At 46.8% G+C, this 113,187-nt stretch overlaps 1 protein-coding gene across 1 annotated transcript; it reads left to right on the top strand.

Annotated features, from left to right (window-relative positions):
* The first annotated feature begins 38,478 nt into the window (after positions 1-38,478).
* SIN3A (SIN3 transcription regulator family member A) lies at positions 38,479-108,308 on the top strand. The gene is made up of 21 exons (XM_065412777.1): positions 38,479-38,507; positions 67,529-67,753; positions 70,558-70,734; positions 72,866-72,972; positions 73,562-73,844; positions 76,825-77,076; positions 77,727-77,879; positions 78,205-78,363; positions 80,149-80,238; positions 81,901-82,019; positions 85,754-85,964; positions 87,708-87,824; positions 89,151-89,389; positions 92,316-92,499; positions 93,055-93,628; positions 95,346-95,515; positions 101,349-101,522; positions 102,752-102,844; positions 103,439-103,533; positions 104,132-104,339; positions 107,113-108,308. The coding sequence occupies exons 2-21, from the start codon at positions 67,565-67,567 to the stop codon at positions 107,341-107,343; spliced, it is 3,825 nt and encodes a 1,274-aa protein (XP_065268849.1). The 5' UTR covers positions 38,479-38,507; positions 67,529-67,564; the 3' UTR covers positions 107,344-108,308.
* Positions 108,309-113,187: the final 4,879 nt, after the last annotated feature.

Raw genomic sequence — 113,187 nt, 5'->3', positions numbered from 1 at the left:
TATAATGTTTTCTACAATACTGTTCATGTTAACATCTTGTTAATACCAAGCTCTTCTCTAGTGCTTTTCGTCTGTTGGTCTCAAAGCGCCTCACAAAGGAGGTTTAGCATCATTAACCTCATGTTACGGATGGGCAAACGGAGGCACAGAGCCAGGAAAGTGATTTGCCCAAGGTCACCCAACAGGCTAGCAGCAGAGCTGGGAATAGAATCCAGGTCTCCTGAGTTCCAGTCCAGTGCACTATCCACTAGGCCTCATGGCCCACTGTACAAAAAATATACAGTAAAAAGTGCATACACACACTGTAATCTGTACACAGTAATTGTGACAATTAGCTAGCACATATAGGCCACCAAATGAACTTTCCTAGTTAATTGTTTCATCCCCTGAATTGCACCCAAGGAAGTCGGTACTATTGGTTGAAAACAACATTGTGTAGCTGTTGATTAAATTCTTCCTATGTACGTTAGAAAGGTGAGAACTTGCATAGAATTGTATTGTATGAAAAGTCTGACAATAAAGCGATACTGAATTATTATGACGATAAAATTAGTGTTAGGATTAAACATTGGAGGAAAAAAGTACAAGCTAGGTTACACCTATGTAAGGATGTGAGGTAAAATGTATGATTACACTGCATTATTTGAAAAATTGGAGAATCATAGATATTTTTAAAGCAAAAAGGGACCATTCCATCATCTAATCTGTCCTCCTGTACAACACAGGCTATGTAAGGCATAGACATAGAAGGAATGGTTTTATGGATTGGACACTGAGCTGGTATTTGGGAGACCTGGACTCCTTCCCTAGATCAGACAGACATCTTGTGTGACCTCAGGCAGGTCCCTTAATCTCGCTATGCCTCGGTTTCCCATCTGTAAAATGGGGTTAATAGTAATTCAGTAGCATTGTAAGAATAAAATCCATTGATTAATGATGATTCTTAGTTATTCAGATAGTTTGGTGAAGAGGGGCTATACAAGGACCGAGTTAGATGAAAAATCAGGAAGTGCAACTCTAACTCTGCCCTTGTTGGAGTGGTTATCTGTGCAGACTTAGCATTCATTGAATGTTTGTTTCTTTTGTGGGGGGAATACTGGGAGAATGTGACAGCATTTTAATAGGAAGAACCCTATTCCCACGCCCTCCCGCATCATGTTTTAGAGGACCAGGGAAATGGGATGCTTTTAAATCTCTTTGATCTCAAGAGAGTTAGTAACCATGGGATTTTGACAGCTGGCGAGGACTGATCAAACCTGCGTCATTAAGTCCTTTGCCTGCAGCACTCTATGGGCTAAAATACTGTAAAACCTGTCCTGGGTCTCTCTTGCACTTTAAAGAAGTCATTTGACAGCTGTGACCCCTGGTCCTTGGGGGTTTTGTCACCACTTTGAAATGTGGCCTGTTTCTATCCTGCCTGGCAGGGGCTAGGGTGTAAATCAATGGAGATCTAAATCTTTAGAAAGCTCTGTTCAGGAAGGGCTGCTTGTCTCACCTAAAGCGACAGAAAAGCCAGGCGTGCTGATGAGCCAACCTGTTGCTAGAATCTCCAAGCTTGCAGTGGGGGGGGGGCGGCTAAGGACAGAGTTCAGCCTGAGTGCTGACATTCCCCCCCCTTTATTTTTTTAAATGAAACATTACAGTGTTTCTTTAAATGCAGTGAGCATTAGTCCTTGCGAGAAGGATGTAAAACCTGCGTGAAACTGACCACAGCACATACTGCAAATAGAGGCATGGTGGCCGCACATGCACTCCAGCTAGTTCTTCTGACCAAAAGAAAGTGAAAATGTAGTTAAAAGCCAGAGGAGGCCAGGTCACTTTGAGCCAATGGTGGGGAACGGATGTATTTTTAAAGACTCCCAACTTTAGCTGGAAAGAAAACAAAAGGATTCTAATGAGTCAACTGAGGGGAAAAAAGTGTGTCCCTGTCTAACGATGCTGGGCCCGATCTTACAGATTTTGCAGGACTTTTAGTCCTTGTATCTGTTAAATTGTGCTTGAAAATGCTTTCCTGAGCGGAGGTCTAAAATGCCCAGGTTAGTTCTGAAGAGATTTTGAATGGCTGAATCACAAACCCTTCTACAGCTGCATGTGTGCTGTGCTTTTTCCCAGCCTCCCAACACAGGAACAAGGGAACAGTCAATGGAATTAAGTGGTGACAAATTCCAAAACAATTGAAGGAAGTACTTTTACACACAACATCTGGTTAGATGGTGGAACTCATTGCCACAGGCTGTCACTGAGGCCAAGAACATGACATGTTAGTACTAATACCTAGCTCTTCTCTAGCGCTTTTTATCAGCATCTGAAAACACTTTACAAAGAAGGGCAGTAGACTTTTCCCCAAGTGCTTGGATATTTTATATGGATCAGGAACTCCGGAAGCTCCTTAGAAGTGGGGGGGGGGGCACGGGTGCCCGAACCATGGCCCTGCCCCGCTTCTTCCCCCGTGGCCCCACCCCCACCCCTTCCACTGAGGCCTCGCCCCTGCTTGCTCCTCTCTGCCCCTCCCCCTGTTGCTTGCCCTTTAGGCTAGTAAAAAGTGATGGGGCCATGGCCCTCTGGACCTCCCCCCCCCCCCCCATTCTGGCGCTCCTGATATGGATATCAAGAATATCCAGAGTTGTCATTCTTAATTATAAACAAAAAATTTTAAGGGAAACTAAGCCTCCTGCTTCATGGTTTAAGCCGATCTCTCTGCTAGAGATCAGGATGAGATAGCTGGGGGGCAGATTATCCCACAAATGCTACTGCTCGGTTCCTGCTTCTTCCTCCTAATCATCTGGTGCTGGCCACCATCAGACCCAGGGCATTGGACGAGATGGCCCTCGGGTCTGAGCCAGTCTGGCAATTCCTGTGTTTTCTTACCATCAGGGCTGGCTCTTCGGCGGCAAGTCCCTCGGTCCGTCTCGGAGGGCAGGACATGCTGCTGATCGCGATCGCGGCTCCCCCCCCCCCCCCCGCCGCCGCTTGAGGCGTCAAAAACCCTGGAGCCGGCCCTGCTTACCACCTCCTTTTGCTCTAGCTCTGGTGCAGCTCCACGCCTCATAGCAACAGCGGGAGCTGTAGCACAAAGCAGCCCCTGGTGTTTCGCCACCACGTTGACTAGGCTCCTCGGAGAAAGGCTGGGGTGCTGGCAGCTGGCAGAGCTGGCCCCGGTGGGAGATCTGAAGAAAATTCAGCATAGACACAGCCTAAAAAGGAAATAAAGGCTCATCTTCACTGCAGTGTTAGCCTGACATAACTCGAGTGTTGCCCCTAACCCAATCCCCATTCACTCACAAAAATCTCTAGCTCCAGTTAAGTGGCACTTTACAGGTGCTGACACTCAAGCTAGTAATGCAGTGGGGATGCAACTGCAGGTTACAAGTGCGAGTTAACAAAACTCGTCCGCTGCTAATGCAATCAATTGTGTGCTGCTAATTCATCATGCTGGGTCACTCCAGTTCATTTTGCAGTGTGGCTGCTCTCACTTGAGCTAGGCTAGCTTGGGTGGAGTAACTGGAGCTAACTCTTGCAGCGAATCCTCTGTGATCCTTAAAGAACCAAAGTCTCCTAGCACATTATGAACAACGAGCTGGTTAGTAACTAATGCTCCCCACCTGAATATTGCCAAAGAGGGGTTTCCTCCCTTGAAGATTTTCTTTTATTACCTAGCTCAAAAAAGCAACAGAGGGTCCTGTGGCACCTTTAAGACTAACAGAAGTATTGGGAGCATAAGCTTTCGTGGGTAAGAACCTCACTTCTTCAGATGCAATACTTCTGTTAGTCTTAAAGGTGCCACAGGACCCTCTGTTGCTTTTTACAGATTCAGACTAACACAGCTACCCCTCTGATACTTAGCTCAAAAAGTATTTTATTCATAGACTCCACAGCCAGAAGGGACCACTGTGTCTGACCTCTTATATTTACACAAGCCATAGGACTTCCCCAAAACAATTCCTAGAGCATCTCTTTTAGAAAAACATCTGCTTTTGATGGCTATTATTTATGTAGTGTCCAGAATGAAATATGCGAGGCATCTCACAAACATAGTAAGAAAACAGGGCTCTGCCCCAAGCTGTTTACAAATCCCCAAGTAGAGTTACACACACACACACTGTGAATGACCCTCTCTGTAACTAGTACATGTAACATCACAAATAGAGCATTCTGACTTCAGCTGGGGGATAAGCAGCAGGTGTAGTAGCGAGCTGAGGGGTGAAAACATTATTTACTAGATCAGGGGTCGGCAACGTTTGGCACGCCGGGCCAATGGGGGTGGTGGGAAGCGACGCGGGCGAGGGATGTGCTGCCGCGGCTTCCCACCACCCCCATTGGCCCGGGACGGCGAACCACGGCCAGTGGGGGCCACGATTGGCCGAACCTGCCGCGTCAGCAGGTAAATAAACTGGCCTGGCCCACTAGGGTGCTTACCCTGGCGAGCCGCGTGCCAAACGTTGCCGACCCCTGTACTAGATGAATGTGTTTCCAATCTGGATGTGCCTCACGTATTTCTGGATGCTACATAAATAATAACCATCACAAAGCAGACGAAAGCAAACAAAATACTTTTTTTTTAAGCTAGGTAATGAAAGAAAAACTCGGAGCCAGTGTAATTGGTTATGTCTGTAGCATAAAAACCATCAGCAGCAAAATGCAGTGGGTTAAAATCATACTTCTCTCTATAAAAGCTTTAACCCACTGTTGCTGTAAGTAACACCTGAGATTACTGTAACAGAAAGAGATTAGAGGAACAAGGGTCTGTATTTTTTTCCATGTGGCAGTGCTTTGCATATAGTCAGTTTCCCTTGTTGTTTGTTAGGGTCTCTCCTGCAGCATCAGAGGAGGTAAAAATGCTATTGTAAACCCACAAAATTTGGGAAGAGGACTCAAGGCAGGTATAGAGGCCTGCTTTTAACTCGCTGTGTGAAACTGACCAGATTTCAGGTAGGTGTTGCTTTACAAGAGAGAGATCTATTCTGAACAGTTAGTGCACAGATTTAAAAATAAACAGAACAAAACCGATCAAACGAGATGGCCTGTACCCTTGATATGACTCCCTGCGTTATTCAGGTCTCTTAACTTGTGTTTTATTGCAAAGCGTTTAAAAAAGGAAAATATAAATTTCAATTTTATACTAACTTGAGGAATTTTATTTAAAGGAAGAAAAAACTTCTGTCTCCGTAGATGTAAATATGGCAAAACTTTACCCCTCACCATTCTTCAGACTGTCCCTTAAAGGCAGTGGCCATCAAATAAAAATAATACATAGCTCTTACATAGATAGCACTTTTCATCCATAAATCTCCAAGCACTTTACAAAGGAGGTTAGTATGATATCCCAATTTTACATTTGAGGAAACTGAGGCACAGAGATGTGACATGACTGGACGTTTTGTGTCTGTAAGTGTAATCAACAACTCACTCTTCTTTTAAGATGCTCTTTGGATTTATAGCCACTCCTTCCTGTAGTTGCCGCGGCTGCTTTTGTAGTCTCTGTCAGTGGTGCACATCTCCAAACTGACCTTTAGAGGTGATTTAAAGGGGAGCAGAGAGGTTGGGGACATAGGAGGTGGAAGCAGAACGGTGACTGATTAAGATAGCTGACACACACATGGGGAAAAAGCATGTCATATGAAGGTAGCCTGTGGCAGGTGCACAGTAGTTATTTGGATTAAAGCTATTCTCCCCCCCCCAGGGATAGGAACTTGGCTGGAGGCCCAGATTTTCAGAAGTGTACAGCCATTTTGCTTGGGTTCGACTTGTCCCTGTGCAACGCACATGGTGTGAGCACCCACATGGGTATGTGCAAAACCCTTGTGTGTGTGCACTAGGGATTGCACATGGACAGAAGCATGCAAGCTTTGAACATTTGGGCCATTTTCTTCCCTCCTGTATACAAGCACCATTCCCCGTAAAGCCAGTGGGAGCTACACATGCAATGGTAGCTAAAGGCAGAATAAGGCCACTAGAGAGGAAACTAGATGGGTAACTGCGAGCTAGGTGGCTAGCGAGAGAGATCTGTGCTGATCACATTGTGATCAGCACAAGAGTGAAGCATGAGTGATTGGAGGGGTGTGTAAGATACAGAGTCATGTTGGGCCTTAACGCTTTCCATGCAGTGTTCAGACCACAGGACATTAGCCAGAAATCCAGAGGTGTCATGGCAGTGACTGACTGCCAATATCTTAACCCAGGGTCCCAACAACGGGCTTTCCTAGCCAGTAATAAGCCCTGCGTCCCAGGTGCACATGCTGCAGAGAAGATGGACAGGGACAGAGCGAAATGTCAGAGGCAGGGAAGTCACCCTAACCTTCCTTTCAATTAATTTCAAGAATTTTACCAAGTGCCTCCTGAGAGCCTCCTGCCGCACATCATGGTTTGATGGGCATCCCATCAAAGCCGATCTATTTCCCCTTGTTCTCTTTGCTCCCACTTGGCTGACCATGGCTCCCTCTAGCCCCTGCTTCTGAAGGGTTGTCGGTGAGCTAGATGGTTCTTTCTCTCCATACAATGCATGGGAGCAAGGAAACGTCTTCACAAGAGCGCCTGTGCTGATTGATCCCTCCTGCCTGCTGATTTTCATAAGTGTCTGTGCAGAATGGGAGAGAAACATTGGGGTTTTCTCCTTGCCAGCTGTCCTTGTTGGTGAGGGCAGGAGGTCACAAGGCAAGGCTGGTTATGCAGTGGTTACAGGACCCGTCGTGCCAGGGCAGGTCACACACTCCTGCACTTTGTCTTCTTTTTAAAAAGAGCAGTGTACACTTCTGGCTAGCATGTGACACCAGCTTGTGTGCTTACCAGATGGGCTCTTGGCCACGCCCCCTTTCCAGCAGTTCTTGTCAGTAACTTGCCTATCAGCTTGTAGGAATTCTGCTTTGCTGGTGATGGGGAGAAAATGCTCCTGTTGTGCTTTGCCCCCAGTAACTGGCCCTGGCAGTCAAAGGCAGGATCTAGCCCTCTGATTGCGAGACAGCGCTGAACAGCTGATTGTTGTGACGCCAGAGGTAACGCAGCAGTTGCCATGCAGCTGTTTGCACATTGCAGACCTGCTGACTACAACTGCTGTAGGATTGGGCTCTCCTTGCGCTAAGAAAGACCTCTCATGGCTATAATCCTTCCCACCGTGAAATGCAGCCTTTTGCCTCCCTCGTGGCAGACACACATTTCTCTCCCTATCAGCAGCGGGACTGGCACTGTTGAATGTATAGACACAAGCGATGGCGTGGCAGCACAGTGCCCTTTCTCCCGGAGTCAGACGGTGACCCCACTCTAAGGCTGCTGGAAATACGCATCACACGGCTCCGCTGATTCCGCTCTGCTCCACCTGGAAAAGAATGAACCCTTGTGAGTCGGGGCGGCTTGAAGCAGGAAGGGGGTAGTCAATTCTGAAGTCGAACTGAGGAAAAGGCAACAGGGTCGATCCCCATCAAGTGGGATGGAGCCCAAGTGGGGGCATTGCTGGACTGGGATGCAGCCTCTTGGAGGCTTGTGTATGGGAGTGTTGGGACAGCTGGAAGGGCTGGTGCAGCTTCCTCCCTGGTTTGCAGCAGCTGTGCCAACCCGAGGGCCAATCATTGCATGATTTACTTACTCAAATAAAATCTCCACCTGCTTTGGAGGATAAACTCCCTGTAGAAGCTTGAATCTGTGGATTCCCAGCAGCCTTCCCCAATCCCCAGAACTCATGAGCAGCAGAATTCCACCATGCATTTCATATAGTCTGGTGAAATAATACAATTCACTGATCTCCACCTGTATGGGTGGGAAACTCCTTTATCTGTAGGTACGATGCATTTGCTGAGCTACTGAACACTTCTTTTGAGAGCTGGAGCTTCCTAGGATGCCAGGACATGCATTATCCAGCCTTCAAAATGGAGCTGCCCAAATAGATATAGCCAGCCGTGCCCTAAAGAATGTGTAAGCCAGGAGTTGATGGACCAATGAAGCAGCAATCGCTGAGAGGGGCACATGGTGAAAGCTGCACGCTCAGAGCAGCCGTGATGTTGCAAAGGGACCTGACTAACTCTTTACAAATGTGCTCTTTCCTCTTGGTCCATATAATATCTTGTATCCATTATATGCCCACACGGCCGTACAGTCATATGAAGTAACAGTCTGTGGTCCTAAAAATATATGCGCGCCTTATGAGAGGAGTACAGCGGCGCACTCTGGAGTAAGTTGTTATTCCACTTATAAAATTGTACTTTTTATTTTTAATAAAACACATTAAATGGTTAATCCCCTCCACCCAGGGCTACGAGTTGTATTTTAAGTGTGTGCGTGGAGGAGAGGGGATCGCGTTCACGGCCATGTCCAGGTTTTATTGTCAGATGTTTGGTGGGGTGGACGCAAGTTGTGGTATTGGCAGGAGAATGAATGAGACATTCTTGTGGCTGCCACCGAATGTCCCAGTTCTGGAGGGTTCCAAAATCCACCATTATCAGGGTGATGGACCAGTCGGGGCACATCCTCATGGCAACGTTCAGTTGAACTCCGATCACAGTCTGTTGCACTTGGGTGCAGCAATTTACTGGGAGCAGGAACAGAGTAGAAGAGAATCTCCTTCAGAGCTTGGAGGGATTCCATCCAGGCTTATCCCTGGAGGCTGTGATAGGTGCATCTCACGCATTGATAAGATTCATGTATCTAATCAGTTAAACCTTCCCCTGTGATAGGCAGCATTCCCAGAACATAAGAATGGCCACACAGGGTCAGATCAAAGGTCCATCTAGCCCAGTATCCTGTCTTCCGACAGGTGCCCCGGAGGGAATGAACAGAACAGGTAATCATCAAGTGATCCATCCCCTGTCACCCATTCCCAGCTTCTGGCAGAGGCTAGGGACACCATCCCTGTCCATCCTGGCTATAGCCATTGATGGACCTATCCTCCATGAACTTATCTAGTTCTTCTTCGAGTGCTTGCTCATATCCATTCCAGTCAGGTGTGCGCGCGCCGCGTGCACGATCGTCGGAAAACTTTTACCCTAGCAACACCCGGTGGGTCGGCTGTGGAGCCCCCTGGAGTGGCGCCCTCATGGCGCCGGATATATACCGCAGCCGACCCAGCGCCCCCTCAGTTCCTTCTTACCGCCCCTGACGGTCGTTGGAACTACGGAGCACAGCTTAGCTGGTCTCCACACTCCCTAGCGTCTAGCTTATTTCTGTAGATAGTTTAGATAGTTGTATAGTAGTTAGAGTCTTTAGATAGTTGTTATTTAGCTGGTAGCTGTTATAAATTGTGAGCGGGGGTTAAGGGGGTTGTTCTCCCCCCTTTTTTTCCCCCCGGAGCATACCGGGCTCATGCCCAAGGCTCCTGGCTTTAAGCCGTGCGCGTCCTGCGCGAAGCCGATGCCAACAAGTGACCCGCACGCCTCCTGCTTGAAGTGCCTCGGGGAAGCCCATCACGCAGATAAGTGCCCAATCTGCAAGGCCTTCAAGCCTCGAACGAGGAAGGAGCGGGACTTTCGGCTTCGGCAGCTCCTCATGGAGGCGGCGCTCAGCCCGGATCCTCCCTCGGCGCGCCCGACCCCGGCACCGAGCGCGTCGGTGCGCAGCGCCCCAGCGGCTCCGACCGGCGCCGCGGACAAGTCCTCCCGGCACCGGCAGACTTCGGCACCGCGCCCACCTCAGGGGACTCGGCGCCGATCCCTCTCTCCAGGCCATAAGAAGGCCCGCAAGGCTCAGGACACTGCTGCCCTGAAGACGCCGGCTCCCCCTGTGCCGGGGGTAGAGCCGCGTCCGCCTTTGGACCGCCAAAAGCAGGCGGCCACACCGTCGACTCCGGCACCGAGGCCGTTGAGTCCGGTACGGACTGCTTCCCCACCTAGGCTGGTGGTGGAACCTTGTCTCCCCTCGACTCCGGAGACGTTTAATACCGCGAGGGACCTGATCGCACTCACGGAGCCGGCACCGTCGCAGCTCCCGGCACCGGTGGCTCCGCGCATTGTGCAGTCGAGAGGCAAGCCTGCACTGGTGCGCCCACCGTCTCCAACCGTGGACTCTCGGCACCGCTCCAGGTCTCGGAGCAGGTCCCGACGCCGCTCGGAGTCCCGGCGCCGACTATCACCTCGGCGCCGGTCGTACTCGCGGTCGAGGTCCTCTTCGCGGCGCCGCTCCACATCTCGGCACCGTCGCGACCGCCGGCACCGATCGGACTCGAGGCGCACCTCCCGGTACCGGTATGAGCGCCGATCGAGGGACCGCTCCCGGCACCGGGTGTCGTCGCGATCGTCGTCCCGCTCCAGATCCGGATCGCGGCACCGGCGGGGCTACCGGCACCGATCCCGATCCAGGCACCATTCTCCGGCACGCTGGGACAGATCGTCCTACGACCGGCACCGACCGGCACCGCACCAGCCGGGGACGGATGCTTCGCGTTCGGCACCGCCATGGCCGTCAAGATCCGCGTCCCACTCCTCTGAAGGGGCCTCTAGATCGGCCTACCCTCCACAGGGACAGGCGGCTTCGGCGGACTTCGGGCACTCGCAGGACATGGCAGAGGACCCTACGCAGGGACCTGCTCACTGGTCCTTTTGGACCCCATGGGCCTATCACCAAGCCCAAGGGGCCCCACCGTCTGCCTCCCGCTCGGCACGCTCTGAGCCCAGAGCCCCGGAGGCCACCATCTCCCGCCCCCCGCCAGGGGGCATGGAGGCTCCAGTGCCCACGCCGGCGCAGGCCATAGACACTGGGACGAGCGAGGCCCAGCTCCAGGAGCACCTGGAGCAAGACTTGCCTTTGGACCCCTTGCCACCGGGCGTATCCTCCTCCTCCTCGCCTGATGAGGCGGTAGCGGGGACATCCGCCATGGGTCCGCCCCCCATAGACCTCCGGGCCCACCAGGACCTGTTGCGCCGGGTGGCGCGCAATATGGACCTTCAGATGGAGGAGATCGTGGAGGTTCACGACCCGATCGTGAACATCCTTTCAGCGGACACCCCATCCAGGGTCGCGTTACCGCTGATTCGCTCCATTCAGACCAATGCCACCTCCATCTGGCAAACCCCGGCCTCTATTCCCCCCACGGCCAAGGGCGTGGAGAGGAAGTACTTTGTACCCTCCAAGGACCATGAGTACTTGTACACTCACCCTCAACCGTGCTCGCTGGTGGTCTCATCAGTAAATGCACGGGAGCGCCATGGTCAGCAGGCGGCAGCGCCGAAATCGAAGGACGCTAAGCGCTTCGATTTGTTCGGGCGCAAGGTCTATTCCGCGGGGGGGCTTCAGCTTAGGGCGGCCAACCAGCAGGCGCTCCTAAGCCGATATAGTTTTAACACCTGGTCCTCCATGGAGAAGTTCAAGGAACTGGTTCCCCAGGAATCTAGGGAAGAGTTCGGAACTTTGGTAGAGGAGGGTAAGCGGGTGGCACGCACCTCCCTACAGACCTCACTGGATATAGCCGACTCGGCCGCTAGGACCCTAGCATCGGGTATAGCTATGAGGCGAACCTCCTGGCTCCAGGTGTCGGGCCTGCCACCTGAACTGCAGCAGACCCTCCAGGACTTGCCCTTTGAGGGTCAGGGCCTGTTTTCGGAAAAGACAGACTCGAGGCTCCAAAACCTTAAGGACTCTCGAACAATGATGCGCTCTCTGGGGATGCACGTCCCGGGTCCACAACGCAGACCCTTCAGGCCCCAGCCTCAGAGGTTCTACCCTCCCCCGCCTCGCCCGAGACAGGACTTTGCCAGGAGGCGGGGTCGAGGCGGTAGGCGACGGTCGACCGGCCCTCAACCCGGTCAGAACCAGGGCCAGCCGAGACCACCTTCAGGGCCTAGACAAGCCTTTTGAAGGTGCGGTCGAGGACGGCACCAGAACCAGCACCCAGGATTCATCTCCCCCCTTCCGGGATCGCCTTTCCCGTTTCCACCGTGCTTGGTCCCTTATAACATCAGACCGTTGGGTCCTTCGCACGGTGGAGAAGGGATACGCCCTCCAATTTTCCTCGCCCCCCCCCTCCCACTCCCCCTCCCCGTCCCTCTTCAGGGACCCTTCTCACGAGCAACTCCTTTCACAGGAGGTTTTTGGGCTCCTCTCTATGGGAGCCATAGAGGAGGTTCCGCAGGAGTTAAGGGGCAGGGGGTTTTATTCCCGCTACTTCCTGATCCCCAAATCGAAAGGGGGTCTACGTCCCATCTTAGACCTGCGCGGACTCAACAAATTCATAGTAAAGTTGAAGTTCCGCATGGTATCATTGGGGACCATTATTCCCTCGCTGGATCCTGGAGACTGGTTCGCCGCCCTCGACATGAAGGACGCTTACTTCCATATAGCTATTTATCCGCCTCACAGGCGCTTCCTGCGATTTGTAGTGAACAAGGTGCACTACCAATTCGCAGTCCTTCCCTTCGGCTTGTCCTCGGCTCCCAGAGTGTTCACGAAATGTCTGGCAGTCGTCGCGGCATACCTTCGCCGACGAGGGGTACAGCTGTTCCCGTATTTGGACGACTGGCTGGTGCGCGGCCGCACCAGGGACCAAGTTCAAGCTCACGTCCACATGGTGACACAGACTTTCCACGAACTGGGCATTCTACTCAACAGGGAGAAGTCCACTCTGGTGCCAACACAGAGAATAGAGTTCATTGGAGCGATCCTGGACTCCAGAAGCGCACGAGCCATTCTGCCAGAAGGTCGCTTTCAGTCCATCGCACGCGTCATTCATGGACTGCGGGCATCTCCGTTCACCATCATAAGAACATGCCTTACCCTGTTGGGTCACATGGCCTCGTGCACCTACGTAACCAGCCACGCCAGACTGCGGCTTCGCCCACTGCAGGCTTGGGTGTCATCGGTGTACCGTCCTCACCGGGACGACCTGAACATGCTGGTCACGGTCCCGCCCTCGGTCTTGACCTCCCTCACCTGGTGGTTGGATCGCGCAGTGGTCTGTGCAGGAGTGCCTTTTCACGCCCCACAACCTTCCCTCCACCTAGTCACGGACGCTTCATCTCTAGGATGGGGCGCTCACCTCGGGGAGCGTCATACCCAGGGTCTGTGGTCCGCTTCCGAATTAGCCCTACACATCAACGTCCGGGAACTGATGGCGGTGCGCCTAGCCTGCCAGGCATTCCTCAACTTCCTACAGGGCCGTTGCGTGCTGGTCCTCACCGACAACACCATGGCCATGTTTTACATCAACAAGCAAGGCGGAGCCCACTCATCGCTCCTATGCCAAGAGGCCATTCGCTTGTGGGACTTCTGCATCGCCCACTCGATCTATCTCACCGCATCGTTCCTGCCTGGAGTCCAGAATACGCTGGCGGACCGTCTCAGCAGGTCCTTCCAGACGCACGAGTGGTCGATTCGCCCGGATGTCATCTATTCCGTCTTCCGGAGGTGGGGATTTCCCCAGATCGACCTATTCGCATCCCGGGCCAACAGGAAGTGCCACGCATTCTGCTCCCTTTACGGACGAGCTCCAGGCTCTCTGTCGGACGCATTCCTTCTAACGTGGAAGGGTCACCTGTTCTACGCCTTTCCCCCATTTCCGCTTGTCCACAGGGTGCTGCTCAAGATCCGCACCGACCAGGCACGAGTAATTCTAGTGGCTCCCGCTTGGCCGAGGCAGCACTGGTACACCACACTGCTAGAGCTGTCGGTTCAAGCGCCGATCATGCTCCCCTTGAGTCCGGATCTCATCTCTCAGGACCACGGCCGTCTGTGTCACCCCGACCTACAATCGCTCCACCTCACAGCGTGGATGCTCCATGGCTGAGTCAGACGGAGCAACAATGTTCGCAGTCCGTCCAGCAGATCCTGCTGGGAAGTAGGAAGCCCTCTACACGGTCCACTTACTTAGCCAAGTGGAAGCGGTTCTCCTGTTGGTGTCAGCAACGGGCTACGTCCCCCTTGCAGGCACCTATCCCTCTCATACTGGACTATCTCCTGTCACTAAGACAGCAAGGCTTGGCGGTATCTTCAATCAGGGTTCACCTCGCCGCCATTTCGGCATTCCACCCAGGAGAACTCTCGTCATCGGTCTTCTCTAACCCGATGGTCGTTAGATTCCTCAAGGGCTTGGACCGGCTGTACCCACAAATACGCCAGCCGGTTCCAACGTGGGACCTCAACCTTGTTCTCTCCAGGCTCACAGGGCCCCCGTTTGAACCATTAGCGACCTGTTCGCTCCTGTACTTATCCTGGAAGACGGCCTTCCTCGTAGCCATTACCTCAGCACGGCGTGTTTCTGAACTCAGAGCGCTGACGTCCGAGCCCCCATACACGGTGTTCCACAAGGACAAGGTGCAGCTTCGCCCCCACCCTGCCTTTCTTCCGAAGGTGGTTTCACCTTTCCACGTAAACCAGGACATCTTTCTCCCGGTCTTCCATCCAAAGCCACACGCTACTCGTCAAGACCAGCGTCTGCATTCTTTGGACGTACGCAGGGCCCTGGCTTTCTACATTGACCGTACAAAGCCGTTTAGAAAGACGACGCAACTCTTCGTTGCGGTGGCCGACCGGATGAAGGGCTCACCGGTCTCCTCACAGTGCCTGTCCTCTTGGATCACGTCCTGCATTCGTGCTTGTTACGACCTGGCCGGTGTCCCGACGCCACGCCTCACCGCTCACTCCACGAGGGCCCAGGCCTCCTCGACTGCCTTCCTGGCTCAAGTCCCGATCCAGGACATTTGTAGAGCTGCAGTGTGGTCTTCGGTGCACACGTTCGCAGCGCACTATGCGCTGGTGCAACAATCCAGAGACGATGCTGCTTTCGGGTCAGCGGTTCTGCACACAGCAATGTCTCACTCCGACCCCGCCACCTAGGTGGGGCTTGGGAGTCACCTGACTGGAATGGATATGAGCAAGCACTCGAAGAAGAAAAGACGGTTACTCACCGTTGTAACTGTTGTTCTTCGAGATGTGTTGCTCATATCCATTCCAAACCCACCCCCCTTCCCCACTGTCGGAGTAGCCGGCAAGAAGGAACTGAGGGGGCGCTGGGTCGGCTGCGGTATATATCCGGCGCCATGAGGGCGCCACTCCAGGGGGCTCCACAGCCGACCCACCGGGTGTTGCTAGGGTAAAAGTTTTCCGACGATCGTGCACGCGGCGCGCGCACACCTGACTGGAATGGATATGAGCAACACATCTCGAAGAACAACAGTTACAACGGTGAGTAACCGTCTTTTCTTTTTGGAACCCTGTTATAGTCTTGGCTTTCACAACATCCTCTGCCAAGGAGTTCCACAGGTTGACTGTGCATTGTGTGAAGAAATACTTCCTTTGTTTTCAACCTGCTGCCTATTAATTTCATTGGCTTACTCCTGGTTCTTATGTTCTGAGAAGGAGTAAATAACACTTCATTATTTACTTTCTCTACACCAGCCATGATTTTATAGACCTCTATCATATCCCCCCTTAGTTGTCTCTTTTCCAAGCTGCTAAGTCCCAGTCTTATTAATCTCTCCTCATATGGAAGCCATTCCATACCCCTAATAATTTTTGTTGCCCTTTTCTGAACCTTTTCCAATTCCAATGCATCTTTTTTGAGATGGGTCGACCAGATCTGCACGCAGTATTCAAGATGTGGGCATACATGGATTTATATAGAGGCAATAGGATATTTTCTGTCTTCTTATCTATCCCTTTCCTAATGATTCCCAACATTCTGTTCACTTTTTTGACTCCCGCTGCACATGAAGGTGCATCCTCATTCTCTACTCTGATTGGCAAAGTTTGCAGACTGGTTGCATCATATAATTTGCCTTGGGGGTTGTAAATTGGGAGCAGCACCCTGTTATGCAAGGACAGGCTGCACATAAAGAATTCCTGCCCCAAAGAGCTTACTGTAGGGAGGACATGGCAGGAGGGTATAGTAGGTGGATACAAGTGCCTGGGGAAAGCCCGAGTGGACGGTGAGCCAATTGCAATCAGCGTGATTAGCAGTGGTCATTGCACACCGGCTGCCTAGAGTGTTTTGTAAGCATCCTAGCAGAAAGGAGTCTTAATGAGGACAGTGCGGTGGCTGTGGACTTTTGAGGAGCTCCTTCCATGCCAAATGGGCAGCACAGGAGAAAGGGCAAAAACACTTGTGGGCAGACTGATGCGTGAGAGCGGCTATCATCATTGGCAGGGTGGAGGCAGGAAGTGACTTCGTGATGGCATGTACGAGACGATAGGCAGGTGCGAGCTAAGCTCTGAAGGGCCTTAGCAGTGAAATCACAAGAATAGCTGGCTCTTACCTAGCACTTCTCAGCAGCAGATCTCAAAGTGCTCCTCAAAGACGGGTAGGGTCACTGCTGCCCTTTTACCACTGGGGAAACTGAAGTGTGGCGATGGGAAGTGACCGGCCCAAGGTCACCCAGGAGTACAGCTGGGAATAGAATCCAGCTCTCCCAAGGCCGTCCACTGCTCCGCGCCCTAGGGCATGCTGTTGCTCCCTCCAGGGAGGTTGTGTTGGATGCAGTGGAGAAGGGGGAGCCGGTGGAGGGATACCAAGAAGCGGGTGACATGGTTAGAGCCCCATACCAGGAAGCAATCTGACTGGGTAAGAGGGGCCGGAGGGCATTAGTCTGTGACAGAGAGAAGATGCAGCCATCAATCTGTGTGCTGATACGGGCCTACACAAATTGCATTTCTTTCCGTCTCCCCGCAGGGGCTGAATGCAATGGATTTTCCCCACGAGGGGGGGGTGGGAGGGAGGTGTGGAGGCAAGGGAGTCTCCTTCCATCCCAGCGAGTGGTGGATTTGCAAACGGGGCTGCAGACTGGCAGAGGTCTATCGAGCACATCTAGCTGGTCTGCAGAGCTGTTCCTATCATGGCGATTACACCTCTGTGGTTCTCCTTGCTAGCTGAGCTTCATTCCAGAACTGGTAGGGTGGCCAGAGGCTTATTATCGCCCGTCCAGGTTCAGTAAAACCAAGCGCCCCTCTAGCCCCAGGCTTCATGTGTTGCTTGGGGATTAATTCCAGCCTGATCCAATTTGCAGGGGTCACCAAAACTGAAGGAGCAGCCGCAAACAGCCAGGACAGAGCCAAACCGCAACGCTGGCCAGAGAGTGGGGGAGGCTGCGTGTAATGGAGGGCGCCTTGGTCCCAGCGTGTACCAAGTGCTACAGCCGGTAAGAGGAAATAAAAAGCCCAGCTGCAGCTGAGGGGTCTAGCACAGCAGCCATGCCCACCACATCGGAACAGGTGGACTGTCAGCGGCGTTCTCGAATGCCATTCTAATTCACTTCCAGGGGCCGGGCATGGGGAGCCCTGGTGTTGAGCACTGTCGTAACAGAGCACGAGACCCACTTGTCTCCTTTCTCCTGCCTGGTTGAGAAGTGGGAGCGGACCTGCCGTCCAAAGCATAGTCCTCAGGTGAGCAGGCAGTGTGTCTATCTAGTCCTGGCTGGCTGCTGGCAGAGCTGGTGGGCACAGCATTCAGGCAGCTCAACACCCCTCTTTACTATCTGAGCACGTGGCTGCATGGGCCAGTGGACGGGGCACTGAACTGGGCTTTGGGAGACCTAGGTTCTAGTCCTGCCATTGCTCTGCTGCATGACCATGAGCAAATCACTTCCTGGGCTTTGTGCCTCAGTCTCCCCTCCCACCCTCTGTCTTGTTTGTACCGCGCCTAGCACAGTGGGGCCCTCCTCTCTGTTGGAGGCTGTTGAAATGCAAATAATAATCAGCAGCATCATTATGAAGTAACTGATTCTGGGGAGAAGGAGGATCTCATCTAACCAGAGGCTCACGTGTGAATGCTGTCCCTTTGAAACAAACAACGGGGCAGTGCCAGCCACTGAAGTGTTTACTCAGCTGCAGCCTAGACGGTGCTAAAGCCGGCGAGAATTGCGGTGTTTTAGGCACACACTGAGAAGCATCATCTGTGCTTGAGAGGGGGGGAGATTTGGCTCCATGAGACAGTCCTGCAAAAGGATTGGAGCCAATGGAGCTGAAAGCACCCAGGAGGAGTGAATCCCAGAGTGGGAGGGGTGAAAGGTGTCAGGGCAGTTCTAAAATGCCACTGGCAAGAAAATCCAATCCTCTGACTGACTGATGCGTATGAGGATCACAGATGTCATAAAGTAAATAGATTCTGACTGGTGCTGCTCCTCCTGCTAAAGTCAACAAAGCCAGTAACGGACGTTTTCTTCCTTTGGAGAACACAGAACCAGAAGGTGCTCCAGGCACTAGCCACTTGGCTCAGGGCCTTACAACACATCTGAAACACGTATTCTAGGACACCATCCCACCACATCCTAGGCCTGCATCTAAAGCCCAACAAAGTCAAGGGGAATCTTTCCACCAGCTCCACTGGGCTTTGGACCAGGCCCTTCTTGCACCCACTGTCCCCTTCAGAGCCTTTCTTACATCCTCTCCCTGGGCCTGGACATGCTATTCACCCCCCCCCCCCCCCTGAAGTGTGTGTAGCTTTTGTGTTGTGGTTAACGAATGGCTCCTGCACTGTAAGCAGTGACGTGGCTCACGAGTGCTGCTTTGTGCAGGACCCTGGGCTTGCCTTTTGCTGGCTGCACTGTTCAGTGAACTACCTCCGGACTGCTTGTTTAATCTCGTCTCACCTTCTCCCGCCTTATCCTGTGTGTGAGGACAAACTGTACAACTCCTGAAGCTCTCCCCACCCGGGAATCAATCCATCTATTGCCAACCTGCAGAGGAGGAGAGTGTAGTTGAGATGGAGCTACTATAAGGTGGGTGCATAACTGACTGGAAAACTGTTCCCAGAGAGTAGTTATCAGTGGTTCACAGTCATGCTGGAAGGGCATATTGAGTGGGGTCTGCAGGGATTAGTTCTGGGTCCGGTTCTGTTCAATATCTTCATCAATGATTTAGATAATGGCATAGAGAGTACACTTATAAAGTTTGTAGATGATACCAAGCTGGGAGGGGTTGCAAGTGCTTTGGAGGATAGGATTAAAATTCAAAATGATCTGGACAAATTGGAGAAATGGTCTGAAGTAAATAGGATGAAATTCAGTAAGGACAAATGCAAAGTACTGTGCTTAGGAAGGAACAATCAGTTGCACACATACAAGATGGGGAAATGACTGCCTAGGAAGGAGTACTGTGGAAAGGGATCTGGGGGTCATTCTGGATCACAAGCTAAATATGAGTCAACAGTGTAACACTGTTGCAAAAAAACCCAAACATTGTTCTGGGATGTATAGCAGAGTGTTGTAAGCAAGACATGAGAAGTAATTCTTCTGCTCTACTCTGCACTGATTAGGCCTCAGCTGGATATTGTGTTCAGTTCTGGACACCACATTTCAGAAAAGATGTGGACAAATTGGAGAAACTCCAGGGAAGAGCAAAAAAGATGATTAAAGGTCTAGAAAATATGACCTATGAGGGAAGATTGAAAAAAATTGGGTTTGTTTAGTCTAGAGAAGAGAAGACTGAGAGGGGACATAACGGTTTTCAAGTACATAAAAGTGTTACAAGGAGGAGGGAGAAAAATTGTTCTCGTTAACCTCCGAGGATAGGACATGAAGCAATGGGCTTAAATAGCAGTAACGGCAGTTGAGGTTGGACATTAGGAAAAACTTCCTAACTGTCAGGGTGGTTAAGCATTGGAACAAATTGCCTAGGGAAGTTGTGGAATCTCCATCATTGGAGGTTTTTAAGAGCAGGTTAGACAAACACCATCAGGGATGATTTAGATAATACTTAGTCCTGCCAGGAGTGCAGGGGACTGGACTAGATGACCTCTCGAGGTCCCTTTCAGTCCTACAATTCTATAATGATGATACTAATAGTGAAATATATCACCCTCTCCCTGGACTATAGGATAAATTCCCTCTCTAGTGAGGTGCTGCCATGATGCTCTCAACACTCTGTCAGTCTGGGAAGAGTCTGTTACTTTTGGAATCAAACCCAAATTTCAGCTCAGGCATTAACCATTAGGCCACCATGCCATCCCATTTCTATCTTCAATTCTGTCTTCAGTCACAAGGGACCATTATGGTCATATAGTGTGGCCTCTTGCATAACAAAGGCCAGAGAACCTCACCTAATAATTCCTGCATCAAGCCCATAACTTTTGGATGAGCTAGAGCATCTTTCTTAGAAAGACATCCAGGCTTGACTTAAATGATAGAGAATCTACTGCCTCCCTAAGTGGGCAAGGAATGACTCTTGGCCCTCTTCCAGAGAGACACAAGTCCACTTCTATATGCTTGTCAGGTTAAAAACAAAAAAACAATCAACAAACAGAACCGTGTCTGGCTAGAGCTGGTCAAAACTGTTAAAATTAAAATTTGTTGTAAAAAAATGGCACTTATTTTAATCAAAATGTTTTGCAAAAAAAGTCAACATTGTCCAAATTTTAAATGAAAAAAATGTGCCTTTTAAAATGTATATTTTATCCAAAAAAATAACAATTTTCATTTACCAGAAAACCCAATTTGTCAGTAAATAAAATCTGTCGATTGATATTTTGATTTAAAAAACAAGTCACAAACATTAAAATAAAATCCAAACCACAGTGCTGCACTGGACAGCTTTTGAAACAATCAGGTTCAAACTTTTTGTGAAACTAGTTTTGTTTTTTTGGGACCAGCTCTGATGCCATTCAAGGGTTTAATTGCATAAACATGTTGGCAGCTTGGACTCCAGAGTCTTGGCCATGCTCCCCATTCGACAGCTACATTCTGCCCTCCTAACATTCCCTTCCAGCTCCAGTTGGATCCAATATTCATCACTTCCTCTCCTAAAGCAGCATGCCATACTGCTGAGAGTTGTTTAACCGTTGCCACATTTCACCCCAGAAGTGGCTGCATTTCAGTGGCATGTGAAGTGATTTATTCAGAGGGCTTATTGCAAGATCTAGGCTCTGTTACAACTATTAAAATATACTGTGTGATTATATGAGTTTGTAACCTTAAAATTCCCCTTCTCCTGCAGGGAGAGTCTTCTTTTACAGGAATCCATTGTTATGCGGGAGAGGGGGAATTTTATGTCTCTGGTCCAGTACATAGTTTGTAGAACACAGGGATCCTGTTGGATGGAGGTGGTAGATGAGTACATGCCTGACATTGCCTTCAGCGTGGAAAAGCCTCAGGATTTCCTTGTCAGCATGTTCCATGAGAGAAGGGGAACCTTCTCCTAATGCTACGGATCTCCTGGGAGAGATCCAGCTGGTGCAAATGATTCCAGTGGAACCAGGATTTGGGCCAGTATCTTTAAGAACCAAAACCCAAGGTGAACAGAACGGGTATCAGGCTCTATCTCGTATTACCAGTCTCCTTCCTCCACCAGGTCACGGGTTCATATTGTTATGTAAAGCCTCCGCTCAAATGCAATTGTAAGATCTGTAACTGGTATCATTAAGTTCTGCAACCTTTTTGCAGACTTTATAACTTCAGTTATTGGCCTTGGCTACACTTGGCAAGTCACAGCGCTGCCGCGGCAGCGCTGTGAAGCGCAAGTGTAGTCACGCTGCCAGCGCTGCGAGAGCTCTCTCGCAGTGCTGCAAGTACTCCACCTCTCCGAGGGGAGTAGCTTGCAGTGCTGCGAGCGAGCGTGCAGCGCTGCAGGCGCTGATTACACTGGCACTTTACAGCGCTGCACTCGCTGCGCTCGGGGGGGGGGGGCGTTTTCACACCCCTGAGCGCAGCAAGTTGCAGCGCTGTACAGTGCCAGTGTAGCCAAGGAGCCTTTTAAGTTTTGTAACCTTTGCAAGCTCTGTAACTTTTTCAAGTTACCACTTGTATGAACTTCCAAGCTTTGTAATATCCCATCCCTCAGAGAGAGTGTGAACGAGGGAGTGTGAACAAGGGAGTGTATGTGGGACTGGGCGGAGAGGAGCTGCAAGGAGAAAGGAGCCCAGAGACAGGAGCCAGGTGTGTCTGATATAATCTGCCCTGAGAAGGCAATCACAAAGTGCTGTAAAGAGAAGAAGAACCTGGTATGCATGAAAGGAACTGGTCTGGGAATGCTTCTCGGTGATGGACACAGAAGGAAAACTCAGTGTACATGACAGGAGCTGCCCAGTTCCGGAAAAAGGAAGCAGCCATGCACACAAGCAGCTGCTGCTCCTTGACCTGCTCAGCAGCCTGGATTCGTGACCGCAGGCGGACACACCAGATCTACCATGCTTTGGCTTCTCGGTGCTGTCTCCAGTAACTCTCCGCCTGTGTAAGTGTGTGGGTGCAGGAGGGAATGTGTGTGTGTGTATGAATAAGCTCCATCAACGCGGTGAATGTGTGTGTGTATGAATAAGCTCCATCTCTTTTCTATCTGACCTCACAGCGGCATCGTAATAAAACTAATACAAGTGTGACCCTGGGTTGGTTTTTAGGGGAACATAGGTAACACATATCAACCTCAGGTCAAGCTAGGTGACCAAATGTCAAGTGTGTTCTTGTCAACACCTCGGAATGGGATGGCATGTAACTCTTAGACTTTTATATAATATCCCTCCATGGGAGTCAAAAGCCAATTAGTCATCTTTGCTGCTGCTACACGGATGGATTGTTAAAAAGTTGACTATCAATACGCCAAATCCTTTTCTTCTGCTGTACTAACTAATGCAATGCCATTTAAACTACACTCAGCTTTGGCATTATTTCTACTTGCATGTATCACTGCACACTTATGGTATGTCTACACTAGAAAAACAAGTGTGTGTTTAGAACCTGATAGCTGGCCCTACAGAGGAGGGTTCACCTCGACCAGCTAACAGGTGTTAAATTACCACTTGCTCTGTCTACACTGTTAGCTAAATGCTACTAAAATGTGCTAGTTCTCATGTTTTAACAACATGGCTTGTTTCTTAATGTGGACAGAGCCTTATCTACAAGTGGCCCATTTCACCCGGCTGTAATTCTATTGACTCGAGGAAGGTCGCAGCAGGGATGAATTTGGAATCCTTACATTTCATATTCTATCAAGACTGTCTTGTGAACCAGAACTTTGGCTCCTAAGTGTTTGGGATCCAATCCTTAGCTGGTGTAAATCGATGCAGCTCCACTGAAGCTCGTACCATTTAAACCAGCTGAAGATCTCACCTTTGCTTTTCTCTCATGCTAACAAGCTTCCTCAAGGACTAAAAGTTAAGCCTTTGGAAAAGCTCCCTGCTGATTGGCCATTGGCTACAGCTCCTCCCACGATCAAGTTTTCTCTGCTCCAGGAGAACCATAAGCTGCCTCCTCATAGACCCTGTTCAGTCCTGGTCTGTGCTCTTCAGCGATTAGCTGTGGCTAAGGGCTTATGGGAAAGAGCCTTGCTATTTTTGCATTATAGACCAACACTAACCGGTTGGAAGATGGACTGGAAAAGGCATAAATCAAATGCATGGATGCTATAAAGCTGGAGCCCCACAAACACTCTGGAGACAGGATTAAAAGGAAGCACCCTTGTGACAGGTCAGTGCAATTAGCTGAAATCAGGAAGGTTAGATTTAACTAAAGAACAGCATGAAATGGTTCCCGCAGGAAGGCCTACGTGTAGGCAGAGTCACTTGTGAGCACCAGCTGGCAGGGTCAGGACTACCACATGGGAGGGAATGGTGACGGGAGATCCTGACATGGCAGCAGCACCGCAGAGAAGGATCTGAAGAACCGCTGGCTGAAGCTGAAGCCATGCAAGACAGGTGGTGCTGGTGGGCAAAGGAGAAAGCACTTTGAAGAGTTAGCAGCCGCACTCCCATCCCCTTTGGTTGAAATGATCCACAGTTGCTCAGTTTTGTCCAGTGTGGTGGGAGTGCTCTGGATTTCTTGCTGATGCTAAGCTCTCGCATTGCAGTCTCCACAGATAACGCTCTCTGCCATCTCCAGCAGGCTAGGAGATTCTGTCCCACTCTGTCAGCTGATGACCTGGTCTCAGTTATTCACTCCATTGTCTCCTCGTGGCCGGACTACAGCCATGCGATGTACTTGGGCACGAAGCCTGCAGCACTTTGGAAACTCGTACTATTACCGACTGCTGCACTAGGTCTCCTCGGCAATACGAGCTGCTATGGGCATGTTAAACCTGGCCTCTGCTCTCTACACCGGTGTCCCACAGAATATCAAATCAAGGTCACAGTCCTTATCATTAAGGCTCTTCATGGGCCCTGGGCATCTAAGACAGCCTAAAGCTCAGGGACCAAGACAGGGGGTGACAACTGTGCTTCTCTGGCACAATGGGACTCTCAACAAAGCTCCTCTGTGAGGAGAGAGAACTTTTGTCAGGGCCTGGCCAAGACTGTAGAACAAACTCCCCCAGGAACTAAGGACCATCCCAAACCTCATCACCTTCCACTCAGTGCTAAATACATTTCCTTGGCCTTGCCTTCTCTACCATAAATACACAGCAACACGTGTATTTAAATGAAAAGAAAAGCAAAAATTAACCTACTGCAACCAGACACTCCACTGCATGCACAGCAGAGGTACTCACATTACGTAATTCTCTACTGGAAGGTGCTCACATACTGCGGTAATGAGCATGGTCTAAGAACTTACACAGCATAGGATCTAGGGAGGAGGGAGAATGATAAACAGAATGACCCCACAATGCAATACGGCTGCATAAAAAGCAAATGCTACATTGGGTTGATTTAATAGTCATGTGTCAAATAAGCAAGATAATCAGCTCTATTGAGCGCTGATCAGGCCTCCACTGGAGTATTCTGTTCAGCATTTGTTAGGCACCACATCTGGAAAAAGACAGACAAATTGGACAGAGAGTCAGAGGTGATCAGCAGGAATGGCTAGAGATTTGGAAACTGGCCCCTGTGGGAGAGGTGATGAGAACTGAGCAGGCTCAGCCTAGAGTCTAGACGACAGAAGGGAAATTCAATAATTGTCTACAGCTACATAAAGGGATGTTCTAACGAGGAGAGGGGCCAATTATTCTCATTAGTCAACAGGGCAGAACAAGCAGCAATGAGCTTCAGGGGCAGCATGGGGGAATGAAGCTTAATATTAAAGAGAACAAAATGGTCTAACGGGGAGGATAGCTCAGTGATGTAACGAGCTGTCCAGGGAGGCTGTGGAATCGCTGACCCTGGAGATCAGACCAGATGCCTCGTTATTACAGCTGGTTTAGGGACAATAAAATTGACCCTGCCAGGAGGGTTTGGGCTAGATGACGTGCTAGATGCACCTGCCAGCTCAAGTGGCTCTAGAAGTTGTTCCTTTCCATCCTCAAACTTCACTTTGCAGCCCCCCTCCTGATTAAGCTGGCCACTTGGGGCAGATGTACCAGAGCTATGTACAGCTCCTGATTGCAGGTGAGCCCTGATTACCACGTCTGTGCTTTGGAGGCCGCTGGCCTAAGGCTCCTAGAGACTGCTGAAGGCAACAGCAAGTTCCTGAGAAGCCCCCTTTCAGACCCCTCTCTCGGGAGTTGCATTTAAAGAGGCAGTGTAAGGCATAGGAGGTTGGCTGGGAACAAGGATGGGGAAGCTCCACGTTCGTCACATGCGGGCGCCGTGAATACTGGCCCTTGCTGCGTGGCTGTGTAGAGCCCCAGATCTAGTACGAACAATGTGGCTCCACAGCACAGGGTGAGAAACACTGGAGGAGGCCACACGCCCTGCAGCCCAGGTCCAAAGAAGCTCCCGGCCCACTCTTGCACAGCGGGGCTTGGAGGCAGATCAGAGGAAGAGCGTTGGCAGGGCTGATGGATCTGCTGTTATGTGGAGAGCTAGGAATCAGGACCGTGGTAGCACCAGCCTGCCACTCCAAGGCCTAGGGGAAGGACTCCTTCCCCTCTTCTCCTCCATGCCAGGCCCCTCTGTATCAAGCCCAGCTCAGCAAGCAGGATGTACTGGAATAGCATTGGGCTGAAGGAGAACCCCTGACAAGGGGACTCATTCTTTTTGCTGCTATATTTAAAACTAAAGTGGAACTCTTTCTGAGCATCCAGGGTCACAGACTGAGCCTACGAAGACCCTGATACTGGCAGGTACTAACCAGCCCTGAGTCCTGTTGGATCAGGCGCAGATCCTTGTTTTGTCAAACATGGACTGGATTTTCCACTGGGATTCTCAAAGGAGCCAGATCCCCTGGAAATCTGATGGGCGCTGGCTCCTAACTCCCTCACATGGCTTTGGAAACCATCCTCAGCCTCTGTCTGAAAGCAATGTTCTCTGTTCTGTTCCAGGGCCTAGTAAACCTTTGGTTGCAAAATAATTAGCGGTAGTAATAATTCTTTCTCAAGGGCTCTGAACAGAGTGCATTTCCCTGGATATTGCTCATTAAACACAAGCCAAGAAAAGACAATTGTCATTAAGAACTAAATTTAAAAACATTGGATTGGACATTTCCTCCGGCAATGTTTTGCATTTACTCTTAAGACAAAACCTTGTTTAGTTGTTGTTTGCACTGTGGTAATGCCAAGATCCGAGCTCCGTTGTGCTAGGAGGTGCAGTACAAGCGCATAGTGTGAGATTCCTTTATAGTCCAAACAGACAAGAACCAGGAACAGAACCCAGGTTAGGGTGAACACACAACAAGTGTGAAAAATCGGGACAGAGGGTGTGGGGGGTAATAGACACCTCTATAAGACAAAGCCCCAAATATCAGGACTCTCCTTATAAAATTGGGATATCTGGTCACCCTAACCCAGGTGTCTTGAATCTCAGTCTAGTGCCCTATCCAATAGACCACGCTGCTTCTCATTTTAATAATCACCATTCTGCTCATGGTTATGGGTTTTTATTGCTCAGAGGAGACCAATAAAAGGATTATGGAAGGGATGATTTGGCGTGTTATACAGCTTTTGCTCAGCTGATAAATGTGATCAACTGAATTTGCTTAGCAATGATCAATGTCTCTTCCTCTTTTCAGATATATGCACGTTGGGAACCTGTCTAGAGGACTTGATGGGAGAGGATGGACCCCAGCTATTGGCAGAAGATTTGCCATCTGTTATTAGCAAAGTCATTTTTCTTATGCAGATTACCGGGTGTGGGTCTTTAGAGGAGACCTCAGAAGCACAGGGCCAATTACTCTGTCTCCTCTCCCTGCTCGGACAGTCCTGCCCAGTGCAGAGCCAGCATAGCTCTGTACCCCCATTCATCCCTCTCTCCATGTAGTGGTCATACCAGAGAGGCAGAGGAATCTCAGTGTGTTGGATATAGGGTAGAACACAGCTCTCTAGTGGTCCCTGGCTGGGGCAGCCACGCCTGTGGGACAGCCTGACATTGGCTGCGCTAAATCACACCAAGGGCCAGTTTGGCCCCTGGCTGCCCTGGGACTGAGGGAGTGGAAAGGTGGCTCTCTTCAGGGTGAAGCTGAGAATCTGGTCCAGGGATGCTATCTGTTCACAGCCAAGGTGGGCTGGTCTTGAGAGGCCTACATCAGGAATGGCTGAGTTCAAGAAAGCAGCAAGCTGACAATAAATGAATTTAGAAGCTTGTAAACTCTGAAAGCAGAACTATTCTAACTTTTTTTTTTTAATTAAAAACAGTGGGGAAATTGATCCAAAGGATGTGCTAATGCCCAGTCAAGGTTGAACAACAGAGTAAGCCAAATTTAGGAAATTCCAAAAGTTAGGGATGAGCTCGTAACATGACCTCAGCCACACTGCTGAGAATAGAGACGTTATTTTTCATCCCTCTATTCCTTGCAATGTGTACAGCTTCATGTCTTAGTTGTTATTAACAAAAGGAGTACTTGTGGCACCTTAGAGACTAACAAAATTTGTTAGTCTCTAAGGTGCCACAAGTACTCCTGTTATTTTTGCGGATACAGACTAACACGGCTGCTACTCTGAAACTTGTTATTAACAGATACTGTACAACATAGAGTTCGCACAAGACAGCAGAATTAAGTTCTGCGTGTTTTGAAATATCCTGAGTTTGGAGTGCTTACTTTCTTCACCTTAATATTGAATTGCCACAAGGCATATTTTATTTTATTTAGCATTTCAGGACTGCCCTTTCTTTTACTGAAGTCAACGTGTGGGAGTGAGATCAAACCTGTTATATGAATATACTCTATATTTACCAGCCTTACTGGAGAACCTTCAAACTATCACTGTAATTTAAGCCTCCAGGTCTTGCAATGAAACTAATTTTCCTGGAGACAGTTCCTGATCCTTCTGTCCTAATTACTCATGTTTTGTTAGTTCCTCATGGGGCCTTCTGATGTGTTCATTGATCCTTAAATGTAGAGACTCCAGTTTTTTGTCTGATAATTGCATGTCCGTCTGCAGACTTTACCAACACTGAGATGAAGGGGGAATCTTAGAGAGGGGAAGGTGACATAATTTCTCCTTAAAGGTGACGTGGGGGTGTGACTTTTTTTTTTTTTTTTTGCTTCATTGTGTTGAATGAAGAGGCCTGCATTATTTTTCTGCTTTTTAAAAAACAAACAAACAAACAAAAACAGAAGAAATTCAGATTTTATTTTTCCTGGAATTTCTCTCTGGATGAGAACTAAATGAAACTGACCTGGAGGAGGAAGTCGTGTTTACTCCTTGGGCCTGATTTTCAGAGGTGCTGAGCACCCACCACTCTAACTGAACTCAATGGAAATTGTGGGTACTCAGCACCTTCAAACATCACGCCTCTTTCTTTGTCACCTGATGCCTACCAACAACTGGAAGGAAAGCTCTCATGGTGGAGACTTGACACCTCTACCCCTGCAGGTAAGAGCAGAGAGGGATCCCAATCCACATTTCTGGGCCCTCAGAGGGAAATCCAGTGCTTAAAATGTGTGTGTGCGGGGAAGGCATAAACAGGAAAAAAAAAAAAAAAAAAAAGTCAAGCCAGGTCACTGAAGTGTGTGCTTTTTAAGCACTGTTTCACCAAAGCTGCTGTTCCCAGATTATGATAGATCCCATCCCCCGGACAGACTTTTTTCAGCCCAGTTAAAGCACTGGAGACACCTTGAGCAAAACAGGGAAGACTAGACAAGACCTGACAGTCTTGGTGTTTCTGGGTGGGGGAACCTTAAAAAATAATTCCCCTTTCAGATATTTTAATATACTATAAAGCAGCACAAAAGCCCCCCCCCACCACCACCCCCCATAAACCTTTATCTTTTTCTGATTTAGGGATATCGTCACCCCAGAAATGTACCTAGAATAGTCAGATGTCTCACTCACACACACTGTTTCTCAGCTGCTCTAAGTTTACCCCACTCTGGAAGCACAAAGCACTGTAAAGTGGGTGTAACCAGCCCCCTGAGAACACCAGTTGTGCATGGAGCATCCCCAGCCCATGCAGAGCTGGCGCAAGGGCTGTACATTGGCCCTGCTCTCAGTCCTCTGGTGCAGGGAACACATCATGGGTGCTTCAGGGGCCTGGCCAAAGTGCACTGCCCTACAGTCATTCTCTGCTTCCTTCGGCCCATAGGGGACATTGGCAAGTAGTGTGTAAGTTAGAGCAGCCTCAAGGCTGCTCTAACTTACTGTAGTGGAGGGGCTATTTGGGTGTGACATACCGGGGCACAATCCAGACTAATGAGTAGTTGTGTCACCCGTGCCCTGTAACCTAGGGTGCCCTTTTACACTGCCTTGCTGCTGTAGCCTCTAACCTGGACTGTTCACAAACAACCTCCAGAATGGAAGTCAATCCCAGCTATGTCTGTGTGTGCTGCAGCCACCCAGCCACACCTTGGCTCTCACCAGCCTTTGTTATGCTGCAGGATGACCCCAGCACCACCCCCCATCCCAGATCTTCCCCCAGAATGTATGTTCTGCAGTGCCTAGCCCTCTCCTGGACAGTACAAATATATTATGTTTGTTATTCCTTTAACGGAATAAAGTTTATTATTTTAAATGATACCTTACAAGGCATACTTTGTACGAAGATATTACAATAGTGTGTAGGGTGTGAATACAGGGATATATTCTGTCATGGCAGGGTCTTGCACGACCCTAGATTATAAGGAGTGCCAAGGGGATTTAAAGTTAACGCTGGCCCTGTGACAGGGTGGGGGAGACCCCGTTCAGTGCAGGGTGAGTTCACCCCATCCTTCAAGCTGCCCTTGGTCTCCAAGCTGTGAGACCTAAGGGCAGGAGTCCTTAGAGATGCCCTGATCTGCAGGGCTTTAAGTCCCACTGGCTGGAGTCTATGGAATCGCCTTGCTCCACAGGGCAATAGTCACATGACCCATGTCTGGGGGCGGAAAGGGGAGGATAGCCCTTCTCTGCCGGGCACCAAGGCCTAGCGGCCAGAGTCCATAGGAGTACCCCGGGGTTTGCAAGGCAGTAAGGCCCAATGGCCAAAGTCAATAGAGATACCCTGGGTCAACAGGGCAGTAAGGCCTAATGACCAGAGTCATTAATCATCCACTGGGTTTGCCGGCAGTCAGGTCTAGCTGCCCAAGTCGATGGAGATACCCCTCTAATGGCCAGAGTCCATAAAGTTGCCCTCCAGTCCAGTGGCTGGAGCCAATAGGGTCACCTTCTGGGCGCGGCTGTATGGCCTAGCAACCAGAATCAATAAAGTTGCCCTCCAAGCGGGGCTGTATGGTCAAGCGGCCACTTGGGGGGTGGGTCATCCCTGCTCCACTGGGGTCCCAGCCCAGGGCCCTTGCAGTGGCAAGTGAGTCTGCCACTGGGTTAGTGGGGATCTGACCACAACATGCTGATGGGCCTCAGAACAACAGCTTGTCCCCCCTGGGCTATTTCCCACCTTGTCACTCCAGTCTGTGATCTGTGCATCTTCAGGGTCTCTGGGTTCTTCGGTCGGTGCAACTCCCTGTAGCTCGGACCTCCCTGGGGTGTCCACAGGTAGCGGGGTGTCCGTGTGGGTCTCGGCGCCTCTGGCTTCCAGCCGCGGTCCAGGGCTCCAGTGGTTCCTGGACAGGAGCCAGCAAGGAGCATCCTTCCTCTCCGGCAGTCAGCCCAGACCAGTGGTTCTCAAACTTTTGTACTGGTGACTCCTTTCACACAGCAAGCTTCTGAGTATGACCCCCCCTTATAAATTAAAAACACATTTTTATATATTTAACACCATTATAAATGTTGGAGGCAAAGCAGGGTTTGGGGTGGAGGCTGACAGCTCGCGACCCCCCATGTAATAGCCTTGTGACCCCTTGAGGGGTCCCGATCCCCAGTTTGAGAACCCCTGGCCCAGACTGAGCCGGGCTGCCCCTCTTATACTACTGCTACACGTGGAGCATGCCCGGTAGGGATGTGGGGGCGTGGCTTCCTCTACCCACAGTGAAGAGTTAACTCTTCCCCGTCCGGTGCAGGGTGAGTTCACCCTGTCACAGGCCTTCCCCAAGCGGAGGAATACGTTAACCGAGAATCAGGCCCTCAAAGTCCCGCTGCTCCTTGACTTATTGTTGATCAGAGATGGATTTGCATTTAAGCATCTGGTTTTAAATTTTGTCAATTTGAGTTACCCAGGAGGCTGGTGCAAAGAATAGGCGTGGTCTCAGCTGATCCTGGCACAGTAGAATCTTTTTAATTGGCTAGCCTAGGTAGACCCTATTTTTAGGGAAGAAAACTGGAAGCTCTCTCACATCACTGTGGAGCGTAGCTGGTAGGAGGGGTGTAGGGAGCTGGTGGGATAATTTGGGCCTCTAACAATACCTTATTCTAGGAGGGCCAGGGAAGGGTTTAGCAGCTGGGAGGAAGAGGGAGATGAATTTGGGGTGGGGGAGGGGCTTGTTCTAGGGAGTGTGGCATCTGAGTGTGGGGAAGGGCACATGGCACTAGGAGCACATGCAGGGTTTGGCAATCCACTAGCAGAGGAGGGCATGTCTGAGGGAGCTGGGCAGTGTGGGAGGGTTTAACAGATGGAAGGGGGAAGGAAGAAATGGTTCATAACAAGCTGTCTAACAAAACGGGGGGCTCTGCTAATCCCTAATTAGCCTTTCTGCCAGCCAAGGTGCCCCCAGCTATTCGTCCCAACTGACCAGGCATCTCCCCTCCCTTGGAGGTAAGCCGGGAAGGAAAATTAATTGGGATTGTGCACATGATGTATCAAAGAGAGGCCGGAGGGCTTTTCCCAGCTTGGTCTTTACCTTAACAATTCCGGTGCTGCCTAACCTGGGAGGCCAGGATGAATGGAGAGCCAGCAAAGTGGTGACATCCCAAGTGTCAAGATAGTGAAAGCTGAGTAACTGAGAGGGGAAGGGAGAGCTAGTCCCGCCGCTTCCTTTTGTATTTATTGCACCTATTTAACTTCAATGACTGATTAGCCAGTTTGGGTAAGCTAAGCCTTTGGTTCAAGATTCAACACTTTTGCCCTTTCCATTAAAGTATCAGCACTCGCAATAAGACCTCCAGCAAAACCAGGGGAGTCCAGATGGGGCAGTCCTGATTTTCTAAGACATAAACAACAGGAGTGGGGAAAAAGCCGGCTTTCAGGTGCACACGCCTTTCAGGCCGCCTTTATCCGTCCTAAAGAAGCAAAAAACAGGCACAAATCCAATAAAAATAAATCCTTTGCAGGTCCCATTTACAGAAACTTGTGGCCCAGCTGCTGCCTCTGTGGTGCGGCTGGGTGGCACACTGTCAGCCTCCAATGGAATTGTGTGCGCCTCAGAGTAGCATACAAGGCAGTAAGTCATTGGAAAGGCTGGCACATCTCAGTCACACAACTACAGTGTCCCAGGATTTGCAGTATCCCACGTGGCACTACATGCTCTTTAAGGATCTATCTCTAAGGAGCTATACTGTTGCCCAGCACCATACTATCTGAGCACCTTCCATGTAAAATCAATCAACAATAGCAAAGTCCCTAGTGGATTTCTTTGAGTCTCTGGCTCCTTTCCCCTTTTACAATAAACACAGTGCTTACTTACTTGGTTGGTTTCAGGGTTTTTCTGGCTCAGTTCTTGTATTGATGGGGTGTCAATGTTGTGAGTGTTGTTCTTACTGTGGTGGTAGGTTTATAGATTCATAGACTCCAAGGCCAGATGGGACCACTGTGATTTAGTCTGACCTCCTGTCTCACACAGGCCAGAGAATTTCTCCAAAATAATTCCTACAGCATGTCTTTTAGAAAAACATCCACGTGGCATAGCCTCCTTGTTAACCATTGCAATGTGTGTCTCCAAACTAGCTGCTTGCATTTTTGTTGTTGTTTGTTTTACCCTTGCAAATAAATAGCCAGTGCAAAACTTGGGCATTATGGCTAACTATGAATCCAACTGGCTGACTTTTGCCTGCAATGATACCAGTCATCATTAACTACTGCAAATCATTGCAGGTGCAAAAACTTCACACACATTTTTAAGAGGGCAAGTTCAGCCCTATTGCCTTAGAATTCCTGGGCACTGCTCCACTCAGACTTCCATCAGAGGGAGACAGGCACGTGATGAACTACTCGCCCAAACACAGAGACAACTCATGGCCCAGAATGTGGAGGGGGAAGAAAGGAGGCAGGAGTTTCTTCTGAATGGAGGTAGTTGGCTGGCTGATCACTTACCTATCTCATTACACTAAAACCAGGTCAAGCTCCTAGTTTAACTGTCTGGGTCCCTGGCACAGCCCCATAAAACTAGATCTGGTCACCCCGAGGTGATGAAAATATAAAAATTCCAAGTGAGCAACTGTTCTGACTATCCAAGATCATAACAGTAATTAGAGCTGAACAAGTAATTCTTAACTAACCAGTTAGAAGAGGATTTGCAAAGGCAAAAAAGGGAGTTTCTATTTGTGTTGTTGAAAAATTTCCCCCATGGCTTGATTAATTTTGCCTTTTTCCTGTACGTGGAACACTTGAAAAAGTCACAGGTCTGGTCTACACTTAAAACTTATCCTGGCATAACTATATTAATCAGGGATGTAAAAAAATACTCCCCCGCGGAGACAGGTATGCCAACAAAACCCTCAGTGGAGACGCATCTATGCTGCAGAAGGAGACTGCTAATGGTGTGCGGAGAGGTAGTGTTGCTACACTGGCAGAAAAACTCCTTTGATTGATGTACACTGTGTCTACACTAGGAGGCTATGCCGGCAAAGGCTCTGTAGGGTAGACGTGGCCACAAATGTCTTAAATGTACCTGCTGTGCAAAATTATTCAATTCATTTTGTTTGCTGAGTTACTTGCTATTTAAATTTCTGATGCATTGCCTTGGAGCAATTGGTCACATTAGTCACATGGTCATGTTTCTGTTCTCTGATTGAATTCAACTCTTCTGATCTGCAAACGCTTGCAGAAAGTCATTCGTACTTTTTCTTTTGGTGACTGTTTGAACATGCGATCTTGAGACAGAGTTTCCATGAGTGCTTGTGCTGATAAATCTTGATTATATACCCTATTATTAATATCATATGTCGTTCTCAGGAGCCCTACTCAGGGACCAAGACCACCTGCACTAGATGCTGTACAAACACAGAATAAAGAGATGGTCTCTGCCCCAATTGCTTACAATCGAGGTAATGTTTGAACAAAGCAAACCCAAAAAGGTATGAAAATGTCTGCAGCTATTGGATACAAACTTTGGCCCTGATCTTGCAACAAACTTCATGTGGTCTACCTCTGCAAAATTTACTGCAGGATCCAGACCACTGAGTTTTGTCTGTATACACACAGCTCTAATAATAATTCATTAGCACAGATGTGCTTCTCATCTTCAAAGCACTTTAACTGGTAATTCATTAACACTCCCTACAGCAGGGGTTCTCAAACTGGGGGTCGTGACCCCTCAGGGGGTCACAAGGTTATTACTTGGGGGGGTTGCGAGCTGTCAGCCTCCACCCCCAACCCCGCTTCACCTCCAGCATTTATAATAGTGTTAAATATAAAAAATATGTTTTTAATTTATCAGGGGGGTCGCACTCATAGGCTTGCTGTGTGAAAGGGGTCACCAATACAAAAGTTTGAGAACCCCTGCCCTACACCCTTGTGAGATAGTAAGAATTATTGTCCGATGTTACAGATGGAGAAACTGAATTAGTTTCAGACATTAGTGCCACGTTCCTTGTGTCAGAACCTGGGCATTAGAAGTCAGATGTCCTGGCTGTGTTTCAAAGCAGCACATTGTGCTGAGAGAGATTCCCTTTTATTATCTTACTTTACAAACAAGGAATGTTCCAAAACTTAAAAAAAAACCAGAGCAGGAGAACAATGTGAAATGAACAAACGACTGGCTAAGGATAGATTCACATTAGCAGATGCTAACTCACACGTGTCAACTAGTTTACAGGTACCACCAGGTATGCCACTTAAGGGCTTCATCCTGTAAGGTGCTGAACTCCTGGAGGTGCCAAGCACCCTCAATTCCCATTGAAGTAAATGGGATCTAAGAGTACTCAGCATCACACAGGATCAAGCCCTAAGTGAACTACAGACCCATTTACACTTAGATCATTGCCCATTTTTCTACACCAGTGGAACCAATAGTGTAAGTGCAAACTTTGACTGGATACTGACAGGTCTGGAGATTTGCTTGTTTTTCACCACTAATGTGCCTGATCTAAACTTGCAGTTACTGGTGGTAGCATAGGTGCAGAAAACCAGGTTGCAGTTTTGTAATGGGTCAGGCAGGCCACTTACCCATTGCTTAGAGCCATTGAAATGTACTTGAATCTCTCTTAGGAATCGTCCTACCTGAGTAGACCTGCTGTTTACCAGTGAATGGTGATGTGGCTTCAACCGCATAGGTGAGCTGTCACATTAGGATTATGATAGATGATCTTTCTCATTCAATGTAAATACTTGTATGCAGTGTTGTTGTAGCCATGTCAGTCCCAGGATGTTAGAAAGACAAGGTGGGTGAGGTAATATCTTTTAGTGAACCAACTTCTGGGGGTGAGAGAGACAAGCTTTCAAGCTTCCAAAAGCTTGGTCTGTCTCACCAACAGAAGTTGGTCTAATAAAAGATATTACTATGGCTGTCGATTAATCGCAGTTAACTCACGTGATTAAATCAAATTAACTACAATTAAAAAAATTAATTGCGGTTAATCGCACTGTTAATAGAATACCAATTGAAATGTATTAAATATTTTGGATGTTTTTCTACATTTTCAAATATATTGATTTCTATTACAACACAGAATCCAAAGTGTACAGTGCTCACTTGAAAATATTTGTAATAAAAAATAATAACTGTAAAAATGATAAACAAAAGAAATAGTATTTTTCAATTCACCTCATACAAGTACTGTAGTGCAATCTCTATCGTGAAAGTGTAACTTACAAATGTAGATTTTTTTGTTGTTACATAACTGCACTCAAAAACAAAACAGTGTAAACTTTAGAGCCTACAAGTCTACTCAGTCCTACTTCTTGTTCAGCCAATCGCTAAGACAATCAAGTTTGTTTACATTTACGGGAGATACTGCTGCCTGCTTCTTATTTACAATGTCACCTGAAAGTGAGAACAGGAGTTTGCATGGCACTTTTATAGCCGGCGTTGCAAGGTATTTACATGCCAGATATGCTAAACATTCATATGCCCCTTCATGCTTCGGCCACCATTCCAGAGGACATGCTGATGATGTTCGTTAAAAAAACAGTGTGTTAATTAAATTTGTGACTGAACTCCTTGGGGGAGAATTGTATGTCCCCTGCTCTGTTTTATCTGCATTCTGCCATATATTTCATGTTATAGCAGTCTCGGATGATGACCCAGCACATGTTGTTTGATTTACGAACACTGTCACTGCAGATTTTGACAAAATGCAAAGAAGGTACCAATGTGAGATTTCTAAAAATAGCTACAGCACTTGACCCAAGGTTTAAGAATCTGAAGTGCCATCCAAAATCTGAGAGGGACGAGGTGTGGAGCATGCTTTCAGAAGTCTTAAAAGAGCAACACTCCAATGCGGAAACTACAGAACCCGAACCACCAAAAAAGAAAATCAACCTTCTGCTGGTGGCATCTGACTCAGATGATGAAAATGAATATGTATCGGTTCGCTCTGCTTTGGATCGTTATCAAGCAGAACCCATCATCAGCATGGATGCATATCCTTTGGAATGGTGGTTGAAGCATGAAGGGACATATGAATCTTTCGCACATCTGGCATGTAAATATCTTGCGACGCCAGTTACAAAAGTGCCACGCGAACGCCTGTTCTCACTTTCAGGTGACATTGTAAGCAAGAAGCAGGGAGCATTATCTCCTGCAAATGAAACCAAACTTGTTTGTCTGAGTGATTGGCTGAACTAGGACTGAGTGGACTTGTAGGCTCTAAAGTTTTACATTGTTTTATTTTTTAATACAGTTATTTTTTTGCATGTAATTTGACATTTGTAATTTCAACTTTCATGATAAAGAGACTGCACTACAGTACTTGTATGAGATGAATTGAAAATACTATTTCTTTTGTTTTCTACAGTGCAAATATTTGTAATCAAAAATAAATATAAAGTGAGCACTGTACACTTTGTAGTCTGTGTTGTAATTGAAATCAATATATTTGAAAATGTAGAAAACATCCAAAAATATTTAAATAAATGGTATTCTATTATTGTTTAACAGTGTGATTAATTGCGATAATTCAATCCCACCCAGATTTTCCCTTAGATTATAAGAACAGAGCATCAGGTCCCAGGATCCAAGTGTCTACTGGTGTTCAGGGCTAGTCGTATGTCATTGTTTCCCTGTTCTCCCCCCATCTGCCTGTATCCATCTGTTGTCTCTTGTCTTATATACGGATTGTAAGGTCTTCGGGACAGGGCCCATCTTTTTGTTCTGGGTTTGTACAGCACCTAGCACAATGGGGTCCTGGTCTATGACTAGGGCTGCTAGGTGCTACAATAATACAAAAAATAAGAATTCCTACACATTTACATACAATAGTGGGGAGAGAGTGATCCTTCCTGGCACTCACCCCTTCTCTAAATGGCTCCTACTGCTCTTTCAAAAGAGGTTCCTGTGCTCTCGGTCCACCCGACAAGGGTCTTGCCCTTCTCGCCCATTAGATGTTCTCTGTTTGCTAAAGTGTGTGTGGCTGGTATAACAGCTTAAAGTAGAGGACTGAGACTCAGGAGATCAGTTCTACTCCCCAGTCTACCACAGCCCTCAGGCAAATCACTTAATCTCTGTGCCTCAGTTTTCCTGCCTATGCTATGGGGGTAATACCTACCTCCCAAACCTGTTGCAAGGGTTAATCTTGCATGTTTGTAAACTGTCCTGAGATCCTTAGAGAGAAGACGCTATACAAGCAGGATGATGGTGCTACAGGAGTTAATGGTTGGATGGAAGCTGCCAGGACAAGGCACAGTGTTAATTATTATTATTATTAGAAAAGAATCACTTACGGTGCTGCTGCTGTGTTCCCTGCCTGGAGTTGGGCTGCCAAGGGGGGCATCTTAGCACAACCGCATCGCTCCCATGGCCCTAGGACTGGCTCTGTGGCGTTCAGCATAACTTTGCTTTTGTGCTCCTAACACTGTAACAGATAGGTTCAGAAAGTGCTTCAAGTGCAACTAGACAGATGGAAACCGAAGCTAACGCAAGCCCCAGCCTGTGAGAGCTCACTTCAGTCCCCGACGTGCAGGCGTGAGTTTGATGTACATAAATGGCTGATCAGCCGCCTAACTCCACTTTTGCACAAAGCCCTGCCCTACGTGTTTTGGGGAAGATGGGAGGGCGTGTCCTGGGTTGCAGGTTTGGATCCAGCCTTCCCTCCTCTGATGGGTGGGATTTAAGTGACGAGTTTCAGCTAGAGGCCAATCCCGTTTGGGGGGCGTTCCCATCCATTCAGGACTCCTCGCCTGGGCTTTGAGGGTATGTAACAGCTGCTTTCAATTTAGTCCCCAATATTTTGGGCGTTTGGGGGAGGGGGGGTTTAAGGTCACCCGTCTCAAATCGGGCCAGAACCAGGAGAGAAAGGGGGTGGTAGGCGGAGCTGCTGTTAATCAGGGTGGGAGGGGGACTGAGCAGTCGGATCCGTTGAGGAAGAGGGGAGACATTAAAAGCAGTTTTTCCCCGAGTTTTGCTTTACCCTCGCTCTCCCTCCCCGTCCCTGCACGGAGATCCGAGGAAGAGCAGGCATTTGGCCGGGTGATATGCGTGCTGGTGGTGTTTGTTTAACATCGCGCTGGGATCCATGCAGTTTGGGGGAGAGGAGGAGGAGCAGGGACACTTCACTTCCCCCGCCCCTTATTTTGCTTGGCAAAAACACAGCTGCGCTGCGGGTCAAGGTCCCGAGAGGAGGTTTAGGAGTTTATTAAGTAGATTTTGGGGTGCGGGGGTGGCTTTTGCAGCTCGGCTCGGTGCAGGGCTTTGCAGGCGTTGCCGGAGCGTGGATCTAGTTTACAAATCCCAAGGCCGGATGTCTTACTAGCAGAGAGGGCGGAATCGGAACCCGTAGATTTGTGCTTCTTTACGTGAAACTTGTTGGGGGGAGGCGTGTGAATGGATCTGCCAAGAGGCAGCTGCCAGAAGGGGGGCGCGAACTGCAGCTCTAGTTTCCTCTCTCTCTCCCTAAACCGGCAGCTGTGTGATTGTTATTTTTAAATTCACACCAAAACAATCCTCGCCGGAGCCCCGCTGAATGGAGCGGGGCCTCTAGCAGCCGCCGTCGCGTTCCATTTCCGAACGCAAAGTAGCCAGGCACCGGTGAACGTTCCAGCGCCAAACCCCTGTTGACGCGCGAACGTTCTGTTACCGAACGCTTGCTACCTGCCGTGCACTGAGCCCACTTTGCGACCCAAACCGGAGCAGCCGCCTTCCTCTTGCTCTCGATCCATCGAGCTCTCATCTCCCAACTGATTGAACCGGATTCCCTTGGCAAACATGGAGTTGCATCTCTAGTCTCCACCCCGCCTCCTATGCCGGTGGGAGGGAAAGATGGACAGCCCCGGGGTTGGGCTACCCCCGCTGGCCCCTTTTCTCCCGCAAGCCGGTGGTCCTTGCAGCTTTCTTGCAGAGCGGCTCAAAATAGTTTAAAGAAGCAAAGGAACTGTGAAGGTCGGGGACGGAGGGGTCGAGTTGGCATGGTTCTGACCCGGGGAAAGGAAACACTGCAGAGGGGGCGTCCATCAGTTGCGGGAGCCAGGGACGAGGGTTTAGGGTGTTGGACTGAGCTGCATGGAGTTAGCTACCGTGACGGGCTGGCCCTCTGCCTGCTGGACTCGCTGCCCGAGGGACGAAAGGGGCTTCCTTGCGCTCATTAGAGCGCTAGCAAAGTGAGGCCGCGCGCCGCCGGCAAGGCTGGGTTCTGGGAGGGGGCGGGAGCAGCGGGCTGGAAAGCGAAGGAGGGTTCACGTTACAATTTACAAGGCGTGGATTGGGGGAGGGCGGAAGGGATTCTGCCTGTCCTCTCTCTCCAGCCTAGGGGAGACCCCACCGGGGGAATCCACTCCAGAATCTTGCCAGCCTGAGTCGTTTTCCCCCTTTCGTGCTGGAGGGATACTGCTGTTTGCAACCTCAGCTATGGAAGCAGCGTAACCTGTCCGTAGTGCCTACTGCATAAGGCTGACTGAGTGAATACGCAGTACACACACTCAGTCCTCCCCCTCCCCCGCCCCCTTCCTCGCTATGTAGTCATAGGGCGGGATTAGGCCTTCTTCTTGGGTAGAAGAATTAGCCCCACCCCTTGTGCTTTATTGGTTAGGGTTTCCAAATCGCCCCGCCTATCAGAAGACCTGACTGTATTTCAGGTTGGTCTCCCGCCCCAAATGGTAAAGGACTCCCTAATTCGGTCGGGAAGAAGGAGGAGAGAAGTTTTCCTCTCCTTGGAGCTGATTGGTAGAAATGAAAGCATTGATCCGCCCCCTTCTGCCTCCAAGGGAGGGAGAATGGGGGAGCGGGAGAAGGCAGGTCCGGTGACTTCCCCCATCGTCCCCCCCCACGTGTAATAGATCCGCCCCACGTGGGGCGCAGCCATCCCGGAAGTGAAGCTGCGCGGTCAATGCTGGGTGGGACTTAGGGACAAAAGGATTCGCCCAGAGATCAGTCAGATCTTTCCGGCAAAGGGATAGAGAGAGGCAATCCCCCCACCCTCGATAAGCCCTCCCGCTGGGGCAGGGGACCACCTGCCAGGGTGCCTCTTTCGTAATACAATCCCTCCCCCCCACCGGGCAAAGGCAGGGGTGACTGCTTAGGACATTTTCGGAGGGAGCTCTCTCCCGCACCGCGTTAGAGTCACAGGCCAGCCCCCTTCTCTTCCAGCTTCCGGGGAGGGAGAGGAGGCGGGAGAGTCATCCTAGCTTTGCTCTCTGGTCTTATATTGCTTGGCAGCAAAAGCACTTGGCGGTCCTGTTTCCTCCCCCGTGTCGCACGTTTTTTGTTTGTTGTTGTTGTTGTTGTTGTGTTTTGTTTTGTTTTTTTGAGCGGGAGACAGCAGAAATCCAGCCTTGGTTCACTCCGGAGATTTAACTCGGAGACTGCACGGAATCTACCTGGCTGGGTACCTGCAATACTACAGCTCACCCGCTTGTGGGTCTCTCCCCCCCCCCCCCCCCCGCCGCATAGTACGCCCATGAGGTGAAAAAATGAGGTTAAGAGCGAGGAGCAACATACATCGAGCTTGGTTTCGGGTTTTTTGACGGGCGGGGGGGGGGTTGGTAATGAGAGAAACTCCCCCACCTTTTCCCAATTTCTTTTCGCTCCTTCCAAGTCCAGCCTGGCGCCAGAACGTTTGGACTGCCCCGTGGAGGCATATTTGTACTTTTCCCCTTCTCTGAGATCTATCCTGAAGGTAAAGAGTGTAGCCCAAAGTTTGGCACACCGGCCCCAGCCCTCCTCAGGTCAGCGTATGGGAAAGAGGATGGCTTTCTCCAAATATTTTGTCAATGTGTCCTCCCCCCCTTCGTGTCTTGACCGTGTACCAGCTCCTCCCTTGCTGTGATTCCCCCCAGTCCCTGGATAAATGAGTTTCTGTCACAAGCAGACTGCTGGGTTGATTTCAGTTTAGGGGGCTGTAAAGCTCTTTGGCTGTGGATCGCACAATGTATCTGCCCTACGGTTAGCTACAAATCCTGTACTGTGTAGTCAGCGAGGAGCACAGAGAGAGGGAGCTCTGCGTGCGTGTTGCTTGTCTTTACTACCATGTACTTCTATGTCCTGAAACGTGGAAATTGTGTGTAATCTGCAGTACAGTACGTGGATTTTCCCTTAAACCCTGTTTTACCCTAGTGATGTCGTGCTTTGCTTTACAGTAGGGGTGGAGTCTTAACCGCTCGTATGCTTTCAGGGACAGAGTTAACACGTAGAAAAAGGGGTATCAGGTTATTCCAGGCACTAAGGGGGCAAGGCAAAGGAGTAAATCACCCCAGTTTTTTGGTACGAGTGACTCGCTCGGAATGGTGAGACAGTCCAATGCAGAGAAATCGATTCCTTCCCTCACTGCTTTTACTAGGCTCAGACTCCTAAAAAGATGTGAAGCCTCATTGAAGTCTCTCTCTTAATTCAGAACTACAAGTTCAGTCATGTTGGAAGATATTTTAAAACTAAAGCCTGCACGTCTGCTCCAAAGCTGCTGCGAGCTAGCTGGAGGCGTGTCTGCTGGAGGAAGCTAAAGAGGGTTTAATAGTAGCTCTCACTGTTTGTGTGTGTACATGCACTAAAGAGAACGTGTGAGCTAGGGGTGCTGGCACTTGAGGATTTCTGAGCTGGCTGGGCGATGCATAACCTGCTCACCTTTTTATTTTAATTACTATCATGCCTCGACATATGAATCAGAAAGTCGCTTGTTTGAAACTGCAGCAACAGGCAGCATCCCGCCACCCAGTACTATAATTAGTAGGGTTATAAGTGGAAGGTGAGGGACAATCTCCAAGTGATCCAGATATCGTCCCTTTTTACACCAGGGGAGAGAAAGGAGTTGTGTGGGCAACACACAGCAGAGGTATAGAGCCAAATCTTTAAAATAGCATCATCCATATGTTTAAGACCTGTGTGCTTCTTTGCCTTGATTGTCCCATGCCTATTACAGTAGGCTCTTCTAGTCAGGGAGGTGTCTTTTCTCTGTGTACTCTTGACTGTATCTGAGGTACAAAATATACTTCCAAATAAGGTTTCTGGACAGTTTTAAGGCTTGGAATAGAAAGTGTGTGTAATGGTATTGGCCTTTGGGAGGTGGGAGGCAATAAGAATACAGTTTCATTAGGGTACCACCAGAAGGTATCTTTCATTTGTTGTCTGCATGGTGACAGTTATTAAATGCCAAGAATTCATTGTGATTTACACTGCTAGGGATTTATTTTGACTATCCTCCTCTCCTTTGGATACATTGGGCTTGTATTGAATGGATACACTGTGTCACTGACTTCTGTAGGAAGGAAGTATTGAGGATGAGAACTGTACATGTTCCTGGCGTGGAGAAGCCTCCAGGGCAGTTGGTCAGTGCTCCAGAAGTCAGCGGTGATGGAAATACATTAATTCCTGTGTGGAATTAATAAAGCAAAGTCACTGTGGTGGCTAAAAGTGATCTAAGACTTGGATTTCCATCGCAGTTATTTAGCGATGGGGTCATGCAACTTCAGAGTGCTATTTTATAAATAAATGCACGCTTTATTTTTTGTTGTTGTTTGTTTGCCTTATGGGCCTGTTTGTCCTTTGAGACAAACTTAATGCTTCCTCGCAGAAACTTTGAGGAAAAAGCTTTCGGACTAGAGGGAAAATGACAACTGTTTAATCCTATGGCACCTTTTTCTTCCATGTGAGGGTAAAAACATACCTGAATTTTATATTGGAATAGAAATCTACCTTCCCCATCTGCTTCCGTTTGGAGTAGCTCTGATCCAAAATGTGCTCAAATTGCTCAATAGGTGACCCGTAGTTCTTTGAGGCTGGATTCCAAATCCAGGGTTCGTGGGTTAATGCGATGCGACCACCACGTACAGCTTTGGTGTTGTTTAAAAAAGGTGTTCTTAAATAGTGCCTGTTTTGGTGTATGGTTTCACTTGTTACTTCCTGTAAAGTTGCTGCAAGTTTCAAACAGGGTTGATAGGAGTAGAAGGAAACTAATTACCTTGCTTCCTCGAGGGCAGTATCCAAGAGGTTTCATCCCAGTTTAAATTGTATGCAAGCGGAATAATACCTCACAGATAATCTTGAAGCTGGGTAGTATGATTGACCTCATGCAACTTGTTGCATTAATGCATTACTAGAGCGAGCGCATAGCTGCTGAAGTTTGGTGCCTGCGTGTATTAAACTGGGCTACTGGCCGTGCGGCTGAATCTTGTTGTACCCATGCATCGTGCGTTAACGATACTGGGCGTAGCGCCGCTGCAGCGTGTAGAGTTGGACAGAACTGGCGCCCGTGCTGCAGCAGCTTGTTGCACCCGTGCATTGTACAGTGTTAGTACACGTGCTGGGGCCACCCTCTAAAGCAACATGGGTGCAGGTACAGGGCATGCAGTGAACCCAAGGGAGTAGCTGCTGCCCCCGAGATTGTGGGTGGATTTGCAGGGGCACGAATCTGGATCCACTTGCAGATGTAAACATTCCACAAAAGGGCTCCCTAGAGAGGGGGCGGAGCTTCCTAGTGGCCGGGGGCGGAGCCTGAGATAGGGGGAGTCTAGGTTTGACCGACGTCCACCTAATCCAATCGTTGACCGGTTCCTGTAGGCGGCATTCAATGAGAGGGGAGTGGAGGAGGGACTGGGCGGGGCTTGTTTCCTATACGGACATTTTTCCTCGGTCCCCCCCTTCACATCCCCTTCCTGGGGGTTGTGTCCAATAGGGGCGGGAGATGGGGGTGGGCACTGCGTTGTGATTGGGAGAGGCGGTGAGTGGCAGGCAATGTACCCAATGGAAGCGCGGGGGTCTCCCCCCGGGCCGGGGAGGGGCGGGATTTCCCGGGGAACAGAGAAGCGGGCAGCGCTCGGCCGCCGCCGAGAGACGGTTACTCCATTTTACCCCCCCCTCACCGGAGCCGACCATCCCTCGTATCCGCCCAGGCCCAGCCGCCCCTCACCCCCTCCACTGCCCGAGCTGAACAGCCGCCGCCCCCGCTGGGAGGAGGAGGAGGGGCCCGAGGACCCCCCCCACCCCGCCCGGAGCAGCCGCCGGGGCGCCCTCCCACAGCCCGACACCGCCAGGGACCGTCCCTCTCGAGTAGCTGCCAGAGCCGGGGCGGGAGCAGCCGCCGCCGACCCCGCCAGTGGCGAGAGGAGGGGCCCGAGGGCCACCCCCGCGTGAGGAGAAGGGGCCCGGACAGCCACCGGCGGGGCGCGATCCCCCTGGGCACAGGGGCGGCTTTGAGGTGAGCGCCGAGGGGTCGGGCGGTGTGACAGTCCCGCCGGGCGCCGCGGGGGGCGGGTCACTCCTTTCCCTTCTCGCTCTCCGTATGGGGCGGGGACTCGCGCCGGTGGCCCGCGCGCTTCGGGCGCCACCGGGGGAGGGGAGGGAGAGCAGCCTCCCATGTTGCGTCTCCCCGGGGGTTCCCTGCCCCGGCGAGCGGGCGGTTCCCTACAGCGGGCCCTCGCGTGCGCTGGACACAGGCAGCCCCCCCCTCCCCAGGTGCAGAACGTACAGGGAGCCCCCTCCCCCGGCGAGCGTAGCGCAGAAGTAGCCGACTCCACCCTCCGTGCCGGTCGGGTTGTCTTCCCGGGCTCTGGATTAGCGGAGATGAGCTTCCCGAGCCGTTTCCTTCGCTTCGGATCGCTCGCATTGCACATGTAGCCGCCCCCTTGCCCAGGGAGTCGGTGCAGCGGATATGGGCCCGCCTCCCTTTCCGCGTCAAACTCCCTTCCCCTAAGAACTGAGTGCGTGGAGTATATGCCGTACTTCGAGAGCCCGCGGGCTGCATCGCACTCAGCCCACCCCCGTCGTTCCCTTACCGGAGTCCATCCTCCGGTACCGAGTGCATTGCACACGGGCCCCGCCCCCGTCCCTGGGACACCCCTTTCATTTCGGTACTGGATGCGTTCCACGCAGGCTCCTCCCTCTCCCCTTCTGCTCTCACCCCGGTGCTGGGAGGGTGGCACCCAGCCTCCTCCCCCGCGCCCGTCCGTCAATGCTGGCATTGCACACAGGCTCCGCCTCTGGGACGCCGCCTTCCCCGTAGACTGCACACAGTTAGCTCCTCCCACTCCCCTTCTCCGTTCGTGCCGGTCCTGGGTGGATTGTACACAGCCTCCTCCCCTGTACTCTTCGCTTATGGGGGCGTTGCATTTCGGCTCCTACCCCGCTCCGATCCCTTACCGGAGACTCGCGGTCAGCGGGTCCATTACATACAGCACCCTTATTGGGGACCCACTCCTTATGGTCAGTCAGTCTCAACTAGTTGCACGGAGCAGTATTGACCCATGCAGCGGTTGCGCTCGTCTAGCGGTTCGCCTCGGCTGTATCCCAAACACTCCGGGGTAGCCGACTGGATTTGATTCCTGCAGCGAGGCAGCGGTGTTCGGAGGTCTCCTTCCTTAACTCTTAGCAGGATGGGTAACTGGACGCTAAGCACTAGGTAACTGGCTGACGGAAATAAGCTCGGTCAGCAAAGGCCAGTGACTTGGGACAGCCTGTCTTTCACGTGCCCGTGATGAGTGTCTGGAGGGTGCCCAAAGCACATCCATACCTCCAGCCGAGTTAGAGCTGTGTTGTCCACTGGGGCTCCTGCAGGCTCACTCGGGTTATTTAAGGGCATCGGGGTGAAGTCGGGGCAGGGGTGTGTAGAGGGTTGTTTTGCATTTTTGAGAGAGAGGCGAAAGACTGTCCAGTGGTCCTTTATACTGCAAAATACCCGATCACGGGGGAGGGGCAACCAGTCACCTCGCATAGTATAGTATGGCTGGAGCTTCTGCTTTAATCATCAGCCTCTTGTGCCTGTGTAGTCTGTCCTCAAATGCTCCATTCATGTGCAGAGCCAGCTAGGAGATAATCAGGCAGAGTGAGCATGCTGAACTGCAGAAGATGGGCATAGTTACTACAGAGTATTCCTGGGTTGTTGTAAAATATCCAGTGTGTAATACTTCAGTTTGGAGAATTTAAATCTCTTGTTAATGATGTACATTTCTATGGTAATCAGAAACCTCAGGTTTTTACAGATTTAAAAAAAATACAGGCTGCCTTTTAGTACTTTACTCTCACTTGATTCCTCATTGTACACTGCATATTGTTTACAAATGCTAAGGAACAGGGAGCTAAACAAAACATGTTTGAGGTGTGGAAATAAACTGAACTGAGTTGTGTTAGTGTGGATGAGCAGCTGAAAATGATGACATCAATGGAGTTTCTGCAGATTTTTTCATAGAACTTAACTAAAATCTTCAGATTTCTTCCTTCAGCCCACCTTGTTAATCACCATATTAATAGTATAAAGTAGGGGTAGTCAATTATTTTTTTGTCAAGGTATAGTCAAGGTCCAGACTCCAGAGAAGAAAATAATAATAAAAAAAAGTAAATAAAAAGATTTTGGGATCTGTTCAAAAGTACCTGGTGGTCTGGATTTGTCCTGCAGTCCAGCAGTCCACCTATTGATTACCCCTAGTGTACAGTAACTGTTTTGAGTATTTCCTGTAGAAAGTATTATTTTAAAATTTAAAAACAATATTTTACATTGCCACAGTTCCTAACAATAAATATACCTGATTTGGTGCCTGATTCTGCTGCTCCTTTTTGGTTTTGGACACAGCATCACTTATGAGTAACTGGCCTATTCTGCTTTCACTCTTTATACCCAGTCTGAAGGGACACGTAGATTTATTAGAATTTCCAGATTGCTTTTGAAATAACTCCTATTGAATGACTGTTGCAGTTTCTAGATAGAAATACTGCAAAGCTACGCATAAGAATCCTGTGCAGAATAACAGAGGCATGTAGGAGTCTGAGAATTACTCTTATAGTATTCTGCTACTAGCATTAATTTTTTAAATATTTTAATCAAGAACTGGCATCCTTCTCTACATGTACACTCTTCAGTCTTTAAACTTATCAGTGGCCTTCACTGAGTGTTTTAGTTTCAATATCTTTGGTTTTTTTACCCCTTTGCTTACTTACATCAATAGAAACTGCATTAGGGTTTTACCTGGGGTTGTAGGTAACTGGGAATGGTATTCTCATAAACTGTAGAAGCATTAATATATTTTGTATTTGTCTTGTCAAATGCCAGATTCCTTCCTTGAATCTGGGCCAATGAAACACAGACTACAGAGTGGTTTTTTAATAGTATTGCCTATATAGATGTGACATCAGTACATGCACCAATATAAACTGGTATCTGCTTAAGATACGTCTGCTGTATCAGAGCAAGATATATTTTATTTGGACCACTGAAACTGTGTGTAAAACTGACAAATATTTGTTTAAATTGAAGCTGCTTGAGTGACCAAAAGTGTCATGAGGAATGTGTGAGCTTTTTGATTACCAGCTTTTTCTGAAAAACTGCAATCCAGAACTAGAGTTTAGTCTAAGTATATTAGATGAGTGGGATTTATTTCATAGAGCTGTGTTAGGCACAGTACCAACCGGAAGGGGTCAAAAATTATTTAATATAAATATAGGCTTACCTGTATTTAAATACAATTTTCAGCTATGGCTTGTTTAGTGTCTGCTATAAGTGAACAAACTTATTTAAAAGAACACTTTGTACAGTGAAGCACCTTTGAATTAATATCTAGTTAAAGAATAGCTGTCTAAGGTGGCCTTGTGGTGGTGGTCTGTACTGCTGTGCCTGCGGCCCCGGCCCAGGTTTGATTTGAGGACTCTTCTTCTCTGTGCCAACTGTTTGAGCCAGTGATATGCATCAAGTATGCCCCTCAGCTCCTCACCCCAGTCTTGCAGTGTGTTCTGGGTTCATGCCCCCAGCCTGCATGTCCTCAGCTCCCCACCCAGAGGGCAGGGTTTCCCCAGATGCCTGCTCACATGGAGGAGGGGCCCAGGGGGACAGAGAGAATCTGAGTCTTTCAGAGTGAAGAGGCCTCCCCAGATGCTGGCTTGTATGAGGGGCAGGGAGAGGAGCCCAGGTCCCCCTAGAGGGGCAGATGCCCCCAGATTCTGGCATACAAATACCAGGAGAGACTGTGGAGCTGACAGGCTCACTACCCACCCACCTGAATATCACCAATATTGAGTGATGGAGACCATTTGGGCCACAATCAGAGCCACGGTTTGATTCCCTAGGTCTGCTCAAAAAAAGTTGGTAGAATCTGTCAACCTTAAGAAATGCTTCTTCCTCTCCACCCCCAGGGTTCTATATCTTGAGAACTTCTTGCTTGGATGACCCCAAATTTGGATCACTAACACTACCCTGCATCCCCTTGAGGCATACTAAATTTCAAAACAATATGAGTAAGCATGTGGATTTTAGAGCATTTGAAGTCAGCAAAAATGAGTTTTCAGCCTTAACTATAGCAGAGCTGTTTTTCTGCAATAATAAGGGCTGCAGTATGGAGGGGGGAAAAGGTGTGTGTTTAGAAAATGATTGTATCCTCAAGAGTGTGATTGGGATTCAGTGGACTCTGTGTGCAAGGGTTTAAAGAAACTTTCAATATACTAAAAGGTAAAGTGTAAAAGAAAACTGATGCAGTAAAATAGAAAACTATTAAATAATACTCTATTAATGAAAATGTTTTAGGAAATGAGTACTACCTTAAATCAGTGTCTAGTAATAAGATTTTAGTGTAACAAGATGCCCAAAAAATCGCCTCTGCTTGAACTGGTATATAGGTAAAATAATAAAATAAATTAATGGAGATATCCTGTCTCCTAGAACTGGAAGGGACCTTGAAAGGTTATCAAGTCCAGCCCCCTGCCTTCACTAGCAGGACCAAGTACTGATTTTGCCCCAGATCCCTAAGTGGCCCCCTCAAGGATTGAACTCACAACCCTGGGTTTAGCAGGCCAATGCTCAAACCACTGAGCTATCTCTCCCCCATTAGTTGTGTGCTATCTCAATGCAAATCTGTGAATTCCAGATGTCCTCAGCAAGGATGATGGCACTTCAGATTCCATCTTAGCTTTCACAGAGCAGGCTTTAGGATAAAGTGGCACTGGTAAGTTGGGTTTGTTTTTTTGTTTTTGTTTTTTTCCCCTTCTACCATGGGTGACTTTAATTGGCCCTTTTGTGAGCAGTGTTGTTGATCTCGTGGTTAAGGCACTGGATTGGATCTCAGGAGATTGCAGTTCAATTCCTGGCCCTGCCACAGACCTCCTGTGTGACCTTGGGCAAGTCACTTAATCGTTCTCAATTTTCAATACAAATGGGGATAAATACACCGCTACCTCGATATAACGCGACCCAATATAACACGAATTCGGATATAACGCAGTAAAGCAGCGCTCCGGGTGGGGCGGGGCTGCGCACTCCGGTGGATCAAAGCAAGTTCAATATAACATGGTTTCACCTATAACGCGGAAAGATTTTTTGGCTCCCGAGGACAGCGTTATATCGAGGTAGAGGTGTACTTTCCTACTTAATGGGGCTGTTGTGAAGCTAAATTTGTTAATAATTGTCATGCACTCAGTGATGGAAGTGATTATACACACCTAGATGGCATCTAGATTCACTAACAATTAGACACACTTAATTTTGCTAGCTGCAAGGACTGTCCTGGCTGTCTTCAATCTCATACTACTTGGCACAGAGGTACAGGTCTGACTTCCCAAACAACATTGGGTTTAGTTAAAATATTGGCTTTCAGTGAAATAGTGTGGAGACTGTTGTCTACTGCTACCACTGGAGACAAGTGTTGAAGAAATAAGAGTAATATTAAGGAAATTGAAATTGTTATTAAATGGTAGTAAAGCTATACATTTGCCAGTGTCTCTGCCTTGAACAGCATATGGATACAGTGCCATTATAACAAAATACCACAGACACTGAACTATGGACAACTCAAATTAAGAAATACTAGACTGACTGGAGTTCTTGAAGGCATGTAAAGAGGAGATGTTTTTCACACTGGATTACAATATGCAATGGTTAGATCTCTTCAGATTTACTTTGCCTGCTGTTGTGATGTGTCATTCATGGTCAGGCCAGTCAGGGAGCAATCAGTACAGGCCTTGTTGAACATGTAGGTCTTGGAATGAGAAATATCATGTTGAAATTGGCACACAAACCAGTTTAACTTCCAGGATTTATAAATCGTTTTCTGTCCAGATTGTAGTTTTGGTCTTCTCCAGCATTGGAAAGTTTTTATGGTTGTTAAAGCCAGAGCAGAAAATGGAGGCCTATAATATGTATTCCTCTGTCTGGATGGAGTTGTGCTCGTAGTTGCACATTTGTATCTTTTTCCTCCCTGTTGCTGCATTCTTAGGTATTCTGAGCACTAATGATGGAAGAAATGTTCTTGTAGAAATTGGACACTGTGGAGGTGGGGAAATTTACTTCTTATGTGAAGTTTTGATTCACTTCGTGTTTTCACAAATTATTGCTGTGTAATTAACAGCTGCTGCTGTGACAATGAGTAAATTAATGCCTCACCGCCCCTTTTCTCATCCTCCCTTTTCATGTCTGGGTTGAGGTGAGTGGGGCTTAAGATTGCCCTAGCTGCATCTAGTCTCAGGCCTAGCTAAGATCCATATCTGCATAATCAATGGGCTGCCAGCACTTCACCTTGCTGTCAATTCTCAGCATTTCAGGGAGTTCATTTAATGTCTCTTCAGTATCATATTAGATACGTATATGGTCCCCAGTTCCACAGTATCTGAGTGCCTCACAATCTTCAATAAATATTTGTTCTAGCACGGGGGTGGGCAAACTTTTTGGCCCAAGGGCCACATCTGGGTGGGGAAATTGCACGAAAGGCCGGGGCAGGGGGTTGGGGTGCGGGAGGGAGTGTGGGGTGTGGGAGGGGGTGAGGTGTGCAGGAAGGGGCTCAGGGCAAGGGGTTGGGGCAGAGGAGGGGTGCAGGGTGTATGAGGTGGTGCAGGGCTTTGGGGTGCAGGAGGGGTGCGGCAGGGGTTTGGGGGCAGGAAGGATGTGAGGCACAGCAGGGGGCTCAGGGCAGGGAGTTGGAGTGCGGGGTGCAGGAGGGGTTCGGGCTCCGGCCCGGCGCTGCTTACCTGGAGCGGCTCCGGGGTGGCAGCTGCGCGCGTCAGGGCAGGCTCCCTGCCTGCCCTGACCCTGTGCCGCACCGCGCCGCTCCCGGAAGCAGCCGGCACCACATCCCTGCGGCCCCTGCAGTGCACGGAGCCCTCTGCCCTCTCTCCCTCCCCCCCACCCAGGCGCGGGGCCCGCGGCACTACGGGGGTGGCAATCCCGCGAGCCGGATCCAAAGCCCTGAGGGGCCGGATCCAGCCCACGAGCTGTAGTTTGCCCACTCCTGTTCTAGCAACACCACTGTGAGGTAGGTCAGTGCTGCTTTTCCCATTTTTCAAATGGAAAACTGAGGCACAGAGCAAATAACTAGCCCAAGGTCACATAGGAAGTCTCTGGCAGAGCAGGAAATTGAGTGCAGATCTTCTGAGTCCCAAGCACTAGCTAAGATTTCTTGTTTCCCTCCCTCTACGCACCACTCTTTCCATAGTCCAAATGAGAAGAAACTTTAAATGTTTCAGGCTATTTTACTTTCTCAGGTAAAATCTATCCCTGTCTGACCCCCTCAGTTCCTCTCTCCCCAACTTTTCTGTCTCTTTTCTCCTCCACCCCCCTATCCCCAATCCCATTTGATTTCTTGTTCCGCAATCCTTTTATTTCTGCTAATGTTTTAAATCACCAAACCACCTTTCTTTTGTCCTTCGGATGTGTATGTGTGTGTAGATTTCTAAGGTCCACTTGTTTTCTCTCCATATTGGGTCCTCTCCTCATTTGGAGACCCTTTTCTCTCCCTCCCCTCCCTTCATTAAATCAGGTTTACCAACCTCATTCAGGCCAAGTCTATACTACACACTTACTTCAGTATAACTGCATCACTCAGGGATGTGGATTTTTCACACCCCATAGTGATGTAGTTAACCCCCCAAGTAGACAGCGCTATGTTGGTGGGAGAGCTTCTCCTGCTAACATAGCTACCACCTCTTGTGGAGGTAGAGTTATTAAGCCAATGGGAGAGCTCTCTCAGGTCAGCTTAGCACTTCTGGTGAAGACCCTCTATAGCGGCGGAGCTGCGCTGATGCAAGTTTGTAGTGTAGACCTGCCCTCAGTTAATGCAGCTCTGTATAGTGTCTAACATTTAAAAAACAAAGTAATAATAGAAGTATCAGCGTTGCACATATTATAGTGTTAAATCTGTATAAAACCTTTTAGGAACATATGTTAAAACTTCAGACAGCTTGTGAAAAGATGGGAATATATTGAGCTCTCCCATTTGTAAGAAAGGAGACAGTCTAGGGATACATGTACAGTATGTGACTACACAGTTTGCATAGCCTTTCTCAGAAATCTCTTACATCTTTGGGGATTGAGATCTTCTTTCTCTGTGATCGCTGTTCCATGATTAGTTCTTGAAAAAGGAACTCATCTGCCAAAAGACTCCTAGTCCTGACAAGTGTTCAGATAGAAGACCTTTAAAAATTACATTATTCTCATTACCATATTGCTCTTTTTCCATTTTGTGTTTAACAACTTATCTCAGATCTGTAGAGCTGGAAACCAGTGCTTAGATCATCTGAAAGCTTGGAATGACCAATATTAGTTTCTAGATCTGCAGGTTTTTGAGATCTCAGCTGGTAAAATGTTGGCATTGAAGTCTTCAGCAGTGGGTGAAGAAGCAGGATGATGATCGGGCTCTCCTCCTGGGGAGGAGAAGTTAGAAACCACTTTTCCTATTTTTACTCCTAATTTTCAGTGGTTGAGTTCTGAGGCACCTGTTCTGCAAGCTCAGTTCCAATCCCCCTGATTTGTTCACTCCCTTTCAGTGTGTCAGCGTTGCTGCTCTTGCCCATAATGTTCCTTCAGGAGATGCCCTTGGTACCTGAATGGAACTAATGTGCTTCTGGTCAGTTTCATTTTGCTAGTCCTATTGAGCTATGTGAAGAGGAAGGGTTGAAAGTGTGACAAACAAGAGAAGCCAGGTGTGGCACAGTGCTGTTAAAGAGAAAGGAAAGGAAAGACACTTTCTTTGTTCCTACCCTCACTTCAGCAGCAGAAGATGCTGTCTTTGTGCATACTTCTCCTGCTCTGCATGTCCCATCAATAGTAGTAAGCAAAACAGATCAGCTGGGGAAGCACTGCGGGCAGGAACAACAGAGGTATGCTCTTCTTGTGGTCTTTTCCTGGATGGGGAATTTTAAAAAGTATGTGGAAGGGAGGATGATTTCATATCATCTTGTAAAAGAGCCTAAACATAGCAAGATAGACTACAACATACTCAAATTCAAGATATTAAGATTCTTGGCTCTTTGGCTTTGAGTTGTGGAAAGAAAGAGTCTGTTTGATTAATGGTTGCCATGTGTACTGGATCAAGTGACCTTTCAAGTCCAGTAAGTTACCTGTTCTGCTGTCCTAGTCACTGTAACTTAATTTTTTTAAATGAAATAATAAGAGTTCCTACCATCTTCTGGCTCAGAGTCCTATTGAGTACTCAACACATTTAAAATTAGAGTTACTGGTATGTTGCACAGCTGACTCACTTTAGGGATTTAGAATTTCTAGAACTCTTACCTGTAAGCAGGTGCTTGAGTAAATGTTATGTTCTGGATGTAGAATCCAGACACAATCTGGGTTAATCTATTTCTTTGTCCTTTTAGTCTACAGTAGAGTCTTAGTGTTAGAAAAAAGCCTTTTTAGTACATTGGAAATATAAATAAAAATAATATAGTATTTATGTTTTAGCATCCTGAATCAGTGCATTGTCCTTCATCTTCGAGTCCTTGATACTCTATCTAGGTACTTAAATGGGTCACAATCATTACACGTATCCTCAAAACAATATGTGTGCTTTCCCCAAGACAAATGCATACATTTTACAGGCTGTCTAAAAGATGGCACAAGTGCTGGGATTTTTGCCCCGTTATTGACTCTGCAGTCATGTCTTCAACTAAGAAGTGTACCTGCCCCTTGGAAGGGTCAGTGGCATTGAAGTACCCGTGTGACTGAAATTTGGAAATGTACAAATTCCTCAGTGATGCCTCCCTGGTCTTGGTCACACAATCTTCTTTCCTTCCTTACCAATCACTTTATGGATGGGAGAGCCTTCTAGTAATGCTCTTGGAGGGAGGGATTTTCAACAAAGCAGGAGCTCATTGCATCTCCCTTTTAATGAGGAAAAGTTATTTGGGGAAGCACTAGATCAAGCCTTCAGGAACTCAGTGATGAAAATAAAGTAATTCCAGAGCCCAAGAGACCATATTTGTCTTCTCACACTAGAGACTGGTTGTCATAATGAAGATCTCCACCCAGGCCTTGGTATAGGCCAGCATTCCAGAGATTGTACCTGACCAGAGCCCCTTGAGCCTGTCCCTCTCCCTCTGAAGCAGACTTCAGCAGAATAGAGGATCATTGAGTGCTCTCTGATTTCTGCATGTTACTCTGTGGACTTTTGTACCTTTCTGCAATGTTACAGGTTTTTCCCCTGGCCATTGGCTCAATCTCCACAAAGAGTGTAGCGGTGGTGGAGTCACAGAGGAAACGTCATATTCTTCCATATCTGGATGGCTGGCGGGTGAAGGTCTTCGCTCTGGTAGGAACAAGGGAAGCTGTCCAGGAATCAGCAAGTCTCTTGATGTGGCTGGGATTTATGATCAGATACAAAAAAGCAAAACCTGATCCTGTGTCAGCAGCTGAGTTAATATGGTGGTAGGAATGGGTCTTCCATCACAGAAAAGAGTACAAACTGCAAGACAACTTAGCGGAGCAGATCAGAGCATCCTCCAGCATCTGAGCCAAGAAGATGTCTTCCTTAATTGATCTAGCTCTGTAGGTCAGGAAGCATTTTGGTTCACAAGCTGCTCTCTCAGTGGTGACCAAAGGAATGGGGTGGGAATTACTTGTGAGGATTCAGCATCCCTTGGAGCTCAGGCAGTCCTTGCAGTTATGGGAGAGATGTAACTAAACTCGAAGTTGGAGGTCACTTCAGGACCTATGATTTGGGGTAATGACTGATGCCAGCCTCAAGGGTTGGGGAACCACTCTGCAGTCCCATTCATCCCACATGGGAGAGATCTCTGCATGTGAACTGGCTGAAGTTTAGAGTAGTGTGTGCTGGTCTCCAAGGACCAGAGACAGGAGTAAGCAGTGTTGCCTGGATTGCCAGCAAGCAGGGTAGTGCCAGGAGTGGAAAGCTGTCTCAGGCTGTAGTTATTTTTGTACATTGGGCAGAACACAATTTGTTGCTCACTAAAGAGGTTCATGTGGCATGGTCCCTCAACATTTAGTCTGAGCTGCTGAAATTCCATCTGAGGGATTGGTTGCTTAGGACAGGGTTTTTTCCATCTAGTCTGCACTCTTTGGGATGAGTGCCCCGTCAATGTCTTGTTTGCAACAGTGAGCAACAGCAAGTTTCCAAAACTATGCACCTAAATCGAGGAATCTTAAGCTTTTCTCCATAAATGGATCAGGCCTTCCGCTGTATAGCTGTATTTCCTCGTCCCTCTCATCTCAATAAAGAGGCAGTTGTCCCAGAGTGAAAACTTAATCTTGTCCTCCACTTTCTTTGGTGGGTAATTGTTTAATTCCTGTCCTTTTGCTTTGAAGGAGATTTTTGCATCACACTCAGCTGTCCAGTTAACTAGCAGAGTTCCTGTTTGAAATGATTATTGTAATGCAGCTGGGATTTTATTGTATTATGATGCCTAGAGTCCTGTACAGATTATTTTTTAATTTAAATAATAAATAATTGCTTTTGAACATGGTGAGGGCATTGAAGTTCTCCTTTTATGGCTTCCAACGGGGCTAGAAAAGATGACAAAGCCTCTAGGTCTTTAATGCATGTGAATAATCATTTTTCTATTAAGGAAACTTTAATTTGCACTCAAACCCTCCCCTTTGAGTGAAGGTTTATTTCATGGGGCATAGTCACTTCTTGGGCCAAGAGGAAGTTTGTGGATGAGCTCTGACAAGCAGCAATCTGGAGTTTGGTCCACATGCTCAAACACTAACCTTCACTCTGTAATGGTGAATCTGTGGATGTGGCCTTTGGATATAGTGCTAGGAGCTGCTCTCAGACATGAGGTATCCTAATCTCCCAGGTAGTGAGCCTGCATGGTATATCCCAATCCAAAATATGGGACCTCCCATTATAGAAATAAGGCTTTTGGTATTCTCTTGTAAACTCACTTTCTGCACAGGAGTACCACCAGTCTGGAAGCCCAGCCTAGTCTGAGTTCTAACTGGGTTATTGACAGTTTTCATACTTCGTTATATTAGCATTAGATGATGAGTAAGCATTCAACTAGAGAGCGGAAGCAGCTACAGTGCTTGCAGGGGAGTGGAGGTGCCAAAGCTTCATCTCTGCTACCTATCACTAAGGGTATGTCTACACTACGAAATTAGGTCGATTTAATAGGTCGATTTTTTTAGAAATCGATTTGATACAATCGATTTTGTGTCCCCACTAAGTGCATTAAGTCAGCGGTGTGCGTCCACAGTACCGAGGCTAGCGTCGACTTTCGGAGTGTTGCACTGTGGTAGCTATCCCACAGTTCCCGCAGTCTCCGCCACTCATTGGAATTCTGGGTTGAGCTCCCAATGGCTGATGGGGCAAAAACATTGTCGTGGGTGGTTCTGGGTACATGTCGTCAGGCCTCCCTCCCTCCCTCCCTCCCTCCCTCCGGGAAAGCAATGGCAAAAAATAGTTTCTCGCCTTTTTTCCTGGGTTACCTGTGCAGACGACATACCACGGCAACAATGGAGCCCACTCAGCTCACTGTCACCGTATGTCTTCTGGGTGCTGCTGGCAGACGCGGTACTGCAATGCTACACAGCAGCATCCCCTTGCCTTGCCTTGGAGACGGCAGACGGTGCAATACGACTGCTAGTCGTCGTCATCATCCCATGGGTGCTCCTGGCCGACCTCGGTTAGGTTGGTCGGGGGCGCCTGGGCAAACATGGGTGCTCCTGGCTGGCCTCGGTGAGGTCGGTCGGGGGCGCCTGGACAAAAATGGGAATGACTCCAGGTCATTCTCTTCTTTAAGTTTCGTCTAATGGAGATTCAGTCCTGCCTGGAATATCATGCCAGCTGGAGGCTTCTGCCTCAGGCTGCTCTCTGTCGGCAGCATCGCACGGTCACACCTACCCCAGCCTACCCCTTGCTCCCATGGCTCATGAAGCCTGGACTGTAGTAAGGAGCAGTTCAACTATAGGCTGAGCAAGTGCATAATGGTGGTAGAATGTGCCTTTGGACGTTTAAAAGCTCGCTGGCGCAGTTTACTGACTCGGTTAGACCTCAGCGAAACCAATATTCCCATTGTTATTACTGCTTGCTGTGTGCTCCACAATATCTGTGAGAGTAAGGAAGAGACGTTTATGGCGGGGTGGGAGGTTGAGGCAAATCGCCTGGCCGCTGATTACGCGCAGCCAGACACCAGGGCGGTTAGAAGAGCACAGCAGGGTGCACTGTGCATCAGAGAAGCTTTGAAAACCAGTTTCATGACTGGCCAGGCTATGGTGTGAAAGTTCTGTTTGTTTCTCCTTGATGAAAACCTGCCCCCTTGGTTCACTCTACTTCCCTGTAAGCCAACCGCCCTCCCCTCCCCCCTTTGAGCTCTGCTTGCAGAGGCAATAAAGTCATTGTTGTTTCAAATTCATTCATTCTTTATTAATTTGTCACACAAATGGGGGGATAACTGCCAAGGTAGCCTGGGAGGGGTGGGGGAAGAGGGAAGCACAGGGCTGGGGTAGTTGTAGGGGCACTCCCTAGAATGGCATGCAGCTCATCATAGAAGCGACATGTCTGGGGCTCTGACCCGGAGCGGCCATTTGCCTCTCTGGTTCTTTGGTAGGCTTCACGCGGCTTGCCTGAGCTTCTTAAGTTTCACGCGGCACTGCTGCGGGTCCCTGTTATAGCCTCTGTCCTTCATGCCCTTGGAGACTTTTTTCAAATATTCCAGCATTTCGTCTTTTGGAACGGAGTTCTGATGGCACGGATTCGTCTCCCCCTACAGCGATCAGATCCAGTACCTCCCGTTTGGTCCATGCTGGAGCTCTTTTGCGATTCTGGGACTCCATGGTCACCTGTGCTGATGAGCTCTGCATGGTCACCTGTGCTGATCAGCTCGCCACGCTGGCCAAACAGGAAATGAAATTCAAAAGTTCGCGGGGCTTTTCCTGTCTACCTGGCCAGTACATCTGAGTTGAGAGTGCTGTCCAGAGCAGTCACAATGGAGCACTCTGGGTTAGTTCCCGGAGGCCAATACCATCGAATTGAGTCCACGCTACCCCAAATTGGACCCAGCAGGGTCGCTTTCAGTGCTAATCCCCTCGTCGGGGAGGAGTACAGAAATCGATTTTAAGAGCCCTTTAAGTCGACAAAAATGGCTTTGTCGTGTGGATGGGTGCAGGGTTAAATTGATCTAATGCTGCTAAATTCGACCTAAACTCGTAATGTAGACCAGGGCTAAGAGAGTGAGGAGGAAAAGCCCTTTCCAGGTTGGACGGACTGCCTACATACAGTGCCGCACAATTATTGTGTACTCTGGTGTGCAAGGCAGCTGTCTAGCTTATAGCATGCAGCCTCCGTGTTTAATTTGTGCAAAAATGGTCTTGGATCTTTAGTGAAAATTAAGAGCAAACAGGGCCTGGTTTTAAGTTTACATCCAAAACATCCACATACAGTTTACTGTGTGGAACTTCATTGTCTGCCTTGGGAAGCTAAAGGGTTGAGTTGACCCTGTAAGAATTTTAAACTGGTCTACCAGGCAGTCTAGGAATTCCAGACTTGATGGTTAGACGACTAAGCCAACCTTGCCAGCAGATGACTTGTAGCTGATAACTCATCCATGCACCTTTGCGAGACTGTAGTAAATCTATAATCTGAGATCTTCTGTTGCTCCTTGGAAGAAAAGGCTGACCTTGTAGTCCCAGGTGGAATTGTAATCCTCATAACAGTAAGTGTGCAAGACTCTTCTAGCAGTTATTTGGCCTTACACAGCCTTTTATGCAGCTCAGCATCTACTTTAACCCTTGACTAGCCCAGCAAAAGTGAAAAATGGAATGTGTTTCTTTGGGCAAAGACACACAAACAGCAGAGCTTTGTTAGACGTGAACATTATATTAGATGGTCTTTGCAACTGTATCTTTCGCTTCAGTGTTTCTGTATTCTGGAATTATACCCCTGTGCACGTTCTACATTAGGCCTATTATAGCTGCCTCACTTGCTACTTGGCTGCAAACTGTGAATTTGGATTGAAAAGTTTCATGCCCGGTTTGTTGGGGAGAAGTGGGAGGAGAGAGAGCATTAACTTTGTAACTGCTGGAAGTGCTTTTGTGATGGTTGCATTACTGTGGTATGCTACTGCTCTGTTAAAAGGGTAAGGAGTGAACTAAGCCTAGAGAGACTAACAATGTAAGAATGGGGAGGGGACAGAACAAAAGTTAAGTGGACACATAGGGACTTACCTCTAAGCTGCTCCATATTCCTGAGCATGCATTGTAAGTGAGTGCTATCAAGGCTTTGCTTTGACTTGACTTAGGCCTGGTCTGCACTACAGCGTTAGGTTGACATCAGGCAGCTTACGTCGACCTAACTCTGTAAGCATCTACAGTAAAATGTAGCTCCTACCAATACAAGTAGTCCAGTACATTAACTTAGGGTATGTCTACACTACGAGAGTAGTTCGATTTTAGTTAAATCGAATATGTGGAATCGATATTACAAAGTCGAACGTGTGTGTCCACACTAAGGACAGTAATTCGACTTTGTCAGTCCACACTAACGGGGCAAGCGTCGACATTGGAAGCGGTGCACTGTGGGCAGCTATCCCACAGTTCCCGCAGTCCCCGCTGCCCATTGGAATTCTGGGTCGAGCCGCCATTGCCTTCTGGGTAAAAAAATGTGTCGAGGGTGCTTTTGGGTAACTGTCGTCATCCAACCGTCACTCCCGCCCTCCCTCCCTGAAAGCGCCGGCGGGAAATCAGTTAGCGCACTTTTCTGGTCAGTGACAGCGCGGACGCCACAGCACTGCGAGCATGGATCCCGCTGTGACCATCGCTGCAGTTGTGGCCGTTGTCAACGCATCGCAGCTCATCATCGACCTTTCACTGAGGCAGATAGAGAGAAATCAGGCGAGGAGGCTACGGCACCGGGGTCAGGACCTGAACTCCGAGAGTAGCACACGCCTGTCTGAAACCACGACACCCAGTGCCGAGGACATCACGGTGGCAATGGGTCTTGTGGATACTGTGGAACGGCGATTCTGGGCCCGTGAAACAAGCACGGACTGGTGGGACCGCATAGTGCTTCAGGTCTGGGATGAATCCCAGTGGCTGCGAAACTTTCGCATGCGGAAGGGGACTTTCCTCGAACTTTGTGAGTTGCTGTCCCCTGCCCTGAAGCGCAAGGACACCCGGATGCGAGCAGCCCTGACTGTCCAGAAGCGAGTGGCCATAGCCCTCTGGAAGCTTGCAACGCCGGACAGCTACCGGTCAGTCGCGAACCAGTTTGGCGTGGGCAAGTCTACCGTGGGGGTTGTTGTGATGCAAGTAGCCAAGGCAATCGTGAAGGTACTGCTGTCAAAGGTAGTGACCCTGGGAAACGCGCAGGCCATCATAGATGGCTTCGCCGCGATGGGATTCCCAAACTGCGGTGGGGCTATAGATGGGACTCACATCCCTATCCTGGGACCGGACCACCAGGCCAGCCAGTACATCAACCGAAAGGGCTACTTTTCAATGGTGCTGCAAGCACTGGTGGACCATAAGGGACGTTTTACTAACATCAACGTTGGATGGCCGGGCAAGGTTCATGACGCTCGCGTGTTCAGGAACTCTGGTCTGTTTAGAAGGCTGCAGGAAGGTATTTACTTCCCGGACCACAAAATAACTCTTGGGGATGTGGAGATGCCTACAGTGATCCTCGGGGACCCAGCATACCCGCTAATGCCCTGGCTCATGAAGCCCTATACTGGCGCCCTGGACACAGAAAAAGAACTGTTCAACTACCGGCTCAGCAAGTGCAGAATGGTGGTGGAGTGTGCTTTTGGCCGTCTCAAGGGGAGATGGAGAAGCTTACTGACTCGCTGTGATCTCAGCGAAACCAATATCCCCATTGTTATTGCAGCTTGCTGTGTGCTCCACAATCTCTGTGAGAGCAAGGGGGAGACCTTTATGGTGGGGTGGGAGGTTGAGGCAAATCGCCTGGCTGCTGATTACTCCCAGCCAGACAGCCGGGAGATTAGAAGAGCCCAGCGGGACGCACTGTGCATCCGGGAGGCTTTGAAAGACAGTTTCCAGACTGAGCAGGGTCACCAGTGAATTTTAAGTTTGTGGACTCAGAACCTGAACTTGCCACCGTTTCTTTACCCAGTTACCGTTGACTATCCTCTCCAGTTACATACCCCCTTCACCCCCTTCCCAAAAAATAAAATCTGTTCTGTTTTGTTAATGAACACCGTTGTCTTTATTACTGTTTTCGCGGGAATGTTTTAAACCTGGGACGCAGACTGTGGCGGGGTGCGGGTTTACTGTTGTGATGCAAATGATGCTTCTAAACTCCAGGAATGACGGGTTCCGCAGTGGTGGACTGGTTGTTTCAACAGAGCCTGCCAGCCCTCCTGGGCGGGACAGCGTGTATGTGTCGGCTATGTGACTGTCTGGCAGGGGGAGGAGGGTTACAGCTCCCCTGCTGCGGGGCTCTGTGATGCATTAGATCTGTAACTGCCCTCCCCCGCCACAAAGTCACAGAGCAACCCCCCCCCCCCCCCCAGAACACGAAAACCACCTCCCAGATTGAACAGGGTCACTAGTCACTGCACTGGGTATGTGTCCTGATCCTGGACCTGACCCCGCCTCTGTACCCTGGTAAAGGTGACTGTCCTGTCCAATTACCATGCCCCTTCCCCTCGTTCAGACAGACTCTCCTCCAAAATAAAATCATGGAAACAGTAATTAACAGAAACGAATATTTTATTATGAACCAGACATGAAACGTGGGGGTTGAAACTTGCACGGGGGCTTCTGTGAGGTGTGTAGGAAAGGACTTTTAAAATTTTGGGGAATGAGAGCCTTCTAGTGCTAGAGCAGTCTGCAGGGGTTGACTGAAAGTTTTAACGGCCCTTGCCGCCCCTCCTTCTTTGTACTTTGGGTGAGGGGGGTGTGGGACTTGGTGGCGGGGGAGGGCGGTTAGAGAGAGACCGCAGCGGGGCTCTGTCCTCCTGCCTCCGGTCTTGCAGAACATCCACAAGGCGCCGGAGCGTGTCCGTTTGCTCCCTCAGAAGTCCAAGCAGCTTTTCAGTAGCCTGCTGGTCCTCCTGACGCCACCTCTCCTCCCGTTCCATGACTGCTCGGTGCATTTGTGACAAGTTCTCCCTCCACTGTGTCTGCTGGGCTGCCTGGGCTCGGGAGCAGCTCATTAGTTCTGAGAACATGTCCTCCCGCGTCTTCTTCTTCCTCCTCCTAATCTGCGCTAGCCTCTGGGAGTGTGCTGACAGGCTGGGTTGGGAGACAGTCGCAGATGTGTCTGTGTGAATGGGAAAAATGGAGTGAATTCCTGAGACAGATAAATGAAGTTGTGTACAAAGAACCTAGTCTTTCTCTGTGAACAAGACCATGCACTGCACCTCTCACATGCGCACTCAGGACAAGGTCGAATTTTCGGCCATCGCCTTCAGTGCCTGGGGTCCTGCAGTGGTCTTGCAGTTATCTGAGAAGCGTGGCAGGACACCTGAACTTCTGTAGCGTGCAATCATGGTAAGCCGTAGACTTCTGGCTGCTTAAAACTGTACTAGTAGCACTGGCCTCCTTTCACATTGAAAGCAATGCCAGTCTCTGCTGCCAGCAATCAGGACAGCATGAACTATGCCCCTGTCCCACCCCCTCGCGGCTGTTCCAGGGAAAGATCCCTGTATGCTGCCCCTCTCCCTCCACCGCGTGGCTGTAAAGCAGTCCCAATACTAACATTCCCCTCCCTAATTCAAAGCAGGGCGTAATGAGCGACATCACCCTGCTGAGGATCTCGGAGTCCCAGAGGGAAAGGATGTTTCGAGAAAGCCTTCAGAAACCAGGGCCGTTTGCCGCTATGCTCTGCAGGGCGATGATACCAGACTATCTGATGGTGTTGTGGCGCGGTAACGTGTCCTACCACGGAGGGCCCACTAAGATCGCCCTACCCAGGAACCTGATGAACAGGCTGGAAATGTACCTTCATGAGACCTACGAGGAGTTCTCCTATGAGGATTTCGCCTCCATCCCCGGCCATATTGACCGGATTTTCGCGTAGGTGCACTGGGACTAAAGAGTGGAGCGTCTTGGGCAGCATAATCATGACTTACCGGACATTGTAAAAAAAATTTTAAATACTTGGGACTAAATTGTGAAGAGCCTAAGGCAGACAAATCATGAAAAACCCTTTGTTACGATTGTAAATATTCCAGTTTTTTTGCAGATAATTGTTTACATGTTTAAGCACTTTAATAAACAGCCATTGTTAATATTATAAATATTCCAGTTCTTGTAAAAATAAATGTTTAGATATTTAAAGCACTCACTGCTTGATCCTTCCCCTGATTCTGTCTCCGGGGTAAGGGATGGGGACGGTTGGTAGGGGATCTCGGTAAGGGTGATGAAGAGCTCCTGGCTGTCGGGGAAATCAGCGGTGCCAGCGCTGTCGACTGCCTCGTCCTCCTCATCTCCTTCTTCATCTTCCCCGTCCGCTAACATGTCCGACGAGGAACCTGCCGCGGACAATATCCCATCCTCAGAGTCCACGGTCAGTGGTGGGGTAGTGGTGGCGGCCGCACCTAGGATGGAATGCAGTGCCTCGTAGAAACGGGATGTGTGGGGATGGGATCCGGAGCGTCCGTTTGCCTCTTTGGTTTTTTGGTAGCCTTGTCTCAGCTCCTTGATTTTCACGCGGCACTGCGTTGCATCCCGGCTGTATCCTCTCTCTGCCATGGCTTTAGAGATCTTCTCGTAGATCTTTGCATTCCGTCTTTTGGAGCGCAGCTCTGAAAGCACGGACTCATCGCCCCACACAGCGATGAGATCCAAGACTTCCCGATCAGTCCATGCTGGGGCCCTCCTTCTATTAGATTGCATGGCCATCTCTGCTGGAGAGCTCTGCATCGTTGCCAGTGCTGCTGAGCTCGCCACGCTGTCCAAACAGGGAATGAGATTCAAAGTGCTCAGACAGGAAAAGGAATTCAAATTTTCCCGGGGCTTTTCCTGTGTGGCTGATCAGAGCATCCGAGCTCGGACTGCTGTCCAGAGCGTCAACAGAGTGGTGCACTGTGGGATAGCTCCCGGAGCTATTACTGTCGATTTCCATCCACACCTAGCCTAATTCGATATGGCCATTTCGAATTTAGCGCTACTCCTCTCGTTTTGGAGGAGTACAGAAGTCGAATTTAAGAGAGCTCTATGTCGAACTAAATAGCTTCGTGGTGTGGACGGGTGCAGGGTTAATTCGATGTAACGGCGCTAAATTCGACATAAAAGCCTAGTGTAGACCAGGCCTTAATAACTCCATCTCCGCTAGAGGCATAGCACTAAGGTCAATGTAGTTAGGGCGCCCCATTGTCCATGTAGGCACTGTGTTACTTACATTGCCTGTTGGCTGTCAGCCCAGCAAGGGGCTCCCAGCTGGAGTCTCTGCCTACTCCCCAGGAGTGGGACTCCTGCTGACTTAACCATGTGGGCAGTGACAGCTGAAGCTCCTGGTGAGGGCGCACACCACCGACAGAAGGAGCAAGGTGTGGACGTGAACCATCGCTTTAATAACTGCAGCGGCTATATGTTGACTTAACATGTCGACTTAATATTGTAGGGTAGACATGCCCTTATTATCACCATGTTGATGTGAAATCCTAGATGGGGCTTCTATCAAAGGTGCATGGCCAAATTCTGCTGTTTTACTTGTTTAGATTCCAGCTATGCTATCTGTAAAATATTTTTTTACAAAGCTAAAAATGTTTCTAAACCCTATCAGTCCAAAAACAGCAGATAAAACCAGGAAAATCAACTCCGTTTCTCCTGGATTTTTGCCTTTTTGTTCTCCAGATGTCACTGTGGTCTGCTAGGCTCAGTACCCTGTGAATTAGGTTTTAGTAATTTCCTCCTCCTCGTTCCAGAGCTTATTGATCAGTATCAGAAGGCCCCTTACAATAGATATGGTAGGTTCCTGATGGGGGATTCTCTTCTGAGAGAGGGGTGCAAGCTTCACAGTACAACTTCAACAAATAAAAAAGTGAGATCCTGCAAGAAGGGGAGAGAAAGAACTAGTGAAGGAGAAAAGAGGCTCCAGGGAAAGCAGTAAGAAGTTACACAATTAGTCTGTACCTTCAAAGGCATTCTTAAATACTAAGAACCTACACGTGGACTCTTGATACACCATTTGCTGTGCATATGCTTGTTATACATACATATATTGATGATCACTGTTTGTCATCTGGTTGGCTAATTAAGCACTCAAACTGAAGAGTCAGTATAACTTCACAACTTAGAAATTTTTTGGAAGCTCATTGAAGTGAGGCGTGAAGGTTGTTGGTTTATGGGTGTTTTTTTGGGGGGGGGAGGGGGGCGGGTGAGCCCAGTTACATCTGCTGGGGGACCGCTTCTGTTAGGTTCCTTGCTAGCAGTGAATTGTTCATTAATTACACTGAAACTGGCAAGGCTATATATTTGCTTTGGAAAGACCCAGGTGTATTCCAGACCGAGAAAAGAGAGTTTCGCTCTTTAGGATGTGGTGCTGGATTGGAGAAAGAGACTGAATGTGCTTGAACACTCTCAGTGGTTGTATGAAGAATAAATAACTTCTCAGGAGTGACATTAACTATCACGACCTAGAAGGCAGCAGTTGTTGAATATCCTGGCTGGAAAGGAGAGGTCATGCAATTAAAGTGAAGAATTTACAGAATTTGAAAGGGTGGGAGGGCAGAATAGTGACACAAATTTAGAGTGAATTAGGGAAACACTATTTGGATTAGAGCAGGAGCATATGTCTTTTGGATGTGTGTTGCAGGAAGATCTTGAGGGAGCTGCAGGTGGGTTGTTCATCATTGTCTTCTGATGTCCTGAGGAAACATTGGGGCCAATTTTTGACACTTAGTGACACTGGTGATCTGCAATGACACTGGGGGCTGGGTAAAACTTATTGGAGAGGGATGTGGAATCAAAACTAAATTTACTAGCAAGACTTCAGGGTTTTTTTTTTTTTCTTGTTCTGGATTTACTACTAACTTTATTTCAGTGTGTAAAATCTGAGAGAACCTGATTTTGGCCCCTACATTATTTAGATTAGAGTTAAATTCCCTACCCGCTCTCCAAGCTTCTTGAAACCCCTTCCCACAGGGCTGGCTAGCATCCTGCCTGGGCTGTTGCCGCTGCAGGTTCACAGCTGACATACACTGAAAGTGTAAAACTCCTAGTAAGCACTTCAGTGGATAGCTGAAGGCCTTTTAAGATTCACCGCCACAGTGAAAGAGCTACTTGGACTTCTGTTGCCAGAAACTCCTCAACCATCTCCAGTCTGTGTTGTATGGAAACGTGGCTTTGTTCAGAATCTACATATGTTAACGATGTTCAAATTAGAAATGTACTTCAGTTCAGTTTGTTGAAGAAATTATCAACTTCTACTTTCAACCTGAATATTTGAGTTCTAAAACAGGCTAGTATCTAAAAAAATGCAATTTTACTATTTCACCTGAAAAAATTAATCCTGATTCCAAACGCACATCCCCCTCAAAAAAATTATCCAAGAAATAATTAAGTTAAATGGGTGCCCAGAAACCTGCCTTACCTATGCTATGCCTCCTGTCGATGAGCTCAACATCATATTCATTAAGGGAGAATGATTAATCACTTCTGTTTGTTAATTGAACTGTTTTAGCAGGTTTTGTAGTGCTTCCCTGAGCATGAGTTCAGAATGAAGCGGCGATTGGATGAGCAGGAGTCACCGGTGTACACGTCACAGCAGAGACGTATCACCAGCAGCACAGAAGCTTTCCAACACCAGCAGCGTGTGCTTGCTCCAGCACCTCCTGTATATGAGGCGGTTTCGGAGACCATGCAGTCTGCCACTGGAATTCAGTACTCTGTAACTCCCAGCTACCAGGTATGCTCGCTTGTTACTTAGTGTGAACCAGAGAATAATTCAGTCTCGTTGTGTGAACAACAACGACCATACAATGCAAGATGCATGTTTAATAATCTATGGTGGGGTTCTACATGTGACAGCAATTATTATTTTGCCAACAATTGCCTCTTAAATTAAGACCCCAATTTAACAGTATATTTAAGCACGTGCCTGATTTTAAGCACTTGCTTTAAGTCCCATGATTTTAGTGGCAACTGATCACAAGCTCAAAATTAGGTATGTGCTTAAGTACCTTGCTGAGTTAAGGCCTAAATTGGGGACCCTCATACCCTGAACTCTGAATTATCTCCTATTCAGAAGTAGGCCAGTAAGTGGGGTTCCCCCCCCCCCCCCCCCTTTTAAGTAGGATAGTTTGTCCTGCATCCTGTCAACCTTTGCTGTGGTCTTTTCAGCTCATAAACTCAGCAAGACTGGATTGGATCAATACTTGGATGGGAGACTTCCAGGGAAAATCCAGGTGCAGCGGGAAGTGATGCGAGTGATTGATTAGGTGGCATTCTTCCCTTTGAGCTCCTGACTTTTTGTGCTTATTAAAGGAACATTGCCAATTTGAACATTGCGTCATCTGAAAAATTTGTACTTATTAATCTAATAGCAGCATGTAAGATTTCTGTAAATTGAAACACGAGAGAGAAATATTTGTCCTCTATTTTTCCCAGTGTTTTAGTTTTTGCCAGCACTCTATATATCATCCTTGCCTTGGTTTTGTTGCTAGTCAGTTGCACTTCCCATCTCATGCACTGGCCTGGGGACCAACTCATGTGCGCACGCTACCCCAGGCTCTCCAAAAGGATGTTCACTACTAACAGCAACAGCAGGCAGATAGCAGGCAGGCATGTACTCAGAGATGGGGATAGAGGTCTGGAGAGTTGGCCCAGGTAAGTTTGATGTTGCTCTCAGGCCTTCTTAAGAGTCTTCTAAATGTGAATGGGGGAGCAAAAAAACCTTGCTTGTTTTTTGTTTTGTTTTGAAGCAGGTGCTCTATTAAAAAAACTGGATTCTTTTAAATCAAATTTTTAAAAAATTCAAGCTAAGTATTCATTAAAGAATTTTTAAATTGAACTCTTTTTGCTCCTTTATGATGTATAAAGGAGGCTGAAAAGTGCATGTTCAAAAGAGTTTGTTCTGCTTGTCTTTCTGGATTTTTCTAAAGGTAAGCATCAAGTTTGGGTCTTCACAGGTTTTTGCTGGAGGATCTCTGGGGGGTCCAAAGGATATTAATTGAGAGTTCTAACACCTAAATTGAAGAGCTGTGGTGTTGAATCTTTAACAAAGGCTTTCTTTATCTAAAATGTTCGTCATTGTGCCATTAAATAGGTGGTAGTAGAGTCAAACTCTGGTTTTGTTTCTATCTCATAGAATCAGAGTTTAAGGGCAGAAGGGACCACCAGATCATCTAGTCTGACCTTCTGTATCTCACAGGCCGCCAGCCCTACGCAGCTCATGCACACTAAACACAACAACTGAAATGAAACCAAAGTATTGCAGCCCACAGGAGACTAGAACGTTATGATCCATGGGCAGAGAATAGGAGGGACCCCGGTGCACCGATGCCTGCAGCCCCCAAGATGGCAGGGAAATGCTTAAGTGAGAGAGACCCAGAAAATACTGGCAAGTGACCCGCACTTACACGCTGCAGAGGAAGGTGAAAACCCCCCAAGGTCACTGCTATTCTTTCCTGACCCCACATTCGGTGATCAGATGGACCTTGAGCATGTGAACAAGAATCAGCCAGCCAAGTAGCTGAGAGAGAATGCTTAGTGCCACCTTAGAGCCCTGGCCACCCCCCAAATGTCCCATCTCCAGCCATGGCCATCTCTGATGTGTTAAAGGAAGAAGATTAAAAAAAAAAAACCCTGCCAGAATACATGCAGGGAGGAGAATCCTTCCTGTCCCCTGCCAGTGGCTGGCTGAAACCCTGAAGCGTGAGCTTTTTAGGAATGTAAAACATAAACCAAATATGAGCCTTGGGGCTGTTGAGCCCTGCCCCCACCATCAAAAGTAACCCCGATCATACAATTGCACTGATAAATTTGTCCAAATCTGCCTTAAAATCCCTTCCCCTTCTTACTTTCGCTCCAGGCTCTTGTGGTGGTGTCACGTCACTAGTTCTCCAGTCACCAGAGAGCTTTCCAGGCTGGACAAGACCTGAATTTCTATCATAAACTCAGAGAGGGTTCCCGCCTTTTGTACTTCTGAAAAAAATCTTCAAGGCCTTTGTAAATCAGAGAAAATGAAAGAAAACAGCCTTTTTTTTTTTTTTTTTTCCTTTTTGCAGGTCATGGTTAAAGAGCCCAAAATGCATTTAATGAATAAGGCTGTTAGTCTTGGTGCTATGGTGAAAGTACAGACTTGGTGACATTCTGCCAATTCAAAATTGTAGTTTGTATTTTTTTATCCAGAGATGCTGAAGCATTTATTTATAAACAGCTACAGTGCACAGCTGCCCAAGGAATTGGATAAAGGTGGTTATATCCATTTTACAGATAGTCACCAGATGAAATACATGCAGCATCTGTGCATTCAGGAATGGATAGGACTCGAGGCTGCTTTTAAACTAGCTTCACAATAAGTAGCAGTTGTTTCACCACAGAAGTGTTGCATTTCAGTACAGTGCGGGTTGCGCCTTGATGAAAGGCGCTATGTAAGTCCATGTCCGCACTGAAGCATGAATTGTTAGTGTACACAGTTTTTCCAATAGGGAATTTCCAAGAGCAGATAAAGCCCTAACCCCCAGCTGCTTTCTTATCTTCCTTCCCCAGGTGTCGGCTGTGCCACAGAGCTCAGGCAGTCATGGCCCTGCTATAGCGACCGTCCATAGTGGACATCATCACACTACACCAGTGCAGCCTCATGGAAGCCAGGTGGTGCAGAGTCATGCTCACCCGACCCCTCCAGCAGCACCAGTGCAGGGGCAGCAGCAGTTCCAGAGGCTTAAGGTAACATCAAGCTCCAATTGATCATTCTGTAAAATGGGTGTTTTGAAGGGCAGCATCTGCTTAGTTGGTGGTAGTTTCATCTGCACAGGTATCTGATCTAACTGGATGAGATATCTCAGGTAATAGTTGCTGATTTTGTAATAATGTTTTTGTAATGAAGGGCGGTTAGGTTAGATTTATGGACGACTTGGTGGGAGTTGGAACTTGGCCTTTGGCATGGTGTTCAGAACAAACCCAAGGAGTCTGGCATAAGCATTATGTGTAGGTAATACAGAGTCCCATGTAGTCTGTGCTGTACCAATGTTCATCAGCAAAACCCCTGACTTCTGTGACATGGTAAACTCTGTGGTGAGCTTCAGTTTGTGTAGCAGCCTAAATGAATGGAAAAATCACATTTTATTGAATGTCAAAAGTAAGTATTGAAGTACTGTATATTCATTCAATAAAATCTTTAAAGCTATCGACTTCTGTGTGTGTTATGCTGCTGCAGAGCAGGCAGCAGTTTCTGAGGCCTGTGCCAGAAGTTTGGGGGTAATCTGGGGCCCTTGGCTATTGCATATGTAATACCAGCCTCCCAGAAGAGCCAGTTGGACTGCCTGTTAAAAGCTTTCCTTATGAGCCACAGAAGCCTGGAATTCATGACTTGAAAGCTGGCCCTATACACTGTTAATATTTCAGTATGAAGAAGGGGATTTAGACTGTGTAAGCCAAAGACTCCCCCTCCTGCCTCCGTTAATGCATTTTCTTTTCAAATGCTGTAGCAAAATAATGAAATCTGGAATTCTAATCAACAGGTTTGGGGAGGAAAGAAGGTGGGCCAAGGAGCTTTGATGCAGAGCCCATGTGTGAAAGGGTTAAACTACCACAGCATCTAGAGGCTTTTCTGAATGTTTCCTGAAAATGTTGCTTTGCGTGGGTGGGTGTTGCGGAGATGCTTGGGAGTGAGCAAGGCTCTGTTCTTACACTGTTTGCAATGAATTCCCTTAACCCCCTTCCCCCACCAAAAATAACACATTGAAGTGGTTAAATTCAGATCAGCTGTAGTAAGCACACATGTATATGATTCTGTGTCTATTTCTTACTCCTCTCTTTTGGAAAACATATTGAAGTGTCTTTGGTTGCTCCCACATTTTAAAACAGTAAACAGAGCAACAGAGTGCTTACTTTCCAGGGGACCTACTTTCCCATATTCTGGGATCAGATTCTGCTCCTTTTGAAATCAATGGCAAAACCTCTGATGGTTCAAGATCAGACTTTAGATGAATATGGATTAAAAACTCTTTTAATTAGCTTTTTAATTAACTTCAGTATTTCCCATACAATAAAACAGGAACAACTCCAGTGACAGTCTCAGATATTATTCCAGAAGGCTTCTATTGCATGTAGAGCTTTCATACCTCCAGACAATCTGGTAATGAGCAAAGTGGGGGATGGATGGCTCTTGCAGTATATTCATTTGTAGCCTGACTTTCAGACATAAGAAGCAGCCAGAAGTCTCACTGAGGGCTGTGGTTGCTCAGACAGCACCTCCTGAAAATCAGACATAGGGATATGGACCATTCATAAATAGAAACTAAGTTTCCACATGGCATTTTTGCTGTTTGAGATACATCAGAGTTAACATCCACAGTTAGCATTTCCAAATCCTTATGAGCCAAATTGAAATGTCTGGCTCTTGATTTAAAAAAAAAAAAAAATGCAAGTGTGTACCTGGCAGCACTAATACATGGAATTTCCTCCTAGGGTCCCCCACCATGTTTATTTTTAGACTTCAATAATAATTTCCACAAAAAATGTAGGAAAAATAATGCATGCCCAGCTCTGAGTTTTTACTAACAATCACCCCAGCCACTGATGAAATGGTTACTTTGAAGAGTGTTCACTGGGACTATTTCTACTGATGCATACATTGCATCATCACAGAAAAATACCAGCAATAGAATGTGGCTGTGTCAAATGGTCAGGTAGCACTGATTATAAACCAGCCAATGTTATGATCAGGCTGCTACCTAATTGCTTACTCTTAGTGGTTTACTGTAGGCAGTTGCCTTTCCAAATGTGTGTTCATGCGCAAGAGTGGTCACCTACTTTTCTCTGAGGTATATTTTTAGCTCCTTTATTTTGCTCACAGGTGGAGGATGCGCTGTCCTATCTTGACCAGGTGAAGCTGCAGTTTGGTAGTCAGCCTCAGGTCTACAATGATTTCCTGGACATAATGAAGGAATTTAAGTCTCAAAGGTAACAACTTATGTTCTGCTTTCCTCATATTAGATAGAAAGTGTGTGCGCGCGCGCGCATGTGTGTTTGAGAGATGCGGGCAAGAGATGGTTAGCACTTTCCACTTTGGAGATTATCCGTCTCTTGGTAATCTCTAGAGTCCTCTTCCTCCTGTTTGCTCCATCCATGCTGCTGGTTGGAAAGTGCTGGGAAGTGCAGTGTTGATCAGTATTTTCCATTCTGGAGCCCAAGCAGGTCCCTTCATTTGTGCCAAATCTCTGCTTAGAGAGTTGGAGTTCACAGGTTCAGTCCTTACAGCTGATTCATTTGGTTGTCTGCTTGCCAGTAGCTGCAGAGCGGTCAGACTTGTGACCAAATCACATTGAGTTAGTGTTATTTGGACAAATAAAATTGCTCTTACGTTACAGTCAAGTTAAATAACACATGAGTAAGAATCAGTTTTGTCTGGTTTCCTGGCTTTGTCGCAGGCTAACGATGGCTAGATAAAAATTTGAGTGGAAAGTAAAGTTCCGTTGTGTGGGGTTCCTGGTTTGCCAATGAGAGCCCTTTGCAAGATCTGTGACCTTTCTATCTTCTTGTTTCTTTTCAGTATTGACACTCCAGGGGTGATCAGCCGCGTGTCTCAGCTCTTCAAAGGTCACCCTGACTTGATCATGGGCTTCAATACCTTCTTGCCACCTGGCTACAAAATTGAGGTGCAGACTAACGATATGGTGAATGTGACAACACCAGGGCAGGTTCACCAGATCCCCACGCATGGTCTCCAGCCACAGCCACAGCCGCAGCCTCAGCATCAATCCCAGCCTTCAGCACAGTCAACCCCAACCCCAGCACAGCCTGCACCACAGCCACCACCTGCCAAAATCAGCAAGGTGAGACTTTGGATACCACAGGCAGAGTGAACCACCTAGTCCCTCTTTAGAAATGGTAGGGGAAACTAAAGATTGCAAAGGGCTTAACATTTCATCAAAGGAAATGTAAAAACTGAAATATCTGTAAAATCACTTTTGCAACTTTTTCACATCATGAAAACTACAGTAAACATGTACCAGTTTGGCTCCGCAGCAGCAGCTGTGAGTGTGCATGTGAATGATAGGATGATCACTCATGGAGACCATCTCTGGAGAGCGGTCATATTGCCTGGTGATACGATATGAGTGTGAAAATAATCAGTCACTGAATTGCCAGCACAATGAAAAGGACCATATGTGAATATAAATGGTTCGACAGAATTGTTCAGGAAATTATGACTTTGGAGAAGTCTTAGGATGTAAAGTAAATTTTAGATGGAATGTGAAGTGATGGATTTGGTCCAAAACTTCAGAAACTCCTTTTTTTTAATTTTAGTTTTGGAGCAGGCAAATTCAGGTATGAAGTGGTGACTCTATTTTTGTTACTGTAACATCTCAAAACCCTAGTTTGTGCTCCTTGCCTAAATAGTCTCTTTGGCTCCAGCTTAGTTTCCTTTCTTAAAAGCTTTTACTTTAAAAAAAAAAAAAAAAAACCCTCACTAATTGGTTTAGGAATATTGCTTTGATTAAAAAATGAATTTGCTATCCAAAATCAATAAATTATTTCAAACCTTTCCATTGGAGACTACCAAAGAACATGCAAGCCAACGTTATACACTTTATTTGGGGGAAGAAAGATACCCAGAGTCTCTAGCAAAATGTGGTAGAGACCAATATCCAAGGATGGTCTGGTAGGCCCAGAATAAGTGCCTTTTTTAGATAGCTCAGCTGCACTTGATATGGAGCCCTGATAAATCATTAGATAAGTATTGAACAGCGAGGACTTCTTGATATTCCCCTACATTATTTTTATTTTCTGCTAAGAAACAGAAACCTTGATGGAAGGGTTGTCAGCTGTATGAAACTCCCATGTAGAATTTTCCATTGTTGTTTGCAGTGTTGTAGCTGTGTTGGTCCCCAGATATGAGAGAAACAAGATGGGTGAAATAATATCTTATATTGAACCAACTTCTCCTGGTGGAAGGGACAAGCTTTTCAGCTTCACAGAGCTCTCTCATATGACCTGAGGAAGAGAACTCTATGAAGCTTGAAAGCTTGTCCCTTCCATCAACAGAAAGTGGTCCAATAAAAGATATTATCTCACTCACCTTTGTATCTGTCATGTAGAATTTTAACAGTTGGGGTAATTAACCACTGGAACAATTTGCCTTGGGACATGGTGGATTCTTCTTCTCTTGAAGTCTTTTTAATCAAGTTTGGGTGTCTTTCTAAACATGCACTCTAGCTCAACCAGAAATTATGGACTTAATGCAGGAATCACTGGTGAAATCCTGTGTCCTGAGTTATGCAGGAAGCCAGACTAGATGACCATAACCTTTCCTTTCTCCAACACTGGTAGCATGCAGCAGGATTCTCTGACAATTAATAGAACCTCAGAGTGATGAACTAATGGTAGTTCTCTTCTGCCTTTATATAAAAATGATACGCCCAAAATACATGAAGAGAACATTAAGGTTGGTTGGAAAGTCAAGCATTCAAATGTTAGGAAATCTCAGATTTCAAGTCCCTGCTCCAAAGCGTGGAAGCCCTAGAGCGTCTCAATGAAATTGTTGTAAGCATTTGTTTTAGCATGGGCAAAACATGCTTTTCCTTGATCTCCTTCTCAGAACTAGCTGAACTGTTTATACTGAAACTTTAGCCTGAGGCAGATGCCAGGCATAAGAAACTTGAGCTTGAAGAGTTAGTTTGGCAAAGTTATAAGCAACTGAAAACAACGTCCTATAATGGGAGGTTTAGGGCAATCTTAGTCTCCAAAATACAGCTTTGATGCATATTGGAAGGCAGTGGAGGGTGAAGTATTTTCAGTTGCATTGAAAATTACTAGCTCCAAGTTGGCTCTAGACCCTTCTGTGATTTTATTGAGCCTCCTACTAAAGGGTAGCGACCAAATTTTAAAATCCTAAATTTATTTTCATATTTGTTAGTGTCAGTTTTGTGACTTCTAACTGAATATTGGAAAAGGAAAGTATCTTCAGATGCAATTGCCTGGCTTTATGAAGTACAGGATACCTTCATAATGGAGACAATAACTAGCCACCATGGAGCAATTTAAGTCTATGCAGTTTGGTTCCTGTTAATTCGAAAGATGAAGAGACAAAAATGGCTCAGCTAAAATCAAGTTGCTCTGTAATATCAAAATATGTTTCCTCACTACTTGAAAGGTGAGGTCTTTCTCTGTTTTACCAAGTGTGCTTTGTATCAGCTCTTTAGATGATTGTCACATCCTAAGTTAGTTTTCCTTTGTTTTAGTTATATGTATTCATTCAGTACATCCATTAATATTCAGAATCCGTTTTTGAAAATAAAAATAAAATTCTGTCCAGGATCAACCATTAGGAAATTTTCTTGTGTGGGTGAGCTGCTTATTGTGAAGACAACGTTCACTTAGTTTTAGTGTTAGTCCCTTTCCTCTTCCATTTCCATCAGTGTAAAAAAAATTTGCTGTAACACTCCCAGCTGTGGAGTTAAGTACACCAAGAAATGAGCATGCCACAAATCCCAGTGCTAAAACATATGGGTGGGGCTATTTCACTGGGCATTAGTATCATCAAGGTATGTCCAGCCTACTCAGCCTCTCCATTGGTCAAATCAAAGTACCTTGGGTAGACTGAGCTTCCATCTCACAGAGGTACCCCGTGCATGGTGCTTTGCTATTGGCATCAGTTGTGGGAACATCTCCTCCCCCCGCCGGGTTATTGTGTGCGACTGATTTTGTTGAGTTCTAATACTACTTGTTCTCTTCCTAGGATTTGATCTGAATGAAATAAACTACCGCAACGCAAATCTCTAAGACAAAACTAAGTGTCCCTTTTCTTCTCAGCCATCACAATTGCAGGCACATACGCCAGCCAGCCAGCAGACTCCCCCAATTCCTCCATATGCATCACCACGCTCTCCACCTGTGCAGCCTCATACACCTGTGACAATCTCTCTTGGAACCACACCATCTCTGCAGAACAATCAGCCGGTTGAGTTTAATCATGCCATCAACTATGTCAACAAGATCAAGAATCGGTTCCAGGGACAACCAGACATCTATAAGGCCTTCCTGGAGATCCTCCACACGTATCAGGTTAGTGGAACACTGTATACATGCACTACCCATGCAGGTGCTTTTGAGTATGTATAAATGTGTGTGTCATGCCTTACCATAGAAAATTAACTTACACCTGTATTGTGTATTTGAAGGGGCTATGCGGAAGATTGACATACTTGGGGATTTCAAGTAGTAAACAATTAGCTGTGGGGGGGCAACTTGTGTATTTCAAACCAGTTTAACTTTGCATGAGTTAACAGTGCCAAATCAGCGTTTGTCTGTAGTTGCAATTATCTGAAATAGTGGGCAGTATTTTTAAACGCAAATGTTGAATGAACCTGGGACATAGAGGGGTGATGCATATAATGCATCTACATACAGTAATGTGAAGGAGAGAGAACAAGCTATCCGGCATCGGTACCCTATCAGTTGATGTTTGGCCCCTGAGCATTTGGAATGACTCTTTCGTTTTCAGAGGAGCTGCCAGCCACCATCTTCAATTTTTCTTTCGGTTGCTGATTTTCCAGTTAGCAATACAGGAGCAACAAACATAAACTCAGCTCAGGGATGAATGTTTTGAGTTGCATTAAGTATTGCTCCCTAGAGAAAGAAAAGCAGAAACTAGGGAAGGCAGCTGTAATGGTTCTTGTTTCCTTTGCTCTCACACATCCCCGTTCCTGTGACAGAAAGAGCAGCGGAATGCCAAGGAGGCAGGTGGTAACTACACACCAGCTTTGACAGAGCAGGAGGTGTATGCACAGGTGGCGCGCCTCTTCAAGAACCAGGAGGATTTACTCTCTGAGTTTGGGCAGTTCCTGCCAGATGCTAACAGCTCTGTGGTGAGTTCAACCCCACTAATTAGTTGGTAGAAAGCTGGCTATGCAAGAAAACTGAGTTCAGAAAAGTACACTGCTTTCCTGTTTGCTAAATGTGTTTTCAAACAGTCTTTCATTGCACATGGGGAAAAGAGGGCAGGGAATACAGCCTCTGTTGACAAATCTTTAAATGTGACTCCTGTGCCTCAAAGACCTGTTCTAGGACTATAATCACTGCTGTAAAATGCACTGGTCAGCTAGAGCTAAGGTGATGGGGTTTCACATGCACCTTTGCCCCAGCACCAGAAGCTCACATCACTAATAGTCTTGTGGGGTTTTTTTAAATAAGCTGTTAAGCAAGACAACTGCAGAGAAAGTGGAGTCGGTGAGAAATGACCATGGTGGAACAATCAAGAAACCCCAGCTCAACAACAAGCAACAAAGACCCAACCAAAATGGCTGTCAAATCAGACGGCACTCAGGAACTGGAGCAACCCCACCAGTGAAGGTAAGAACATGCATAGTTCACAGCTTTTCTCGAGCAAGTAATGGTAATAAGTGAAAATTGAGGGCACAGAATATAATGCACTTTACGTACTTGTTTATATTGAGGCTCACAGTCCAGGTTATGACTAGATTGAGGGTGAAGGCGACCTGCCCAGGCTTCTGGTTAGACCCTTTTAGGTCTGCCTTTACGTGCAGGATTTAGTAGTATCCATACAAAGAGGGCTAGAGACTTAGATGCAGCCTGTGTGAGCGTGGCAGTAGTTACCCGTGGAGAAAGAGGAACAGTGCTTGGTTTCTTTTCCTATGTTGCTAGAGAATACACAGGGATATGTTTATTGATTATATTGTTTTATTTAATAAAGCAGCATTTGGAGGGAGTAGATAGGGAGAAGCCTCAGTAAATTTGACCAAGTGACAGGTTGTCTAAAAAGCTTGCAATGCTGTTCTCAAGGCATTTGGGGGAAGTAAAAAAGGGGACTAGTTACCGTGTATCGCAGAGGTTGCATTAAATCAAAACTCAGTGCAGGTACATTGGACTCTTGTCTGTTCTTCTCATGATAAAGGTAATTTGAGAGTTCTGATGAGTCTGTGTTCTGTTAGCCAAGCCTTGCCTTTACAAGCTACCAGAGTTTCTGGGTGGATAAGGCTTTGCAATGAAACAGAAATGGCAAAGTGGTCTAGTGTTTGGGTATTGAGGTTGTAAGGGTCAAGTTTGCCTCTTTTCTCCTTGTGCTGGTAGTCTTATCCAGTGATCCCAGACCTCTGCATTTTGCTTTGTAAAGGACAGGAACAGCACCCATCTCTCTAGTAATTTAATCCCCCTTGCCTCCAGAATGACAGAGCAAATAACAATAACGGTCAGCTTCCAGCAATCCTCTGAGAATGAGATGTGCATCTGTGAGGAGGGAGGGATCCTTAAAGACCCCGGGAACAAATAAAAGAAGAGAGCAAAGAAATGCAGAAACTATGGGGCGGTGCAAGATTGGAGTAGGTGGGAGAGATTCTGGCAGAAATCAAAAGGAGTTTGTCTTCATTGTTGTTAAGTACAGAACTAATATATTGAGGTGTATTCTGTGCAGTGACTGTTGCAAATGACTTGATGATTAAACATTATTTGAAGTTTTGCTGCTAGTGAAAAATAAAGCCTCCCCGCCCATCAAATAGGAATGTGAGGAAAGCAATTATGCAAAGTCCAGGGGAAACAAAGAGGGAAGCGAAGTGAATATTTTAATTTTGGGGTACCAGTAGAAACTCAAATATAATTCTCCTCCTAAAAACTTGATGTTGACTGCTCTATTTGAAAGTATAGTACATTCTCGCTATAACAAACCTGTTGGGATCCAAGCCTTTTGTTCGTTAGCCAGGGGTTTGTTATAGCAAAAAGACAATCAAAACGAATGGGGGGCTGGAGCTCCGAGCTTTCAGCCCCGAGCGGTGGGGCTGCGACTCTGGATTTCAGCTGCGGGAGAGGGGAGGTGGGGTAGGGGCCCACTCCTTAGTTTCTGCCCTTGGGCTCAACATATGAGGCTGGATAAAAATTGTGCAGGCATGTGCAAAATGTTTTTGTTTTTTTTAAACACAGTACAGTATTGTACTGTACTTAGGCTCCAGGAACCAGGTTCGTGATAGCCAAAGGTTCGTAATAATGAAGGGCATTATAGCAACGATGTACTGTACATGGGGTGTCAGGGAAGTTGAAACACATGCCCTGGCATGATAGATGTGCAAAACATGGTTATTGCATATTTTAATCCCTCTTTTGTGGTTTTACTTTTGCTTTTTGCAGAAGAAACCAAAGCTGCTTGGTTTAAAGGACCAGTCATTGGCAGAAGCCAGCAAACATGGGGTGGGGACAGAATCTCTGTTCTTTGAGAAGGTGAGTGATGAAATTCTGAATAGACAGTTCTGCGCATCTGATTCATGCTCAGAGCAAATTGGTTTTCCAATGTGAGTATACACAGCAAAGTCTGTGGCGTTCTCTCCAGAATGAGATTTCTGTCATCTTTTAACTACGTGTGCCATCAGCTGGTCTTTACATCTGATATATATTCATTTTTAAAAATTCTGTGCATGTCCCTGCCCCTAAAGTCCATCTCTGGCTCTTCAGCTGCCTTTGATCCACAGTTTTGTCCCCTCTGGGTAGGTAGAGTTGGCAGCAGAGCCTAACTGTCAGGGGTTGTGACTGCCAATTCTCATGGAAGACAAAAATCTGCAAGAAAAGGCATCTTTGTTCATAGTTCACATTTATCTCCCGTCACTCCAGGCCCCGTATGCTACTGGTGACATGACTGGCCTACCTTGTTGTGTTGGCACTGTCACTCTTTCCATTCCCTTCCCCTGGCCAACTGCATGAAGTGAGGGAACTTGGCTTAAATGAGTCGGTTGCATTGTAAGCTACATTTTCCTGAGTGGTAACATACCATGTTGTGCAGTTGTTACCTATTTCTTGCCACATCTCCTGGCCACACAGACTAGACTGAGGCAGGTAGGCAGTATGGGATGTCTCCAAGTAGTCCCTTGTCCTCTTCCCTGATGTGTCCACAATTTTCTCTCTCCTCCATTGCATGGAGCATGTAACCCCAGGTAAATGGTCATTTTAACTATATATCCACGTGCTAGTGACACCATCTTGGTCCCTGGGACATGGCACAGTTTTCAGGCCAGGTAATGGTAACCAAAAGCCCATATGTTGCTTGGAAAACACTGAGGTGTTAACCTGAGTAAATGTAGAAATCCTTGCAGTAGAGTCTGAATCACAACGATGAATAACCTGATGATGCTACTGCTCTATTTGATGTGTAGATGCAAATCGTTCTCATGTGGGAAGGTAATGGTGTTCTAAAGAATCTGATTCAGCTGTGTCTGACTGAGAAGAGGAGGGTTACAAACACCACTTTGTGGTGATAATGCAAGCTGAAAAGTCAGTTGTGACTATTGTAGCATGGATTACTGTTTGTTAGGCTACAAGGAATTGTTCTGTTGCCTGGACTTGCAGTTTGCCCTAGTGGGTAGAGGATTACCTGTGTGACGCGTCTGTTTCTAGAAGCAGAACAGCAGACAGCTGTTGTAGTCCCTGCTTGCAGTGTTCTGTGAACCAGTTTTGACTGAGACTCTTCTCAGTGGTCGTCCCATATTTTACTCTTCTCCTTATGAGTGGACACAAACATCTTGATTGCTTACCTCTTTGGAGTGTAGGAGGGTGTCCACTAGGAGAATGGCATTCTTGGATCAGTCGTCATTCTTGCCTCATGGTCTGCGCAAGTGAGAACCAGAGACCCAGTTTAACTTATGTTCTGTTCTATTCTACAAAGGTTCTTATACCTTACCTGTTCACAGTAGTAGTGCATGGGCAGGGGAAATGTATTTAAATGCAATTGCATAAAACTCCCAAGTCTAAAAGAGAGTGTCTGTCTGATTCTGGCTGTGTGAGTAACCTCTTCTGTTCAGGATAACACCTGAGAACACAGTATTGAGTCTAGGTTGCACTCATTCTGAACTCTGTATTGACTGTTTTCTTCCTCCCATATATATATGTAAGGTCCGCAAGGCTCTGCGTAGCACGGAGGCGTATGAAAATTTTCTTCGCTGCCTGGTTATTTTTAATCAGGAGGTGATCTCCCGGGCTGAGCTTGTGCAGCTAGTTTCTCCGTTCTTGGGGTAAGTGGAGGATGGGCAAATCCATTTCTGTATGTGGTCAGAGCTTGGAGGTGGGTGGTGATAGGGGATCTAGTCTGTTTTTGTTCGGGTGCTGGGAAGGAAATGCTGACTTGCATGGCCATTTAAAGAAAGAGAACATTCAATTGGTTCTGTTGCCCAGCATTCCAAAGTTTCAATAGTTTGACTGGGCATCTGATTTCCTGAGCAACCTGCAGCACAAAGGGTGTGCACCAGAGCTGGAATGTTAGTGTTGACTAGTTTATCTGTGTGCCCTGCTGCTTGCTTAATTCTTTTCACAAAATAACTGGTAGGGAGTTGCCCTTACAACAGTGAGCTAATACCAGTTCACCTCTGAGATCCAAATGTGTCACCTCCAGCCCTGCCTGAACACTTCGTATTATGAATGTAGGTTGCAAGGTGCCACATGCTATTAGCAGGCCTATAAGATAAAAGGAACACTAATTGTACTTCGAGATCCTTTATAAGTATTTTATAAATTCAAAGTGCATTAGATTTTAGATTCTTCTCTTTGGCTGTCCTTCATTGAAGCAAAAGAACAGCCATTCTTATTCTGTTTTTTCTTGCACATTGTCACCTGATTTGATGACTGCCTTTTTCCCTTCCTGGTGAAATGCCTGAAAGAGGCAGCTTTGTGGCTTCCTAGAGACTCCAAGGAATGAAATGGCAGCTGAGAGGAGTGCAGAAGTGGTGCTGTTATTACTGGCCCTTTTGCCCTTCTTCAGAAGGTCAAACAATGGTGTCCTAGCAGCCTCTTGCTTTGCGATTTGTGAAATATTTCTCCCAGTAAATATAGTAATTTTGTCCTAACTTTATGATACAGAACATACCCATCTAGTTCAGTCCCCAGTCTTGTTATCAATGGTTCACAATGAAGCTGCAAGAGCTATTGAGAGAGGTCCCACAGGTATCTGTCCTGGATCCGGTTCTATTCAGTATCTTCATAAATGATTTGGAGAATGGCAGAGAGTGCGCACTTATAAAGTTTGTGGAAGATACCAACTGGGAGAGGTTGCGAGCTTTTTTGAGGACAGGATTAGACTTCAAAATGATCTTGACAAACTGGAGAAGTGGTTAGAAATAAACAGGATGAAATTTAATAAAAACAAATGCAAAGTACTGCGCTTCGGAAGAAATAATCAATTGCACAAATATAAAATGGGAAAGGACTGCTTAGGAAGGAGTACTCTCTGAGTATGCTTTTCCAACCAGTTGTGCACCCACCTTTTACTAGGTTCATCTAAGCTGTGTTTCCCTAGTGTGTTTATGAGAAGGTCATGTGTGACAGTATGAAAAGCTTTACTAAAGTCAAGTTACATCACATCTACTGCTCCCCCCCCCCCCCCCCAAGGCTTGTTACCCTGTCAAAGAAGGATATTAAGTGTGTCTGACATGATTTGTTCTTGACAAATCCATGTTGACTGTTACTTATTACCTTCTTTTCTTCTAGGTACTTACAAATTGATTGTTTGATTTGCTCCAACATCTTTCTTAACAGATGTTAAGATGACTGGTCTGTAATTCCTTGGATTGTCCTTATTCCATTTTTAACAGATAGTTACTATATTTGCCCTTTTTGAGCTCTCTGGGATCTCACCTGTCCTCCATGAGTTCTCAAGGATAATCACTAATGGCTCAGAGATCTCTTCAGCCAGTTCCTTAAGTATTCTAGGATGTATTTCATCAGGCCCTGGTCACTTGAGGACCTCTAACTTGTCTAAGTAATTCTAAACTTTTCTTTTCCTATTTTAGCCTCAGATCCTCGCCCATTTATACTGACGTTTATTGTGTTAGTTGTCCAAGCACTGCTAACTTTTCTGGTGATAACTAAAATGAAAAAGGCATTTAACACTTCAGCCATTGCTGTGTTTTCTGTTAGTGTATTTCCCTCCTCATTAAGTTAATGTGCCTGTTCTTGGTCTTCCTCTTGCTTCTAACACATTTGTAAAATGTTTTCTTGTTACTCTTCATGCCTCTAGCTAGTTTAATCTTGTTTTGTGCCTTGGCCTTTCTAATTTTGTCCCTATGTGCTTGTGTGGTTGTGTGTTTTTTTTTTTTTTTTTTTTTTTTTTTTTTAAATATTCATCCTTTGTCATTTGACTTAGTTTTTACTTTCTGCATGCTTTGTTTTGAGTTTCAGTATGTTGAAGATCTCCTGGTTAAGCCAGGATGGTCTCTTACCATACATCCATCCTTTCCTATGCACTGGTATAGTTTGCTCTTGTACCCTTATAAGGTCTCTTTAAAAAAACTGCCAGTTCTCCTGAACTCTGTGAGACTTGCTTCCCACAGGACCTTACCTACCAGTTCTGTGAGTTTTCTAAAGTCTGCCTTCTTGAAGTCCATTGTCATAAACTCTTGTTTCATTATCACTTTCACCCAAGCTGCATTCCACCTTCAAATTCTCAATCAGTTCCTCTCTTAGACTCAAATCTAGAATAGCCTCTCCTCTAGTCACTTTCTCCACCATCTGTAATAAAAAGTTGTCTCCAGTGCATTCCAAGAACTTGTTGGATAATCTGTGCCCTGCTGCATTATTTTCTCAACAGGTGGTTGGGTAGTTGAAGTCCACCATCACTACCAAGTCTTGTGTTTTGGATAATTGTATTAGTTGTTAAAAAAAAAAAGAAAAGAAAAAGGCTTATCCACCTATTCTTCCTGGTTTGGTGGTCTATAGTGGACACCTACCATAACATCATCCTTGTTTTTCTTACCCCTTTTATCCTTACCCAGAGATTTTCAACAGGTTTGCCTCTCACTTCTATCTCATCCTCAGTGCAAGTGCATACATCTTTAATATACAAGGCAACCCCTTCTCCATTTTTTCCCCCTGCTTGTCCTTTCTGAACAAGCTTATCTTTCTACACCAATGGTCCAGTCATGTGAATTATCCCACCAAGTTTCTATGATGCCAGTTATGTTGTAACTGTGATTATTCACTTTTAGTTTCTAATAAAGTCTTCAGAGAGTAAGATTATTTTTTCACAAGCAGAATCCACTTCAGTTACCAACATCTATGTGCTTGCATGTCGGCTTGTATTTTCTAAATCTTCCACCTAATTGTGCAACACCAACTGAAGCTTTGGTGGTGTGAGGCTCACTCTTCAAAGGTGGAATTTTTCTTCAGTGGAGTCTGAGAATCCATGTTCAACTTCTTTACCCCTTTCCAATCAGGAAAGTAATGATCTATTTTAAGGCTGAGTGCCCAGATGGGTGAGAAACCAGCCAACTGGCTTTCACATCTAACCTAAATGGTCAGAGATTTCAGTTTGAAAATGTTGTCAGAGTGCTCCTGGCAAGTCTTGCCTGCTCTGGGAGAAGCTGCAGACCCAGTTCCTCATATGAACACAGCCTTTGAGATGAGTGAGGATGAGGCAGAAGAAAAGTGTTTGATCTCAGACATCATGGCAACAGGCTCCCAAATGGGAAGGCATTTGCCACCAAAAAAAAAAAAAAAATAGCCTTCAAGATGAATAGAGGCAGGAGCAATCCAAAGAAAAGCAGAATGACTTTCTGCACTGGCATCCCCTTACCAGGCCACCGCAAACTGGAATTGAGTGGCCAAGAGTCTTCTGTCCTCAGATGTGACTTCCAAGGGCCGTCTTGGACTCTCTCTCTCAAGTGGCAGCTCTGACCCCAATAGCTTAGAGCACTGGTATTTGATTTCTAAGTTGCTACAGTTTTCAAGGCTTTCTTGTATGTTTCTTTTCCCTTAGGAAATTCCCAGAACTGTTCACTTGGTTTAAAAACTTTCTGGGTTACAAAGAGTCTGTTCACATGGAGACATTTCCAAAAGAACGGGCTACAGAGGGGATTGCCATGGAGATAGACTATGCCTCTTGTAAGAGACTGGGCTCCAGCTACCGAGCCTTGCCCAAGAGTTACCAGCAGCCCAAGTGCACCGGGCGGACTCCGCTATGTAAAGAGGTAAGGCACTCTAGCCAAAGGAATTGCATGTTGGGGGAAGCCCATTTCCAGTCTGCTAGGACTTGAGTGGTAGCTGGTAGAAAGGAGCAATAAGGGGAGTTGACTGCATAACTCTAGTATTCTGAAAAGTTGTAAAGTCAAGCACTCAGAAGTTAGGAAATGCTAAAGCTTGCCAGTGTAACCTTAATTTGCCCCCATGTGCATATGCTTTATGATAGTCTTTAAGTTCATCATCACATACTATTTTTTTCTGCAGAACCCCTGCCTCATTCAGTAGTAGTGCTGCTACCAGCTGTGTGTGTGTGTGTGTGTGTGTGTGTGTGTGAGAGAGAGAGAGAGAGAACACACGAACAGATTCCTCACAAATTGTGTGTTCTGAGAATTCCATAAAGTTTTCCTTAGTTTCAGTTGTGGTGTGTATGTACACCAGAAAAACTTTATGGGAGTCTGAGAATACATAATTTAAAAAGAATCTGTTCAGTTTATAGAGACTTCACTGATCAACAACCAAAGTTTCATTTTCTGGTCTACTGGCAGGAGGTGCTGCAGAGTCAGGGAGTGTGCCCAGTCCTTGCTGTGCTCTGTAGTGACCTTTTTTAGATCAATGCAGGAATGGTGCTGGGTAGTACTATTTACCTATCAGCTGAGGAAGGCTAGTGGTTCTGATGGGGGTGGAACAGGGACTTTTACAGGAGGTCAGCTAAGTTCCCAGTGGTTTATAAGAGAGATTATGAGGATTCGCTGGAGAAGAGGGGAACCCCAGAGCATAGCTAAATGTCTTGCCTAGATGGCTGTGAAAGTCTTTGCCACCATAAACGTTGCCACAAGATTCCATTTGAGGGGATAGGCAGGGCTTTGCTCATGATGCCATGGAGAAAAAAAGGCAGGATGTAGCTGACCAGTTACCTGCAAATGGAAGTGCTTTTTTGTTGTAGGGGATAAGCATTTAGTTGGACTGATGGTAGGCTAGCTTAAAATAACATGGTGAAAACCAATTGCATCATTTGAAAACTTTACTGTAACATGTCTCTAAAGGATGACGTATGTGGTACTATAACAAACCCTGCCTTGCAGGAGTTCAGTGATTCAGCCTCTCACACTTCAAGGTCTGTGAAAACGGGCCAAAGTTTTCAAATGTACTTAGCTGAAATTGGTCTCCCAATCTGTATTTTGGCACCTTGGCCTCTTTTTTCAGAGGTTCTGAGAAACCCCAGTTCCCACTGAAGTCGGTCGAAGTTCAGTTGCTCAGGACCTTTGAGAATGAGGCCAAGATGCCAGGGAATGGATTTAAGCACCTGACGAGGCTTATATCTATATTTGAATATAAAGTCCCTACAAAAAGCCATAGGCACCTTATGCTTACAATAACCCAGTGAGACCACCCAGCATCATTAAACAATCATATTCACAGAACAGATTTAACTCAGCCAGCCAATAAATCCAAAGCAGCAGAAAAACTTTTTACCCTTCTCTTTGACTTCCCTAGGAGAAAAACGTCTAGCTTTCCCACAGACAATGTCAAATCAATGGCTTTTGCAGCATGCCCAGAAGGTCGAGTTTTGGCTATAAGGGATCCTGTAGTATTTACAGGAGAGAAGGTTCACCAAGGAAAAGAGACAGTGGATTTAGGGAATCTGAGATTCCTTGTCAGAGGAACATGTGATGATATAAATTTGGGTGTCTGCTTCTCTGATGGCTCAGAGAAAAGATCCATCAGTCTTCTGCTTTTCTCCTTCACCTAAGGTTTTGAATGATACTTGGGTCTCCTTCCCTTCCTGGTCTGAGGATTCTACCTTCGTTAGCTCCAAGAAGACACAATACGAAGAACACATCTACAGATGTGAGGACGAGCGTTTTGAGGTAGAATTCTTCCAAAATCATTTCTTGGAAAGCCTGGGATTCTATGAACTGGTTAGCTATATGGTATAATACTGCTTAAATACTGATGCCTGGAATTGTTTTTTCTGGGTGACCCATGTCTCACATGATTATAGGATCATAGAATCATAAAAATGTAGGGCTGGAAATGACCTCAAGAAGTCATCAAGTCTAGCCCCCTGCACTGAGTTGGACCAAGTAAACCTAGACCATCCCTGACAAAAGTTTGTCCAACCTGTTCTTAAAAACCTCCAATGATGGGGAGTTCACAGTCTTCCTTGGAAGCCTATTCCAGTGCTTAACTACCCTTATAGTTAGAAAGTTTTCCTAATATCTAACCTAAATCTCCCTTGCTGCAGATTAAGCCCATTACTACTTGTCCTGTCTTTTGTGGACATGGTTATGCTTCTACCTAAGGACTGTTCAACCTCTGTGAATACAAGAATCAAAATCCAAGTAACTGCTTCTGATCACCAACTCCTTCCCCTCCAACCCATTGACTTTATCGTGGTCGGTAGCTTTGGCACAGCTTTCTTTCTCTTCTCTTTAGGTCATTCCAAATGAAACTGTTCAATGGCAGGTGCATAATTCATGCTTCCTTTTATTAGCCAAGTAGTACATAGAGGCTGAAATATATTTCTGTGTTAAAAGTCTGAAAAATGACATTCACAGAGTGTTAAATGATTGACACTCCAAATGGAACTCAGCACAGCAATTATTTGCCTATGCTAAGATTTATCACCTCCTTTTGTAGTAATGCTGTCAATTGTGTACCTCCCACCCATGGAAAATCTTATTTCCTGAAGCATTTTGGTAGCCTGTAACTTTTTTGTGAAAAGATGCAATACTGTATAGGAAGCAGATGAAATATAGGTAGATTAGAACAACCAAATGTGGAAATATTAAACCTTTTCTCAAGGGCCTCCTGTTTTACGTGCACAGCATTACAGAAGTATTAAGTTCTTGTTTTGGTTCACTTAAATGTTAGGGTAAGTCGACACTTAAAACACTGCAGCTGTGCTGATGCAGTGCTTAAGTGAAGAAACTCCTATGCCAACGGGAGAGCTTCTCCCATCAGCTTAGTTAATCCACCTCCCCAAGACGTGATAGCTGTGTCGATGGGAGAAGCTCTCCCGTTGACATGACGCTGTCTACACAGGGGATTAGGTGGATGTAACTGCATTGCTCAGTGTGGATTTTTCACATCCCTGAGCAACATAGTTACACCAATATAGGTCTGTAGTGTAGACCCGACCTTTATTTCCAGAAAGTAATATTGTACCATGGCTAACACATCTTCCCTTTCAGCTGGATGTTGTCTTGGAGACCAACCTGGCAACAATCAGAGTCTTAGAGGCAATCCAAAAGAAACTCTCCCGCTTGTCTGCTGAGGAGCAAGCCAAATTCCGGCTGGACAACACTCTGGGTGGCACGTCGGAGGTGATCCACCGCAAGGCGCTGCAGAGGATATATGCTGACAAAGCTGCCGACATCATAGACGGGCTGAGGAAAAACCCATCTGTTGCAGTTCCTATTGTGCTGAAAAGGTACTTCCCAGGTTTCGGCATTATTACTTGTGTTTGGGTAAAACTCATCGTACGCTAGGCACTATTCAAACGTATAATATACACAGAGACTCCAGTTCAGGAAAGCATACAGTCTGAGAAATGCAGATGCTCTTTATGTTCTAATAAGTTGTTGCGTTTCATAGTACCCAGCTACTATTGTGTCTAGTAAAGCCAAAACATCACTGGCACTGCTGGCAGGGTATGGATTTTTTATTTTTCCTACCCAAGATAGGGCAGTCTTGAGTTCAAAAATCAAGCTGGGGTGGGGTTCTGTATTGTCAGTTTTCAACACAACTGAGTTTGATCCCATTATAAATCCCATCTGTGAAAATGAACAAGGCTTTGACGTGTAGAGTCTGTATTGGATTCAGGTTCCAACTCAAGAATACTATGTTCTACTGCCAGCCTCCTGATCAGAAAAAGGAAGTGAGTGCACAATATTGAGGGGGGCCAGAGACCGCTCTCCTGAATAATAGTTATAACAGGCAATTTCAACTCCCCACATATAAAATGTTAACTTCTGGAGAAGGTGAGGAGAAGGAGTTTTTCAATATTTTAAATGATTGCTTCTTGTAATAGCTAGTCTGTAGCTACACAAGAGGAGAGGTTATTGACTTAGCCCTGAATAACACTCAGATACTGAATCAAGAAATAACTATGGTCAAGCCATTGAGTGGTAGCGATCACAATATATAACAGTCCAGCATCCTTGGTGGAAGGGATTATACCAGAAATTAGCACTGTGATATGAGACTTAGGAAAGTGGAAGCTAAGTCAAAATTTGGACAATTTTACAATCTTTAAAGCATGGATTCCTGATCTATAGACTACAGGTCGTCAGTGTGGTCTTGAATAGAAAGAGAGGTGGTTGACAGAATTTTCTTATGCAGCCTCAATCTCTGCAATGAATTGAAGCAAATATGCCATTACTGTATATTGAAAAAACTAACAAATCCCCCACCTAGTTGGAATTCTGTGTTGTGGTCACCCTATCTCAAGAAGGACATCTCAGTAATAAAGGGCTCAGAAACGAGCACCGGGGGGAGGGGAAGATGAGGCATGGGAAGACTGTGAGAAGTGATTGATGGTAATGAGACTATTTACGTTTGAGAGATAGTGGTACCAGAGGCGTTTTTACAGAGGTATACAAAATCTAATTGCTGCTGCTGTTTACCTTTTCATATACAGACAAGGGGCTATTCAGTGAAAATGAAAGGCAGGAAATGTAAAATTGATGAAAGGAAGTACTCTTCTCTAGTGCCATCTGTGTAGGATTTTTTCTCTTGTGTCTTAGACCCTTAGCACAAGACTTTCAGAACTTCCCTAACTATTCCTTTTTTTTTTTTTTTTTTTTTTTTTTTTTTAACCCTTGAGGGCAGCCATGGTAGAGTGGAGTAAGAGCCAAGCCCCCTAGTGGTCACCACGTGTCACTCCTGAGTTTAAGTGCTGTCTTCCACCCAGTTCCTTGTTGAGCATGGTCAGTGAGCTGGACAGATGAGCTGTAAAGAGAAGGTGGAAATTGAACTACAGTATTCAAAGAATGTGCCCCTACTAAACTGGCTGAAGGGGATAGTCCATAAATGAATGGAAACTAACCTTTGTGTTCTTTATAGCTTCTCTGTCCTCCTGGCTGGTTCTGGATTTACACAGCAAGAGGCTACAACAGCATTTTGATGGAACCGTGTCATCATACATTTCCACTTTCCAGATACAACTCTAACAATGTAGAACAAAGGATAATTAGAAATGAAAGTAATTCCCTTTAGCATTGTAGTTGCGGATTGTCAGATCTTTATTATGGTGGCTCCCTAATGTCCCCGTCAGAATTGGGGCCCCGTTATACAAATCCAGAAAGAGCTCCTGTCTGGAAGGACTTGCTTTTATGTTGCATCATGTTGAGGACCTCTTCAGTCTCCAGCAGGCTCTCTACTGAGGCAGGGCATAATGTGAGAACTAGATGTAAAGAAACGAGAGATGAAAGGAGAGGGGTAAGACCGTGAGGAGGTGGTCTTAGACACCAGAGTATGGACATGGTATAAAAACTAGATTAGAGGAGGGATACAAGTTTGAGAAGGGACTGCCAAGTAAGAGGTACTTCTGGGATCTGTATGCTTCTAGACTCCTGGAATGTTTAGCAATTATATCTCTGCAAAGTTCCCATGTCTCATCAAAAGTATCTAGGCTGCCTAGATGTAAATTGTGATTCTTTAATCCTCAGTGAAGAGAGAGCTGGCTTTTCCATTATGTCAAGATGTGAGAGGTGGAGGGATGTCTGATTTCCCAACTTGTGTATGTTTTTCCCTTAAACATGATCAAATTGGTGAAAAGAATATCTAGATACAGGACCATAACAAGTATCAGAGAAGTTTGAGAGCTCTGAAATGTCTGGCAAGTGGTTAAATCCATGTATTTATTAAATTATGGGATGTCACAGATACCAGAGACTCTTTGGGGCAGCTGGTTACAACAGCTGAGATTTCTGTTATTTGTAACTTCTCACAAAGCAGAATTCTGGGATATTGACAGTGAACCCAGACCCAGTCCTGGGACTCTGTAGGAGGTATACAGGAAAAAAAAAAAGTTTGGTTTATGTTCTGTTGAATGCCCTCATCATCACCCTGGTTAGTGGGGTATAGCCATGCATTTGTGGCCTATTTAACCTTCTGTAAAATAACATAGCCACAAAACCAATCTAAAGATTCATGGCCATTCCTGGAGAATTTTGCTATGCACGTTGTACCTCATTTGAAGTCCTTCTGAAACTTTCTGCTGTTTCAGTGGGCGATGGGCACTGAGCAGAAGCCTTACTGCCTCCAGCTCGTCTGGTCTAGGTTTTTATCCTACACCCATCAGTGTGGTATCTTAGCATCTCTTAGCTTCTGTTTTGTTTTTTGTTGCTGCTAAGATTAAAAATGAAAGAGGAAGAGTGGCGAGAAGCCCAGAGAGGATTCAACAAGGTCTGGAGGGAGCAGAATGAGAAATATTACCTGAAATCCCTGGATCACCAGGGCATCAACTTCAAACAGAATGACACCAAGGTCCTGAGGTCAAAGAGCCTCCTCAATGAGATTGAGAGCATCTATGATGAGGTAAGGTGTCACTGATAGTGTCATTTTATCAGCTGTCTGGCTCTGAGCATGTGTTGTCACCTCCTCTCCACCGCCATCCCTCCTTGTTTGCCGGGCTATATTAATAGTGTAGCATTTGTATCCCTCTAGGCCATTCATGGTCACCAGTTTCAGGGGGAAGGAGAGAATGCAGGCTGCTTGCCTGGTCATGGTAGTTAGTGGTGGCTGCTGCTACAGAGTGACTGAGTTAGCACTCGAGGGAACTGATGACTTACCTTTTGGCAACAGAGATCCTGCTGTGGTAAGAGCCACAGGTTCGGGAAGCGAAGAGATATGACAGAAGGAGATGTGGAGTGTGTGCATGCATGTATGTAATATGCATAAGCCCTTGACATCAGAACTTGGGTTGTTGTGATGGATAATGTGAACTCTGGTCCTTCCCCCATAGGGCTTGGGGTTGTAACGAAAGAGGAAATCCAGTTCACTGCCAGTGCTTTGTACAAGGGTCTTAAAGACGTGGTAAGTTGCATATGTGAGACTCACCCATGCTCTGTGTATTTGCTCTTCCTCCCTCAGAGGCAAGAGCAGGCATCAGAAGATAATGCTGGAGTACCCATAGGCCCACACCTGTCACTAGCCTATGAGGACAAGCAAATCCTGGAGGATGCTGCTTCTCTTATCATCCACCACGTGAAACGGCAGACAGGAATTCAGAAAGAGGACAAGTACAAAATCAAGCAGATCATGTACCACTTCATTCCGGACCTGCTGTTTTCTCAGCGGGGCGAGCTCTCAGACGTGGAAGAGGAAGAAGAGGAGGAAATGGATGTGGATGAAGCCACTGGGGCTGCGAAAAAGCACAATGGAGTTGGGGGCAGCCCCCCTAAAGCCAAGCTGCTGTTCAGCAACACAGCGGCCCAGAAGCTACGGGGGGTGGACGAAGTGTACAACCTCTTTTATGTCAACAACAACTGGTACATCTTCATGCGGCTTCACCAGATCCTATGCTTGCGGCTGCTGAGGATTTGCACCCAGGCCGAGCGGCAAATCGAAGAGGAGAACCGAGAAAGGGAGTGGGAGCGGGAAGTGCTTGGCATAAAACGAGACAAGAGTGACAGCCCAGCAATTCAGCTGCGACTGAAAGAGCCCAGTGAGTGTTCTCTTACATAGGTCTGAGTAGGGGAGGGCAATTGTGACAGGTGCTTTAATTTGCAGCATGTGGATCTGGTACTTAATCTGTTTCCTGATGTCTTGAGGAATCTGTGTTCCTTCCCCTCACCTGCCTTTAGGTCTTGTCTCTGTAAAATCCGGTATCTGCATTTTGGTAGTTTCCATGTGAAATATAAGGATGCTGGTGGGCACTGAATGTAGCACAGCATGTTATCCAGGAGGCGATCTCTAGACTTGACCCTGGGACTTGGAACATCCTACTTCATGGGGCTGTGGGGGAGAGGCCTGGTATTTTGTATTGCTTTAACACTCCTTGCCAGCTGAATTTCTTAATTTTGGATTGCGCTATTTTTCTACCTCATGAATTTACAAGTTGGATAAAAATCTTCTCTGGCCTCAAGCTTGTTATAAACTATCTCAATGGAGGAGTCAGCCCCTGGCAATTGACAAAGCAGTCAGTTTTGGCTCTGGTATTAAAAAGTGTGTGTCCTTTTAAACTGGTGTTCAAATGATTTACTGACTAAAGAAGGCAGGGCAGGGCAAACCCAAGTAAGTCCAGTCAGTCCTATGTAGACCAGTAAAGAGCCTCCTTGATCTTCCATTTTCTGTTACAATATTCGTGTAATCTGAGTGGTCTCAGGAAATGTATGTATTTAGAATTCTCCAAGGGATGGTTTCCTTAGTGGTGATAATGCTAAAATACTAAACTGCCCATGGCTGCCTGTTTCCTGCTAGCTACTTTACTCTGGTTTTAGCTAATTTGGATTCAAGCAAAGGAGGAAATGTAGACAATCTTTGTTGGCCTTGAGGGATGCAGAGGTGTTTGAACCTATAACAATTAAAAACAAACAGAAAACACAGAGAACTTTTCAAATTCCCTTTAAAATGGCATTGTTCCTTAACCAGTATTTTCAAAAATTTTATTTTCATCTTCCCTTGATGCCTATACCACAGTGATGAGTGTTAGTTCAAAACTGGGTATACCCTGAATGGCTTTTTTCCTTTTCCTCCCCTTTTTACTGTGTTTCTGCTACAGCCCACAAAACCTTTTAGAAGCTACATTGGCACATTCAGCTTGGAAAGGCGGTAACTGTCTGTGTAGCTTGCTGGATACGGTGCTGGAGAAACAGGAGACCTGGGTTCTAGTCCGAGCTTTGCTACTTAGTTACTGTGTGACCTCGGGCAAGTGCTTCCCCCAACCCCCTTGGTCTCTGTTTTACATTCTTCAAGGCGGGGACTAGTTGGTTATGTGTCTGAATGGTGCCAAGCACAGAAGGGTCCCAGATATAGTTTGGGACCTCTGGGTGCTAGTGAAATACAAGTTAATAATAACGTGCAATGGGTATATTTCATAAGAGCCTTAGTACATATCTGCGTTCATATCTTTTTGGTGAGGTCTCTGCTTTAATGGTGTGCATAATGTTGTTTTGGTAGCAAGAACCTCTTTAGTTCTGAGAATTTTACCACCTCTGCCCTCCTGCCTCTGACGGGTTACAGACCTGGCATTAATTTGAAAAGCTCTCATTTAAAGGCTTACAATGTTGTCCCTCATTTTATAGACCATTCTGGTAATTCAGCAATTTGTCTGAGATCTTCAACATGTGGCCCTTTTGCTCCCAGAACTCATAGTGGGCCTGTAGGAACTGCCTTTGAGGGGTGTTACAATGTAGTTCATGTTGCACCTTCTCTTCCTCTAGTGGATATTGATGTGGAGGATTACTACCCAGCTTTCCTGGATATGGTGCGGAACCTGCTAGATGGCAACATGGATTCGTCCCAGTATGAGGACTCCCTGCGTGAGATGTTCACCATTCATGCCTACATCGCCTTTACCATGGACAAGCTGATCCAGAGCATTGTTAGACAGGTGACTTGCAGCATACTGTCAGGGGAAGGGGAAGGGTGGTGTCCAGGTGATAAAGGGAAAGTAGCTGATGCTTTCCCACAAAAGAGCACTCCCCAAGGTTTAAAGGAAGCTTGGGAATGTTGAATGTATTTGTGTGATGTATTTCAGAGTGGAGGAGAGAACAACAGGGGTTTCCTCCTGTCTCTCTAACATATTTCGGGAGAGGATAAGTGTTAGTGTATTTAAGTGATGAGGCTCAACAAGGTGTGTACAGATATTTAGGTTACCCAGCGACCTGTGGTGCTTTGTCTTCCCTCTTCAGCTTCTTTAAAGGTACGTGTATCTGGCATAACAACACTTCCCCAAGTAATGTTGCTTTAACAAAGAAATTGCTACATTAAGTGTGCTTAACAATATTTAAAATGCCCGTTTTTGAGGATTTGTAAACCTTCTATAAAAAGCAAAAAGATTGAATATTCAGATAGACGTGTATTTTAAACAAAATTCTATCTGTCTTGAGGGCAGGAATAACATGAGCCCAGAGGATTTTTTTCAGAATGTAGCATGTGCCTGAAATCATAAGAATGGCCATACTGGGTGAGACCAAAGGTCCATCTATCTCAGTATCCTGTCTTCCGACAGTGGCCAATGCCAGGTGTTTCAGAGGGAATTAACTCATCAAGTGATCCAATAATCAGGGGGATTATAGTAAAGCTCCTCATTCAGAAAGATAGTGCCGTTAGCACTGTGTTGTAATAAGTGGTCCACCTAGTGTGTGACTGTAATACACTCCTCAGGTATGTTCAAGCCTCATTCTTAAGGCAGGTTTCAGAGGGGTAGCCGTGTTAGTCTGTATCAGTAAAAAAAAGAAAAAACTAGGAGTCCTTGTGGCATCTTAGAGACTAACAGATTTATTTGGGCATAAGCTTTTGTGGGCTAAAACGCACTTCATCAGATGCATGGAGTGGAAAATACAGTAAGCAGGTATAAATATACAGCGCATGAAAAGATGGGAGTTGCCTTACCAAGTGCAGACTGTCCTCCACTATCCAAGAGGTGCCTAGTATCAGATGGGACCACATTTGAAGTGTTCTCTTGCTCTTAGAAAACCTGAAGCATTTGTAAACACAAGAATCAAAACTGTAAGGACTCTTGGAAAAGGTTCTATATTTCTTTTGAATAACAACTTCCTTCTGGATTTCACACACGCTGGCTAGCTCTTGAAGCTGGTATATTTGTTGATTTCAGCTGCTAGTTGTCACTTGAACTCTGTAAGCCCAAGTGTCAACTCTCACATGCTGGCTACCTTGATGATCCCATTTCTATGGAGAATTGTTAAGCACAAATTAGAGTATAAAGACAGGGCTAAAAACAAGTTCTTCGAGTGCTTGCTCATATCGATTCCAATTAGGTGTGCGCGCGCCACGTGCACAGTCGTTGGAAGATTTTTACCCTAACAACACTCAGTGGGTCGGCTGAGGCGCCCCTGGAGTGGTGCCCTTATGGTGCAGGATATATGCCCCTGCCGACCCAGCGCCCCCTCAGTTCCTTCTTGCTGCCCATGATGCTCATTGGAACTGTGGAGCGTGGCTTAGCTGATCTCCACTTCCCTAGCTCTTAGCTCGTTTATACTTGTAGATAGTTGTTATAGAGTAGTTGTTAGTAGTTTCTAGTTGTAGTTAATAGTAGTAATTGTTGTTAGTGTACATAGTAATTGGGGGTAAGGGGCTTCTCCCTTTCCCTCCCTCCTGGTACCTGGGCTCATGCCTAGGTCTCCAGGTTTCAAACCGTGCTCGGCCTGCCTTAAGCGGATGCTTATGGGAGACCCCCACGACTCTGTTTGAAGTGCCTGGGGGAATCCCATCAATCAGATAAGTGCCGCATTGGTAAGGCATTCAAGCCTCGGACTAAAAAGGAGCGGGACTTTCGCTTGAAGCAGCTACTGATGGAAACGGCACTTAGCCCAATGTCCTCGGCTTCGCGCCGAGACGCAGCGCCGTTGGTCTGAAGCGTGCTTCCGGCACCGGAAACAACAGCTTCGCAACCCGGCACCGGCAAAGACTCCCGGCACCGGACGTCTCTGGCACCGCTACCAGCGCGGCACTGCTCGCTGTCTCCGGGACCTAAGAAACAGCACAAGCAACCTGCTGCTCTTGTACAGTTGCCGGCACCTCCTGTGCCCCCCTTGGAGCAGTGTCTCATGCCGGACCGCGCCGCAAAGGCTCCAACTCCGGCACCGTCGATTCCGGCGCCACAAACGCCGTTGAGTCCGGTGCACATAAGCTCCCCGGTGCGTACTGCGGTCGAACTCGGCCTACCTTCCACACTCAATGTCGAAAAGTCCACTTGGCAGCCGACCCAAAGAATAGACTTCATCGGAGCAGTCCTGGATTCAAATCTCGCCCGTGCATGCCTACCGCATGCCCGCTTCCAGTCCATGGTGAACATTATCCACAGCCTCCAAAACTTCCCGACCTCGACAGCACGCACGTGCCTCAGTCTACTGGGACACATGGCATCTTGCACCTTCGTGACCAGACATGCCAGACTGCGCCTCCGGCCACTTCAGGCCTGGCTCTCATCCGTGTACCGCCCAGGCCGGGACAATTTAGACACAGTGCTCACGGTACCGATGGAAATCTTAACCTCCCTGGTCTGGTGGCTGAACCCCCGCTCGGTATGCGGAGGGATGCCATTCCATGTCCCACAGCCCTCCCTGGTCCTAAGCACGGACGCATCATCTCTGGGCTGGGGCGCTCATCTTGCAGACCTTCGCACACAGGGCCTTTGGTCCACACAAGAGCTATCCCTGCACATCAACGTACAGGCACTGAGAGCAGTGCGCCTGGCGTGTCAGGTGTTCTGCAAATACCTTCAGGGCCGTTGTGTCGCAGTTTTCACAGACAACACAACGGCCATGTTTTACATCAACAAACAAGGGGGAGCACGATCGTCCCCCCTCTGTCAGGAAGCCATTTGCCTGTGGGAATTCTGCATAGCCCACTCGATCGACCTGGTGGCATCGTTTCTCCCAGGAGTCCAGAACACCTTGGCAGATCACCTCAGCAGATCCTTTCCGACTCATGAGTGGTCGATTCACCCGGACGTTATCTATTCTGTTTTCCGGAAGTGTGGGTTTCCCCACATAGACCTTTTCACCTCTCGCGAGAATCGAAAGTGCCAGGTGTTCTGTTCTCTGCAGGGGCACTCCCCGGGCTCCCTATCGGACGCCTTCCTGATACTGTGGAAAGACCATCTGTTCTACGCCTTTCCTCCATTCCGGTTAGTCCACAAGGTCCTTCTCAAGTTGCGCAGAGACAAGGCCCGCTTAATCTTGATCGCCCCGGCGTGGCCCAGGCAACATTGGTACACCACTCTCCTCGATCTGTCGGTGACCACCCCAATTCCACTTCTGTTGTGGTTGGACCTGATCACTCAGGAACACGGCCGACTCTGTCATCCAGACCTGCAATCCCTCCATCTCACAGCATGGATGCTGCATGGCTAACTCAATCTGAGCTACATTGCTCCCGCTTGGTGCAGCACGTACTTTTGGGTAGCAGAAAGCCCTCTACTAGGTCCACGTATTTGGCCAAGTGGAAGCGTTTCTCCTGCTGGTGTGCCCTGAGCAATCCTGCCCCTCTGGAGGTGTCAGTACCTACCATCTTAGACTATCTCTTGTCCTTGAAACAGCAAGGCCTGGCAGTTTCATCCATCAGAGTACACCTAGCAGCGATTTTGGCCTTCCACCTGGGCGAAAATGGGCGCTCCGTTTTCTCCAACCCCATGGTCAGCAGGTTCCTCAGGGGATTGGAATGTCTGTACCCGCAAATTCGGCATCCGGCCCCTACGTGGGATCTCAACCTGGTCCTATCCAGACTCATGGGTGCCCCGTTCGAGCCGATGGCCACTTGCTCGCTCCTGTACCTTTCCTGGAAAAGAGCTTTCCTCGTCGCTATCACTTCGGAGCTTCGAGCCCTCATGTTGGACCCACCGTATACGGTGTTTCATAAGGACAAGGTACAGCTGCGACCACACCCCGCCTTTCTTCCTAAGGTGGTGTCTGTCTTCCATGTCAACCAGGACATCTTCCTTCCGGTCTGCTATCAGAAGCCGCACGCTTCTCGACGAGAACAGTTGCACTCGCTAGATGTTCATAGGGCCCTCGCCTTTTACATCGAACGAAACCTTTTAGGAGGACGACCCAGCTGTTCGTAGCTGTGGCAGACCAGATGAAGGGCCTTCTGGTCTCCACCCAGCGCATCTCGTCCTGGATCACATCATGCATCCGTGCGTGCTATGACTTGGCTGGTGTCCCAACTATGCACCTTACCGCCCACTCCACCCGGGCTCAAGCTTCGTCCTCCGCCTTCGTGGCTCATGTACCCATACAGGAGATCTGTAGGGCAGCAACTTGGTCATCGGTACATACCTTTGCTTCCCACTATGCGATAGTGCAGCAGTCCCGGGGTGATGCTGCATTTGGTTCAGCGGTCCTTCACTCCGCGACATCTCACTCCGACCCCACTGCCTAGGTAAGTCTTGGGAGTCACCTAATTGGAATCGATATGAGCAAGCACTCGAAGAAGAAAAGACGGTTACTCACCTTTGTAACTGTTGTTCTTCGAGATGTGTTGCTCATATCCATTCCAAACCCACCCTCCTTCCCTCTGTTGGAGTAGCCGGCAAGAAGGAACTGAGGGGGTGCTGGGTCGGCAGTGGCATATATCCAGGGCCATAAGGGCGCCACTCAAGGGGCGCCTCAGCCGACCCACCGAGTGTTGCTAGGGTAAAAATCTTCCGACGATCGTGCACGTGGTGCACGCACACCTAATTGGAATGGATATGAGCAACATATCTCAAAGAACAACAGTTACAAAGGTGAGTAACAGTCTTTTTTTAGTTTCAGTTTTGACAGGAAATTGGCAGCCAACCGGCTCTTTATTTCAATTTGGGAATATAATTAATAATTAGAATTTGATTTAATTTATTTTTAATTTCCCCTCCACAAACAACCAACTAATCAACTTTTGGATTTGGTGTAGCGATTTCATGGCAAGAGAACTGCCTAACAAGCCCTTCCCACGTACCTCGATAGTCTAAATCTTTGCCAGCTGTCAGGCATTTCCTTCATAATGCTCACTTAAAGGTTATTAATCCGTAGTTACTTTGTATGTGTAACTGTACTTTGCCAGCATCATTATTTATTTTAAAGGACACAATGTTTTCCAATGGGTGTAGTAGTAATTCACAATAGAAGAGGCTACCATGTTCGTAACCTAAATAATTGTTTTTTAGTTTTAATACTTAGATGGCTAGAATTTTTTTTGCTGTGGTTTGACCAGACAAAGGTTTGAAGCAGGAATTTTTAAGGGTATGTTCATTTCTAATCTGCATTGATGGACATATTCTTTAGCTGGTTCTGAGACTTGCATGGTGCATAGTGGAGAAGAACTGGAAATCTGACCAGTTCTGCCACAGCGTATATGTATGCAGGGGAGATAAAATAGTTTCCCTCTCATCAATTATAGCTTTTGACATAAGTGTTTGCATGCAAACATGTAAGTCTAGAAGTGCAGGCAAATGATGAAGGCTCAGCCTGGCTTGTTTTGATTAATGTCAAACTCTGCTTGTTGCCACATGGAGAAGTTTATTTTGGAGATTTTCTTAGTGTTCTATTTTGTCTACGGCCTGACTGCAGAAGGCAGGTTGTCCATAGTGCACACTAGTGCAAAGCCCTCTGACTGACTTGGGTTGGGGAAAGGGGGCTACTGCAGTATACAGTGCACCAAGTCCAGAGGCATTTAAAACCCTCTTCACTAACTTCTCTTCTCCGTGTCTTTCCTGCTCCCAGCTTCAGCACATAGTGAGTGATGAGATCTGCGTGCAGGTGACAGACCTTTACCTGTCGGAGAATAGCAACGGAGCTACCGGAGGCCTGCTGTCGTCACAGTCATCTCGGGCCCTTGTGGAGGCCACGTACCAGCGCAAAGCCGAGCAGCTCATGTCAGACGAGAACTGTTTCAAGGTAAAAACCATATCTGCCTGCAGTGACGCTTGGAGGAGGACTCCTGGAGGAGCTTGCTGAGAGAGGAGGGGAAGTACGAAGGCTCGCTGAGAAAGGAGAATGGGCTCAGCTTTTCATTTTACGTAACTATCCAAATATCCCAAGGACCTCTGGACACCTGTGTGCTCCGCAGCTGTCATAGAGCTTGACAGGGCGACCTGATTGTGCATTCTAGCCTGGTGGAGCTGCCGAGTACCTGCTCTGTGACTGTCGGTCTTAATATAGCCCTTGGCGGGGCTTGCCTCAATCCAGACAGGAACTGTAGAACGAACAGAAAAAACAGATAAATATTTCTATAAAGAGTTCCTCGGAAATGGGACATTTGCAAGGAAGATGGAAAAATACGTATCCTGAAGTAAAGCTGGGATTTGTCCCTGTATTTCCCAGTGTCCCAAAGCCAGAGTAATACTGTATTGAGTGATTGCTGTCACTAGGCTTTTAATCTCCCTCCCTCCCGTGGGGTGGGTCACTGACGCTTTCCACCTTTTTCTCCATCTCATCCATTGTAGACTGTAACGGTCTCTTACTAATATTTGTCACCTATGCGTTAAATAAACCTGACTCTCAGTTCAAATCAAATTCATACTTCTTGTCACTGTGAAATCAGAAGTGGCCGGGCCCATCTTGAACTAGTGAAATTCATTGATAATGGCTTTGATATTTATAGGGCGTCTCTGTGTTCCCGCTGAGAGTCTCAAAATAAGCAGGGAAGCAAAGAATTGAAACTGCACAAATTGATCAGAAAACAGCATGCTGCTAAAAGGGGTCCAGCTCCTTGCTTTGCCTTTATCAACATCCCAATTTCGAGCAAACTCTGTGGGTAACAGAGAGATTTTTTCTGATCATTAATAAAATACCAACCGTTCACTGCAGCAATTCATGCTTTTTTCTTCCACCTCTCTTTAAGTATGTCATGGTTCTCTATCCAGGAATTCTCTTCTGCCCATATATGTAGAATAATTTCTTTATCCTTTTATCCTCTGTTAGATTAGCTCCTTAGTGATCTAGAACTTTCCACTCATTGTCAAAACTCCTTCTGTGTTCAGATTGTGTAACTGGGGCTAGTATCCCCCCGTTGTTCGCAGCAAAGTGGAAGGCACAGTATTATGCTGGAGAGTTGCATAAAGTTTATTGGATTTATTTTTCTGAATAATTGGTTACTAAGTCCCCTTCCGCATTCTGCTTTGTAGCTGATGTTCATTCAGAGCAGAGGCCAGGTCCAATTAACTATCGAGCTGCTGGACACCGAAGAGGAGAACTCGGATGACCCCGTAGAGGCAGAGGTAAGAGCCGATTGTCCTTGGAGTTCAGCTGCAGCTATTAAGCATGTAAAGTTTAAATGGGGGTATAACTGGATGAAGATGGCAGAGCTGTCAGTGTTTCAGATGCTATAGTTTATGACCTGCTTCTAGTCCTACAGGACACATTGATTATGTGACACAGTGCACTCAGTGAATTGGGTTGAACAAGCCTTGTTGGCATCTCTTATTAACAATTTAAAAAACCAGACAGTGCAGGTGCATATAGGGGGAGGGATCGCTCAGTGGTTTGAGCATTGGCCGTCTAAACCCAGGGTTGTGAGTTCAGTCCTTGAGGGGGCCACTAAAGGATCTGGGGCAACAATCAGTACTTGGTCCTGCTAGTGAAGGCAGGGGGCTGGACTCGATAACCTTTCAGGGTCCCTTCCAGTTCTATGATATAGGTATAGGTATGTCCGTCCATGGGGGGAGAGTGAGTGGGACCTGTGTGAAATATATGGAGTCTCCAAAGATTGCTTTTCTTTCATCCGCTTCCAACCAAACCCCTTCAGAGTTGGGTTTGAATTGTTTGATTTGGCAGATGTTGGTTAACCCCTTGTGTTCTGTGCCCAATTTCAGCGTTGGTCAGACTACGTAGAGCGGTACGTCAACTCTGATTCTACCTCTCCCGAACTTCGGGAACACCTGGCCCAGAAGCCGGTTTTCCTGCCGAGGTGAGTGAACAAGCCGTGGCTGTGAAAAGTGACCCACAGACCACAAGTACCCATGTCAGCAGAGGGAGAAAATCTTACTCCGTCACATTGTTGGCTATTGCAGTCTCTTGTTTGTTTTTAGTACTCTGCCACTTTAGAAGACATTAACCTGGGAGTAGCATATAGAGACACAGTGCTGCTGTTTATTCCAAGAGCCCACCCTGGGCTCCTGCTCTCCAGTGACTGAGAGAGGGCATAGTCCACAGGCAGCAGGGAGGTCAGAGGTTTGGGGAGTCACCAGCCCCTTTTTTTTTTTTGGGCAATCCTACCTTTGCTTACAGTAGCCCTCTAGCTAAGTGCGGAAGGTGCTGAGTCAGAGCTTTTCATTAGCAGGGAGTTGGTTGCAAAATAGCTTTGAAAGGCCCTCACTCTCTGTAAACAGCTGAGATCAGTGGGTTGGCTTATGGTAGGCACATGAGCCTAACCAACTTTAATTTGTGACCATTCCACTCTGAGCAATACTTTGGGTTCCGAAGGGCTGGCCTGGAGCCACCACATACGTCCAGCCTAGTGGACAGAGGATGAGCACTAATCCCAGCAGGGATTCTCTGGTTTACAGGAACCTGAGGCGGATCCGTAAGTGTCAGCGTGGTCGGGAGCAGCAGGAGAAGGAAGGGAAGGAGGGAAACAGTAAGAAGTCCATGGAGAATGTGGAGAGCTTGGACAAGCTGGAGTGTAAATTCAAACTGAACTCCTATAAGATGGTGTACGTGATCAAATCGGAGGATTACATGTACAGGAGGACCGCTCTGCTGCGTGCTCAGCAGGTAGGAGTCGAGTGAAAGGAATGGGATGAGCAGCTGGTGTTTCCCTGAACCTCTTGCTCCCAAAGGGCATCTGGGGAGAGTCAGATAAAGTGTCCGGGGGGGGGGGGGGGGGGTTGTTCTCCTGTAACATTTAGTAGTCTTCATATTGCTTTGAGGACTGGACACGACACGGTTTAGTCCACTGGACGCTGTAAACTTCCTCTGAATGTTCCTGAGATGTAACCCTTCCTTTCCTCCCCCTCCATTTCCCAAACTCTCCTGTTAGAGTAGGCAGCTGTTAGCATCCTTTTACTTGTAGGTTTCTTGCCTAGGGGCACCTCACATTGGTTGCTAATCTCCCTTGTTAGGGTGGGCCTAAAAAGGGGGATAGCAAAGAACTGAAATGCTGAAAAACTGACCCGTGTTCTGACATAGCCCTCCAAGCTCATCTCATCAAGGAGCTGTGCCTCGACCCTGCAGTCACTGAGAGTGGGAGTCTAGGGTTGCTCCCGGGCAGCGGAGCACTGCAAACGAATATACCAGCTGCTTGAAAGTGCTGGGTCTGGGACTAGGATAGCCGCAGTGATGTCATAATTACAGAAAGGTCCAAGGTGGATAAAAATTGGAAGACTTTTTTAAAAATTAAATAAAATTCCTTTTTACAAATTTTTGTTACTTATAAGTTTTTCTTTTTAAAAATGAGCCAGTTTAAAATGAAATCAGAATTTAATACAAAATATGTTGAGGCCTAAACTTAGAAGATTATAATAAGACATTTAAATAACAAATAAATATGCTGAATCCATGACCCTCTCTAAAAACAAAAAAACAAACAAAAAAAACCCACTTTGAATTAAAAGCTTCTTTTTTATATAAAGAAAGATTCAGGGAAAGCATCTAACTTTTGAGGTCAAGTTTCAAAAATATGGTACAGTTGGTTAGCCTAGGTCAGGGATAGGCAACCTATGGCACGTGTGCCGAAGGTGGCACGCAAGAAGATTTTCAGTGCCACTCACACTGCCTGGGTCCTGGCCACCAGTCCGGGGGGCTCTGCATTTTAATTTAATTTTAAATGAAGCTTCTTAAACATTTTAAAAACCTTATTTACTTTACATACAATGATAGTTTAGTTATATATTATAGACTTATAGAAAGCGACCTTCTAAAACCATTAAAATATATTACTGGCACGCGAGACCTTAAATTAGAGTGATTAAATGAAGACGCGGCACACCACTTCTGAAAGGTTGCCGACCCCTGGCCTAGGTAATTTAGGTAATTTCTTTTCAAGAGACATAGGCGAGACTAGAAATTTAAGCCGCAGTTACTTTCACTTAGGCATATTTGAAAATTTGCTCAGACCAACCTGAAATAATCAGTTTAATTCACTGACTACAGTTAATCCCTCTATTTAATAAATTATTTAATTGTCAATGTGAAGCATCTTTTGATAAGAGAAGTTTGTGTCTAAAACATTTAAGGTTGTCTTGTTTAATACAAATACATTTTATATACTGTTTTGTTTGTTTAAATTCCAGTCACCATTCTAATGCAGATTGACACAAAACATGAGCAAAAAGTTAATTATCTAGTAAATAAGCAATATATCGTTCACCATTTTCTAACATACTAAAAGTGTTTGGTTAATAAGAATCTGAAAATATTAAGCTATATAATTCCTTAAATGTATATAGTTATGGTGTACACTTCTAGGTAGCAAACAGATGTACCAAATCTACTGTAAAATGTCCATTTAGTTGTAAGTCAAGGTGTTTTAATGGGTATATCAACTAATGAGTGCATCTTTCTTTAGAAAACAGCTGAAATACAAATGCTGATTTAAATCAGTCCACCCTGGAAATGTCACAATGCATATTTTCCCAGGACTCAGAAGTTCAGGTTCTAACAGAATAGCACAGCTATGGGAATATGTGTAGTAGTTACTGGGACTGACTACTGTAATTAAGTCAGTGTTAAACTTAACTAACCCTTTATTAAATTACTCATAACTTTACTCAGATTCCTTTTTGGTTTGAAATTTCTTAGGCTCTGTTTCGGTCCAAAAATAACTTTATTTTAGTGGGGGTGCCGTGTGCATGCGCGCATGTGCTGTGAGAGGTTGGGAACAAATATATCCGTCTCAGCACTCCCCTCTTCTATTCCAGCTGGAATTCTTGCACGCACGTGAGACTGTTTCTGTATTGTTTTTTATAAACCCCTGCATTGAAGGCTGAACACAGTCTTGCATCACCTGACACTGCCATTAATCAGGGAAAAGATATGAGAAGCTTAGCATTATTGCAGCGTTAGGGTTCTAATCAAGCAGTCAAGTCAGGAACTTCTGGAAATTACTTCTATTGCGTGTTCAATTCTGCTCTGGTGCACATGTATGTTTTGTGTGTCCCTGTTTTGATCATTAGCAGAGTGTTGAATCCATTTCATACAATATACAGGATATACACTGTGGCAGAGTTAACATTATAGTTCAGAGTTCAAATTCAAAAATCATCAAATGTTTGTTGATGACTTCTGAGCACTTGATTTCACAGACTTAATTTTCATTAACACTAGGCTTTTGGGGATTTCCAGTTGGGGAATAAGGATGGCTGTGCCTGCTTGTTCATACACTGCCTCCAATTTACTGACGCTTTCCCTTGATCAGTCGGCAAGGGTCAATGTTTGTATTGCCAGTTCCCCAGCAGAGCTAAACATCTCAAATCTGTTGGCCTAGGGAAGTGGATTTGTTTTCGCTTTTTAAGTGTTTCGTGATCTTTTGTGTCTCCCGTTTCTGTAGTCCCATGAAAGAGTGAGCAAGCGGCTGCACCAGCGATTCCAAGCCTGGGTGGACAAATGGACCAAGGAGCATGTGACCCGTGAAATGGCAGCTGAGACAAACAAGTGGCTAATGGGAGAAGGGTTGGAGGGTTTGGTGCCCTGTACCACTACCTGTGATACAGAGACCCTGCACTTTGTGAGCATTAACAAGTACCGTGTCAAATACGGCACAATATTCAAGACACCGTAAAGTCCCTGAGTGAGGGAAGATCACGTGGTGTGTGTATGTGTGTGCGTATCAAGGAAACGAGGAAGATGCCTTTCTCCCCTCACTGTGTATCTCCGTAACATGGCCAGTTGACTAGTGCGAAGCTGGTACAACCTGTCACCAGTGGGATTCGGTTTAGGAAAACGGATCTCTACAAACCTAAGCTGGAACTGTTGCCAACAGGCCTCTGACTTCAGCGTGCACTGTGGAGGGAAGGACCCTTTTCAGAACTGAGTGATCCTAGAGAAATGCAGCTAGCTCATATGCACCAGCAGTTTTGAGACTAACTCTTCAATGGCCTGAGCTTCAAGGGAAGAGAACTGGATGTTGCATACATCCTGACCGGAGTGGTGCATTTAAAGTTATATGCTCAGATATGTCGTGAAACCTACATATGTGAAACCTACATAGAGGTGCCTATCACAACTGGATTCTCCTCTGTTAGACTGCTGCAGGTTTGCCAGGATCTCACCCGGGGTCACCCAGCTCTGCAGTCCGGCTGTCGAGAACAGCATCTCCTGGATCTGACCCTCGACTCCTCCCTCCTTCACCCTGCTGGACTCCTGATTCAACCAGCTCAGATTGGTCTGTCCTTTCTAGTGCCAGCGGGATTGTTTTGTACCTACTTCTTTACTAGTCTCTCCTAGTGCCATGCACCAGCTTTTCACACACATACGCACACACAGCAGAAACAACACAATTTTAACGTTCCCCTTCCTTTTTTGTAAATAAATGTACATATTGTCAATTTTTTTTTGTTTTTTTATTAAAGGAAGTATGCTTGATGTGCTAGCATAACTGTACCAGCTTCTTGTGTACCGTAGTACCAGGTGGCTTGAGAGTTAGTACCAACAAACAGACCTATGGAGACATTTATTACACTTTTTACCAAAGGGATTTATCGTTGTAGTGCTTTTGTGTGGAAACTTTTCTCTCCTTTCTTTTGTAAATAAAAATACATCTTGGTTCTTATTGAGGAAGACACTCGCTCACCCACAGCCCTGTTCCTGTTCTGAAAGGCACCATGCAGCATGCAGTTTGCAATGGGGAGAGGGGACATTTGACCATTTTATTATTGGCTACACAATCTGAGGGGAGAAGGCAGAGGCAATGTGTGTGGTTTGTGGTGAACATGACCATGTTCTAAGCAGCCTGTTAAGATATATAAATATATATTATATAATTTTTAATTTTTTTTTTATTTTATTTTTATTTTTTTTTGGTGGGTAATTTTTATCCACCTGGTCTTCCAGCTCAGAGAACCTTCGCTTTTGGGAAGTGTTGCTGAGCTACCTAGCTGGGGTTGATTGTGCTTATGTATTTTCCTTCTCAGTATTGGAGAAAACATCCTAAGTACCAAACCAGTATTTCATTAGAGCTGCTTTGTGTGTGTGTGTGTGTGTGTGTGTGTGAGAGAGAGAGAGAGAGAGAGAACGGCAAGGCGGGTAGGCTGTGTGATGCATTTCACTAGTGAAATCCACAAATGGGATATATATTTTTTTAAGCATAGAAGTTTAGTGCTGGCAGATATTTAAGCATTGGAAGATTTTGGTTTTCAGACAAGTTGGCATGGACTTCGTAAGCCACGACAGACCCAACTGCAATGTCTCTCCTCCTCAAAGGAGGCATCCTTTCCTTGCACAAAACAGTGCTGCCAGTTGTGCCCGAACAGCTTCCGTTGTCCCAGCTGGAGAGCTGTGAATGCAGCTTTGCTGCTTTTCAAAGTCCACTTCTGAAATCTGTCCCAGGGATTTCAAGACAACGGGTTGTCCCCTCAGAACTGAGTTCTCTTACCTTCCCCGGCAGAGAGATGGAGAAATTAGGGAGAGAGGGTCGGGGGAGGGCAATCGCTCCAGCCTTTGTGCAGCCTGGGAGAGCAGAGTGGTGAAAATGCATGGCCTATAAGGGTCACTAGTCATTGGCAGCCAATGTACAGAGAGTAATTCCAGCCATTGTGATGAATGGGAGCCTCCTATGGAGAGAGGAAAAGAGAGTAAAGAGCCCACAGGGGAGTTTTCAGAGTTTGCCAGCAATAAGTTACCTGTCCCGTTTCTCCTCCTTTTGCTGTGTTCAGACAGGAAGGGGGTTTTATTGTGTCCTCTTCCATTTCAAAGGTTTTACACACGCTCCCCTGTGCCTCACCCCACCCTCAGGTGTTTCTTTTTAATGTATGTTAAAGCTGATCTGGAAGTGGAAGTCAGGATGATTTAGACTTTACCAGCTTGGAAGTAACAGCTGCTGCTGCTTTGTGGGTGTTTTGTCCAAGAGTCTGTGCCTGCATGTTATTTGAGCGGAATGGGGTTAACATGGCGGGATTCCTGCTGTTCAAGGTACCCAGGAAAAAAACCCAATAAAACACAAGGAGATCTCCTCCTGCAGCAGGGTTTTCACCTACAGCTTTCATCCCTCCCGATGTCTGACTTCTGAGCTCCAAGCTCTGATCCCAGCCTGTACAAAAGCAAGATTTCTTTTTACTTTAAATTGCTTTTTGTATTCTGTAATGTGATCCTTGGCCACCTATCCATGTGATGATTTCTATACAAATGTTGTAAACTTGACTGTAGTGCAGTATTTCCATTAAAATATCAGGGCTAATCATTGTGTACAGATTTTTCTTCCTTCTTGATCATACACAATGAGATTTTGACACACACTCTCCTGAGGGAAGGGAGGAAGATGCATCTGATGGAATCACTCCTTTAATAAAAACAGAAGTAGAGGTGGTGGGAGAAGATAGTAGTAGACCTGAAAGTTTGATCTCTGTTCAGGACACTCACAAATGACCAATGTTTGACTTACCCTAGCAGATAAATGTAAGGGTATCGCCTCTGGATTCCAGATACTAATTTGTAAGCAATTCCCAGTTCCTGTTCAGAGGTTATAAACTCTTTTTATTTTGTAGCAGTTGCAACATTTTGTGGTGGTCGAGAGCTAATAATTAGCCACCTCTTCCGCTGGAGTTGGGAGGTCATCCCAGCTGCTATAGATCAGAACAAATAAGGAAGTTATCAGCCCTGTAAATTTCAGTTCCGCTAAAGCTGCTGGGGGAAGGGGTTGCCCCCCTCCCCCCAAATCCCTTGAGTCATTCTGGGAAATGGGTTAATACAATTTACCAGCCAGTGGAAATGTCAAAAAAAAATCTATCCCTCCGTCTTGTTAGCAGCAGGGCTGTTAAATAATAAATCAATCCTTTTTGGTTCCTTAACAAATTAACAGTTCTCTTTAGCCTGATTCTTTTTTGATATAGAGCTGTCTTCAGCACTCCCTTTGCCTACATCCAGTGCTTCGAGATTGAGGTCTATCACATACACAGTCATGGTGTTTAGGGCCACTAAACACCTAGCCCCCTTGACGTGAACATTGCATTTTTTTTAGCCTAAATGGTAACATTACACTTTATATGGCTCAGTATTTTGTGGAAGAGTTTAATAGTTTTTCCTCCCTGCTTTCTGTCTCTTCCCGTTGGGTGAGGAAGCCCCATGGGGTAATTGTGTTGTATAAATACTGTACACAGGTAAAACTACCAGAAAAGCTCAACCAGCTGTCATTGGGTATCCAAAGCCATAAGCTAAGGAGCACTGAATACAGACTGTAAGTCTATTAATAACAAATAGGGGGACCCGAGAGATGCAAATAATGGCAATGTCTGAAGGTGCTCTAAGTTACTGGATAGCCTGTCTGGTTTTCAACAGTGCTTTGAGCCTCCCTTTGAAGTCATCCCTTTTGGACTCTGAATTTAGGGATGCCAGCAAGGGTCATAGAGCACAATGATCCCTTCTGGCCTTAGAATCTTGTCTGACTGCCTGTATAACCCAGAACTTCCCCCAAAACATTCCTTTGGCACTGCAGCTTTAAAAAAAAAAAAAAAATCCCCCAAAGATGCGTGTGGAAGTGCAGCCCACTGCCCCACATGCATGTCTGTAAAGCTGGGCCGTTGGAGTATTTTCAAGGGAGCCAGAAGATCTGGTGAGTGCTGTCTTGACTCAGTGATGCTGCCAAGCGTGTTTGTGTGGCCAGACCAGGAGCACTGCAGCGTGTGCAGCTTCCTTCGCCAGCGGTTGGTGACAGGTCAGCAAAGGTTTGTGACTTCAGGGTAGCCATTCTGTGTCTCCAGGCAGTTTCTTGCTTGTCTCTGTAAGGGCTGCCACATCTTACTGAAGGCTGAAAATCTGAGGAAGCATTTGCCTCTCTGGTGCTTAAAGCTGCAGCGCTGTCAAAGGTTCTAAAGAATCTGTTGTTCCTTCCCCTCCCAGGCAAAACCAGATTTCTGTATCTAGGTCAAGCAAAACAGCTGCTCGTAAACCACCGTGTTTGCCTTTGCACTCTGTGATGTCCCTGGCATGCTGGATTAGTGACATGGTACTTGAGGCAATTAATCCTGGCATTGTCTGGTAATCAGAGGAGTTTCACCAAGGGGTGCTTTAAAACTTCTCACTCTCAGCTTCCAGGAATTTGATGTTTCGGCCCGTAAGCGGTCCCGTCTTTGACACACATGGGGACTTTTCCCAGTTGGGTGGTAGAGAATCTGTTGGAAGTACATGTTCCCAAGGCAGCTGTAGCACCTCTCTCCTAAGCTGCTTTCTGGAAGGTGTCCCAAATGAAACCTAGTCTCTTTGGATTCCCCTAGGAAGTGGCTGTGTAGTAGAAGCAGTCTATTGGTCTTCCAGGAGCATGTTTATAAAACATCACCTCCACGACTGCAACCCCACCCTCGTATCTTCACATCCAACCAGCAGAACTTGCATGGAGGAGAGAGTTGGCTTTGTATTGTCCAATCATTATTAAAAGTCTGCCTTGTGTGCATTTACCCTATTTTGGACCCGGATGGTGCAGATACTGTATTCTCATTCTAGATCAGTGGTTCCCAAACTTTAACAACCTGTGAACCTGTCAAGGCTCCTTCCCCACTCTGAACTTTAGGGTACAGATGTGGGGGTCTGCATGAAAACTTCTAAGCTTAACTACCAGCTTAGATCTGGTCCGCTGCCACCACTCCCAATGGGCTAACTCCCTTCCCTGGGTAGCCTTGAGAGACTCTTCCACCAACTCCCTGGTGAACACAGATCCAACCCCTTGGATCTTAAAACAAGGAGAAATTAACCATCCCCCCTCCTTTCTCCCACCAACTCCTGGTGGATCCAGATCCAATCCCCTTGGATCTAAAAACAAGGAAAAATCAATCAGGTTATTAAAAAAGGCGCTTAATTAAAGACAAAGGTCTAAATCATCTCTGTAAAATCAGGATGGAAAATAACTTTACAGGGTAATCAAACTTAAAGAGCCCAGAGGAACCCCCTCTAGCCTTAGGTTCAAAGTTACAGCAAACAGAGGTAAACACCTTAGCAAAAGGTACATTTACTAGTTGAGAAAACAAAGATAAAACTAACACGCCTTGCCTGGCTGTACTTACAAGTTTGAAATATGAGAGACTTGTTCAGAAAGATTTGGAGAGCATGGATTGATGTCTGGTCCCTCTTAGTCCCAAGAGCGAACTCCCCCCAAAAACAAAGAGCACAAACAAAAGCCTTCCCCCCACCAAGATTTGAAAGTATCTTGTCCCCTTATTGGTCCTTTGGGTCAGGTATCAGCCAGGTTACATGAGCTTCTTAACCCTTTACAGGTAAAAGGATTTTGGAGTCTCTGGCCAGGAGGGATTTTATAGTATTGTACACAGGAGGGCTGTTACCCTTCCCTTTATAGTTATGACAGAACCCCTTTCACTAAAATGTCAAGTCTTGCGAACCCCCTCCTCAAAATGAATATTTCCAGGGATTTTCTCCTTTACCTGAGTATAAATTATAAAAACAGTAATCTTGGAAATATAAA

This window comes from Emys orbicularis, chromosome 10 (assembly GCF_028017835.1).
Source record: "Emys orbicularis isolate rEmyOrb1 chromosome 10, rEmyOrb1.hap1, whole genome shotgun sequence".
Taxonomy (NCBI): Eukaryota; Metazoa; Chordata; order Testudines; family Emydidae; genus Emys; species Emys orbicularis.
The sequence above is the reverse complement of the archived record's forward strand: the minus strand, read 5'-3'. Positions and strand labels throughout refer to the sequence as shown.

What these genes read in the sequence shown, in the direction of transcription:
- SIN3A (XM_065412777.1), top strand. Translation starts at nt 67,565, where the DNA reads ATGAAGCGGCGATTGGATGAGCAGGAGTCACCGGTGTACACGTCACAG. An exon ending in CTGTAACTCCCAGCTACCAG is followed by an intron (nt 67,754 to 70,557) that starts GTATGCTCGCTT and finishes TTCCTTCCCCAG; the next exon opens with GTGTCGGCTGTGCCACAGAG. An exon ending in ATGACCCCGTAGAGGCAGAG is followed by an intron (nt 102,845 to 103,438) that starts GTAAGAGCCGAT and finishes GCCCAATTTCAG; the next exon opens with CGTTGGTCAGACTACGTAGA.